The 144,179-nt window shown below is 46.0% G+C and overlaps 4 protein-coding genes and 1 long non-coding RNA gene across 8 annotated transcripts in view; 2 read left to right on the forward strand and 3 right to left on the reverse strand.

Moving 5' to 3' along the window:
- Positions 1 to 21,025, reverse strand: part of LOC133343402 (uncharacterized) — a 24,916-nt gene extending 3,891 nt beyond the window's left edge. The window contains exons 1-2 of one of the 2 annotated variants that reach the window (XR_009755250.1): positions 21,009 to 21,025; positions 3,856 to 3,962 (exon numbers count right to left, since the gene is read on the reverse strand). This is a non-coding gene — a long non-coding RNA (uncharacterized LOC133343402). Of the gene's footprint in view, positions 1 to 3,855; positions 3,963 to 4,072; positions 4,197 to 21,008 lie in introns of those variants that run through there. The other variant, XR_009755249.1, reaches the window with a different exon arrangement.
- Positions 21,026 to 32,256: 11,231 nt separating this feature from the next.
- PCGF1 (polycomb group ring finger 1) lies at positions 32,257 to 61,433 on the forward strand. Its single transcript, XM_061552973.1, has 8 exons — positions 32,257 to 32,421; positions 34,096 to 34,201; positions 35,053 to 35,205; positions 47,289 to 47,354; positions 48,020 to 48,128; positions 57,505 to 57,553; positions 59,370 to 59,459; positions 60,462 to 61,433. Exons 1-8 carry the CDS (start codon positions 32,278 to 32,280, stop codon positions 60,594 to 60,596), a joined length of 852 nt encoding a protein of 283 aa, XP_061408957.1. The 5' UTR covers positions 32,257 to 32,277; the 3' UTR covers positions 60,597 to 61,433.
- LOC133343375 (myogenesis-regulating glycosidase-like) lies at positions 35,810 to 46,498 on the reverse strand. Its single transcript, XM_061552950.1, has 5 exons — positions 46,205 to 46,498; positions 43,574 to 43,780; positions 42,482 to 42,606; positions 39,192 to 39,856; positions 35,810 to 38,144 (listed from the first exon to the last, which is right to left on the reverse strand). Exons 1-5 carry the CDS (start codon positions 46,364 to 46,366, stop codon positions 37,192 to 37,194), a joined length of 2,112 nt encoding a protein of 703 aa, XP_061408934.1. The 5' UTR covers positions 46,367 to 46,498; the 3' UTR covers positions 35,810 to 37,191.
- Positions 61,434 to 62,005: 572 nt separating the features above from the next.
- On the reverse strand, positions 62,006 to 96,194 carry LOC133343379 (F-box/WD repeat-containing protein 1A). 3 transcript variants are annotated; one of them, XM_061552953.1, is made up of 14 exons: positions 96,033 to 96,194; positions 87,226 to 87,303; positions 81,677 to 81,748; positions 80,463 to 80,694; positions 77,130 to 77,316; positions 74,108 to 74,204; positions 73,480 to 73,617; positions 72,432 to 72,550; positions 70,980 to 71,229; positions 66,564 to 66,682; positions 65,841 to 65,951; positions 65,099 to 65,177; positions 64,173 to 64,345; positions 62,006 to 63,611 (listed from the first exon to the last, which is right to left on the reverse strand). In XM_061552953.1, exons 1-13 carry the CDS (start codon positions 96,075 to 96,077, stop codon positions 64,184 to 64,186), a joined length of 1,689 nt encoding a protein of 562 aa, XP_061408937.1. In that variant the 5' UTR covers positions 96,078 to 96,194; the 3' UTR covers positions 62,006 to 63,611; positions 64,173 to 64,183. The 3 variants fall into 3 exon arrangements, with proteins under 3 accessions (XP_061408937.1, XP_061408939.1, XP_061408940.1); XM_061552955.1 differs by lacking the exon at positions 87,226 to 87,303; XM_061552956.1 differs by lacking the exons at positions 81,677 to 81,748; positions 87,226 to 87,303.
- A 9,993-nt stretch (positions 96,195 to 106,187) lies between these two features.
- LOC133343403 (uncharacterized) lies at positions 106,188 to 113,883 on the forward strand. The gene is made up of 2 exons (XM_061552985.1): positions 106,188 to 107,289; positions 107,422 to 113,883. The coding sequence occupies exon 2, from the start codon at positions 108,424 to 108,426 to the stop codon at positions 110,920 to 110,922; it is 2,499 nt and encodes an 832-aa protein (XP_061408969.1). The 5' UTR covers positions 106,188 to 107,289; positions 107,422 to 108,423; the 3' UTR covers positions 110,923 to 113,883.
- The last annotated feature ends 30,296 nt before the right edge of the window (positions 113,884 to 144,179 follow it).

Consider the following 144,179-nt stretch of genomic DNA (forward strand, 5'->3'; position numbering starts at 1 on the left):
TCGGTGGACGGTGGTCAGAAGCAAGGTCACGTGTTTCAAGGTATAGCATGTTGGGACAGACGACAGTCATTCATTCCATAATTCATGTGCCCAATGTTTTCCTTTAGCCCACCTGAAAGACCTATCGGTCACATTCTCAAGTTGTTAAGCCAACGTGGTCCTGTGTGAACATCCACACTTCCTTGAATTGAATATGCAGTTTCACTACTGCTGAATCCACTGCTGGATGAGAGCCTTCCCATGCTGTGCCGGTCACGGGGGGTTGTTCGATCATTAGTCACCACGCTCATCAGTGTGGGTTGGTGAATGGGGAGCCCAGGAGCGGTTTCGGATATCACTCACCACTGCTGTTAACCGAGGCTATCACGTGATCGAACTCAGGTCCTCCAATTAGCACGGTTGGCTACGTACGGTGCGCAAGAAGTTGAACATACATACGTACAGGTCGCTGTTTGCGTGTAGTGCGCGTACGAGATGAGCATGGTTGCGAGCACCACCGCCGACAGCTTCCCTCACTCGCTCTACAGCTGGCCTGCACCGATCTCAAAGTGAAGTTGACCCGCAAATGTGGACGACCCCGGTTGGTCGATAGGTAGGGTACCCGAATCACAACGCTCCGGACATGCGGAGGCGCGTGGGGCAGAATCGCACGTGGATCACAGGGGTGGCGGGAGGGGAGCGGGGGAGTGCCACCACGCCCCGCAGTGTGGGAACGCTGATAAACCCGAGCCGGGCCGCCTTTGCAAATCAAAGCGAAGGCCACGATAATCTCTCTAAAATGACTTACGTAATTACGGCACTTTGAACGGGCGATCTCGCCCTGCTGTGCCCACTGCTTTGGAAGAAGCGCTCGCCGTGCCCGCGCACATCATCGCTCGCACGCGGGCGGGCGGGCCGGCGAGCGCTCGCCGACGTCGAAAAGCCGCCCGCCTCCTCCTCTCCCGCACCCCCTCTCTGCCACGGGAGAAGACGGCCGCAGTCCCTGGGTCTGTCCAAATATATATATGTTTTTTTAAAAGACACGAGAAAAATACGGCACGCATGGGGCTAACTCACTCGCGAAGATGCTTTCAAGGCGATATAGTACCGCAACGGGGCTACACCGAATATATGTGGGCCCAGCAGAGAGCAAGCGGCGTGGCATTAGCAGCGCGGGAGATCAAGGAGATGCGCGGGCAACGCCGTCGCCCGTCTGAAGTGCTACAACCTTCGCAGCCGTGTGCGCACCATCAGATCATCTGCGCGTTAAGAGGCCATCGTCACAGCCTGTGATAATGCAAGTATGCTTTCATGTGGCCACACAGCTGCGCCGTGCAGTGCAGCTCCGCCAAGCACCGAGCGTGCTCTCTTTTCTGTTATGTAATTTTCCGCCACTCTGCGTCAGATCCACTGCTGGTGCCCCCCACTCAAACTCCCCTTTGCCCCCCCCCCCCGCCGCCGCTCCCATCGCCACCCCTGCTGTTTTCCTCCTCCCGCCCCCTCCCATCATCGCGGGCGATAAAGTGCGCATGCTTGTTTGTGCTCGAAATGCACGAAACGGATTCGCTGTTTTTCTGGCGATGAAAAATCTCCCGCACCCCCACCCCCCCGCAGATGCAAAATGAGCAGTCACACGACGTGTTGACTTGGCATGCGAGCGAGCGTGTGCAATTGTGTCTTTGATGTAAATCTGGCGTGGTGTTTTTTTCTTGCTCGGAAACACACCCGCAAAGTCCACGAGTGGCGTTCCCGCAAACAGCACACAGCGGTGCAGGTGTAGTGACGCCGACGCACGTTGTTGCTTCACTGAGAGCCTTCATTTTGGACACCATCGCTATTCCTAGGCCAGGGCTTCGGTTCTTGACGCTCGGACATCGTCTTCTCTATCCCTCGAGCCCTCCCCCCTTTCTCGAAGGTTCGCTCACCCCACTGTTGTCAACCGTGACCCCGACGGTCCACCCTCGTTTTCCCGCCTTTTACATTTGAATTTCTCTTCCAATCAGTTTAATTCTATGACCGTAACGAATCCTCTTTAGAGGCCTCCCTGCACCAATCAGAGGCCCCTAACACACTTCATGACTGTTCGTCTGCACACGTGCCACGTCAGGCAAGTGGTCTACTGTTTCGGTCTTTTAACAGGTACACCTCGGGCAGATATTGAAGGCACACCGGGATCAAAAACGATGGAATAAAGTGCGATGGACAAGAGCAGCTTTGGAGCGTTGTCGTGAAAAGGAACACGCATGGTCAAACAAATCTGAGTGTATGCCGAGAGCAGAACGGTACGAATCAGCATTCATTACCGACGAAAACAGGAAGAAAAAGGTGAAAAGTGAGCAAACAAGCATGGAGAGGTGGGCGCTTGGAATTACACGAAGAATGAGGAACAATATTTCAAAATTAGAGCCATCATGTTACGTGTTAAGGCATATTTGATTTAGGGGACTGCATACGTTTCTCGCTATTCACCAATGCATGAGTGCGAGATTAACTCGGCGACCTGAGTTCGATTTAGAGCCCATGGCTAACATCAGTGGTGGGGAACATCTGAACCGGTCTCGGAACAATCCACCTTCACTGACCTGCACTGACCACCGTGGTGAAGTATGGTCAAACAACTCCAATAACTGATACAATGAGGAAGGTTGGCATCTTGCAATTGGAAAACTATTTCATTGGAATAAAATAAAAAATCGCACTTAAGAACACAACTAAAACCGCCACCCACTTTAAATACCGCACAGCACAAAGGACTTTGAATATTAGACGTAGGCAGCAAACACGCGAACTTATAATCACTCGAGTAGTTTGCTCTCGATTCGCTTTTTATACACTTCACTCGAGACCTGAGATAAATCGCTGCACTCAGCGGAGGTCATTGTGGCACAATACATCTATGCTCCCCGCCTTTCAGCGACCAGCTGACCAGCACGGTGAAGCGCGGCCAAATAACCGCCCACGCCAACGACCCGCATGGCGCGGCGTGGAACTCATCCAAGCAGCAGGATCTACCGAACGGGGCAACGCGTGCGCTTCGCGCAACAGAAAACGCGAATCGGAGCGAGCGAGCGAGCGACGCCGGCAGCTAGCCCCGTAAAAACCCGGCGAGCTTACGACGCGTCAACATTGAACAAGCGGAGCGCCGCCGTTAGCCTTCCAAAGGACGTAATCTCCGCAGCGGCACGGCCCCGCCGCCGCCGCCGCGGTGTAATTAATGATCACAGCGGCTGTTTGCCGCTTGATGTCAACGAGCCCCGATTGCCGGTGTGGGGTCTTCCCCCTCCGCCGCGCTCGCCCCGCACCTTGCGCGGGGCCCACAGCCCACACGCAGGAGGGGGCGGGGGGGGGGCTAAGTGTAGCCAGTATGTAGCAGATAGGCGCACCTGAACGGCGGCCTTATCGCCCTCCATCGGGGGCCGCTCGGTGGCAGAAACGCGAGGCCACAGCTCGGCAACGAGCCGCAGCCAGGGCACAACAAACACGACTTCTGAGCGAGTCGGCGGCACGGGGAAGGGAGGTCCTGTTACACTCGCTGCTGGGGGCGGGGGGCGCGGTGGGGGGGGGAGCGGAGAGAGGGATGGGAAGATGGGAAAGGCGCGACGGGTTTTGGCAGCGCATCTCGCCGGGGCGATACAATTGCGATCGGGATTTTACGCAAGCGTCTAAATGCGACCGCATCTGAAACGCACGCTGTGCAGAAACGGTGGGGCGTGTTTATTTTGTAGGGAGGCAAAGTCGGTCATTGGCAGAGGAAGAAAGGAAGGTCTTGAGCCTGGACTTGAACAGCATAACTCTCCATCCATAAATGTGCTTTATTGAAGAGACAGTTAAGAGCTCATTGAGAGTATACGAATTCAATATTTATAATTCACGGACCTTTGTCAATCCACTGCTGGGTGAAGGCCTCCACGATCATGGGGGTAACTTCATGTGGGGGTTGAAGGGGGCCCACTGAGACGAAGAATCTCCTTGCCAAGCGAGACCTGCGAGAACATGAAGTGTTAATAGCTATGGCAAAATTAACATTTCAAAAGGAAATTATGAAGCAAGATATATTTAAATGACTTACAATGTATTGTTTGAAAGCACTTACATTCGTATTCAACAAGAAACGAGTCCAAGTTCCCAGTGGGGACGAATTTTAAACATAAGAGGGACGCAATTCCATTCCACGTAGGGGAAGCATCATGGTCGAAGGAAATTTCCAAATGTGGGAGCTTGACGCTCGGTCGATGAAGATGAGTTGCACTTTAATTTTGTCACTTCTATAAATATCTGCCATCTGTAACCCAACGGTAGTTTAAAAAAAAAAAAATCCCCATAGTTGCGACCAAACGTCATAACGTCCGGACGTTACGGCCCCGTCTCTCGCTCGCTCGCTCATCCCCCGCGCACACACACACACATTCCCTCCCTCCCTCCCATGGCCGTGGCTCTCTCTCTAATGGCTTCTCCCCTTGTTTTGTTTTCACCTCGAGTGCCTCGTCTTTGATTCTAATTCGGTCTCTGACCCACGCGCATCCCTCCTTGCCCCTTTGGGTTACTCCAAGTGTGAAGCCCTCCCTCTTCACCTTGGAACCAAAGTCCACGTCACGCGCTACTTTATTAAGTGAAGAGGCCGGGACGTAAGAGGCGCCATGAAGAATTAGGAAGTGGGCAGCGTGTCTTTGTGATGGTGCCAAACCACAATAAGGGGATGCGGGAGGTGGGAGGCAGATGGCTAATCACCTTGTTTATCTGTTTACGTTTTCGTTTTTGTTGCCACGTAACTTGGCGTGCATTCTGCCAAAACATCGTAATGCCAAAACAACTTAAAGGGATATTTAAAGCCCCCCACTGGAAGTGTTGCGTAGGTTCGCGTCTCAAGAGATAATGCCGATTGCTGTTTTCCGGGCTACGCCTTTTTGGGAAGCGTGTTCTGGATTAATGTGCACCTGTGTGTGTTTTAGTTAAAGCAATTTCAGACGTGCACATATATAAAATGTAATCAATAAAAAGAAACATTAAAAACAGTAAAAAATTATGCACATTTTTATATGCTGTTTCCGATTTTTGCATGATGTAAATATTAAGGATCAATATTTACAATTATTTAGTATAAATAATACATCAAGATGCCAAAACAAAAGAGAATTCATGATTTTTTTGTGGCTGAAACAAAATAAAACAGTTCGTGCAGAATATCCCAGTGGTGTATATACTGTGAGCGATAGTAGCCCCAAAGGGATCATGCAATATGAAGGTCAAAAGGGTCAACATGGCATTCCGGATAATATGAGCACAAGAAAGAGCTCATCTAATGCCAAAAGCTCTGATGCAGTGGTGGAAACTGTACATTCTTATGGCAAGGGCACGAAGGCCTTCGCAGAATTTACAAAAACTGAACTTTTTGAGCGCGACGATCAAAGCGAGTCAACAACGTGCCACGATGTGGCAACTCATTTTACTATCCGCTCGGGGGATAGAAACAACTGGGATTCAAACTCGCAACCTTCCAAGCTCGAACCACCGTGCTACCGAGACAGATCACACACAGTCCAACAGGTGCATCGCCGATTCACGAGGATGAAGGCGACTGGGTCGCTGAGGTCAGAGCGCTGAGCTGGACACTGCAAAATCCTGGGTTTGAATCCAGGCAGCCGACTGTGATTAAACTCGGTTCTCAAGTGTAGCAAGTCCAGTATAGATTTACAGTATAGGTTTGAGCACAGTCACCGATTCTGGCTTAATTCCGGCTTCGAGGCGTAAAATATTGAGCGCTGACGGTCACACGAGTAACGTGGTTCTCAGTGGCAGTATTTTGGAAAGTGCTGCCCGCTGCACTGTGTGGGCCAGAGATCACTTAAACCGGATCTCAGAGGTGACTGCAGTATCTTCTTCTGTGGGCCGTTCTCTAAGATGAAGGGTCATACTACTCTGCGAGAGACCCGGACAAATACGCTCACACGACATGACTTGATAGCACAATCAAAAAAATAATTGGTGGTCGGGGGGGTTGGCGGGTAGATTTTTTTTCTCCAAAAAAACCCCCTCATTTTTGAAACACATTCGGGCCACGGAAAACTGGTCCTCGCTTAATAACGCACCGACGACGGGACCCTACACTTGCCAGGGTGCGCCCTGTGACTTGGGGGGGGGGGGAGGAGGAAGGGGGGCGAGTTGCTGGAGCTGTGCCGTGCGTGCCGGAGGGAGGCTCCGGGCCTTTCATGTGCACGCTCGTTAGACGTCACGCGTGCTTGCGGCCGCCCGCGCTCACCCCCGCCGGCGCCCGCGCTGCTTGCTCGCGAGCTGCCCGACGATTTACGGCCGTGGCCACCTTCAGCGCGAGATCATTGCCCTCCCTTTGAATCCGAATCAAAAGCCATCGCTCATGCGCAGCTTTGCGCGCCGTGTAATTTTCCCCTTTCGGACGAACATCCTATTTGTGATTTTTTTTCTTTTCTCTCTTAGCGGCGAGTTAAAGGGTTTGCAGGTGTCGATTTGACTTTATACACGAGAGACAAAGATTCACCGTATAGCCTACATTGACTGCTGTGGCAAGTGCTGTTAGTGAGCATTTCTTAAGGCCGAGTTGACCTAGCGGAGACCCAGAAAGTTCAGACGTCACTTGTCACTGATGTTAGCCATGGCCGTGAACTGAATGGAAATTGCCGGGTTTGTGGTGCAGTGAGCTAACCATGGCACCACTACTCCCCATATACTCACATGCACATGTGCACATTCACAAACAACAGCAGCCGCCATTCACCATGAAGTGTGGTCACTTCATTATGATATGTTTTACATCCTAGGTACACTTTGAGGGTATGTGAACTGTCAAAGGCTCACTGGCCAGAGGTTAGAGGATAGAACAAGGTGTTACACTTCACAGGCTGAGACGACTGGTAGATATACCATTTGCACTCTCCACTGTGACTACATGTGGTGGTTTAGCTGTTAGCGGTCTAATCGACAATGTGAGCATTGCTCAATCGCATGATGCATGAGCCTCCTTTACAGATGCCAACCATGACACTGCTCATACCAGCCATTGGCAAGTCCACCGAGTTCCAACTCCTCCTGGGCTTATCAGCACTTCACTCCTTTTATCCGTGAAGCACGTTTAGTTCCCTCAATCAGGCCAAACAAAAGCTGCATGGGCATGCGGGCTATGAGACCCAGCCAACACTTCCCCGCCTGTCGGAGCTCACTGATGGGACAATGTCCAGATCTTTTGGGGATCTGTGAGCTGCTCATGCAATTCGGCCTGTTTAAATCGAGGATGAATCGTAGGTAGGTCAGCCGGAATTCTTCAATCCAGAGCAGGTGTTCTCATGAAGAGGTTCAAATATTGGAAGAACACAGAAGAGAGGGCCTGATTTTGGCCACGCAGACACGAAACACAGCATTACGTAGCCGCTTAGACAATAATTCCGCTAGATAAATTCAGATTAAGAGGCGTACATAGTCATGAGCACACCACCCAGCTATGGAGTGTTTCATGACACAGAGTATCCAAGCAGGTGTTTTTCTCCAGCTCCAAGTTCCAGCTTCAGTGTATCCAACTCCTTCTCAGAGTGGGCGGCAATTACCAGATTATCAGCATAAATAACATGGATAATCGGTAGGGAGATAACCTTGAATCCACCCTCGGAAATTGATCAGCCATTGTATCTGTACAAAAGTACGTGCTTAAAAAAAATATATTAAAGTGTCGGAACCAGAGTATATCCCTGCCGCACCCCAAGGTGAACAGGTAATGGCTCTGGCTCCCAGCCACGCAGGGTTTATCAGGACCTGCCCAAAATCATGAAGATCATTGTTGATCATGAACAGAGGGTCAGGGACCCAAAAAAACATAACAACCCAAATCCAAAGCCTTGGCCTCTTAATGATATCATATGCCTTGCTCAAGTTAATCAAGCAGAGGTGAATTTATTCTTGAAATTCCTTCAGGTGTGCCTCCTTAGATTGACTCACTCAAAAGAGAGGGCAAATCCAGCAGTATAAACATCACTAGTGGGAAGGGAATGGCAGTGAGGTATGGTTCTGGCCAGCCCACTCTCACACAAATTGGTGCTTGTCAAGAGCAGTTACCCTGGCAGTCGTCTCTGCTCAGCGAGTGATCTGTGCTTTCGTGCGAACATATATATTGCACAAGAGCTGACGGACAAGGCCTCAAATAAGTGTAATGGTGTCAGTCGTGTACTTTATATACAAATTTACACTCATACGTATGCAGTAGCGAGCACTCTGAATAGTTGTGCGTGTCCAAGGCTATGTGTTTGTCTCTCCTTTTCTATACTTTTCCTGTTTTGAAACTGTGTGATGGTTCGTTTATGAAAGTTTTGCTTTGCATGCCGTAGGAATTTTACATGTGACAGCATACAACTTTCACACGTGTATCCATCATCTCTCGCTCATCGTCAGAAACAACCTATTACTACCATATACTATGCTTTTATGTGGCCGTGTGATTATATTCGTCCATATTATAGACAATGACTATGGTGATATATATTTATTTTCTACGTACGTGACTGGACCGAAAGAACCAATGAGTAATGACGATGCTGCTGCAGATGAAAAAAACCGACAATGATAATGCTGACGATGATGGCGATGATAATGATGGAGGCACACTGGTAATTATATCTATTTTCAACTTTAAAATTATCCGTTTTTTAAACATTTCCAAGACGCGCACGTGCCCCTACGTTGACGACGATGATGACGACGCTGCTGACAAGCTGTGTAGACTGCAGTTCACCGAAACACAGCGCTACGAACCGTTGACTAAATTGTTTACCCATATGTTTAAAGGACCCGCGAAGTAATCAGGGTGCGAGCCACCGAGCGAGTTTGTGCGGTCATCCGAATCACGATTCTAGCAGTTAATTTTGTTAAGTTCCGTATGAAAACAGTAAAGCACGTAAAACATGTATACCGTGTGGTGCCCATGATATTAAACGGTGGTAACGCGTACTCCAATGAGCTGCGAACAATGCAATGGCAGCAGAGGGGGCCGCGACGCGCCAACTTCAACTACAGCTGTGTAAAAAGGGCAAATGTGTCAGATGTCAAATCGATGCATACAATCAACACGAATTAATCCGTGATCACGCGTGACTATTAAATGCAATTGCACATTAATCTGTCCTTAGGCTTTAATTCAACTGTCGCGATTGAAGCTTGCGATGGATATCAATAATCTGAACTTAACGCTCTGGCGAATGTAGCAGCTTCTCGTGAATTCGCGGGTCAGGTGAACCCCATCGCATAAAATATCTGCGAACCGAAGAGCGTCGATTCCTCAACACGTCGACCTGACGTGGGTATTCGTGAGCTTAAGAATCGATATTAATCGACGCAACGCTACATGAGCGCAGCCGCCCCTACTAACCAGCATGCATCTTAACCAGATCTGTGCAAAAACAAGCCATGTTTGATTGAGTGTCGTACAATTTACAGACATTAACTGCTGTGCTTATCTTGTGTGCAACAAATAAAACCGCGATCAAACGCAACTGAAATGGAAGAAAAACGACAGACTGTTTTAACAAGCGCTATAAATGCGCATCTGAATGAAATGAAATAGTAATGCAACTTTAATAGATATCAAAACTTTTGGGACTAATAAGACAAATAAAAATAAATATAATTATTACCCGACTCTCCACAACAACGTTCGCATTAAATAAGAATTGTTTCTGCCAGCCACGAGCAAAATTTATAATCTGTGGATTATTGGGTGGAAGGTTTATTGCATTCACTTTGAAGGTGTTCCAGCCCTCTCTTAAAACTTCAAAGCTAAGGTAGGCTTTCACCGCACATTCCCAGCATAACACAAGCGATCTCTCTCATCAGGAGCTATTGTTACCATTGTGAACCTGCATCACAGCTCTGAGCCCAAAGCATCGGCGATGGTGGCACACGGCACACAAGCACTACCATCATAACACAAGCGTAACAAAAAACACACATCACACACACACAACACAACACGCACGCACGCATAGGAACGCAGATGTAAGCGTCACACAGATATACGTAGTTTCCACGGGGCTAAAATCTCAGCCCTTGTTGCTACCCGCCTACGAGCAACACGGGAGGGCTCGGCCGGTTTTATCTGCATGGAGGCCGTGGCGAGCACCGCCGACGCAAAAAATCTGCGAGCCCAGGTGACGGTCGGCAATTGAGGGCGGTGTCCTTTGTGATACACCGACCCCGGTGTTGTTGCGTGGGGTCAGCCGTGTGCAAATGAACGCGCATTCTCAAAAGTAACGACGCCGCTTTAACCAACGTCTCATCGGTGGCGGCGGTGGCGCGGAGGTGCGTTATTCAGCAGTCCCCACGGGAGGGTGCAAGGTTTACCGCACTAACAATAATGACCGTGGACCAAAGTTCAGCCGATTCTCTTCAGCTTAGGCTCCGAGAGCCACTAAGTTCACATTCTTGACTCAACTTCAACTGACCACTTTGACCCTTTGCGGATAAAGATGCGTTTCACTGCTCCAGATAGGAGAAAGGAGGCCCCCGGATTTAATTCCGGGCTAAGCCATGTCAAATCTGATGCAAAGCCCCTTCGATGAAAGCCCGGGTTTGCAGGAGGCTCTACATGAACCCTGGACCTCACGCCCTCCTCCTCCTCTTCCCTGCCCCCGGCCCAGCCTGCTTTCCCTCTTTTTATCCCCTTCTCCAATCCTTCTCCTACGAGATAAAAAAAATAATTCCCCTGAGCTATAGCCACGTGTTGTGTATCACATCCCCTTTCATTCACACCTCCGCAACTACCCAGAGGGTCCCCGCCGCTGCCTCTAATAAACCAGGCTGACCATCAGCGCCCATTGTCATGCTGAAACGTGGCAGAGCCGGGAAGCACGGGCTGTGTGTGAGCGAGCGTGCGTGGGTGGGGATGAGCAGCGGCCGAGAAAAGAGAGCAATGTTTATGCGCATCGCCCCCACACATAGCAAATTGGATTAACGGTGGCAAAGGAGGAACAGAAATGCGGAGGCAGCAATCAGACATGGCTCTCAGGCAGGGCCCTGAGGTGGACAAACGCTTTTGTGCCGTCCATTCCGGCCAATTTCTGCCTGCGGTGATCTGCAAACCGAGTGTGTATTTCACGGTGCCAATGTGTATTCCCTCGGTGAGCCGCGACTGGCAGCGTTTGGTGAACATCTGCTCATCTCAGGTCTCCCTGTATTTACCCGAGTGCAATGTGCTTCGCGGGATCACGAAAAGCGAGCGTGTTAATGACTCTCTGTAAGCCCTTTATTTATTTTTCATTCATAAAACGCGGTAGCGAAAATGTGCATGTTGGTAGTTTCACCATGTCGAAAGTACATTGCAGATGTTCAAAAAGCATCGGCAATTATTCGTACTATAACCCGCTTTTCAATTGGGTATAGTATGTCAACCAATTAGTAGGAACTCTGATTCAGTCCTAAGTTTAATCAGGTATATCATGTCAACCAATAATCAGGGAGAATTATCATAAGATGTCATGGTGTCAGACATTCTCAAACAAACTTCTTCATCCACTCTGGTGATGATGCATTTAGTTACCTGTACAGGCATCAAATTACTCCACAAACAAGCCATGTTTTTAACACTATGGATAATAACCTTCAATATGCAACCCATGTGCATTTTCGGCCTGGGTGGTGGTGGTGGTTCGTGTTGCCCCCTCTCACCCATGGATTTTTTTCGGGTGCTCTGGTTTCCTCCCGCATGTAAGCACTCGTCATTAATTGACTGATAACGCCTGCATGTTAGAGGATGGCAGCATTTTTGGGGGATTGGGGAATTTGGTACAAGGTCACCTCATGGCTGTCTTCCACTTCATCTGTGGTTCCTCCTTGCACCTCAGTCATGCTCGCTGTGCGTGAGCGAGCAAACATTGTGCGGCGCGTCACACGAGTTGAAATTATTTTGACTTTGCGGTTGCTCGATTTGTTGGAATGCCCATTTATATATTCAAATAAGCAATGAAAATTTACAATTATTTCCTGTACAGCTTCAACAGCCCAGATTGGTTTCTATACATTTACACGCAGAATTCTCATGGGGAATACAATACGTTCCCACTTGCACTCTGATGCATTAGCATTAAGCACAATGCTGAAACACACAAATAGTTCACTTCTTTGCTACCTGTGCACTGTGCTCCCATGCTTTATCAGCGCACAATAACAAAGCGAAACGAAATACGCGGGCGCACAAAATAGAAGCAGCACCGTCATGCGGCACAACACAGCCCATTCTCGGGGGAACCCGTAAAAAAAAAAAAAGATGAGGACCCAAAATAAAATGCCCCGGAGTTTTCCTTGCAACCCGGGCATCAGTTTCAAGCGTTTGTGTGGGAAGACTTAATTTGGCCGACTGTCAGGCCCATTGTGTTTTCATCAGGGCCACACTGACAGACCTTTGTGTACAGCTTTGAACAGATTTTGTGGCGAAAACAAATGTAAATGTTTCAAATCCCTTGGGCGGCCGGTGGTAGGCCTCGAACAGATAATAACTGTTAGCCCTTGCCCCCCGCGGTTTGATCCCAAGCCCGATGTCAACACTGTCACTCAGGATTTCAGGAGAGACAGAGCCGCACACAGAGCCCGACGCTCCGCACCCGCTTTGTCGCCACGGATCAAACGCGCTGAGCCTGCCGTCGGGTCTTTATGAGCCCATCCAAACCCGTGTTGCCACTGTAATAAATGCACACGTCTGACAGAAGGGCAAAACGGCGCGAGGTGTGCAACATCATCTGAACGAGGCGCGCGCGCGCCTGTAATCCGCCCCCCCCACCACCCGCCACCCGCCCTCCGGTAACCCCGTTTTTGTGAGGCGCGATGTAAACGCAATTGTTCTGTTGAGAGTGACTTAGTCTGGCTCTATGAGCCTTGTATGCGTCGCCTGAGAGGGTTTAACGAGGTGTTTGCTGGCTATAACAGAGCCGCTTTGGCATTAAATCAACTTTGAATATCTTTATTAATGACATGCCTGTAGCGCACGTATGTGACAAGCTATTACATGACTATTTTAATGGTAAATTAGAAAAAAAATTATATTGACATGGTCATTAATTTTACAAAAACACTCTAAAGGTTATCGAACATAAAACGTCAGTAATATCCCAAAAGGTATTATCTGAATTCTGCACAGATGGAAAACTCTACAATTGGAATCACCGATTATTTGTCCACAAGATGGCACTGCTCAAAATAAATTAACTAATTTCTTCTTTAAAACCGTTCACTTGTCCGGCACTAACATCCCAGTATAACAATTACTGTCCTGAATGCATCATGCGAAAAATTGCTTCTTCGCATCACAACTCGACACAATTTCTCTCTTCCATCGTGACGCACTCAGAACCAGAGCGACTCTCAGTTAACTGAGTTGCGGGTCTCTGGATACTGCTGGAAATTTCAGCCTCGCTGGTTCAGCAGAAAAACTATCCCGCTTGGATGATGACAGCTCAGCTCACGAGCCTCCTAATGCTCTCTTACACCCCGGTGTGTGCCTGCCAATGATGACAAATGCCAGCTTTTCTTTAACAGTCTGCTACTGATGGCTTCATTCACCCATGGTCATGTGGGACAGGAGCAATGTCCAAAACGCTTTCCATTGTACGCACCAGACGTTACCCAGTTTTCCTGTTCGCATTACCATTGCTCGTCCAGCAGAGGGTGCCATTTGCAGATGTCTAACGCTGGCAGGACGGGGGAGTGGTGGCGAAATGGTTAGCGCATTGAGCTAGTGAATCCGGGTGATTTGTGGCCACGGCTAATACAAATGGCGAGTGATATCAGAACTGGCTCTGGCCTTCCCACACACCCTTCCTATCCCACAATGACCAGCGTGGAGAAGTATGGTCGAAGAACCCCATATGATTGATACAGCACAAGGTGGCCTTCATCCAGCAGTAGATTGACAATGGGTTAGACTTCAACAAAAAGTCGCAATTATAATAGCAGGACCAGACAACCAAAAAGTGTTCAGCAGAGATGTAATGATGCATCGATCGCATTGCATATGCAATACAGTGCATGCTTTGCATTTGTTTATACGTTGTAATAGGTCCATGTGGCCCCTGTGGTCGTTGGAGACCGATAAGATGATCACAATGTTTAAATGAATTATTTAATCGAATGTGACAATTCATAAACTAGTCAGGGGTGGGTGGGGAGGCATCATTAACACCCCGACCGCTGGATGAAGGCCTCCCCGGGCCCTGCCAATCTCTCACGGTCACGCAATGCAACGATCCATCTAGCTCCTGCACACGATTGATCGTGGCCGATGATGACGATGATAAATAATGGTCCTGCGTGACAACACATAACATATTCGGGATTCCTTACATGAAACGTACACAGCTTGTCGTAGCATAGTGAGCACTCCCAGGAATCTAGACTCCATCCAGATGTGGGTCTCGATGTAGAGGGCGGGCAGCAGCAGCAGCAGAGGGCAATGAGTAGTTAGGAGCCTGGACCCTGCATGCCCAGAAGGGGGTTAACGGCTCCCAATCCGGACCTCGAGACAACATTTGGACCAGGGCCTTTGCCAAGCATACCATACGTACGGTGCGAAAGAAGTTCTACATACAGTTCTTACACATGCACCCGCCCGTACCCCCCACGCATTGGGAAACCTCGGTCGGCCAAAGCCCAGGCGCTCAAATGTATCCACGTCGAATGACACGCGAGCCATTAACCCAGAAGCTAAATTAGGAGAAAACTTTGCAGTCCATCTACCTGCAACGTCAATTTAGGCAGCCGTTGGTGTACTTTGTGTACTGCACTATGTGCCCAATGACTTGCGTTTCATTCCCGGCCATGCCGGCCATGCCGAACATCGGAGGGGGTGACATCTGAACTGGTTCTGAGTCATGATAAAACATCGGTGAGGGTGACATCTAAATTGGTTCTGGGCGATGATAAAACATCGGTGGGGGTGACATCTGAACTGGTTCTGGGGCTACCCCTTCAAACCTCACCAAGCAGGGTAAAGAATGGAAAATGTATCATGGGTGGCCTTCACCCAGCTGTAGATTGACAAAGGGATGTAATTATTCGTTATTTCCGTAGCATAGCTACAACGGCTGAAATGTTTAAAATTATCAAATCAACAGGATAATGCAGAATATTACAGGATATACAGTCTTGGAGTATTTGATTTAAGACAAAAAAATAAGCACTGTACTGAGTACGTGCATGAATTGCTACGTAAATATAAACTTTTGTAAAATGATCTTTACAAATATTTTTTCCACCTGAGGACGATTGAAACGTCGTAATGTTATTTTTATTTAATGTTTCTACCTACGTGACTTTACCGAAAGAACCAAAGAGTAAATGATTATAGCTTCATATGAAGAGCAGAAAATCTAAACGACAAACTGAAAATGGAATAACTACACGGAATTTTTTTTATTAAAAAAAATATTAGCCCACTTGCGACACGTCGTACGGTATAGATCTTTGAACGATTTTTTTTTCACACCGAAAGTTTTAATTTGCAATCACTGGCCACAATTTTGCTCCGTGCAGATTATTCCCACTGTTGTGCACCCACCACAGTGGCCGCTATGATTCCCGGGGGGGGGGGGGTCACAACCGCGTGGCCTTTTTTACTTTACAGCGCAAAGCCATCCAGCAGCAACAGCAACGGAGAAACAAAACAACCGACGAAGCTCTCCGTCGACGAATAAAGAAAGACTACACGCAGTTCTTCTCTCCGCACTCCGCTTTAATCCCTGACCTACATCATAACCCTGCAGTAATCCCATAGAGTGAGGCTTCACGGCTGTGTGTCCTCTAATGTGCGGAACGGTCGCCCCGAGCAGCCGTTGCCGCGGGAACTCGGGGGGGGCCGGGGGACCTGGCGGACCACCGGGGTCTGCGCCTCGCCTGGACGGCCGCTGAGCGCAGGCGAAGCGGCCTGGGAAAGGTCGCGGTCGTGCCCCCCCCCCCACCACCACGTCCCAACCACTCACTGACCCCCCCCCCCCACCACGTCCCAACCACTCACTGACCCCCCCCCCACCACGTCCCAACCACTCACTGACCCCTCCCCCCCCCACCACGTCCCAACCACTCACTGACCCCCCCCCCACCACGTTCCAACCACTCACTGACCCCCCCCCCCCACCACGTCCCAACCACTCACTGACCCCCCCCCCACCACGTTCCAACCACTCACTGACCCCCCCCCCACGACCACGTCCCAACCACTCACTGACCCCCCCCACCCACCACCACGTCCCAACCACTCACTGACCCCCCGCCCTCTCCTTACGCCCCCCCCCAAACACTCCTTAGGTCCCCCCCCCCAACCACTCCTTACCCCCCCCAACCACTCCTTACCCCCCCCCAACCACTCCTTACACCCCCCAACCACTCCTTACACAACCCCCCCCCCCAACCACTCCTTACACCCCCCAACCACTCCTTACACCCCCCAACCACTCCTTACACCCCCCCCAACCACTCCTTACACCCCCCCCCAACCACTCCTTACCCCCCCAACCACTCCTTACCCCCCCCAACCACTCCTTACACCCCCCCCCCAACCACTCCTTACGCCCCCCCCCCCAACCACTCCTTACACCCCCCCCAACCACTCCTTACGCCCCCCCCCCAACCACTCCTTACACCCCCCAACCACTCCTTACACCCCCCAACCACTCCTTACACCCCCCCCCAACCACTCCTTACACCCCCCCAACCACTCCTTACCCCCCCAACCACTCCTTACCCCCCCAACCACTCCTTACACCCCCCCCCCCCAACCACTCCTTACGCCCCCCCCCCCAACCACTCCTTACACCCCCCCCCCCAACCACTCCTTACACCCCCCCCAACCACTCCTTACGCCCCCCCCCCCAACCACTCCTTACACCCCCCCCCCCAACCACTCCTTACACCCCCCCCCCCAACCACTCCTTACACCCCCCCCCCCCAACCACTCCTTACGCCCTCTCTTTCCCCCTCCACCACCAACCACCAACCAATCATCCCCCACCACCAACTACTAACTACCCCACCCCCATCACTCCCTGCCGCTCCCGCCTCTACCCCCCCCCTCCTCCTCCAGCCCCCCACAACAAACTCGCCGTACCCCCCCCCCCCTACCCGTCCCAACAGTGGCCGTGGTCGCACTTCATTTCGCGCGCCGGACACGTCGATGCGAGCGGCTTATTAAGGGCTAAATGAAGCAGAGTGTCATTAAAAAGCTATTTGGGATCGGCTTTCGCACGAAGCTTATGGCCCAGGAGCCGCGTGCGTGCGGTGCGCGGCAATTCCGCAGCGCGCCTTCGTCCAAGCGGCGTCCTAGAGATTAGTGGCCAATTGGGCATCAATCCCGGCACAGACGAAAAGTTGATCGTCGGAAAAGTTTCGTCGTCCATTTTCGAAATCGTGCACGTGCAGGCGTTTAAAATGTAGAGGTAACAATCAACGCGTGCCAATGTGACAATGTGCAAATTAAAAAAGCTACGACAAATTAAACAATCTCGATTTAAAGCTTTCGTGACTGCAGGGATTAATCTTCTTAGTTCTTTCGGTAAAGTCACGTAGAAGGGAAATAATAAAATAATAAAAATAAAACATAATAAAATAATTCTCACGACGTTTCGGCCACAACGCAAGCAGCCGTCCTCAGGTGAAGAACAGGTCTGTCGGGAAGACAGCGTCTGAATGGGCACCACCAGGCTTGGCAGCGTATATTTAAGCTGGGTTGGAGGGGGGAAGGGGCGCCTTCCCGATAGAACTGTTCTTCACCTGAGGACGGCTGCTTGCGTTGTGGCCGAAACGTCGTGAGAATTATTGTATTATGTTTTATTTTTATTATTGTATTATTTCCCTTCTACGTGACTTTACTGAAAGAACCAAGCAAATTAAACAATGTAATGGTGGGAATAAGTCGTTAAAAACACAATTAAAACCGCAACATGTGCGGGCTTTAAAACCTGCTGTTACATTAATTGTGGTGGCCACGTGTGTCTGTGCGTTTGTCAATTACTCAGGAGAAATCATGCTGACAATTGCAATATAATTGTTGTGATAGTGGTTCAATTACTTTTGTATTCCTTGCAATAGCGTCACAAACTTTTTCAGACACCCAAAATATGTCACCTATGATAGTTGTAAACACATTTAACTTAACAAATTGGCAACATGTCAAAATGTATATACACCCGTGCAAATTGTACACAAAATACCATGTACCGGAAAATACAGGAACATCCATCAGTTCTGCAACGGTGAGAGCATCAAAATGTGTTCCATCTCAGCGCACACAGATGTGATACACCGAACACAGCTGCCGAATTCCGCATTTACAGTATGTCTGTATTCACAGTATGTCCGTATTCATAAGAAATGTTGTTGATTGACTTTGAAAAAGTACTTATGCAGTCAGGAATATAAATGTTGAAAAGAATATTGTACCGTTTAATAATTTGCTTTTGGTAGCACAAGCTACGAAATATAAAATATGGAAATGAAGATTTAAAAATTCCCATCAAAACAGAATAATAGTTCAGTCAGCCACATTTACTTACATTTATCGTAATGGTGGCTTAAGACTAAACCACAATGTTTCTTTTCGATTGCACAAAAGATACAAAAGAGCAAAAAACTATCAACACACATGCACCCATCATAAGCCATGGTCTATCCAGTGCTGGGTGAGGCCTCTGCAAGCCGCTAACATCTTACATGGTCTGGCAATGCTATAACACTGGTCAACACACTTTTTCTGGCACAAAGTATTCCAAATCTGGCATCAGTTTTGGTCTATCACATCAGGTTTTTTAGATATCAAATATTGCATTTTCAATAAAAACTGCAGAAAAAAAATATTAAATAAATGTGGATATCTACATAAAATGATATTATAAACACACTATCCAAAACATACAGCACCATGTTTTAACACTAAAACAGTCACTGACTCGCAACAACTTGCAATCATAAGTGACAGAGTTAATTTCGGGTAAAATCAATGAAAATGAGGTATGCCGATAGCATAAAAATGAGATGTGATAGAGCAAATCTGAGATCAGATTTGGAATCAGCACCCTGAAATTAGTCTAAAACAGCTGCAAAAGTTTTTTTTTTGTGTTGACCAGTGATAATCAATCCATCTGCACCTGCACCGGAGCTGAATTAATCGCTCCATCTCCACAGTGAATCGTCCTCCGAGGTTGTGCCCTTTACTTGGGCTACCACTCCATTGTTAGTCTCAACCACGGGCCATCATCCCTTCGAGCGTGGTGTCCTAACACCATCCCACTTCATTTCCCTGACAGTCAACGTGACGTCTCCAATTTGCATGTGTTCTCGAATTCACGTGTTTCTTTTCCAGTATTGCAGTGTAATTCCAAGCGTGCACCGCTCCACGCTCCTTTGAACACTTTTCAGCTTTTGTTCCCATTCCTTCATCAATATCCACGTTTCTGATCCAGGACATGACAGGTAATATTACCGCATCCTGCATCATTGACAAAATTTAGTGGAAGCCTTAACTCCTTAGATGCCAACAAGTTGATGTCGAACATTTACTATACTTTGATTAAAACTCTCATCTTCAAGCTCAATGGTAGAGTGGTTTCATATATAAGTTCAGTGTAGGTATACAGAATATGGAAGTTTGGTACACACATTTAGAATATGCAGATATATTTGTGTGTTAGGCAAGGGCCTCTCTTCAAAGCATTAACAAAAATCTTGATGAAAAAATTAGTTTATAGAAACATGTCTAACTACAGAAATTAAATGTATCAACTTTGTAAAGGTCTTGTAAGTTGAACGATGGAACATCTCATTGGCAATACAAATGAAACCAATGGAGAAGCCTTGAACATTAATTTTTTTGTCATCTGAATTTTTATGTCATGAGTCAAGTAATTAACAATTATTTTTAAATGATATCATTTGGCAAATCCACTGCTAAATGAAGCCCTCCCCACACTGGGTGAGTCGTGGTGGGTGTCTACAGGTTGGTGAAGTGAGGTCTACAGGACAGGTTCAGATATCACTTGCCACTGATGTTCGCCGCGGCGAGGAATCAAAATCAGGTCACGGGGGTTCACACCCCAGTGTGCTAGCCATTGCACCACCGTAAAAAAAAATGCATTCATAATAAATAATAAATACGCACAAAAAAGGTTGAAATAGTGACGCGGTTGGTGGAAATAATGACAATTCTCCACGCTGATTAGAGGGGGATTCTATTACAGACTCCTGCCTCGGCCGATGGAGGTCCAGTGCTGGTGGGAAAATCTAGTGGAGGATGACCGAGAACACCCAAGATGTTTTGATCAGTGTCCCCCCCCCCGCCTTTGATCGCGTGGAAATAATGTAGCAAGCACCGTGGCAGTCCTTTTTTTTTACTGCTGCGAGCGGCAAACCATCCTCTTCCACACATTCCTTTCTCTCCGAGACCGAATTCTCATCGTACTCATTGTCACCGACGTACAATAGATGTATTTTAAAAAAAAGTACCTTCTGCCTTCGGTTTATTAATTTTCTTAAGAATTGTATGTTTTATCATTAGCTGAAATACTACGAGAAGAAAAAGAAAGATGTAAAAAGTCTGCAGAGGTTCGATCCTTGTGGTGTTCTTGCTAGATGTAGATAATATTTTTATTTAAATTCAGGTTCTACCCTAATGCCTCATTTTGAATCAAAACAGAGTTACGCTATAACTTGCCATTTAAAAAAAAATATCACATTTCTTGTTTCTCCCGCATTATACAACTTGTCTCCAAAACCTATTACAGAAACTCAATTTTTATTCAAATGTACACAAACACGTTAACAATAATAAACGTCACTCACATTTAAAATGCATCCAGCTGTCTTGTTTTCATACGCACTGTTAATGGACATCAATCACATCATCCTACAAGAATCAAGTGATGATAACTCGTTTCTGAAACTATATTTTAATACATTTCAATTGCAATAACTCTGTAAAATAAACCCATCGAAATGAATATCCAAAGTTTTTCAATAATATGTTAATATTAAAAGTGATTTACCCAAAACGTCGTCAACCGAGTCCCAAGGCTGTTTTTCAGGAAGTTGTTGCATGGGACACTCTGCAAGAGAGAGAGAAAAAATTGAGCACATTAAGAAATGCACACTGCATTTGTTCTCGACCTGACCCAGTATGAACCCTCTTATCACTCGAGATAGAGTACTGTGGCCTTCATATACCTGCCAACTTTCTGGCACAGGCTTACGTATACACCCCTTTCAAGAATTGGCGCACTCTGCAATTTATGTCCCACACCTGCGCACGAGCCACAACAGCCATTTAAAGAGAGCACAGGTGTTTGACATTAACCGTGGAACGCACCGTCCCTCCTCAAGGCAGGTATGCAATTGTGATGTCATCACGGCCCGCGAACCGTGTCCGTTGCTCGGAACGAGACGGAACGCACCGTAGCAGCGACACCTGGTGGGGTCGACCACTCTGGGCAGCTCTCCCATTATCACAGCTTTGCTTAGCAGTGTGAGAATGTATTACGGGACAGAGACAACGATAATAATGTGTATTTATAAACAAGAGACCATTGGGGTGGAGCGGTAGCGATGCGTTGAGCACGCTGCATGGTGAAACCCAGCGAGCTGGCTATTGATTCCTGGCCACGACTAACATCAGTGGCGAGTGGCATCTTAACCGGATCCTGGGCTTTTCCCCTCATCAACCCTGCACTGACTGAGTGAGGTATGGTTAAACGGCCCCCATAACCGATATGGCATGTGGCAGACCTTCACCCAGCAGTGGATTGGCAATAGAAGAGAGTCCAATGGGATTGTGAGTCTCTTTTAAGGGAGACGTGGGTTACACAAGCGAATACAAAGCAAAAGCACTCTTACAAAACACAATGTCAAATTCCATAAAATCAGACAAGGCCCGATTTATAACTCAGACAAATCCTGCACCATGCCACGTAAAACATGGCACATCAAGAGACCCTTACCATTAACCGTGTGGTGATTAACCATAATTTAACCTCGGAAATCCTCGGATATGGTCAAAGGGAAACGTCGAAGCTCATCATGGCCATGCTGCTGATGATGATTCAATAACCTCCAAGACATCACGTAATGTTGGACTGAATGCACAGAGTTTAGATAAAAACCCAGAAACAACCTGCAAAATTCCAGCCTTACACATCATCACCGATTCATGTAAAAATTGTTAAATATTTTTTTTTAAATGTCCTGTACCACAAAACGAATCAATTTAGAGAAATACAACGTAAATTCACTAAAATCTAAAAGCTAACATTTGACCAAACATCCCAAAGTGACATTACCATCAATACAAAGTATTCAGGCTCTGCGAGCCACTCGCTAACAAGACGAAAAATCATCAACCACTTGTCACTACTGTAGTTTGGGTCAAAGCCACTTGTGCATTTAGGAATTCTAGCGCAAGACGAGGAGCCGGTATTGCTGTACAAACGCAGACCAAACTGCTAATGTGAGTGCCTATTAACGCTTTCAGTTCCAGTAAGTGGGCTTTGTTTAAACAAACATGTGCTGCATGGTATGCCCAAGAGACCCTTCTCATTCCACAAATGAATTAAAAGCAACACGTCAAGTGGTGAAGTTCAGAAGGGGGTTGAACTGACACCACTTATGCACTGTGAGAACGTCAAGCCCGTACGCACTCGCTTTCAAACCTTTAAGATGGCAACATTACCGTCAAGAGGAGACACTCAGCAACATTAACCACTCTGGGTCCCATCGTGATGAAATGCCATCAATAATCCTAAACGTCGGCGCTAATTCACATGAGATGCCTGGGCTGATTAGTCACACGTTCAAGAGCACGGAATGAAAATGTGGAAAAGTTGTGAGAAGGGGAAAAAAAATGTTTTTCGCGTGCGCCGGCTGTAAGTGTTTGAACGTTTTTAGGTGACGTGAAATGTGTATGCTTTGATAGGCTGAAAAAAAAACATTGCAAAATTCCTCAGTGACATTAAAAAAAATCTACGGGAGACATAGACACATTACAAACAGGTTAACATTATTTAGTTATTTAATGTGGCTCCTAAATTCATCAAGCAATGGCATATCCTTGTCACAGGCTGAACATTAAAATGTAACTGTCATTAAATCAATGCAGTGCACGGATTGTGTTCCATTATACATCAACAAAAGATAGTTATGTTAATAAAAAAAACAATGGAATTTCACATTAGACATTAACAAATTGGAAATAGTAGTTTAGTTTACAAATGATGCCATTTCATGAGCTAAATGTCATTTACACTTTCCGAAATGCATTTTCATAATCGAGTAATTCACGCCACTTGTTCATCTTGTAAACACAGTTCTGAGTGATGCCATTTCCAGATAACGTTAAACAATGGCTATAAAGTTTACATTTGGTAACACATATTTGAGCCTGTGCGTATACTTGTCAAAATAAGAAAAGGAACACTTTTAATGTTGAGGTCCCACAATTTGGTGGCTACATTTTTATATATTTATAAAACCTAGGCCTACACAAGTTGGCATCTGAAGCTTTTAAAGGGTTGCTGCTGCTGCATCCAAATCATAGTCAGCAATGATCAATCCACTGCCAGATGAAGGTCTACCCAACCCATTGCCTTGTCCTCACAGGCCTGCTATGCAATCCATCTAGCAACTGCTAGGTAAGCCGATTTCATGACTACATCTCCATAGTGAATCTGCTGTTGGACATGCTTTCGTTTTAGTAATGTCCCTCCGGACAGATGTCTAGGAAATGAAAATTGATAAAGAGTATAAAATGAGTGATTCTGAAGACAAATACTGCCCAAAGCAAAACAAAAGTCACCTACAATAAATCCACTTAACAAATAGAATCTAAATGATATCTTTTTTAAAGCGCGATTTTTGGCCACTGTTTTAACAATGACACTGAAAAATGGGGGGGGGGGGGGGGGGGGGGAGAAACCCCCACTCCACGGTACTGTCACCAGAATATATGAATGAATAATTCACACTAAGTGGTGAGGCATACAGCCCAAAGCAGATGTTAACACAGCGCCTCACCCTGGTCAGATCGGCGAATTTACCATGCAACAAGGAATAGCGAAACAAAGTAACAAATCTCCACGTATATAAAAGGGCAAAGTTGTGATTATGTGTCTGTTCAAAATGTTTAGCGTACTTCCGGACATGCAACAAACTTGAAATTTGCCATGTGGGTACTTTCCAGACTGTACACCATGCAAAAATTATTAAATGACACTTTGTGTTTTTTTTTTTGGGGGGGGAGCTCAATAATGCAGATTGATTGCACGGCAAGTGATCTGTGACGTCACATCTGTCATGTGACCCGCGCACGTGGAAGCGTCACGCATTGTAGTGTAGCGGGTAGCGCTACGCTGCGCTACGAACCCGGCGACCCGAGTTCGATCCCCACTCACGGCCACCACCGGTGACGATTATTTCAACCGCTCCTGGGCCTCCCCTAGGTCGACTCAGCCTCAAACGAGTAACTCGTACAGTATAATGCACATCCTAGCACGTGTCAATGTTCTATACGTATGCATTCGAATCAATGCATCCATTTTGGCGTGAGAAAGATCATCTGTCCATAGTGTGTGGACATGGCGTGGGTGGCATTCAAAGCTATGAGTGTGCATCGTTACTTTACACAATATCCATCGGGTACTATGGTGAACTTCTTTCGCACTGTACGTAGCCTACCGTGCCAAAACGTAGGTGCGGAGGGACAGCAAAAAGTAGTTTGTAAATAAATGAGTTTTCAACCTCGATAACTGAAAGAGTGCATAGCTCCAGTTGGCTTCCTCATATCGGAAGAGCGTTCCAGACGGCCGCAGAAGCGCATCGGAAGGCGCAGAAGTAACACGGTCTGTCCTCTTATAACGCGGTAGTTGCGTTCCTCAACAGCACCGCGTTATGGAATATACCAAATATCGTCGTTATACAATAATGTGGGGGTAAGACAGAGTCCGGGATGATAACCCATGAGACGCGGGCTGAACAAAGACTGCCGCGTGTGGATAGAATCGAGAAGCATCCAGCACCATTGGAACCTCCTTTGCCAGTAGCAAAATATGATAATAGTTTTTTTTACCCTTTTATCTGGCAACAAAACTGACACCTCTTTTTTACAAGGAGTCATGTTTGCATTGACCACAATACCTGCGGTCGGAATGCAAACAAAACACACAACTCTGATAATGTATGCACTGTCCTTGAAATTGATTGGTCCACACTCGAGACAGCTTTTCTTAGAGCCTAGTCTCACATGGTGTTGGACCAAATTACGCCAAAAGTCGCCTCTAAGAAAAGTTGGACCAATCAATTTCAAGGACAGTGCATACATTATCAGAGTTGTCTTTTTTTGCATTCCGACCGCAGGCATTGTGGTCAATGCAAACATGACTCATGACAGTTTTGTTGCCAGATAAAAGGGTAAAAAACACAATTATCAAGCATCCAGCAGCACCGAGAAGCACCTAGAAGCATGGAGAATCATCCAGCAGCACTGAGAAGCACCCAGCAGCACCGAGAAGCACCCAGCAGCATGGAGAAACACCCAGAAGCATCGAGAAGCATTGAGAAGCACGACTTTCTGTTCCACTCAGTGGCGGTATTTTTGTTGTTATAGTGTCGCCGAAGACATTAATCGCGTTATATGAGAACAGACTTTACTTGTTAGTCCTACAAACCAGGAATGGGTGGCCTGCCCGCCAATGACCATACTTCACCGCGCTGGTCTATGCGAGGTTGGTGACCGTGGTGGGGATGGGAAGGGGTGCCCAAGAGGTGCAGTTCAGATATCGTGCGCCACTGATGAGAGCCGTGAGCGCCAATAGCACGCAGTGCGCATCGCGTCGCTCTCCTAGGACATCATTACAGTACAGCGGTATTTATATACACGTGGAAGTTAACTTTGCCTACAACAACAAAACGCACGTTTATCGGCTGAAGTCCCAAAAGTAAAGTCTTCATTTAAAAGTAAACCGTAAATTTTTACTTTTAAACATATCCCACAATAACAGTCGTACGAATCATGTTATGCTGCATGTGACGATTGCGAATGCATTGAACCCTTTAATATGTTAGGATTTAAAGACGACCTGGGCTATTTTAGGCCGACACTGACGGTTCAATCGTGCGATATTAACGCCGCGTTAAAAACAATAATTATTACAATACCTTGACTTAAAGTTTTCGTGACTTCAGGAATTCATATTATTTGTGTAGATAAGTTTCTATTTTCCTTCGAACCTATCTACGTGAATTTAGACCCAAAGAATACTAATTACAATACCCTATAAGTTTACAATACATCTTCTTGGTTCTTTCGGTAAAGTCACGTAGAATGAAAATAATAAAATAATAAAAATAAAACATAAAATTCTCACGACGTTTCGGCCATAACGCAAGCAGCCATCCTCAGGTGAAAAACAGGTCTGTCTTATCGATAAGACAGACCTGTTCTTCAACTGAGGACGGCTGCTTGCGTCGTGAGAATTATTTTATTTTTTTTATTCTACGTGATTTTACCAAAAGAACCAAGAAGATGAATCCCTGCAGTCACGAAAGCTTTAAATCGAAAGTTACAATACATTTTAGAATCACCCCTTTCGCAGTCGCCTTCTGACGCACGTGGCGGCGGCGGCGGTGTCGCGTTGGCGCAGGCACCACGTGCGAGCTCCGCGGACAGCTACGTGGCAGGGGGCGTCTCGTTGCATTTGGTAGCGCGCACGCGCGCAGCCACTTTTGCATTTCCCCAATTCGTACGCAGAGGCCACGCTGTGTGATGGCTTGCGCTCGGGCTCAGTCAACCTTCACGGCGATTAAAGAAACGATTCGGCGATGCTGTTGCGTTGGCAGTGGTGCACAAGATAAATTAACGAACGGAAAAAAATTAACTCTGCTTATTTGTCAATAACACTGGATTTAAAAGTAAAATTTTATTTTTGGCGACGTTTCGGGCAATGGCCCTTCTCCAAACTAACGTAAACAGAGGCTAAAGAGAGTGCAGAATAAGAGATGGAGATTACACTTAACACCATTGGGGAACGATGACAATGTTTTAATGTTATGACCGGTGTTTAAATAGGCATGTGAATTGTAAATACAGTACAGTACTTTAAAACAATTAATGAATATCATGAATAATATACCTCTGTTGAAAACGATATACATTTCATGAATATGGGAACACTATAGCCATTTACTTCTTTAGGGAACATGATAATACATTTACAATGCCAATTGTGTATGGTAAATATATTGTTGATGCCAATAGGGCAAAAAATCACATTGCTATGAATATAGAGATAATATTTTCATTAACAGGGAGACCATTATATTGAAAATTAATTTCTTTAACTGTGAGGGCATGGCCATTTACATCAGCCAGGAATCATTTACACTTACACAATTGCATTATCAAGAATAAGTTTGATGGTCTAAGAATCCCCATGGGCGACACAGCATGAGAAGGCTTTCATCCAGCAGTGGATTGGCAACGGGCTGTACTAAAATCACAACATGTTTATTGGTATTGTACACCACGGCAGAACTGTGTAGTATACTCGCTGGCTCTGTTTATTACGTTTTGAAGATGTTTGTTCATTCGGCTCAACAGTCGTTAACATAAGTAATATACCTGCTTTAAAACGTATCCTCGTGACTATAATATCTAAATTTACATGTCTTTGTTATTTTTTTTAATGCATGCTGTAGGAGGCAGCGAAAGTGAAAGATACAGTCCTGTTTTTGTATTAATATTGGTTTGGAAAAAAATACATTTAAATGCATTTGTGTTGAGTTTAATATTAAAACAACAAAACTAACTGAAATCAAACCCTTAAGAAGTGTCAAAAATATATAACAAACTGGACAAAAAAGTTGTTTAATATCCATTGCTATGGAACCTCGCGCAGTAAATCATATATACACGTAGATCATTGGGGGCATAAAAACGGAGCAATTCAGAGGTCAGGAAACCAACCATGTGAGAACGCGGCATTTTGTGAAGATGTTTATTTTATGTCCTGAGTTTATTTTCTCATCATCGGTCCAATCGATTTTTCGTACCGCTTTAACAGCACTTGAATTCCCGACGCAGAAGATCTCGGGCTTCGATCTTTCGCCAAGATTATGGGCAGCAACCCTAATCCGTTATTCGCACAAACCGTGGCAGCAGCAGATGCAGATACTTGATGATCCACAAATGGAAAATGGAAAACTTTCCGGTCAGTGTACAACGACTCGGGTCACCACCCACAGAACGGACGATGGAACATACAACGATGCAATGTCCGATTCACAAATACGCAGGAGGTATCAAAACAGCAATACAACACCACTCCGCTACGCCTGATACAATCATCATCTGGCTCAACGTCCTCAATGTAAAATTATAGCTGTTGCTCTGCATCAACGTCAGCCAAATTCGAATAAAAAAGTATAGAATATGAACACGGCTGAAATAAAAAAGATATATACCTCATTAAATAATAATATCACTTAAGACAGGAGAATTATGTTTGATGTTTTGAATATCTTGATGCAGGGCTCTGCGCTAGAAGGAGGAGAAATGTTAAATATCAGTGATTTTATACTTTTCAAAAATAGATTATGCAGGAATATTGTAGTGTTATAAATATCTGATTGGGTTACCAACTACTCTCACTCAAAGAGTATAACTTTTTCTGGCAAAAAAATTAATAGAGTGAATGTTATTCAATAAAAATGTAACAAATAAGATTAACACCACTTTTTCTTCCATACATGCTTCTGAAATGTATCCTGCTGACGACCAGGATAAAATGTCAACGTCCTGAATGATGTGTTTGTTTAAACACAGTACAGTAAATTTGAGTTAAATAATTCAGGGTGCAATGAATGGCAAGAGGAATATTTAATTTGTATGAATGTAATTATGCCTTCCATTCCTAATTAAAACCCCATTTGTACTTTCTATAATTTTGTCTGACAGGCCACACAGTGATGAGACTCAAGATTATTTTAAACCAGTCCAATTTTATTCTTCAAAATTTTTCCATTAAAACTCGAGTGCAACATTTGTTTACAGTAAATGGACACATTTTTTTGTTCAGTATTATGGTTTTAACATGTTAAACCAAACCCTCGTCGATTGTGGAACGCTACACTGCTGTGTTAGCAACGATATTCCTGCTTCAGTAAACTCAAGATTTAACTTTTCACGATTTTCTGGGTCGCGAGTAAGACTGCAGTAGGCACGCGACTCGTAGCCAAAGTAATATTGACATGTGTACACCTGGATGTGGTGTTGTAGGTTCGGAAGTATTTTCTGTGCCCCTGACCCACTATGTTTAATGTACACGATGATCCATGTATAGGCACACCACTGATGTCGAATGGCCCTCTTTCTGACTTTCTTCTCAACGGGTGATTGAATGCTGTGAACGCAATGGCTATGTGTCTCGCAGATGAATTAAAAAAGAACCGAACGTATCCGAAAAAAAAACACAATAAAAAGTAACACATATAACAGTGATAGAGTATTGTATATTTCACATGGAATCGTCAGTCCCAGCCTTAACGTAGAACCCTATGCTCACTCTAAATGAGTGGACAATATGCCTCCCACTCATATCTGTCTCTCCCCTTAAAGAAACAACATATATTTTTTTAACACATCCTATCAGCCACACGATCTTCTGGGATTGATTTTATTTCAGCAGCAATCGCTGGACGGTTTTCAAAATCATTCTCATCAACAGTGTCCGGCTTGTCCAAACCAATGCTGGATATTATAGACAAGGCCCTCTATTAGATATTGGTCTGAGTTTGACGCAAATCATTCACTCCCAGACGATCGTGTAACTGATGGGATATGTAAAAAAAGCTGACATGTTTTTACGTGAAGAGACAAATATGGATGGGTAGGCATCGAACTAGGACCCATATCTAATAAAAGGGGTGTTGCAGTGACGAGATGTTAACTACCTCGCCTGATATACAGGAGGTCGTGGGTTCGAGACCGACTCTGACGCCTGTTGTATATTTGGACTGTGCGTGTCTTTCTCCCCGTGGGCGTGTGGATTTTTCTCGGGGTCCTCCGGTTTTTCCCTCCACATTTAGAATCATCATGCGTTTAGATTATTTGGCTGCTATCAATTTCCACAATGATAAGCCACTTCGTTGCGCTATCAATTGTGGACAGGTCGCTGCTAAAAAGAGCTACAGAGCTCAGTGAGCTTTACCTAGTAACAAATGGCAAAAAGTATTCTCTGCTTATTTATTTTATTACTTATATTCTCCACAAACACGCTAATGGGTATATGATGCTACTGCATTTGCAGTGGTGCACAATCACAACAGAAACTCAACACGTTCATCGTGTGAGCAGCCTTCTGTAACCAGAATCCCCCAAACCCATTCCCAATGGGTTTTACCTGTGCCAAATAAAACTCAACCCGTAAACCTTTGCGCTATAAGGGCCATTACCTGAAACGTCGCCCATTATATATGGACATCTGTGATACCCATTAGCGTGCTTGTCGAGAATATAAGTGATAAAAACAAGTAAATAAAGATGCCCATTTCTATTGGACAGCTATAAAAGAAAGATGTCCATATGTAATGGACAGCTATGAACAAGAGGTTTATAGCTCATCGGATTCCTCCAGGATGAATAGATATTCTGATTTCCTTTTACGACCACACTACTAATTGACATGTTCTGTTTCCGTGACAAACCTTACTAATTTGGCTGTATAGGGTGGTGGCGAGGTTTAACGACACATTTACGCGATCTAACACACACACAGACAAAAATATATTGTGGCTGATATTGGTCGCGAAACCCTACGCGTTAAAGTTATTTAAAAAATATATACAGTACATGTAAGTAAATTCACGAACGGAGGTGCTAGTTTCTCTTTTCTCTCCGAAACGTCGTGGGTTTTTTGCTTTTATAATTTCCAATTTATTATTATATTATTATCTTCTATCTACGTGACTTTACCGAAAGAACCAAAAATATTATATTTTCAAGTCAACAACGGTGCTTGCTTTCTGCTCCGCGTGTGCGTGTCCTCGTGTCGTTCCGGTACAGCTGGTGTCAGGGGGGGGGGTGTTAGGGGGGGTGTGTGTGGGGTGGGGGTGTTCGTGGGGTGGGGGGGTGTGTGGGGTGGTGTGTGGGGGTGTGTGTGGGGGTGTGTGGGGTGTGTGGGGTGGGGGGGTGTGTGGGGGTGTGTGGGGTGTGTGGGGTGGGGGGGTGTGTGGGGTGGGGGGGTGTGTGGGGTGGGGGGGTGTGTGGGGTGCGTGGGGTGGGGGGGTTTGTGGGGTGGGGGGTGCGTGGGGTGGGGGGTGCGTGAGGTGGGGGGTGCGTGAGGTGGGGGCGGTGTGCGGGGGTGGGGGTGTGTGTGGGGTGTGTGTGGGGTGGTGTGTGGGGTGGGGGGGAGTGTGTGGGGTGGGGGGGAGTGGGTGGGGTGGGGGGGAGGTGTGTGGGGTGGGTGTGGGGTGTGTGGGGTGTGTGGGGTGGTGGGGTGGGGTGTGGGGTGGGTGGGGTGGGGTGGGGTGTGTGGGTGGGGTGGGGTGTGTGGGTGTGTGGGGTGGGGTGTGTGGGTGGGTGGGGTGGGGTGGGGTGTGTGGGTGGGTGGGGTGGGGTGGGGTGTGTGGGTGGGTGGGGTGGGGTGTGTGGGTGGGTGGGGTGGGGTGTGTGGGTGGGGTGGGGTGTGTGGGTGGGTGGGTGGGGTGGGGTGTGTGGGTGGGTGGGTGGGTGGGTGGGGTGGGGTGGGGTGTGTGGGTGGGTGGGGTGGGGTGGGGTGTGTGGGTGGGTGGGGTGGGTGGGTGGGGTGGGGTGGGTGGGGTGAGTGGGTGGGGTGGGGTGGGGTGGGTGGGGTGTGTGGGGTGGGTGGGGTGGGGTGTGTGGGTGGGGTGGGGTGTGTGGGTGGGTGGGGTGTGTGGGTGGGTGGGGTGGGGTGTGTGGGTGGGTGGGGTGGGGTGTGTGGGTGGGGTGGGGTGGGGTGTGGGTGGGTGGGGTGGGGTGTGTGGGTGGGTGGGTGGGGTGTGTGGGTGGGTGGGGTGGGGGTGTGTGGGTGGGTGGGGTGGGGGTGTGGTGGGGTGGGTGGGGGTGGGGTGTGTGGGTGGGTGGGGTGGGGTGTGTGGGTGGGTGGGGTGGGGTGTGTGGGTGGGTGGGGTGGGGTGTGTGGGTGGGTGGGGTGGGGTGTGTGGGTGGGTGGGGTGGGGGATGGTGTGTGTGGGGTGGGAGTGTGTGCGTGGGGTGGGAGGGGGTGCCCTTACGGCGCCGATCCGCGCTGGGAAATGCAATGGGCGATGGCGGCGGGGGTCCTGCGCCGCGCCGCCGCACGGACGCGGACAATGGCGTCCGACACTCCGCTGGCCAACGCCATGCGGCTCCGCAACCAGCTGCAGAGCGTCTACAAGCTCGACCCGCTGCGCAACGAGGTGAGGGGCTCGGCCTGGGCTTCAGGGGGGGTGTATCGAGCCGCGTGCGACGACGGCGGCTCGCGATCACCGACGCTGCGCGGGCCGCGGCGGAGTCCGGGCGTCGCCCGAAGGTTGGGGGAGAGAAATCGCATAGGCCGCGAGTCGGGCCCCCCTCGCTTGCCTGAGTTGGGCTGCCCGCGGAAGGTTGCTGCGACCCGGCAGGGTACAGAGGGCCGGGTAGCGGTGTGGGGTGGGAGGGGGGGAGTTTGAGGGAGAGGAGGACTGAGTGGCGAACGCGTGGTGGGGGGAGTGTTTGTTGTTGTTGTGTTTGTGTGCGCCTCTGTTAATAGAATGTGTAAGAAGTATAACTGCGTGCAGGGTCAGTGCGTGTGTGTGTCTGTGTGTGCAGTGGGGAGCGGTGGCGCAGCGGTTAGCGCCACGCTGCGCTACGAACCCGGCGACCCGGGTTCGATTCCCGCTCACGGCCAATACCGGTGACGATTATTTTAACCGGTCCTGGGCCTCCCCTAGATCGACTCGGCCTCAAATTTGTTTGTTATTATTTTAAGTCACTTTATTTATTTCTATCTCCGTGACTTTACCGAAAGAACCAAAGAATATGAGTGTCCTGGTAAGGTGTGTAAACATCGCCACTGGGGAGACAAAGGCGGTCGGGCGTGGTGTTGGCCACCCACCCCCTCGTGTACCGTGCCGGCCTTCACAGGTGCTACTGGCTAACAGCACTTGCCCCTACAGTCTGTTAAGGCCATACGGGGGGTCTTTGTCTTTGTACAGTGCATGCCACCATGAATAACTAATGTGCCGCATGTTGTGTATTGTGTGGCGTTTTTGCGGTACGATGTACTACTGTACGTGTATAAGCGTATCCAATTCGGTGTTTGTGTGTGCTTGTGTTGCGTATTTGTGTGTGCGGTAGTCGTCATGCATGTTACATGTGTGTGGGGAGCGGTGGCGTAGTGGTTAGCGCGCTGCGTTACGCACCTGGCGACCCGAGTTCGATTCCTGCTCACGGCCACCACCGGTGACGATGTTCTTAACCGGTTCTGGCCCTCCCCTAGATCGACTCGGCCTCAAGTGAGTACATGGTGCGGTGTGTAAACATCGCTGCTAGGGAGACAAATGCGGCCAGGCGTGATTCCTGGCCACCCACTTTCCCCCAGAGGTCGCAATCGGGTACCCGATACCCGTACCCTACCCGATACCCGGCTACCCGTACCCGGCCAGGTACGGGTACGGGTACCCATTTGCGACCCTGGTGCGGCCGGGTACGGGTAAGGAATCAAAACCCGTTTGCGACCTCTGCCTCTCCCCCCCTCGTGTGCCATGTTAGCCTTTAAAGCTGCTCGCTAACAACAGAGTTCCATACCTGCCTTTGTAAAACATCAGCGGCAAGTGGCATCTGAATCTGTCTTGGGCCCCCCAAGACACTCTGACATTTTTTGTACATCCTTGGTGGTATGTGGAGGGAAACAAAGGCGGCCAGGTATATTTCTGACTACACCATCTCAATGTGTGCCATGCAGTCAGTGGAAGTTTTCTCTAACAGCACTTGCCACTGCGGTCTTCAAAGCTAACCAGGGGGGGTCAATGTCGCGTCTCAGTGTGCGTTCATGCTGCGCCGATATGTTGATCGATGTTGGTCGTGAATTTTGTGTTTTGTCTCACCTACAGGAGGAGGTGAACGTGAAAATTAAGGAGCTGAACGAACACATCGTGTGTATACTCTGCGCCGGGTACTTCGTGGATGCCACCACCATAACAGAATGTCTGCACACGTGTGAGTTAAAGAGATCACTTAACCTTACACCACACTTTCATGGGTTTGTAATAAGAAGCAGGAGACGTTACTCCGCTTTTACAAGGACACTTTACACATATTTGAGTGAATATGTTAAGACCTGTCTAAATTCTGTCTATATCCTCCAGTCTCAAGGCACATTATGATATTCCCACATGCAAAAGCAGGTGCTCACTGGAACTCTAAAGTTTTCATTGCTTCAAAACTGCCAGATAAGGAGGGCACAACACAGTGTATGTGGTCTTCATCAGGAGTTCTGCGGTAAACCTAGATTAGCGATGATGGCCAGTGGTCAAAACTAACAAAGGGGTGTCAGCTAAAGAGGGATACATGTTCTGAGAATGTCCGAGGAGTAATTGGAGTGATAAAATTGGCTCGTGCAGGGATACCCTGAGAGGTAGAAACAGCATGGGGAGGCCTTCATCCAGCATAGCTCATGGCTGATCATGGGACATGTATGCCGATTGTGAGTGGGATACATTTTAAAATTGGATAGAACTTTCGATTTAGACTGTAGATTATTTTAAACCCTTTTATTAATTCAAATAAACAGCAAGTCTGGGAACATTAAAAACGACGTGAAAACCGATTGTGCTTTTTGTAGACGACAGGTGAGTGTGCGAGCAGTGCTTGATTGTACTTGGGTAAAGTTTTCTGACTATCCTATACACAATTTTTTTTTGATGTCCTTCATATAAAGAGGTGAAAACCAAGTTAACTACAATGTATTGTAAAATAGAGAACTGGCATTTCAGCTGTGTTTCCACCAACATACATAGATGTGAGTGTAATTCGTTTGCCATTGTTTTTTTTTGTGTTTGCTGAGGTAGTCTGCAAGAGCTGCATTGTGAAATATCTGCAGACAAGCAAGCACTGCCCCATGTGCAACATCAAGATCCACGAGACACAGCCCCTTCTTAACCTCAAGCTGGACCGGGTGATGCAGGAGATCGTGTACAAGCTGGTACCCGGCCTGCAGAACGGTGAGCTGCTGTGGCATTTCTTTTGACAAGATGTTTTCGCTCGTGCTGGGTTTCTTGTTGTTGCTCTCTTTGTTTAATTTGTGTTCCAGTTGTGCATCTGGCCAAATCACTCAGAATGGGCCTGATGTTGTCAGATCACGGATCCTGGATAGTGCTTGGAAGGGTGACCACCCTGCATAAAATAGGTATTGTAGGCCGCTTCAGGTCTGTGTTGTCAGTTGGGGGCAGTGCAGACACATCCACTGTATACTGTGCAGTGCTCCAATGTCTCTGCTCCCCTGCCTTGACCAACACTCACTGACCAATAGGGTGAATTATTGCCAATTAAGCCCCATCACCTGCATGGTGGGTGGCCTTCTTTTGTGTAGCATGTAAGCTTATGAAACTCTCTTAATACTGTGAGAAGGGGACTACGGCCACTTTGATGATATGAACCTCTGATTTTTTGGCAAGTTATTGTGGGTATAACGAGGCATCGATGTGTTGATTAATATTGATTCTTAAGCTCACGGAGCTTGTATTGAATCACGCGTGGAGGAATGCATTTTTTAAAGTATGTGTTCTATGTAATGGGATCATGTGACCCTTCTAGGCACTATAGGCCACTATGTTCACTAATATGTATATTAACAAAAATCGATATGTTCATTGAATCATGTATGTAAACCCATACAATTTAGATGACAAATTATCATTAGTTTGCTTGTTTATTCATAAAATTCTCCCTGAGTCTCAAGACTTTTTCAGGAGGGTCCTGCCAAGTATTCGATGTTGCTACGTCTCATCCCAATTGCGTAATTTGCAGATACATTTGTTTTTCAGCATTTGATTGTTTGGCCACTATCAGTTACATTCAAAAAACATTTTGCTATGAGAGGAAACCGGAGAACTCAAAATAAACCGATACAGAACAGTGGGAGAACATACAAACTCGGCACAGAAAGGTGCCCAAGTCAGAAATTGAACCATGGCCCTTGTTGCTTTAGGGCACAAGTGCTAGGACTGCACCGCCCAAATGGCATTAAACAGGTAAAGTACACAAATGTCATGGAATAGGTGGTGTGTTGATGATAAAACTGTCATCCATACATCAATAGAGGTACGTAGCTCAATCTGGTTTGTTTATGGTAGAGGCAACTGAGGTGTTTGCAACATCCAAAGCTAATTGCTGTCATCATATCATGTAGACATTTCAGTCCATGCATTAAAACACATTGCAGAAATAATCACATTTTTAGTTTGGTACTCATTTATTTGACAAAACTTGGCACTTGACAAAAACCAATATACCGTCAAACCCAAAAGTAAGTTGATTTAAGTTTTTACGATTCTTGGATTGGATAAATTTTGGATTGGATGTTTTCAGCATCCATCCAGTTTAGAGATGTGCATGTAGGTTGCAGGCATTTGTTGTGCTTGGTTGATGAATAAAAAAAGTAGTTTTACAATGTACATACACTGGACATGAATACCACATTTGTCCCCCTGGTGATTCAAGAAACATTTTCTAACAGCGTAGTGCATTATAGCATCTCTAGTGGCTGCAGAGATCACGCGAGCTTATTATATAACATGCTGAAATGCAAAATATTTGATTCTCACGCACGATGCGATGAATGCATGGTAAGCTGAAGAATCATTCTTGCATCATTACACCGCTGCTATTTAGTAGGCATGTAGCGATGCACTCACTCATCGATGAACACCAAATAGGTTTGATTCAGATATGTTGTCATTGGTTTATATGTGACCTCTGCAGCCTTTACTGGTGCTACATTTGTAAAAAGTGCCTCATGAGTTCAAGTCATTATTATTCACCACAGTTTTAAAATAGAGTGAAATGACGACCCCAAATCGTGATAAATTATCAAATAACGAGGGTGGGCAAACTGTTACATACCAAGCACACAAAAAAGAGGCATGCTCTCGTGCGATTTACGTGATGAAAAAATAAGAATAGGCTTTACCCTCTCTACCACTGTGAGACTACACCCTGGTAAACCAAGGGATCTTGTCGATGGGGACGGGATAGTCGAGCAACCAGCCGCCGCCGGCCACGCGCTCGCCGGTCATCTCGTCGCGCCACATCAGCCCCGGCCCCGGCACGTAGACGTTGCGCTTCAAGGCGCCCTTGCGCACGACGGGAGCCACCAGCACGCGGTCTCCGATCAGAAACTCGTCGTCGCTGGTGAGCGCCTCGTGGCCGCGTGGCTCCAGCCACCAGATGGGCCGGATGACCGGCGATCCCGTGCGCACGGCCTCGTGCGCGAAGTGCACGATGTGGTCCGACACGATGGTCTCGTGCAGCGCGGCGTAATGGCGCGAGATTCCCACCACGTCGTGCGTGGAGTTGCCGGCGTACTGCCAAGGAGAGATGGAGAACTGCATGACCGGCATGAAGGCGGTGACTTCGAGCCAGCGGATGTACAGTTCCTCTTCGGGCCGGAAGTCGGTGCCGTGGAAGCCGCCCTCGTAGGCGTTGCCGCCGATCATGTCCGGCAGGATGAACGGATAGCCGAGCACGCTGAAGGTGAGGGCCGTGGGCACAAGCGTGAGCAGCCCCTTGCTGTAGCCCCAGTTGGAGTCCTTGTCCATCATGCGGTAGAAGACGGGCAGGTGCTGGCCTTGCCATCCGGCACGCAGCTCGACCTGGCCTCCGAAGCGTGCCGCCGTCTCGGCGTACAGCTTGGTGTAAATGCCGGGGTTCACCATTGGCGCGAGCGTCACGAAGCGCGGAGGGAGGTAGTTGATCTCGCCCGCGTCGAACTTGAAGGAGTCGATGCCGTAGGTGGTGCGGACGTGCTCCAGCTTGGCGACGTACCAGGAGCGCGCCAGCGGGTTGGTCATGTCGACGGTCGCACCTATTCCGTTCCACCACCTGATCAGGCCCGGCACGTGGTTTTTTTCGGCCTTGATGAAGTAGCCTCTGTCTGCCCCTTCTACACGCGCAAACGAGAACGCACGGTGTATGTGAGCGTGCAGATCCAGAATTGATCATTGTGCATGCCAACTCCTGCCTGTGTGGAAGTTGTTAGTTACATATAAAAGGCATTTATGCAAGTCAATGGGAGTATGTCAAATCCAGGTGAACGACTAATTATTATCATTCATAGTAAAGCATATGGTCCGCTGTTTTGGAGCATCATTGGTATTATAGTCAATAAATCATCCTACATCTGTCTCTCCACAAAAATAAAATGTGGAAAAAAAGTATTACTTGTAAAAATGAAAAGAAACCTTTAATAATTTTCCTGCTATATGTAAAACCATAGATTTGTTTAAATATGTTCTATTATCTTTTTCCCTCAATACTAAAAACAGTCACAGAAAACCAGTAGTCTTCCTCACCGGCAAATCTGTGATAACATCACACGATATATAAAAAAAATCAACAACAAAACTGATGGAATCTACAAGATGCCTTTAACATTCACACACACAATCTAATTCACGTCTTTGTTTTTGAGCACTCGTCGCATTTTACACAGGGGCTCAATTTTAGCCAGGTGTGTCCGGGTTGGCGACCTGCTAAATGTTTTTGCACACGGCACACCACATCCAGTATACCTTCTGCTATGGCTGCGAATACTAGTCAGGTGCCTACTCCAGTCGAGGAGCTCCACGGTGGTGAGATGTTAACTACCTCACCTGGTATACAGGAGGTTGTGGGTTCGATCCCAACCCAACCCTGGTGCCTGTATATTTGGAGTTTGCACGTTCTCCCCGTGGCCGCATGGATTTTCTACCGGGTCCTCCGTTTTTTTCCCCACATTTAAAAACATGCGTTTTAGAGTATTTGGCTGCTTTACATTTCCACATTTTAAGCCACTTCATCGAGCTATCATTTGTGGCCAGGTCACTTCTGGAAAAGAGCTACATAACTCAGTGGGCCTTACCTTGTAAAATAAAAAATTGTCGTAGTAAATAGTTATCAGCGACCCAAAGTGCATTTCCGCGTGGACGTAAGCCCCCGGTTACACCGTCACCTTTAAAACTGGGCGAGTCCGTGTTGATGAAGGGCGTGACCCATGTGGTGACGCGGAAGCCCATCGCCTTGAGCTCACGCACCATCCCCGCTGCGTCCGGGAATTTGTCGGGGTCGAAGGTGAAGTCTCCGTAGTGCGTCTCGTAGCCGTCATCGATCTCCAGCTGGCTGTTGCTGAAGTTGTTGGCGAGGATCTCGCGCGCGTAGCCGAGCACGCTGCTCTGGTTGATGCCCACCTTGTAGCGCGCCCACGTCGACCAGACAGGACGCCGGATCATCCGCTCGTCTGGCACGTCCGTGGGCCTCCCCAGCCGCTCGGAGACCATGTGGGCATGCGTGCTCACGATGTCCGGCCCCGAGCACGTAGCGTAGCGCAGGCTGGCCGGCGGCACGGTCCCCGCGCCCGCCGCGGGGTATGGGTAGGGGGCGTTGCGGTAGGAGCCCTTGAGGCAGATGCGGCCGTCGCCGTCGCCGTTGATGCTGGCGTGGAGTGGGCTGGCGGCGTCCCCCCATAGCGCCGCGCCCGCCGAGGAGAGCCAGTAGCGCTCGAGCAGAGAACCGTACTGCTGCTCGTCTTCGAACATGTCGCCAGACAGGTAGAAGGACATGGTCTTGTTCCACGAGTTGATGGGCCACCTCTGCGAGTACATCTCCGCAGCACCATACCTGGATGGGAGAGAAGAAAGCTGCTGTTTGTTGACGGGCCATCCACTGTGGATTCATTATCACATCAGCTGTACATTTTACTGTTCACTTCATTTTTTGCCTACTACTTTTGGTCATTAATTACGTTATTTGTGTGGATATGTGGAAATGTGGCTGGACCGGGAGAGCTGGAGACAGCTTGAGGATACTCGACTGGGCTTATAAATAACATTTAGATATTTCCGCGTATATACGGGTATATATATACAGTAGTTCCTTGGTTAACAGTGACAACGATTAACGGTTATTTAGTGAACGTTTTGCCTCCCATAGGACTCCGTGGTTTCGACGAATGTAAACATTTTGAGAAACAGTATGTTTATGTTATGCACGCGGCGCCAATTTCGACCAATCAGAGCGCTCGTAAGTGGGCTGAGCATGCCATGGCCAATCAGCGACACCCATTTATGAGTGTTGAGACCCCGACTGGCTTTGTTTACATTGTGTTTTCTGTTTTGGCAGTGGAAACAGCTCCCTTTTTTCTAACTTATAAGTAATTTCGATTAACAGTTATTTCGGTTAACAGTAGTTTTCGTGGAAGGGATTAAAAACGCTAACCGAGGGACTACTGAAAACACTTTGTGAATGTGTGTGTGTCTACTCTGATCGCTAGAGTTGGGACCACAAATGCTACCACTCAGACCACCGGCACTACCACTGGAACCACCCGCACTGCCGAGACTGTGTGCTCCACGTGGTTTTTCCGGTCAGGGCTGAGTTTTATTTTTTCAAATTGAAGATGCTATCCAAATGTGCCGAGACGTTAACGTGAGACACGCCCATAGAAGAATCGTGATTCCTGCAGTAACCAACCAGGGTGGAATGGTAGGAATCGAATATGATTCTTGTAGGAATCGCCCAACTCTATTGACAGTCGTCATTTATATTGGCATTCAACACCAGAGCAGAACATGGGCAGCTCGTAAACATCGCCGTGAGTGGTTTCAAATTTCCCTTTCATTTATTTAGGTGTTCTCATATATTTTTTATAATTATAGAGAAACACAAGGACATAGAGCCCCTTGCTGCCGGCTGTCTGGTGGCAAGATTAAAAACCAGCGTTGGCAGCGCTTGTTTGCGAAACAGTAAAAGTGAATTGCGCTTGCAAGAGATGTTTGTGATTTTAATGTTGCTGATAAAAGCAAAGAAACCTTCACCTCGCAGTTATCGGATTAAATTTGTTAATATCGACATAAACGTTAACTTGAAATTTGCTTGACCAATTTTGCGAACATTTCTGTGTGCAAAACCGAATGAAACAGTTGGTAGTGCACGAGCATTGGTGTAGAACCAAAATAATAAAGAAGAGCAAATTTTTTTTTCTGTAAAAAACTCAATATTTCAAGCACTATGATGCACGTGATGAATACGAGATTCTAGATTTGAAGCTTTGGTGACTGCAAGGATTCATATTCTTAGGTTTTTTCGGTTAAGTCACGTAGGTAAAAACATTAAAATTAATAAAAGTAAAATAAAATAAAAATCACGACGTTTCGGAGGCAACACAAGCTTCCGTCTTCAGGTGGAACCGTCACAGCCACGACAGCTGTATCAAGTAAAATTTTTTACTTGACTTTACCGAAAAAACCTCAGAATATGAATACGAGATGGCGGTCCCTAATAAGTCACGAAGCAGTCCTTAAAGAGCCGCATGCCACTCAGGAGCCGCACGCTGCCGACCTCGTTGGCGTAGAAGTAGAGACTGAACGTGCTTTGCCACCGTCTTCATTGGTGCTGATTCACGGCCGTCACAATGTACGCAAGGTAAAATGTATTATTTGGTTCAGTATATTGGACCAAATCGCCCGGATTGTGTCCAATCTCAGAAGATAAACATTAAAAGTAAACTATTTTTTTTATTTTACCAGGTTAGGTCCACTGAGCGATATAGCTCTTTTTCAGAAGCGACCTGGCCACAAATGATAGCTCAAAGAAGTGGCTTATCATGTGGAAACTTATAACAGCCAAATACTCAAACACATGTTGATTCTAAATGTGGAGGGAAAAACCGGAGGACCCAAAGAAAAATCCACGCAACCACGGAGAGAGACATGCAAACTCCAAATATACAGGCATCAGGGTCGGAATCGAACCCACGACTTCCTGTATACCAGGCGAGGTAGTAAACATCTCGCCACCGTAGCGCCCTAAACTAAGTAGGGTGTAGCCTGAACAGTGCCTGCATTGGTGGTCACCGTGCAAAATTGAAACAGCTGTTGACGGCTGCTGCTGCAGGGCTATGTTGTCAGCAGAGGGCAGTGTAGCAAAATGCACTATTGTGCAGTACTATGCTCCAAATTCTGTGCTCCGTACCTCCACCAATCGGCACTGATCAGCGTGTTGAGGTACAGTCAATTAACCCCCATGACCCGCAACGGGTGTGGGGAGGCCCTCATCCAGCAGTGGATTGCCAGAATGGCTGTGCGTGTACGTGTGTGTCCCGTTAGCATTGCACATACATTACTCACTGAGGGATTTCACATGGTCTCCCTTTGCAATCATTGCAATCTATGTTTTTAGTCATGCTTGTGTTTTCACGGTGGTGCATTCTTATCGCATGGCACTATGAACACGTGGCATCCTTACCAGTGTGCGTTGGCCATGCTGAAGCAGTCAAAGGGCTCAAAGTCCTCGCTGGTCGTCTCCCAGTGGAACTCGTGGCAGGAGATGTTTGATGTGGTCGAGTGGTTCACACTTATTCCTAGTTTCACCTGTCCGTCAAACACGTGTAATTATAAACTACCCTTTGGTATATTTATCATCGGTGTTGTGTAAAAAATAGTTTTTTAAACATAATGATACTCAAGTGAATTATAATGCAACTTTTTATTTTTATCCAGAAAGCATCAATGGGTGACAACTTCTTCATATTTTTTAGGAAGGTCCACACAAATCGGTGAATATGCTCACTTGCTGTACCGTAAAAAAAAATTGCCCACCTAATTAACCAATCCATACCTCCATAGTACTTGAGTAGAGGTGAGCTCATCTCAAATATCATTACATTTCAGCTGAAATTAAATTTACGTGATCCAAGTTACGCATGACTGGTCGCCTGCTTTCTAATTGCTTTAACTTAGTTGAACTTCTGATTTGGTCCATTTGCACACGTTTATTGCTTTTGGCATTGTGTCACGAGATAAATTATCCATTCAGATTTCTCGCAAAGCAGTGCAACCCTTTATGTTAAGAGACCGGTCCACAGAAGAAAATATTACGGAGCTACCTTCGAGATTCCTTTCAGTGATCTCTGGGGAACACGTTTGGGGTGGCCTCAAACTCAAGTTTTTTTTTTACATAAGTTACAAGCGTATACTTGATTATAATTGCGCACGTTATTATTTTCATAGCCTTTTTAGCACATTCCAGTTTGCAGCACGACGCATCTGTATATATATTAGATGGGAGGAGGCCACCTGTGTGAAATAGGGTCCTGTAAAACAAATCAATGTATTTGTTACACGGAAAAGTCCTGTGTAGCAAGTTACCCAGCGAGTTTGCAAGGTAGATCCGTGGTGCATCAGCACAGAACAAGAACAACACTGTCGTCGGAGTGATGCGTCGTACAGTGGAACAGGCAACGACGGAGCAAGAACGCGTCAGAAGAGGTGCAGGCAAAAATCCCAGCGGGTGTTCTTTTGCAAGCGTCGACGCCTAAGCAAGCAGATGCCCCCTTGCCTTAGTCTGCGGGCCGATCCACTCCCAGCAGGCAACTTTGCCGGCACCAGGTGCCGCGCTGCAGGCCGTGGGGAGGACCTGGTCCCAGGCGGCGCCCCGCGGCACGCCCAGGCTCCCCGACAGAACGACGTTGCCCTCAAGGTTCCGCAGCAGGAAGACGCCGTTGGCCTTCAGCTCCAGCTCGGCCGTGTTCACCAGCTGAACGTTCTGCTCGAGACACAGGTGTCATGAATTTACTCAACTACTTGGTTCTTTCGGTAAAGTCACGTAGAATGGAAATAATAAAATAATAAAAATAAAACATAATAAAATAATTCTCACGACGTTTCGGCCACAACGCAAGCAGCCGTCCTCAGGTGGAGAACAGGTCTGTCGAGAAGACAGACAGACAGACTGTTCTCCACCTGAGGACGGCTGCTTGCGTTGTGGCCGAAACGTCGTGAGAATTATTTTATTATGTTTTATTTGTATTATTTTATTATTTCCATTCTACGTGACTTTACCGAAAGAACCAAGAAGATGAATCCCTGCGAAATTTACTCAACTATTTAACTACTTTTTAATTTTACCTGGGAAGGGCCCACTGAGATATATAGCTCTTTTTCAGAAGCGACCTGACCACAAATGATAGCTCAAGGAAGTGGCTTATGTGGAAATTTATAGTAGCCAAATACTCTAAAACACATGTTCCTGAATGTGGAGGGAAAACCGGAGGACCTGGAGAAAAATCCACATGACCACGGGGAGAGAAACACTGCAAACTCTAAATATACAGGCGTCAGGGTCGGGATCGAACCCACGACCTCGTGTATACCAGGCGAGGTAGCTAACATCTCGCAAAGCGCGACCCCCCTTTTCAGCATCGTCATCATCACGCCTCATCGATCTACTGCTTGCTGAATGAGATTGGTGATTTGTTAATTGTAAAATGTAAAATGTAATTAACCTAAAAGCTCATATACACTTGCACCCGTTGTTAGCCACGATCTCTCCACTGATGGATGAAGGTTATATCGTCAAGTTGTCGCCATCTCTCACGTTCCTGTGTTACAACAATCAACCAAACACCTGCACACAATTTCGATTTAAAGCTTTCGTGACTGCAGGGATTCATCTTCTTGGTTCTTTCGGTAAAGTCACGTAGAAGGGAAGTAATAAAATAATAAAAATAATAATATAATGTTTTATTTTTATTATTTTATTACTTCCCTTCTACGTGACTTTACCGAAAGAACCAAGAAGATGAACACCTGCACACAAGCTGATAATGTCGTTCCATCTCTGCAGTGGATGTCTTCTCGGACATGTTCCTTTCTTTGGCTGCCACCTAGTCGTTAGTCATGACCACCCACCGGACATCGTCTCTTCTTGCAATGTGTGCTTCCCAAACCACTTTTCAGTCAATTGTTTGTGTTATTTGTGAAATGTTATCTGATCTTATGTTTGTCTGCTTGTCTCTGTTTCTTTGTGTGCTTTTTAGCATTTGTTAATATCTTTGTCAATGTCCATGTGTTTCTATTGCATATGTCATAGCAGGTAATGTAATAATAATAGTGCACTTTATTTGTTCAGGAAGATTTGCCGAGTCTTGGAACTCTTTTTGAGGATGGTTTTGCATTGTGATGTTTGGCCAGTCCTGTTAATGAGTTTTTGGCATGGAGGATGAAACTGGGATGGCTGGAGAAAACATATGCTTATGAGGGGTTAACACTCTAAAGTCGCTCTCAAATGGATTCACTTTAATGCACCACTGCCATCTCCTGGCCACATCGCAGCCCCAGATCAAGTGAATTTCAATACACAATGCACTTTTCAATGCATTTTAGATTTATACAACATCTACATGTAACTGCTTCTCCAGATGCTTCACAATAAACAAAACAAACATTTAATCTATATTTACATGAACATTCATAAATGCACTAACCCACGCACTCACACTCGCTCCATCAGAAGTGTGGTTCACCCGGCTGCGTTGATTTATTCCGAAACTACATTCAAATATTTTTTTTATATCTGCATTCTTCAAAGATTGACATTTTTTTAAATGTACTTTATTCCTGGAGCATACATTTAATTTTCCCATTCATTCGCAGCCGCAGGACTCGCGTGCATGGAAACAGAGAAGTTTTTAACAGCATATTCTTTGGGTCTTTCGGTAAAGCCACGTAGATAGAACAAGTCGTACAAATAATAACAATAACACGACGTTTCGATCGCAACACACGCAATCGTCATCCGGTGAAAAATATAGCGGGAGAGCTGCTGATTTTGTTATTTTTATTATTTGTTCTATCTACGTGGCTTTACCGAAAGACCCAAAGAATATGAATTCCTGCAGTCACGAAAGCTTTAAGTCAAGATCTTTTTAACAGCAGTTGACATGATGGACCACAAACTCACATTATCATGCATTCCAATATCCAACCCGTTAGTTTGAAAAATCCATGCATAATTTATGATAACCAATATCATGAGTACCAACGTGGATACAACACTATTACAAGTCTTCCTAATCAAAGCCTAACTATATTCAGAGTAGAGTCTAACAGTGACATTGCAATAAGTCACGATTAAGCAAACAATTGGAATCTGAACACAGAAGCGTGGTGACTGTTCTGCGTTGCGTACCTCGTCTGCGGTATCCTTTTTAGCGCTTGGATCGAAGGCAATGAAATACCACAAGAGCACAGCGATGACGACCACGACCGTCACGTTCATGATGACAGCGAGCACGTTCATAGCTCGTGAAGACTTTTTGGAGCCCATGTTCATTTTTAAAGGCGACACCATCTCCCGGCTGAAGTCTGCTGTCCCGAAAAGATGACTGCCAAACACTCGTTTACCATAGCTGCCACAAACTCGGAAGGGGCGGGAAAAAAACCAACCCGTGCCAGGTCCTACTTACACATTAACAAACCAACAGCAATTCGTGAAATCTTAATGGCCCACTCTGAAGCAGATATGACGAACAAAAAGAGGTTGGGTGTTCCAAAGGTAGAGTTTGCGTCACCGTCATTTGTGGCTGACCAGCCGGCGTAACCGTTTGGTTGTGATTGTTTTCACTTGAAATGGATTCGTCCCGCCTCTCGGCTATTTGGTCTTCGTGAGGCTGACTCGCAGTAGTAGCAGTAGTAGTCGGTGTGTGTTTGGCTCTGTAAATATTTGCATTGTATTCTGTGGGGGGGGGGACGTGGGGGTCAACAATATGGAATAGTAAACACTCCTGAAGAATTGTGGGAGGGATTGATTTTAGAATGAGTTGTACATATTAATTGCATTTTTCCGTCAATTTTTTTTTGCCATGATTATATTCCATTTCTGCTATTGGTGTCACGTCATGAGTTGAATGAATCTCCACTTGGAACTGTTGCGGCAAGCACGGCACTATTCTGCGTCAGAGAGCAGCCCTGAAAGTCGTCATTGGAGAGCTACTTCTGAAGTCACTTCAGTATTATCCACACAAGGGGTACACCCCTTTATATGCTATTACAAGTTTGAACTTTTTGAGAAGAGCGTGGTGTTTGAAACGACATTGTGCTCTTGACCACAAGCTGGCTACCAGGTCACCCATCAATGACCTGTGCCGAGAGATCATTTTGGCAAACACCCCTCGGTGGCAGCTGCCCTCCAGCTGTGGACATGTGTTGATGATTCGCAGCGTTTGTTTAACATTGACGCCCCCCCCCCTCCCCCTCTCTTTGTGTACTCACAGATGAGGAACGCCGCATCAGGGAATTTTATCAGTCGAGGGGACTTGATCGGGTCGTTCAGGCTGAAGGTGGGTGAGCAGATGCCCGTGTGCTGATGTGCCTGTGTATATGGCTTCAAGCGAAAATACAAACGATTCCATGCGCAGAACTTGTTTAATACAATGGCACTCGTTCACCTTATCAGTGTCATTAAGTGCTTGGCACGATCGTCGCCATTGTATAAAGGATGTTAATGTACTTTCAAGATGCAAACCGCAATATTTACAAATGTATTGTTAAATAATGTCTATATTATATTCTAAATGAATTATTGTAACTCATTGGCAGTGGCGAACAAGCAAAATTACTTAAAACAATGTTTTTTAAGTGGTAATGTTGCAGGCAAAAGCCCCTCTTCATTGAATATAAATATAGTAGAGACCAGGGAAGAGCGAGTTCATAAGAGTTGGAGACTGACTGCACTGAACATCATTGGGGGCCTGATGGACATTTGTTTAAAACGTGTTTTTTTTAAATCAGTTTTAAAATTGCTAGAAACACCAGGATGGGTGGGGGGGGGGGGGGCAGCCGGGGGCAGCTGGGGGCAGCCAGGGGGCAGAAAACAGCAGCAACAATTCAAAACTTTGGATGTCTGGGTCTGCATCAAATTGTTGCAAACTGCGATGCGGCGAAACAGCCGGGCTTACGGCGAGCGACGCACGTGACGTTTGTGCTATCGGCGTCGCACCTGCAGAGAGCACGGCTGCGGAGCAGACGTCCCTGCAGAGTCTCCCCTTCGACCTCTCCAAGGCGCACTACTACTGCTACGACGAGCTGGTGCGGCTGTGCCTGGAGCGACACAGGTGAGCGGCACACGCCCGGGCACCTCGCGGCACGTTCGCTCGCGTCCCCCACGTGTGTGCGCGCGACTCAACTCATCGCAGAGTTGAGTCGCTCAGAAGGGCAGGATAGCGAGCGTAGAGATGGATTTTAGGGTTGTAACGAGGGCTGGGATAATTTGTCGATTAAGTGAATTAATCGATAAAACATACTCAGGACTCTTTAATACGCTTTACTATTTTTTATTTTACCAGGTAAGGTCTACTGAGCTATGTAGTTCTTTTCAGAAGCGATCTGGCCACAAATGATAGCTCAACGAAGTGGCTTGTCATGTTGAAATTTATAGCAGCCAAATAATCTAAACGCGTGTTTCTAAATGTGGAGGGAAAAAACTGGAGTTCCCGGAGAAAAATCCACATGACAACGGGGAAGAGAGACACCGCAAACTCCAAATATATAGGTGTCAGGGTCGGGATCGAACCCACGCATAATGTATACCAGGCGAGATAGTTAACATCTCACCACCGTGGCACCCCAATAACGGGGGCCACCACCCTCACATCCAGCCTCCCCGAAGACAGGAATCCCTATGAAGCTGCATCCAGCGCGACGCAGCTGACGTTGCTGACGATGTCACCAAGTTCCGCCCATCGCCTCCCTTCCAGTCTCACGCGCACGGGATCACGGGCGATGCCTTTTTTCCCCAGATATTTTCTTTGTGTCTGATTTGTCATCAAGCTGATAATTGGTACTGTAATGAATTACTTAAAGTGTGGAATAGCTGTGCCAAAAAGGACAGGATTGTAAGCGTTGATGGATAGTCGGCCCGGTATGTAACGATGTGCAGATTCATAAATTATAGTTGTTTTTGTGCTCACGATACATGCGTCCAATGGCGATGTGTGTGAGAAACTATTGGTTCTCATTTGTATATGTTGTATGTAATAGGTTAGCTATTCTTAAAATAGAATAATAACCCCAAATTGTCACGGTACATCAAATTGCGAGGAGAGTGAGTAGATAAGATGCCTATTGGAAAAACAATACTTAATTTGTGGCCATCCTAATTCCACTGCTGGATGAAGTCCTTCGCGCCCTGGGGGTTGTTTGTCCATACTTCACCACGCTGGTCGGTGCGGGTTGGTAAAGGGAGAGGTGCACAGGGGATCGGTTCAGATATGACTCGCCGCTGATGTTATCCATGGCCAGGAATTGAACTCTGGCCGTCGGGTGTATAGTGCATTTTGCATATCACTTCACCACGTAGATAACTCTTATTTATGACCGGGTAAAAGCCCTGTGAGACTAGAAGGGTATCTTTAAGGGGGACCTAGGTTTAAATAGGTACAGCAAAACAGCATAGAGTATGTGAATCTGATCGGGTGTAGGCAGGAGTTTGACCAGTTTTTGGTCACGGTGCTATTCAATCGCATTAAATTACTTTGTACACCGATGCATCTTGGCCCCAGCACATGCATAGAAAGGAGGCTTTTGCCCCCGTGAAATGGAAAAAATTCTCCCCGCAAGGCAGTATAACGCAGCGGCGAGCAGGGAGAATTATACCGTTAATACAGCTGTACCGAAAGTGAGCTCTCCAAAACGAGTTGTTACTGCGGGGAGCGATCGGACAGAAGGTGCAAACGTATTTAAGGGGCGGTAATTGATTTAAGCGTTTTGTGGTGCAGGCCGTGCACGCGAATCGGGGAGATTTACCGCGTGCGCTGCGGCGGGAGGCTGTTGGCGGAGTGCGTGATTGATGGCTCCAGTTAAAGATGTTTACCGCATGCGTCTCGCGCCGGCACTGCAGTCTATCAGCCCATCGACCGCCCGCCCAACTACCAGCAAAAAGCCTGCGCTTAAGTGCAGCAGGCCGGCGCAAACGGGGGGGGGTGGGGGGGGGCTTGTGCCCAGTTTATTCCTGCGAACTCTCCCCCCTCATCCTCCTCAATCCTCTATCTCCTCCCACCAAATGAGACAAAAGCGCTTCTGGGAATGAAACGAAGACATTTCGACAATTCTCTTAAAGTACCATCTGATCACGGGCAATGTAGTTGAAATACCGAGTCCTTTAGCAAAACCCAAAAACCTTTATGTCCCGTCGGCTTGATGCGGCGTTATGGTTTTTCAGACATTTTACACATGCACGTAGTTTCGTGTACATTCGTACGTGTTTTTTCTTGGTATTTATTTGTCGTAGTTGAAGAGAGACGCGTACCATAAACAAGAAAGTGTTTCCTAATTATATATTAGCTGCTGTGAACAATGGAAGAGAAACATGGGCGTTGAACAAATAACATGGAACTAAAGATGAAAAAGAAGCGTCCAAAGGTGCATGCTTGGAACTACACTGAGAGACAAAAAGAGAGAGACACGTCAATCGGAGAACGTCCGCAAGTTAGCGACATCGCATTTCTGTTGGACAAGACTAACGATGGGAGCGGTAGCTGAAGGGGAAATGTGGATCATGTGCAGCTGTTTCATGAGACTTGAGAGACGGACACAGTTTGGGAATGCCTTCATCCAGCATGGTTGCCGATCGTGGTATATATGTGTGCATTTTTGGTTAATTATATTGACGTTTCAAAATATACACTTTGTGGGAGGGAAAATAATATTAACAATACATTTAAATTTATTGTAGAAGTTACATTCCAAACGATAAGGTATTGGATGTATAAAAAATAACTATTTAACTTTGTAAAAAAAAAACATGCTTGAAAGTTCCTAGTTAAGTATTGACGGTGTAATTAATAATGTGAAGGGGGGTGGGGGGAGGGAGAGAAACCAAAACACAGTGATACGAATAATGTATTCTACCAAGGTAATGGCCAAACGAGAAAATACTGCAGTGATTGGAAAAAAATGGCCTGGAGGCTTGACCGTGCCGAGTTAATTTGTAAGACGGTTTTTCTTTCTCCTTTTTTTTCCCTCTTTTCTCCAACACCGAGCTCTTTGCGGGATGGAGCCTCGAGGCTCGGAGCGGTGGGTGGCCTCGCCTTGCCCCCCCCCCCCTCGCCATCTCACCGCCTGCCGCTGACGGATTGTGATTGGGCTTGAGAGATTGCCGCGTGTAGTTGGCCCCTAATTGAAATCGACCAATCTCTCGCTTCGCGTCTCAAGCAATGTGCGTCACGTTGATGGCTGGCCCGCCGCGTCACTTGAGGGGTTGGGAGAGGGGGGGGGGGGACGGAGTGGGGAGAGAAGGGACGGAGAGAGTTCAAGGCTGTGGCCGCCCTGTCCATATTCCCGCTTGGGGTGATATCGGGCGAGGTTTTCGATGGGGTTGGGGGTCAAATGCGCGGGGAGGGTGGAAGAAAAAGGAATATAGGAGGTGGGGAGTGGGCACGACGGCCAACGGGTGGGGCAGGCGAGGTCGGGAAGGGTGCGAGGCAGCGGGAATGAGAGAGGCTGTTTGTAATGTCAAGTTGTGAGCCGGGTCTGGCGTTGGGTATTGATTGGGGGTAAATGAGCTGCTAGGCATGTGTGAGCAGCTCTTAATGACTGGGAGGAAGGGCAAAGGCTGAAGGTTGACTGCTGCTCGAAGACAAAATCCGCTTTAGTGACTCCTGCAGGCCAGAAGTGGACAGAGGGCTGGCGATCAGATCTCCGGCATTTTATCGACCACCTTTAACAAAATAAATGCCGGTTTGTCATCCCTGTTTACAAAAATCCGTCTCTCCTTTCAAGTGCAATTGAGCCACAGCGAGCCGAGGGGAAGGTTACGGAGCGTGGTATGAAAGTGAAAAATACACAATTTCAAAAAAGCTGAAGTAATACGCACGCCGTAATGTTCTGTTGTCAGAAAGATTTGGCAAGCACCTTGCGGTGTGTTTGAACAAAGCTTACAGCCATAGCGGGAATATTTGCTTCTGTAACAAAGTAAGCAATATGTTTTCTCAGCTACCATATCAATTTTCTGTATATTTTCCACCATTAAATACCGGGTTTTGGATGGAAACGGAAAAAAAAAACTGTTTCACCTGATGGCAGTTTCTACGAGGGGGTTATTTAGATATTGTGCGTTAGTAGTTGACCATAGTTCACGTGTTCACGCGATTAATAAACGGTGGCATAAATCTTCACGTCGAATTTAATATTAATGCATGCACAACACATTGGCTGTTTTTAGAGGTTGTATAACTTTTAGATTCATTGCTATTCCAGTCTATTAGCAGCCTTGTCAGCATATTTAATGCATTAAAATCAGGACACTTGCAGCTGCTGCTGCTGCAGTAGCAGCAGCAGGAAAGCTAGTTTCCAATGACTCGGGTAAATGGCGCATAGCGCAGCTTAGTTCATGCAGGAGTGATTATTCGTGTCCGCAGTTGATTAGAATAAAAAAAAAAGAAAAAGAGGACATCCATCAATATAAATTACAGGCAATGAGCGGTAACAAACAGTAAGTAGACTGGTTTGGTCAGAGTTCACACGCAAGCTGTTTGCAATGGGAAGGCGCTGGTGTGGAGCGCTCTCGTACCACTATTTTCAAGGGGGGTATTTTTTCGTGCTGGCAACGGCAAAATCCATTGGACACATCGTGTTTGAGCAAGCGATCGTGCGGCGGCATTAAGTCACGCGCTCGCGTGATTCAAAACGTTATTTTATGAGCATTGAAATAAAACGTTTATTAAAAAAAAACAGAGAAGTATGTCCAGCGTGAACATTTTCCCCGCTAACGTTTAGACGACTGGAGGTGTAAAATGAACGGCGAGTTTATCAAGTATCAGATGGCGGCCACAACGTCGTCTGTAAACGCGGACGGTCATTTGAAGAAGTTTGTTTATGTTCAGGCTAAATACACGGTGAACTCTGACGCAAATCCAATGAAAAAGGTGCGCAGACGCCCGGTGCTTGCGGTGAAGGAGCACGCAAGGAAAGAGCATAATGGCTGCGAGCACTGAAAGTGTAAACGCTCATTAGCAGCGCTTATCTTTAACACTTGTGCATTAACTCTTGAGTGCAATAATTTCACATTTCCCCATCCGCCTGGCTCGCGCAGACTCCGCAAAATGCATGCAGTTAATAAAGCAGAGACCTCTTGACCAGATTGAGAATTAGACAAATAATCTGGCTCATCAGAGTTTAATTAAGCTGTCATCGCACATTCCCCCGTCCCTCTTCCTTGGGGGCCGCCCCTGCAATATTGGTCGCCCGTAATGGAAACCTTCACCTTGATATTGAGCGCCGTGTCATTTTCATTACAGCCACATTATTCTGATGAAGGAGAAGGGGAGATAGAGGGCAGGCAGAGTCGCGGAAGCAAAATGCCGACCTCATCTATTTCGCCCTCTCACTTTTATTAATATATTAATCTGCTGAAGGGGAGCAACTGTTCTGCCATTGCTCGTGCTGAGATAATTGAAGGAATATCGGATTAGGCGCACGGGGCCCATTCCTCTGCCCTTATTTAACACTCTAGCGGTCTTGCCACGGTCCCGCGCGCCTCGCCCGGCCGCCCGTTTGTGTGCGCGGGCTGCCGCTGGGACAGAGCACGGCGCGCGACGATCTGGGGCGGGGGGAGGGATCGGCCAGAGATCCCCGGCTTGGCGGGAGGCTGTTAACGTGCGGCGGGTCGCGGTTGGGCCGAGACGGCCTTCTAGGCGGGAGTACGTCGGCGGGCGCGCCGGGCAGGCTGGAGTTAACGCGGGGCCCGGCGTGCGGCGGAATCGCATTAACCGCAGCGCCGTGAAAGGAGCCATCCGTCTTTTTTGTTATTACGCGATAATGGGCCCTTCAGCGCCGAGGTGCGAATTTGAGAAAGTCGTTTGTCTCGGGGCCCTGAGTTATGACTACCCGCACGCTGGTGTGTCTTCACTGTGAGCTAATGACATCAACAAAAACACCGTCAGCCCGCCTGATAGTGGAGACCATCTGAATAATGCATCTTCCTGTGCACACACACACAGCTTCCTGGAAAATATTTCAATGAACACGCGATGTAATATTTTGTTGTTTTTATTTTGCTTCAGTTTATTTTTTGTTACCTCGTTGAATAGACATTTGTCATTACATTATGTTTTCGCATTCACTTCCTTTCCGTTCATAGTGTCAACATAAAATGTATATGGGGTAGTGTACCATATACATATTCTTAAATTCATTTCTATATAATGCAATTTAGGCTTGTAATTTGGTGTAGTGTTGCCAAAGTGCATTCCGGGTAATAATATTAAAATTTTATTGTAGGTGGTTGGTACAAAATATTTTATGATCAGCCATGTACATCATTTAATTGGATTTGCACATTTCCTCTGGCGATGGAGAAAACTCAATTTCCGTACTCAAAAAGGTAAAACGGACGCCTTTTATTAAATGGGATCATTTGTTCCGAAGCGTTGCGTGTAATGATTGCTGACGGCTTCACCTGGCACGAGCGGCCCTCTCACGCCATGCCTCCTCAATCGGGTTCCGCTCTCCATTACGCTCAGCGGCCACAAATAATCATAAGTCCAATTACTGCGATGGAGACAAAGTGTGAAACCCCCCCCTTATGTTCATCATCCTTTTGTTTGCTTGCGACGGCAGTTGTTGTGCGCAAGCCTCCACAGGGACTGATGCTTTCTGTGCCGCGGTATTATGTTTTTTTAACTGTGTAGGTGGGAGTGAGTTGAGAAGGGGGGGGGGGGGCAGTGGGGAGGGGAGGGGGGGGCACTATATAATTTTTTTTTTCTCCTCTGGTAATGTGGAGAGAGCACCAAAGCACGAGTCATCTTTCAGCGAGGCTCATGATGAAATATTGATTAAAGTAGGGAGCGGGTTAAGTGCCCAGATCCATCATTGCCAGGTTGTCCACCGCCCGTAATTGCTTGGGCTTTGGAGGCTGCCTAAGCTGGCAGAAGACACTGTTAATTTTGGAGCCGGACCCCATTAGCCTGCTGTGGCCGTTGTGTCTGGCTCAGCGCTTCTCCCTGCGTACAACTTGCGATTGTTTTTTTTTTTGCTTTGTTGATTGGTACGAGTGTCTTTACGATTGAAACAACGGCAAATTTCTCCCGCGTTAAGAACCCTAATCGGGCTGCTCCCGATGCAAGTTCTGCTCTTTTAGCATGCATGTGAACATCATTTAAAAATGTCGTGATATTGCTTTGGGACATTGAGCTCCATGCAATCGTTTTTTGTTTGTTTGTATAATCAGGTACGTGATTTGGTCTTTTTTTTTTGCAAATATACGCGGTGCATAAGAACATTATTGAGACTTAATCTTTTAATAATTCTCTTATTCAACATTACCTTTACTCGATAAGAAGGAAAAACCTGCCTGCAGCGTGAAGAATAAACATTTGTTTGTCGTGGCGCATAAACATTTTTCATCATCATTCAATAAAACCTGATACAATACAGTTGTGAAATGAAATCGTGAAGAATTTGAGGCTTCGCTGTTTGCTTTTTTTCCAAAGAGGCATGCGATTCTTGGAAATATTTAATAATGGAAAAAGATATTTTGCAAGAAAAAAAAAGATTTGCACCGCAAAAAAATATCAAAACAATATTAAAACATCGCACGCTTTGAGTTTTCAGCGGGGTGAATTTGTGGGTATCCCGCACGGTTGAAAATGTGTCCGTGTAGGCTGGAAAGCTCTCGCAAATGTGGTGTGACGTCCCTCTTTTAAACTGCCACCAAACGTCTGACATTTCCAAAAGTGCACTTGCGGGTGCATTTCGATCAAAAAGTCATTCTCCCTTTCCGATCGCTCGTCTGCCACCCGCGACCCCGCACCGCTGTATATCAACGACCTCGTCGCCGCCAGAAAGCCTCTTAAGGTGGTGCTGTTGCACTCTGGGAAAGAGGAGCAGAAATGAGCATGTCTCCTCTGCAGACAAACTGCCGGCCATTGGGCGCGCAAAGCTGTGCAATTTTGTATCCCGTGTACTTCATTACGCTAATGAATGTCGTGTGTTACATTTGCACTTTTTCAGCTGTCAATTGATGAAGTAATTTAGCCATTAATGTCATGCAAATGGGTTTTTTAGCGCACATTAAGAAGGAGCGCGGGGAAGGGTGCCATTTTCATCAGCGCGGTTGTTTACACCCCGCAGTGCCTTGATTAAGTGTCGCGCGTCCACGATTGTTCATGGCCGCACTTAGCGGCCTCCTCCGCTCGTAACGGAACATTGAGCACATCCCCGCCGTTAATTTCCCCTCTTCTGATTACTCAGTGAAAACTCTGGCCAAGCAGCCCTCGTTAAAACACCCGCGTTATGGCCACACACATCGATCTGTCGATTGCTTTGTTGTTGTTTGTTTTCTACCTGGAAAGGAGATACACAGGGGACAGTATTTCTATAACCTGCCCCCCCCCCCAACCCTACTTTTGCTCTTATGATTAGAATTTCTCTTTGATCGTTAAACTACCTCTGGGAGAACAAGTACGATCACTTTATTCTGTATTTTTCCCTTCCAGTTTTATCACGATTGTTCTACCGGTGTGGTGTCATGAGATGAAGTATCCATTCGGAACTCTCGCACTGCAATGCTGCAACACGGCGTGTTAAAGAACGCTGCTCACCAAACTGTCTTTGGGATCCCTTGAAGTGACCTTTGGTCGACACGGTAGAGGGCACCGCTTTGCCACCGAGAGGACCGTCCATCGCCGTATGGCAGTTAAACGGGAAAAAAAACCCGTTATCATTTAAAGCACTGAAAGTGTTTTCCACCGATATTTACGCCTGCTGTGATTTTTGGTCCGCAACTTGGCTGGTTGGAATTTTGGAAAAATGCACGTGAAACGAAGCCACTCTTCACGGATATTTTCATGAACGCACCTGCTTTGTCATTTTTGAGCTTCAGCACGGAACGTTCAATATGACTTATTTTCCACGTGGCCGATTCGACCAGGACGTACTATTGCTCTTCATGTCTTTGCATTGAAAATTGTTCGCACATTGCGAGCGTTTCACTCGTTTTTTTTAATACTTTACATTTTCCGAAAAGGGTGGGCTTCCTGCATGAGATGCAGTTGTTGATATATTCTTAGGTTTTTTCGGTAAAGTCATGTAGGTAAAAAATTAAAATTAATAAAAGTAAAATAAAAATAAAATAAAAATCACGACGTTTCGGAGGCAACATAAGCTTCCGTCTTCAGGTGGAAGGTAAGCAGAGGATGATGGAAGCTTGTATTGCCTCCGAAACGTCGTGATTTTTATTTTATTTTACTTTTATAAATTTAAATTTTTTACCTACGTGACTTTACCGAAAAAACCTAAGAATATGAATCCCTTGCAGTCACGAAAACTTCAAATCTAGTTGATATGTTTTTGTTCATTATTTTGGAGAGAATACTCCCAAGGCTTGGGCACACATGACCGACCTCTGGCAATGCGACTGTGGCACGGGGTGATGAACCTGTCCCCTTTGTAGTTTTCTGACTTTTTTTTGTTGCTTCCCCTCTCCTACCGCAGCTCGAGGCAGGGGGCGGAGGGCAAAGAGCCACCGGTGCCGGTGCTGAAGGTAAGCGGAGGATGATGGAGCGGCGTGGGCTAATTACACTGTTATGGCGCCGCTGGCGAAGAGAGGAAGCTGCCCCCCCACACCGGGCTGGCGGCTAATGGGCTTGATCAGGACCATATTGCTGCGCTGTGCTTAAACTCCCATCATGATGAATTAGCACGTGTTCGGTGTAAATGAAGGAAACAATTAACGCTTTAGCATTTGTATTCATTTCGGCTGTTTTGTGACACACTAGAATGACTCGTTTTACCCGAGTAAAAGCAATATGTAAAAACTATTTTAAGAATGTAAATGTTCACCTTTGCTTACATTCCATATCATTTCGAGTAATTTTGTCCGTATATTTATCCTAAATATTTTTTTAAAATCTTAAACGAACGCTGCAATTGCACAACCAAATGTGTGCGTTTCTGTCATGCACGCACGGTGTCGTCTGCAGCACATTTACCCGGCAAGTTAAGACACAGTCGTAAAAATTGGCACCCTCCACTCCTTCGACACACACGCACTGAAAGCAAAAGGTTAAAGAGGCGACCGTCGCTGGAGCTCCTTGCAACACAAATCAAGAGGCGGGGATGTGGGACGGGTGGGGGATGTGGGACGGGTGGGGGATGTGGGACGGGTGGGGGATGTGGGACGCGTGGGGGGTGCGGAGACGAGAGTGTGGCTCCTCTGGCCGGCTCCCGTGCGTTTGTGTTAAGAGCAGCGCGCGTGTTGTAGGAAATGAAGTCAGCAGGGTACGGGAGGATGGGCTAATGCAGAGATAATACATGATGATGGATGGGGTCGTTTACTGGCGAGGCAGCCGAGTAATGAATGCACCGCATGCGTCTGTCCGCGGGACTGCTTTGGCACATGCCGGGAGCGGCCCGTGAAATCTGATTAATTTTCTGACAAATACCTCCGTTCGCTGGGACTTGGCAAGCCCGAGCAGCCGTGGCCTCCACTTATTTTAGTGACAAAACACGGCGGCGGCGGCGGCTGTGCGTGCCGCCGGTGGGCTCCCAATTTGTGTGGCGACGAATTTTTTGAGGTGCTCGTGGAAGAGTCGTGCGCTGCAAAAGCTTGGGCCGCCGTCAAACGTGAAGTGTTTGGATGTTGAGTGTTTTCGCACAGTTGCGTGCGGTGTGCAGATGTAATAAATGCAGATGCATTAAAGCACATTTTTGGTAATTATAATTCCGTGCCCAAGTGATGAAGAGTGCGAGACTTGAGCCAAGGTACTGATAAGGTCTCCAATGTAAAACTTGATATTCCAGTAGACTTGGACGTTGAGGTACATTGGTTTTCATGCTGTTCATTGTGCATATCGTGGGGGTTAAATCACGGGCAAGATGAATGTTTGCACTGCCAGCAATGCACGCTTGGGACTTTTACGACGGTTCTAGTTCGTATGCATGTCTGGACCAGCCGATGCCATCACTCCCTCTGTGCTGTTGAGGAGCACAATAAATCAAGATTGCATGCTTGAATTTTCACAGCACCCTGTACCTGACGCTTACATCAAGGCGGTCAGTCATTTGCTCGGCCAAGCCTGAAGCCGAGCGTCAACCCCTGGACCTTTTACACGTGCTTGGACTTTTACTAAATTTGGACTGAATATTGGCATAGTCATCCTAAGGCATAGCACACCTTCCTTATAACATTGTACATACCATCTCCCAATCGCTATGCCCGTTTTCTGCCCCAGAGAGTAGTTTTCTGCCCCAGAGAGTAGCTGATGTGTTCCAGAGGCATTTTTCCCCCCGCTTTCGTCAGTTAAGACTCGTATCAAGTTTTGACGCGGTGCACCTGTCACATTTTCTTTTTCTTGCAGCAAAAGTTTGTGCGGTGTTCGGTGCGCACGACCGTGTCACAGCTGAGGCAGGTCCTCTCCAAGAAGCTGGGCATCTGCCCCCCGTCCCAGGTGCGTGCATTACTCAACGATTCACGCGGCTGCTGCTGTTGAGATTCGTGTCTGTCGAGATACGTTCCACTGCAGCTTCGTATACTCTTGAAAATCTAATATCGGTAGAGTTCTTCATTTGTCACTTCTACCCACATACGATATTAACGTGAAATGTTGGAAATAATGCCCGTCTCTGCCCATTTTCCCTATTCCTATCTGGTTGTGAGCAAAATATGCAATTCTGTGGGTGAGTGTAGATTTGTGATGCGTCTTCAGTTTATAAAAAAAAATGTGGGTGACTGCAATGAATGTCGATGAACGGTTTAACCCAAACACAAATTAAGATGTTTTTTTCAACATTCAATGTTCATTATTGAGCACAAATAATTAAGCATGTAACAATTCACCACCCCGTCCCCAGCGAATTTGATAGCCAATTCAGGGAATAGATTTAAGATTTTTTTTTATCTCATTCATTCAACTTTGTTCCCTCCATTAACTTAAATGTAACAACATATAATTTGCATATAATTTGCACAGATAATGAGCTGTTCGCATGCGCACAATTAGGCGTGTTTTGTGAGCATGAAAAAAAGTACTTCCTTTGACGAATGAATCGAACCATCACTACCACGGCCGGTTAAAAACCATCTCTGCGAAGAAAATCCTGCGCAGCTGAAGTAGCGATGGGCAGCGAGCGTTGAGGGGGCGCCGCTTTCCCAAGCGACTTTTGTTTTCCAATCGGCCGCAATTTCACGGCATCGCGGGCACGGCGGCGCGAGACGTCTGCCGAGGAGGAAATCTCGGCCGCGGAATGCGCAGTGGCACCGCAGCGCGCAGCCACGCGCGATCAATCACCTGCACCGCCCCCCCCCCCATCTATGGTCCAGCCACGTATTCACACCCAGACTGCCAGTTCATTCCAGCGACGCGAAGACGCGTGCCGCCATCGTGTTGTAACCCTTGAACTTAAAACGTTAAAAGATTTATGTTGTACGATTTTTGTGCTCGTTTGTCCAGGTATTTGTACATTTTGAGGAGGAGTCACTTTTGGACGACACGACACTGAAGGAAGTTTGGTTGACGTACTGGTATCAAAAGGCAAGTCAACGCTTAAATGAAGCATTACATATTTGTGCTGAAGCTCAACGTTGAAAGTGTAACATGCAACGCATTTAAGTCACGCGCCTTTTCGCTTCTCTTTTTCAGCCAGCACCATTGCTCTTGTACTACAGTATTTCGGAAGGCCCCGTCAGCTGATGACTGCTTCGTATTCAAGACAAAATTGTTGACCAGGGACTAAGTATTTCTTCACGACATGGTAGTCGTTAGAGCACTGAAGTGCCCTGTTTGCTTCCCAAAAAAGAATATTTATTCGACATTAATTATTGCTGCGTATTTGTGTGATTCTACAGCATACAGGTCGTGTGTTGTTTTTGGTGAGTTATAAAGCATCCAAATTCAAATCCTTGGCTAGATCGGTTTGGCACAAAAGCGATGCTGTTGCTTACTCGCACACAAGCCCCCTGTAATCTGTACACGGGTACTATGGTCACATGACATTGAAATGTAAATAGCCAGCCTTGGTAGTTGCACATCTGACATTTCTCTCTGGAAGGAAATTGTATATTTAAGTGCTGTATTATAATTCCAAATGGTATTTTTATGTATATTTTTGTAAGTTATAGATATGTATCAATGAAAGGTTCCAGGTTCTACTACATGTACTACAGTCTTAACTCAAGACTAACATTGTAAAGTTATAATTCTGAGCCAAAATATGTTAAACTCCCAACATGTGGAAGAGTAAAAACAGAATAAGGGTATAAATGGTCTTAAATTCAGTATTACATATGCATCGGCTAACTGAAGCCATGTGATAACACTGGTTGAATTGCCTTGTCAACTAAACAAGCGGTATCTTATACTGTCCATTTTTGTAAATTCAAATATATATTTTAGTGTTAATATAATTGTTTTGCTATAGTAATATAAATAAAATAGACCACCGTGACTTGGCAGCTTGAATCCTTCACTCGCAAGATTGTTTGCGTGAATAAACTATTTTTATTCAGGAAAAAAAAAATGACTCGACGTGTGCAAGATTTATACATTAATGTACGCACCACTTGGTGTAATATCTGTCTCGTAGATTGCCAGCAGTGAATCAAGGGTGAGAGATTACACTTCCAAACGGCATGAGCGACAGAGTAAATTTTACACACGAACAGCAATTAGTGCCAAAAATCCATATCCATACATACGCAAAACCGATGCATTATTCAACTACACTTATCGTTTGTGTCATTAGTTAATATAAGACACAGGTGCACACGTTTTATGATCACAATTAAAATGCATCCAATGGCTTAGCCAATGAAAAGAGAAGGCTAACATGAATTTACATGCATGTTAAGGAGGATTTTTAAATGGTCAAAGTTTCTTGCCAAAGAAAAGGGATTGATACAGTTTTCATCAGACACATTGATACAAAATTATTTTGAAAAACATTCCCATCCATAAAACACTGGGGGTTGTGATGATAGGCTTCTGTTTAAAACGGATCGGAGTTAAGCACAGTTTATTGAAGACGTACAGCATTACAAACACAGCAGGCACATCAGTACCCCAGTTATCATGGACTTTACACATTAATGTACAAAAATAAACTACAAAGACCAAAGAAACTGCTTATGGTAACATTACACTGAAATCAGAAATCAGCTATCTATGCATTCTAATAATCTAATGTCAATACATAAAGGGGAAAATATGCACTATTTGCAATTGTATGATGCACACAGATGACTGAGTTGCAAGCAGAGATGTTCAATACATGCCCCACCTCAATTTGTTTGGAATATTAATAGTCACGTCAGCAGAAAATCGGTCAGATTTAATGATAAATCCCAAACCAGATGTTCTACTCAAGCAGCGTCGAATGTGTTGAAATGCTAAACGTAGTTTGCAATTAACTAAATTCTTAATGCATTGGGATTTGCAAGTCTGATCTCTTTTTCCAAATACATGCATGAAACACGGTCAAGAGAACTGTAAAGCAAAGCTACCATATATGTACATGTAACAGTTTTGTTTTAATCCAAACCGTACTGAAAGTACTAATGTTATGAGTGGGGTCGTCCACTTGCACAAGAGCAAAGATTATTTACAAAAGAAACGTAGCAAAAGCTGCATGCAATCTACTCGAGATGATGTCCAAGTCCAGCCGTGGCCAATAGTCAAACAGTGAATTTACAACACACGCACACACACTAAAAAATAAAGTACAAAAAAGAAAATGGATTCTATACACAACTAAACTAATATGAAAACAAAGATGTTGCAGACCGTGACTCATTTCACCTGTAAGAACACTGCTGTCATTCTATGATTTTATAATACCTGCGTAAATGTGTCACTCTTATAATGGCATCTACTGAAAAGGGCAGCAATAAATTTAGTTGAGCCTTTGGTTAATGATGTAACAGACTTTTATTTATTTCTTTTTTTAAACAACTTTCCCTAAACACCAATTATAATGTGCTCAGCAGTAAGGTTGTGATAAATATAGTATAATGGTCAAGTGGGCAAACATGATGAAATACAAGCTGGCTTCAACATGAAATCATAGCAGCATCCAATACATGTTTGTAGGTCAAAACTGCCAAACACCGGGTGACAAGATGCCATGTGTAGAATTAAAAAAAGAAACAAGATTTATTTACACAACCAAGCACGATCTCACTAGTCCTATTACAAAGCAATTCACAATAGCTACAAGTTTTCCCAACTCATACTTGAGGCTGGTTTTCAAATGCCACGAAAAAAGCAGCCATGAGGTCAAGAAGACAGGGGTCGGGGCAAGAGCGTTGAAATACACCGAGATGTAGGTACGTAGTTAAGTGTCGAACTGTGGTTGTAGTGATAGGTCATCCATCAACTAAACTCTTCCGGCTGCTCACAGTGCCACCGTGTTTAGCTGGGAGCCTGGCACCAGCCAAATGCACTTGTGCCAAGATGTCCCACAAGTTAGCAGAGGTCAAGCTTCAGTGTTGGTCGATTTCATCCAGAATCCCTCGGTAAATTCAAAAGCCTACACACAATTAATATTGTTGATAGCTTATCCGTCTAATCGCCAAATTATCCAGGGAGAAGGCTCGTTCAGCGTCCCTGGAGAGAAACGAAGCAATTTTGTCAGGTCGCGAATAGCCAGTGTAGGGAGCAGGTGTGTCACATTGTTGTAGTGAGGCCATTAGGTGCAAGTTTTATATAATACACAACAAATTTGAACAAAAAGTGTTGAACCAGTGCTTTAACACAACTGCTGCATTAAGCTGTAATTTGTTGTATATATATAAAAAAAAATACAACTCAAATTTTTGTTCGATTTAAAAGCAATATACAGGTTATGGTAGCTTATTAGTAGAAACATCACATTTTACAAGATATGTCAAAGTAATAACATCATAAAGCATACTTGCCAATTTGAAAATTATTTAAAAACTCCAGCTGTTTATTCCATAATGTGCAATTCGGGTAAACAAAATTTTTAACATCAAGTTACATTGTTTCAACAATGCAAGTGACCGTTTCTCATTTAGCTACACGTTTGTTTAGGCTACTACAATTGGCCGTTTAACGACAATATTGCTGCCATACACATCCCACCAATGGCGAGACGGATGGGTGGGTGCGCGCGCGCGCGGGCCGCGCCAGTCTGCTCAGACGGACCTGCAGTTCGTCTATCTGGAAACGTAGGTGTACGTGCGCGACGGGGAGCGGGCCGCCTCCGCCTGTGCTGCCGGCACGTTGAGGAAGTCCCAGATGAGGATGGTGTCGTCGTGCGAGCTGCTCACGATTTGGAACTCGTCGAATTGCAGACGGAACACGCGGCCAGAGTGCTCCTGCAACGCCAGAGGTTCCACATGGCAGAGGGAGGGGGAGGGGGAAAACGACGGCGCGCGTCACAAATGTGCAAGCTTCACTCGGAAACCGCCCTGGCCATTGCACTTCAGCATGCACGGACAAAGTGGACAATTTTATCTTGCCCGTGCGCAGCCCTTCTTGCTACTTCGACTGCTGGATGAGGGCTTCCCCACAGGCGGTGCGGGTCGTGGGGGTTATTTCACCATGCTTCACCGTGCTGGTTGGTGAAGCTTTGGTAAAGGTGGGCAGCATAGATGTGGGAGTGTAGAGGTTCAGTACAACAGATTTGGCTGCACTGCCCTCTGCTGTCCACCACATGGCCACGCAAACTCTGTGACCGCGCGTTTGTGCGTCGTGGTCACTCATGGGAGCACTATCCAGGCTGAACCCCGAAGAGCTCGGGCGCATCCCAAATTATTGGGTCACAGGCAAATGACCGCACCAAATCACAAATATAACCCATTCACATTTTCGGAATGCAACGTGCATGGTGTACAAAGTCATGGAAAAGGTGACTTCATTTTTTTTACTGAATAACAATAACACTTTACTTTTTGAAGACAATCGTTTTCCATAACAATAGCAGTAGAAGACTTGCTCCGAATTTTCAGTTGACACCAGCATAAATGAGTTGCTTGCAGTTAAAACAATATCTCATGCTACTCTACACAAATCACATGTATCATCATAGTTAAATGTTTCTTTAAATTCCAACACTCATTGTTTCTTACCACCAATGTGCGCAAGCACAGAGTGCCGGCCGGGGCTCGTGGATCAAGTGCTGCTACCAGGTCCCACACTTTAATTTTACTGCACACCACAAACAAACATTGGGATATGTTAAGTATTTTTGTTGTACAATAAAAATGATATACATACTTTGTCCCCGCAATACCATGTCTACGAGGTAGTTTTCCCCATGTACCTTGTTACATATTTCAATCTTAATATATAACGTTGCTTCGTGTTTACAGTGAAGAATATTGTTTCTGAGCAGCTTGGCTGAAGGAAGCTTTCCTGCAGACACAAACCCCTTATCCTCCAATACCTAACACTTTCAAACCACCAAACCAGCAGCTTCAATGGTCAAACGACTTCTACGTGAAAAATTATCCATACACCCCCACTGTACATGTACATAACCACACATCGTAAATGTGTGTCTCTGCACTAATAAAAAAATGTAGCCGATGGCTGCCTTCACTTATGTGGAAATAGACATTTTTCTATGATGCCCATGATCTTCCACAACAGTACACAATGTGTTGTAAAATACAATTACACATCTGTCACAATCTACAGCGTGGTACAACAGGGACGACGAAGAAGAGAATGATGGAAAGGTAATCTAAAGTGTTTTCATTTTGCCACAATGGAGTTCATAACATCGCCGAGTTTGGCCTCAAAGGTGACACGTGTCCCATCCACGTTCGCCGGCAAAAGCGTCTGGGGGCGGACGTGGCAGCAACTCACCCATCGTAAGCGCCGCTCACGATCCTCTTGTTGTCGAAGCGGATGCACCGCACCAGCTCCTCGTGCCCCTCCAGCACGCGCAGGCACGCGCCGCACTCGATGTCCCAGAGCCTGCGTGGCAAGAGGCGGCAGCAGAGACGCTCAACAATCTCGAAAACGAGATGACGATGGACCTCCAGGCGTGCGATGGTGCATCGAACCATTGATCAATATGTATTATTTTCAGGCTTAAATATGTATTTAAATGTGCATGTGCACATCGATTATTTACAAATGTTGGCACATGTACATTTGGGCAAATGTAGTTAACATAATGAGCCGCAGTGCAAACGATGGTGGAATAAAACCGCGACCCAAAATCAAAATAACTCGCAGCATTTGCCCAGTGAGACAGTCTTGAGTTGAGTCATCACATCGTTAACCAAATATAAATTATTTTTTGGCTGATTGGCTCATTAGGAAAATGCTCTGTAACTGGTAGCCCAGTTGTGAAGCCAAGAAAGCTACCCTCTTAATTGGTGGCAGTAGTATGCGCGCTGTGCTACGAACCCGGCGGCCGGAGTTTGATTCCCGGCCAGGGCTAACATCAGTGGTGAGTGACACCTGCATGGGTCCCTTCCAGTTGTGTGATAAAGGAAGTTGCTCAGGTGTTCTCATTCTGTGCATGCATGGCCACCGCAAATAACAGTCACTCATGTTTTGCAAAATGAAAGGCCAGCTCACCGAATAGTGTTATCCGACGAGCCGCTGACCACCAGGCGGTCGCGGTACTGCAGGCAGGCGATGCCACGCTTGTGTCCGTTTAGCGTGCGCACAAACTCGCATGTGCTCGTGTTCCACACCTGTACACGCACCCACACACCATTGAATCCCGTTAAGACATGGGTGGGGCAACCTTTCCCTCACCGAGGGCGAAATAGGAGGCCTTTCAAACCCCTTCATTGCGTCACACATTGACACACCTCAGTCAGTTTTGTCACTGCATGAAGCGCGTGCAGTGACAAGAGTGAGTTGGCGCGCTGACGTTACAAACGGTGTTTCCAGGTTGCAATTATCCTCTCGTACACAATTACTGTGGCCGCGATGCTTGCAGCGATGGATAAATGTCATTTGCAAGTCGTTTTGAGGCGGTAGGCCTCAGATGATGATGGGCTGTAAGGAGTTGAAGTGGCAGGCCCTAGACTTCCCATCCCTGCCTAAGAAGAGTGACATTGTCACCTCCACAGAGCAGAATGCGCCCGTCCAGGTTTACTAGTGCGCACCTCAATGCAGCCGGTATGGTTCAATTAAAGAAAGACTATATTATTACTTTCACTGCAGGTTACACGATATCTAATGGCTGTGCCTAATGTGGTTTCTTTGTAAAAAAAAAGATGGACCACATCATTTTGGTTGCACAGAATGGGGTTTTTAGTTTCAGCCCAGTAATATTAACAGATATTTCTAAATCAAGCACATTCTGTTTTTACAGCATATATACATATCGTAAAAATAGGATAAGTAGGCAGAGGAAAGAAACTAGAAACAATTTAATTAGAATGAATAATGGCTTGTACATTGTTGGGCAATGTATGAGGGAATAAACAAGTTAAGTGCTTTACATGCTGTGCATTTAATAAGCTCAGATATTTAATATTTACGTTAGTGCTGTATATTTCAGTTACGACAGAGCCCTCTAGTGGCCAAAACAGGGTATGAAATGTTTCCACATATTGAGCTTTAGATTTAGAGCAAACAGCTGGCAATGCCTGTAGCTCCCTCAGAGCGATGCCGTCAATGTTTTCTTTGGAAATTACTAACCTTAACATGAGAACGGATTGTTTTTTCATAATTACAAATGACAAATCCCAACTATTCCGTGCACAAGTTAAATGTTCCATGGCGCTCTTCAGAAAGATCAGGGGTGTTAAATGCAGCATCTTAAAAATCTTAACACAGGTCAATAACAGTGCCCAGACTGGCCTATATGGAGGCCAATTCTCAAAAACGAAGCCTTCCCCTAACAGATCTGCAAATTGCATCTGTGAATCTCGGTGGGTAGATTCCCAGAACAGTATAAATTACCAAATATTTGATTTGCTCATCGAGGCAATCGCACAGTTGATCTGCGAGCTGCACGCTTGTGTGACCGAAATCAAAATTCTCGCAAACAACCCCGCGCGTGAGCGGTGGAAACAGCCGCGCCGACCACCCGGTGTACCAATTTAACGTGACGTTTTGTATTAATCATCGTCGGCGATTTATAAAGCATCCAACAGTGACTACATCTGAATGCGCTGCTGTACAAGTGGGAGGGATGTGCATTGATTTTTACAACGAAATCTCCAAGAGCCAATATCTCCAAATTGGCACACTTAAAGGAACAGCTATCAACATGTTCCAGTCAATCACTTGGAATGGACCGTGTCCACATGTGCCTGTCTTGGGTGCAGCCTTGCCACCCAACTCTTGCAGCATGTACTTCTCAATCAAACCCTTCTAAAGGACCTTTAATATAATATGTAAAATCTCGTCTTAAATGTACATTTTTACAGTATTCCCTCATTATTCACGAACCTTTTATCCGTGAATGGCTTCTGGAACTCTACATGACTGCATTTATAAACAATTAATTACTTTATGTATATGACACACTTTTGTGTGTTATGATACTTTTCACACATTTAATAGCTTATGTATAAGGTAATTCATTCAAAAGATTTTGCCATTCACGGGCATCTCCGGAATGTATCCCTCGCGGACACGAGGGAATGTGTGTATATCAACAAATTAACGAGGTGGATTAGACGGGATTTATCCAGAGTTCCTGAAACATCTTGGCTATAAAGGATGCCGCTGGCTGGGGACAAACGAAGGTCTTTGCCATTCCCAAGCCTGGAATATCAACCGCAAACCCAAATAAATTCCGTCCCATATCCGTGCTGAGTACGGTGTACAAACTCCTGGAAAGTATGCTCCCGACCCGTATGTCACCGATCTTCGAGGAGGCTATACCAACTGAACAGGCTGGTTTCGGCACCGGCCGCAGCACATGCGACCAAGTGCTGGCACTTACCACGCACAAAGCTGGCTACCAGCGCAAGGACATCACAAGGAGCTGCTTTCATCAACATATCAGCGGCATGTGACACAATATGGCGGGAGGGCCTCATGCTAAAGGTGTCAAAGGTCATCAGATGCCAGCAGACCATACGACTCCTATCATCGCTTCTGGCCAACCGGCGATACCGTGTCCACTTAGGGAACACTGTCAGTCCACTTACTCAATAACAGGCTCCCACGAGGATCAGTGCTTGCTCCGGCACTTTTTAACATATATAAGTGACCTCCCTGTCACCATCAGCCGAAAATTTGGCAAGGCCGGTGAGGTTGGCACTTGCCGTCCAAAGAAGCACCCAAACTGAGGTCCAAAACGACCTGTGCGAAGTCCTTAAGAAACTCGAAATGTACTTCAAGTACTCGAGGCTCCACCCAAACCCAACGAAAACTGCCATTACATCATTCGACCGGAACAATGCAAACGCCGACCAGAAACTGGCCGTCACTTTCTGTGGCGAGGAGGTCCAGCACGAGAAGTACCCAAAATTCCTCGGTTGTAACTATCGACAGGAACCTCACGTTCTGCGAACACCTGCAGAATACTGCTGTAGAATCAAAATCACGAGTTAATCTCGTGCATAAACTGGCCGGAGCAACATGAGAAGCAGACGCAATGACGCTCCGGATGGCCACCACAGCACTAATCGTCTCTGTGAGAGAATATTGCGCTCCCGCTTGGAATAAAAGTGTGCACAAGCTGGTGGATACACAGCTAAATGCAGCCATGAGGATCATGTCAGAAACGCTAAAGAGCATACCGCTGCTGTGGCTTCCAGTCCTCACAAACATCGCTCCTCCGTAGCTTCGCAAGGCCATCAGAAATCCAAACCTCCCAACAAGGACATCTCCATGCCACCACCACACAGGCTCAAATCCAGAAAACCTTTCTGGCAATATGCAAAGAACCTCCATGACGAAGACAAGACCATCAAAGTACGATGGAGGGAAGCCCTGGGCAAACACCAACCTGCTGCAGAAACTCATCATCAGCGACCCCACATTCCTTCAACCCGGATCTGATCTACCGAGGAAGATCTGGTCCTTCTTGAATCGAATCTGGACACTCCATGGAAGATGTGGTGGAAACTTTCTCCATAAATTAAAAATTAACCAGAGTCCAGTTTGTGACTGTGATGCGACATCTCAGACGGTGCAAAATATCGTGACCGACTGCCCAATCAGATCATTCAACGGCGATCTGAAACAAATCTACGCAGCTATTCCTGAAGCAATCGAATGTACATCAAATCTCGACGTCAATTTTTTATCTACTGCAATCCCCAAAAATGCCCTACAGAAAAGGTGGCTTCTTGCAGCGAAGCCGCTCCTAATATTCGATTTGTGCACTTCAGGAATTAATGCTGAATTCTCACGATTAAAAAAATTGTACGAGCATGCACATTTGGAGTCTTGGGATGATAACACTAACCCGTAAAAATCCAAGTTGACTTAACCTGGCACTGTAGGTTATTGCATCATGTTGTGTGCGCACATGCTTTCTTATACATACAAATGCTGTACATGTGCAATGTGTGTGTAGTAGGGTCCTTCAACTGCATTAAATGTAACATGCATTGGCTGCTAATGTCATATTTCATAACAGAAATTGACGTTAACAGGCATCTTAACATAATGAATATACAACACTAATCTGTACCTAATATCTAAAGGTCTCCAATCCTTCTCGTTCACTTCGCTTTCATGTCACTTATCTTTACTTCTTGTCACAGCTCTCTCATTTATATAACTTGCGTATCTCTCTTTCATCTCACTAATCTGCATCCTTTTACGACTCATTGAGCCCTCGTAGGACTGCAGCCCTGCCAATAGAAGAGCAACCGATTGTGGAGATTCTAAATGCAAAACAGGAATCCAAACGAAAAACCACAATAACGGCACCCAAGGGAAGTCGCGACGTCACAACCTCCTTCATACCGTCTGCTTCCTGGCGACTCTCTCAACCGACCCGACCACTCGGATTCACTCGCTACGCGGTTCAGTGAGACGCCACCCGTTACGTCCCCATTCGCCCCCGCTTGCCTTGATGGTGCGGTCTCCCGAAGCCGACACGATGTATTTGTCGTCAAAGTCGACGACGTTGACGGCGGCACGGTGCCCGACAAGGACGCGGCGCAGCGAGATGTCCGTGGGCGAGGCGAGGTCCCACACGGCGATGGAGCGGTCCTTGGAGCAGGTGACCATGAGGCCGTTGGTGAAGCGCAGGTGCAGCACCGCCTCGCAGTGGTGGATCAGCGTGTTCACCATCTCGCCCGTGTTCACGTCCCACACCCTGCATGAGCATCATCATCGTTGTCGTCGTCAGCCAACATATATCCACTGCTGGACGAATACCTCCCCTTAACCGTCACCATCGCTCACGGTCGCATGATGGAACAATTACGCCTAGCTCCTGTAGAGGAGCAAATCTCAATCGCTCCATTCGCGGTGGAAATCCTCTTTTGGGTGCCACGCCATCATTGGTCGCAACCACGCCCGTCAACCCCTCCAGCGACACGTCCTGCCCAAACCCCACTTAATGTTCATGCAGAAAAAACGTGTGAAGGGGTGTGTCTGATGTGTTTAATTAGGTCTGGATGAATAGAAATCTATAAGGCTATGTTCACATTAGCCAAGAAATTACTTCAGTTGACTTGCGATGGATTGCTTTCAGTGGCTCTCACTGCTGTGTGTTTCCACAATCTCATGCGGAGGTTTTTTTTTATGTCCACTTGTGATGGTAGTGGATGGATCTTCCTTGAGATGTGCACATTCCATTTTAATGCAGGGCATTGTGTTAGAGGACGTGCAATACAGTATGGTGCAGTGCCCTAGCTATGCAATGGTATAAAACCTTGCAGGGTAGGTTTATGATTTTTGAAGGCCCAATTGAGAACTGCTGATGGGACCTTCACCACTCACCTAGGGGTTTATACGAGCAAATGAATTGTTGCAATTTATATGTTATTGCAACGCTTCATTTTCATTTAGACTAATATACTAAAAAACAAGGAAAAATAGACAAAAAATGTACACCCAAGTATAATGAAAACACATTACTTGGGCAAACCTTTAAGACGTACTCTGTATTTGGTTATTCTGTATCAGCAGTGGTGTAGAACGAGACATATCAAACAAACAATACATTTGTCGATAAGTGCCATAAAAGAAAGTGTATGATAGGTGACGTTTTGGGCAATGGCGCTTCTTCACAGCACACAGAAAGTGGCCAGAGGTGACAGTTTATTCAAACTCTTTGGGGTGAGAATTGTATTATTTTATCATGTTTTATTATTTTTTATTTTATTATCTCCCTTCTACGTGACTTTACCGAAAGAACCAAGAAGACTCTTTGGGGTGGTGAATCATTTGGGGCCTGTCTTTAATGTTCCACACATTCCCTTTTTAAGCGTTTTAGCTTCTGTTCGTGGAATGATTCTTCCTTAATGACGCAATGAATTTGGTTGTCTCTTCATCATAAATGACAGTACTTACCTGACTGTGGAGTCGGAGGAGCCCGTGATAATCACACGTTCATCGTACTGGAGGCACAGCACGGACCCCGTGTGCCCTGTCAGAACTTTCTTGCACTCCAGTGTCTGCTTGTCCCAGATCTGTTTGAGACGCGTGGAGCACAAAGGCATGGTCAAATATGCACAACAAGAATAAAACAGTTAAACTATATCTACGAGCACTTTTTGTCAGAATCAAGACAATGAAAACATAAGAACAGGCTTTACCCTTCTTGCCAATAAAAACTTGCAAGTAATACACATAATTGTACATACGATAAAAACATAAAAAAATTAAGTGACCATGATGCTGTGAAAAACCATCCACATCAATATACTGCAAATGTAAATACTTTACGTCCCGAGTGAAAAAAGGAGAGAAAAAAATTACGTATAATATTCAAACCCCACCTGGTTGCTCCACTCGGGGTGCTGAATGTTCCACACCCTACTCTACCCATGTTCATTACAAGTCAGTCAAACAGACATTCATTCTCAAGTGGAATTTTACCAAATTAAGTAAAAAACACATTTTAGAGGCGTTGCTTCCTTTGGTGAGACGATAAACTCACGACACTCGAGAATATAATACTGGTAGGAACCTCCTGGTTACACCAGCCCACAGGGGATTGTGTCCGTCCGTCCATCGTGCATCCAAAAATGGGAGGGGTGGGGCTGGGTGGAGAGGGGAGGGTGGGGAGGGGCTGGGTGGGGAGGGAGGGGCTAGGTGGGGAAGGTGGGGCTGGGTGGGGAGGGGCTGGTCACCCCGTGGTGCCCTTATAAAACTCAACGTTTAACCTACTCATGCCGGCTTGTGCCTGCCCTCACAGTCGGGCATATTTGCGGAATACACCACGCCGCCGTTGACCCTGGCCATTGACCGAGCAAACCAACGTTCCTACCAGCTCCCTCCGCAGGAATGTGTTTTACAGACGGGTGGCCGCCCGGAATTGAACCCAGGTTTTCAGCGGTGCTTGTTCAACGACTATGCACAGCTGGTCCCATGGAGCCACCTCAGTGGTGGCCTTTACCTTAATGGTGTTATCCCTGAGGCCGCTGACAATCTTCTCGTCGTCATACTGCAGGCAGTAGACACCCTTGCTGCTCTCGCTTCGGCACTGAATGCGCTGGAGGTTGTGTCGGCCACACCTCCAGTTTGACTCTATCGTCTGAAAAATACAAACAAAAATATCTCCGGTGTTGATGTTTGTAGGCAGTCCTATACAGCTGTATTTCCCCTAGCCATGCACTCATGTATGTACATCTATAGCCCTTTTGTCAATCCACTGCTGGATGACGGCCAGCCCATGCCATGTGGGCCGTGGGGATTATTCGACAATACTTCACGTGCTGGTCAGTACAGGACGGTGCAGGTGGGGAGCATACATGCGCAAGCATAAAAATACAGTACAATGGCTTTTGCTGCAATGTCCTCTGCTGACCGCGACGTAGCACAGCTACGGAGACACCTATGACGACTTGGCAAGCATACAAGCACTTACCCAGGCTCAAACCTGCTTAGCTTCCGAGAGCTAACATAGATCAAATGTATTCGATGATTTGGTAATAGGTCATGCATTTGAAACAAATATTTACCGTACATACATGTGTTCTAAGAAACGAAATAATTCACGTGTAATACTTTTTGATTTCACAAACCTCAATGTCCCCAATTATTTTGGGGTAAAGGGCCCTGTAGAAGGAGTTGGCTTGAGGTGGGCCACCGTTTGGCCAGTTTCTGAAAAGATACAAGCACCTGGAAAGAGATGGGAGTGTGACAATTGGCAAAATAGTCACTCGCGCCAAACTTTAAAAATTACATTATTATATTCAGAAGAGCCCTGGAAGAAAGTTTGGGAAAATTCCTTGCAATCTTTTACTCCATGACAAGCTCTCATGCATTACCTTGCGCTGGGAATTTTTATTCAACATTTTAATATAGCAAATTTTTCTGCTCCGTAAAATAAATGCAGCAGAAAGTTTTGCGGAACACTACATATTATGCGAGACTGTCAAATTGTCAGCTTTATTGTAGCCTTTTGCGGTATGCAATGAGGGATGAGGCAATTTTAAACAGCTTTCAAAGCAGTGACATTTTTAATGCAAGGCTGTCAAAGAAGGTCCTGGCGATATTGAGGCGGTCTCAGCAGGGAAAGTCCTGCTTGCGGCCCCCACATAAATAAAAACGTAATAAGGGTCTTGTGCTGCATGCTCTATAGGGGCCTGTTTTGTCCTGAGACAAATAACCAGCTGGAGGAATTGAAAAAGAAATCATAATGTTGAGGCCCCCCTCCTTGAGCTATTAGTCCCATTAGTGTCCACTAAGCCTGCAGGAGGTGGTGTGCACAGCTGGTCCCAGGTAAGCTATCAGTAAGGCTCCCCTTTTGGACATGCACAGACGCGCGTGTATTCATGAGCGTAGGGGATAAAACTCGCTCGCCTTTGAAAAAGCGGTATAAATAAGTACATAATAGCATTTAAATGCCCAGCTGCCTTACATAATTGTATGTGTGCTGATTTATATAAAGTAGATTGTTCTGGCCTATTGCATAATAGGACAAGGGATTGTTTTTCATGGCTCTGTGGGTTTTGGGGTTAGTCAAAGAGCCTCTTATGATTTAATTAATGTTTCTCTTTAATTTACATTATTTTATTTCAATTGGTACCCATTTTGAACCCACCAACGCCATGGAATACATTGGGAACAAGCAAAATGAAAAGCATCTATCCTACGCGTTACACAATTTGATGTAATTTTAAATGAGACATACGTGTGAGTAATTTTACCTAAAATGTAATTAAATAAACTACATTCAATCACACTGAAATAAATGTATAAAATCGCATGATAAAATGTTAATGCTATTAAACATTAACAGCCTTTTGTAAAAAAAAAAGACTATTTAGAGGGCAATCAATTATTATTTTATGGCTGTGTGAAATTTATACAAAAAAGTTTGGTGAATAATGCAGATATCTGGCAGTGTTGCTGACCAGTCATAATATTCAATCTGCTGTAATGTCTTGAGGCATACCCAAACATGCTGCAAATCTCCCCAAATGCAGCAGGATTCATTCTACCAGATAAATTTTCATAATTACGTTATGCTCACGCATACAGAAAGAGCACCATATGTTACAGGACATCTTGAAAGAACTTCCCATAAGGATCTGTGAATAGCTGGCAGTCGTTCAGAGCTACCCATGTGGCATGTGCAGAAAGTGTAAAGCTCAGCTCAAAAAAAAAAACCCCAGACATGAAACAGAGCATAAAACATTCTATTCGGCTCACAGCTGAAGTTTTTTTTTAGTTCCCCCCCCCCCACCCCCATCTTTAGATTCACAACCTTGCCTCTGTCCCTACCTATGACATCCCATGCCAGTGACATCTTGACAAATGCCAGGGTAAATATTTCGTACCTAAAAAACACTTTTTTCCCCTACAGTCTAAGAACACGTTCACAGCCCTTAACTTAATTCAGCCACAAGGCGAAATAAAGTACCCATTTAACAGGTTGGCAGCTGCAAAGCAATGGTTCAATCTCTTCTTGCGAGTATTGATTTGCAATGTCTATGATGCTTGTGAGTTTTGTTACGGAAAGAAAACTGCTGATTTATACTCTCAAAAGTTGGACTTGCAACAAAGACATTCACTGCATCAACTCCGTAAAAGGCAAGGCAACAAAAATAAAGCATGGCAGTGTGCTGAATTAATTCTCACATTTCAACTTCTTAAACAGCGAAAGCAGGTGACATGTGTTTTCAGCCCTTTGTCAATAAACCACTGAAAGGTCTCACCACACCACATTGGTGATGTTTTTTTTATACCATACTTTAAACCATGCAGGCCATTAAGGGTTGGTAATGATGGGGGTTGGGGGGAAGACCCCCAGATAGTACTTTGCAAATGATGCTAGCCATGGCCGGGAATCAAACTCAGATCACCAAATTCATAGAACAGCTCCCACACTTAAATGTCACTTAAAGAAGCACAGAATATTGCTTGAGTGTGCATGCACACGTAAACCTACCCAAACATCATGGTTGTATCAACTTACGGCTTTAAGAACATTGATATATGCCACAAAACATTGCTGAAAACCAATCGTGGCTAAAATATGAATCAATGCATTTTCATCTACGTTATATACACATCCATTGCACAGCATGTAATACACATGTATTTACAAACACTCAATGTTTAAATTCCCTGTATTTTCTTTGAATCTCCAGGATGTTTGCTGATAAAAGTCCTGTCCCATCTCAACAGAAAACAATGCAATTTGAATGTATATAGCATCTGCACGCAGCTGCATCTCAAGACACTGTGTGTCATGGGAAACTGCCAAAACAAGGATAGATACATTTTGTCATAAGACTTCATAGATATGAAACAGTCAGAGCATAGACTTGAGTTGGCAGCAAAGAAGGCAGGGTGAGACTAGAGGGGCAGCATCAGAAAAAGAGTAACCTCCAATTGAGGGTAGGTTGACTGACAGTTTTGAGACAAGGCCTTGGATACTGGAGTGGATGTGGGAGCATAGCACTGTATCGCTGTCTGGAATGGCGAGGCCCTCATCCAACAATGGACTGACATAAGGGCAGTACATGTACTGCAGGCCTGAGTAGGAAAAAAGGACAAGTAGAATAGGACAAGTAGAACGCCACCGCTAGCACGTACCAGCCCCTCCTCTCTGACAGGCCCCTCCAAAGCGAGTCGGTGCGCACCATGCGCTCTATCAGCTTCTTCCACAGCATGCCATCCGAGATGACGCGGTACCACTCCTTGCACACCAGCTCAGCCGCGCACAGTGAGCGCGCGTCCAGGTACGACAGGATGTTCTCCGCCAGGTGGTCCAGTCCTCGTGCTGGAACAAAGTGGCAGTGTGAAGCCGCGCCAGACATTACCCACCAAGCACTCCCTCGAACCGCACAGCTGTTCTCTTCATAATTTTTTCTAAATTTTCCACCAATTTTGGAAATGGCATCGTGTTATGAGACAAATAATTAATTCGGAACTCTCAGAGAGATCGGCGGAATGAAGTGGATACCAGAGCTACCTTCAAGATTCCTTCAAGTGACCTCTGGTCTAAACAGTAGGGGGCAGCACTTTTCCCACCCACCCTGCTAGAAGAGGAATTAATGTTCAGTGGGTGGCGGCGGCATCGACGCCCAGAAATGTCCCACCCACCCTACTACCAAGATTAATATTTGTCACATGACAGTGAAACTGACATTTTTATTTCTCAGAGCAAGAAATTAGCCAAATTAAGTGCAAACTAAATCTCATGCTATAGGTTATTTTAAATAATTGATGACTGGACTGAGGAATCAACTCCCTACGCTTGATTTGAAGCTTTCGTGACTGCAGGAATTACTCTTTGGTTCTTTCAGGAAAGTGTGTCTCTCTCTGTGTCTCTGTGTTGTCTCTCTCTGCTTGTGTGTCTGTCTGTATGTCTGTGTGTCTGCGTGTCTGTGTTTTGTCTCTCTAAATTTAGTTCTACCTGATGACGACTGCTTGTGTTGCAATCGAAACGTCGTATTATATTGTTTAATTTATTTTATTTCTACGTGACTTTACCGAAAGAAGCCGAGAGTAATCCCTACACTTGATAACCTGGTTGATTCAGCTAAGCACTCCTGACTTCTGAGCCACCTGGTCACCTCTCACTGCATTAACAGCTCTGCAATTTTGACTATTTCTAAGCTGTTTCATATTGCTGCAGCAAAATAAACAGTGGTCTGACTAAACGGAGTTGGTTATCCAATAATAAAATGCTAAAATCAAGGGAATTATAATAAAATACACACATCACATATATGTTACTCTGAAACAAACTCAACAGTAATCAAGTTCTTCATTCAGTTGCTCTCTCACTAAGATATTTCTAAATTCTCTATAATTAATTTGAACCATGCTCCATTAAGAGAGTCCAACTGTTAAATCATATGTAATATGCATTATATGATACGCTTACATGAGGACGTACAAATAAACCTGTAATTCAGAGTTGTGGATGCATAATTATTCACGTTTCACTTTTATCTAATTTCTCTTCCCCTACATAAACACAAAAAAACATTCTCTATTTTATGAGACAATACAGGAGCATTAGACATAACACGCCAATTTGATAATGTTCGAGCGCCGTCCCTCTCCCTCTCGTACCCCATGCTGGCAACAATCAACAGCCACTGCTGCCTGTCAGAGAAACCAAGGGCCCAGTGGGACCCTAATGAGACAAATGAGTTCTTAACACAACACATGCACCTATCAATTCTTCAGATGTTATTGGATTACAATGATTACGGCAAAAGCTAACAGATGGGGTGTCAACGCGCATGTCAGTTATCTGCAAGGTCAGCTGGCAGCCTGTAGATGGAGCACTGGATTGTGTGCTCGCATCCAAAAATACACCGACCCGCGTGCCCAATGCTCTTGCTGCAGAGATTTGGCTAGCCGAGCATCGGTACAGAATGGAATTTTATTAGCAATAGCCTGCGGCTCCTTCAATACCTAAGCCAATATGCGTCGAGGCATTATATCAAAGTGTCAATAAACTCTCGGGCAAAACATAATTACTCGCAACGTGGACTTTTGCATGATCACCAAGTGCAGTTAGGGAACCGTAAAAAATGCAATACGCTGTAGCACCAATGGACATTTTAAACGTTTTGAGATTATTTGCATCCAGCCTGCGGGGCATTTTACGTCCCTAATGGTTAGATAAATTTTGCGATGAAAATTAAGTCATATTTTGCAATGACGAGCGTACGCATGGCCGCAAACATTCACTGCCAAAATATAACTTCGTATTTCCAGATGTCTTCACCTTTCTGAAACATTTGCAGGAAAAAGAAAGTCCTTCATAATCCCAAGGCTGGGTGCATGGTCAGTGATGGTTCGACAGTGACAGAAAGCAGAGTTGAATATGGTATGATGTTAAACACAGGGGCACAGGCGCAAGAGCCGGCCCAGGCGATTTATCGTAGTTTATGAAAATCCTGCCCGAGATGATGGATGGGCTTATCATTCCAGCGCAGGTCAATGGGAAAGAAAAATAAGAAGGAAAGGTACCAAAACCGACACCGTGTGCTATTGTACGAGTCATTCAGTGGCACACGCACCAGCTTTGTATTACCGCACAGACAATGCAATTTATGTTTCATTTTATGAACAAAAAAAACCTTATTCTTCCACAATGTCACAATGTGGAGACAGTGCTCAGAAAGAGTAATTTCAATAAGGTGTTAGCACTGGTAGATAATCTATAGATTACATTTTCTTTTACAAACTTGAGTAACAAAGAAAAGCACGAGTGCAACTCTTTGCCAGGTTCACATAACTCATATTGTGGTTGAATTAAATGGAATGGAGTTTTTAGATGACTTTAAATTTGTTTATATTAACAATTTGTGTGCCTTAAAAGTTATTAATCAAGGGGTACATATAATTTCCAAATAAACTTTGACTAGGGCTCACAATGACCCCCACTCTAGTGCAGTGAATGACATCACCGGAAAAATGTAGGTGCATTTCACAGCAGATTACTCACTCTGGAAATTCTCTACGTGAATTTCCAAGTGGCAAACTTCCAGGAATCAAACTTCCTGTGGCAAATGCACAGACCACAAGTGTACCTGTGCAAAAATGTGCCATGCTATGGTAAACACGATCATGACAAATTCACCCTGATCTCGAAAGTTAACCAGGTTGAAAGCCTGGATTGTGCTTTAAAGGGGGACCCCCACAATGCATAAAACATGTTGTTAAAGGCTGCAGGGCTACGTTGACATCAGAGGGCAAAATATGCTGTTGTCCTGTACAATACTCCAACGTATGTGCGCTCCTCACGTTCACCAACCTGCATTGGTAAGTGTGGTGAAGTATGGCCAAATGTCTCCCAGGACCCACAGCACATAGAAAGGCCCTAAACCAGCAGGGGAGTGACAAAGGGCCCTATGTGTACATGGCAAACACACGGGACGCGGCGGCGACCTTTCGACTACGTACCCGGCAATGCAGTGATGAAGTCCCGCTGTAACATGGGCTTGAGATAGGAGTTGATATGGCCATGCTGGAAGTGGCACATGCGCGATATGAGGTGCTCCACAAATTCCACCTGGTCCGATTCGGACCACTGGTCAAAGTACTTCACGCAAACTTCGCGTTCCTTCTCGTAGTTAGCCGACGACTTCCGCTTGGCAACGAGAGCATTGGTGTTGCCATTGCTGAGGATTTTTGTCTGTAATAGAATTCAGAATATGGGGGGCCAATGCCCGTTACTTTTTATAGGCTGTAAAACACAGTACGAAGAGTGCAGCGTGTACCTGAAACGCCAGTATAATGCAGGAATTAGATTGGCCTACAGATACACAACTGTTGTCAATGCATCCAATGAAGACACAAGGGGGAAAAATCCCAGAGCAATCATTGATTATTTTACATTTCACAGAAAGTCTTGCAGTTAAGTGCAAATAACAAACAATGATCGTTAGGAACACTTCTGTTTCCAGGCAAACTGTATTATACTATCAATATATTTTAGCACGTGCATGTTAAGAAATGTTTAATGTTACCATTCTTGGTGAAACAAATTGCATGCCACAAGTAGTGTATGTAGCCAATATTAATGTCAGCCCTATGAGCTTATAGTTGTCAGTGTTTTTGAGAAGGAAAAAGTATGTATACTGAAGGGTAAAACATATTATATAAACAATTTAAATTCGTAATTTAGAAAAAGGCTTTATGGGTGTAATGTGTTGACAGCAAGTATGGAAATGTTCATAACGACAAAGGAGAATATAGATTTGATTTCATTACTTTTTAAATCAAAACAATACTTATATCATCATAGTTTTCATATTGCCAAAGATGTAATACAGGGCCATAAATGTACAGCAATACCATTACAAAGCTGTTAAGGAAGTTTTTATTGGTACCATTTGTTCATTATATTAAGATTTAATGGGTTTTTCTCTCTTTTTTTTTTTAAACGGGTTTTCGTTAGTGATATGGATACATGAACGTTGAGTTAATAGCGTCACATTTACGTAAACATTTTTAAAAGTGTGCCTTCATCTTTAATTGCACAATTTCCAAAGTTACAACATTTTAAAAAAAATGGCCGCATTTACTTGTAGCTAAACAATGGCAGCCAGAATGAATTCCAGTGATGAACATCATGACAGCATTTTTCCAGAAAGGTAGAAACAATGAAATTATACCTGTGTAATCCCTAATAAACTCATTTGATCAATGCAGCGTGACTCATCCGAGCTTGCACCACCATAGTTGCTCTGAAAAAAGTAGAAATATCCGTAAGCTAAAGTAACATTCTTTAGTCTAGCATGTTTCTTCAGGCATTAACGTCAATACAAAATGTAAAAACTGTGAATATAATGAAATTGTTATTTTACCAAGAGCTACAAATGAAACATTAATGCACAAATAAAATGAAAAAGGAAATAACTGAAATGATAATTGCGAACAAATCTTAGTAAGCTGGGCAGAAAATATACAAATAATAACTATGATTAACATATGCTCAGTACTTTCTCAACATAAAAAAGTGATGTTCTGTAACCATTGCAAGATGTCAATCGGTGACTTGTCGCAATTTAAGAAAATGAATCAAGGATCGAAAAGGTATGATTCTGAAGGCAACACACCACTATTTGCGTCAAAGTCAAGCAACCATCAACACTCCGTCACAAACACAGTTTACAATTTAGTTTCACACATTAAAGGCCAACACAGTAGTGTTTCAGCAGAGGTGTATCAATTGCCCTGTGCTGAGGGATTAAAAAAGGCAAGCAGATGGACCTCTGCTTTTTAGAATGATTTATTCAGAAGCAGGGTCACTCTTTATCTGAATGCAAGTGATTCACCCATTAATTACATTCAGTCGCACCTATTATAATGCTGGACCATCACCATTGTCATAAATGATCATGCATCATCATTATCATGATTCGTATGATGAATCATTATCAAATACATGGTTCATCATCACCATCCATAAACTTATAATAATGCCTCATTATTATTAAATGTATGATGCATCACCATAACTATCATGATCAAATGTACGATGCACCACTAGTCTGTTGCAGTTTTGCACAGGTGCATCCTCTCCAGTTGAATACAGGTGGAGGTCGCCCCAGTGAACACTTATAAAGGTACCGTTGGGTAATGTAATCAATTAACACAGTTTCTAAATCTAAGGAAAAATGCATGTTTTTGTCACGTAAATCAAAAAGGCAATTCTACCCAATATAAAACATTTCAGGATGAATCAATGTTATTTTTATGCATTGGTACAAACCTCTTAATACGGAATAGAGGAGTAAGGAACATATCACAGCTATTAAAGAGAGCCCTGCCGCTCAATCAGTTAACGCGTGTACCGTGCCGTACAATAGCAGTCAACAATACCAGTAAATAACCGCCCTTCAAATCTGCTAACGCACGCAGTACTAAATCCAGCGTGAGCGCGCGCCGTTAGGCTGCACGTTTCCTCCGCACCCCCCCCCCCTGCCGCCACTGCCAAAGAGACGATACCCTGTAACTACCATTACACGCTTGAGCAACCAGAGACAAACAGCACATCAATTTTTCGGCTGTGTGATTAGCTGCCATTCTTGCTCCCCCATCACAGCTCTCACGCCTGGGATTTAATTTGACAGGGAGAAGATGATTGATTACAGGACACCATATTGCGTTCCTTGCTTCAATCAACCGCCACCATAAATTTGATTATGCTAATGCAAAACACTTTAAAAAAGGAAGCCCCCCCTTGCAAGTGCAAGCGGTCTTAGGTGGAGGAATGACTGACTGGCAGTGCACTGGAAGATGGAAATGTGCAGCGGCATTGTCAGTTTGTCACAGTATCAAAAAAAAAATCAGCCGTAATGTTCTGCAAAACTGAAGAAAAAAACTGTAGACATCAGTTACCCAAGTGACATTTTACTTAGAAATGTAAAACTGCATCAGTTTAGAACATGCAGACCAACTCAGCCACATTACTTGTATTTTCCAAATTGTATTTAAATTGATGTTATGTATTGTTTACCTTTTGTTTGTAACCTTTTGGATTAATCATTGGTTTAAAAAAAAACTTCACTTTGCAAATGCACACTGCAAGTGAAATGGGAATTGAAAAGCCCCAGAGAACTGGCCCCCATTACACATGATCAGTGAAGCATTCAACCAATCAACAACTTAAAGACAGGCAGCCTTGTACCAATGATGTCTCATTTAGGATCACATGTCTAAACCGATGGGATTATGGTGAAAGTAATTTAATTCATTACCCCCTGCACTCTTACTTATGGTCATTGGATATTTTGTAGAAACACAAGGAGAAAAAGTGTGACAATTGTATGCAATTTAAACATTTAACTGCACGTGTAGTAGACACTACACGCGTAAACATTTAGGGGTAATGTTGTTTAGTTTTATATTTTTACATTTTGCAGAGGAAAAAAGAGACTAAAGAAGAAGTTGTTTAGACAAGCTCTGCATAAGATGCCCAGTCAGCATGACCTGAAGAGAACTGTGACATTTCAGTATTGTACAAATCCCAGTTCCCTTTCTTGCCCATATTCATTTGCTAATCTCTGACATCCATGCTACATTCCAATGGCAAATATAATGCTTAAGTTAAAGTGCCGAGAAGCTAAACAAAAATATAGCCTTGTGTTCATAGCATTATGCTGTATTTTGCTTGTCATAAGCCCTATTCCACAGAATGAAATAGGAACATTTCGTCAATTATTATGTATATCTGTCCTTTGTGCACCCATAAAATGTACGCTTAAAATGTAAAGTGTGCATTGGTTTTTGAATCTCTACACGAGACTGATGACAACATTCTGGCCAACAACAAATCCTGCACACACAAACAGGTGCAATCGATTGCAAATAATTTTCCAGCAGCTAGCCGATGCCACTCAATGTCAGAGCCAAACATACGGCCATAGAGAGATAATTATATTTTTTGCATATCAGACAGACAATGACAATATTGCCGCAAACTGCTAAGAGAGAGGTCCTCCTGTTTGACAAGTTCAGATGGTGTCATGGGCCAGAAGGTGCAGCACTCGGGGCTATTCCCATTAGAGAAAACATTGCAAGAGTCCCATAATGCTTTAATTGGATTACACTGTAAAATGTGCCCCCTCGGGCCAAACTCCTTTATGCTGCAAATGAGATCCGGCCGATGGGGGTTTAAACAGCGCAGGACCGTAAGGTTTATAGACTGCCAGAACAACTCAATCAGCTCCCAGCTGTACAGCCAGGCTAATCTCAGAGGACTGCTCCCTCCACGACCCATGCACTTGAATGAAATAAGCATTATACATTCACTCTAGGTACCAGGTCCATCATACACAACGCTATTATGGGCAAACGCAAGTTAGATCTATGCTCGTAGAACGGCAGGGCTACATGCTTTAGGGTACATTCTTTAAAGTTATGGTCTATTCATGCCTCCTTTGGAATATTTAGCTAAAATGACCTTCATTTGCAAAATAACTTCAAAATATCACAAACGTAAAAACGCTTGAAATAAAAATAAATCACACAAAGTGTGCCCCGTATCAGCGTATGTATGTTAGAAGAAAAGCTAGCTAGAGCTTGTCTCTCTATTGTACAAACACAGGATTACCACCCGTGGTTCATTTAAGTGGTAACACATTTACAACGCCATTAATCTATTAAGGGTTCGTAGCAGGATGTGTCACAGGCAGCACTCTGGGGTTAATGTGTAAAATTCTGAATGGGTACGACATCAATCTGTTAGGTGGATTTGGCAAGACGCATTATCAACATTTGTATATAAGGGACACAAGAAGAGGCACCATAAGGTGCCAGATGCCATTGTGCTTCACTGAAATTATACAATAGGTGTTAAGAAATAAAGAATGACGTTTTTTATTTTACTTTTAAATAACACCAAAAAATATTATGTTATACTAAATACATAGAATATATATTTTCAGTTTAATGCATGTAGTTATATTCAGGGAAAACGTTACTAGAAAGTAACAAATATTAAAAAATTCAGCTAAAGAGGCATCCGAGTTTAACATTAACAGCATCCATAGAATTCCTTTCACTTATCATTAACAAATGCCTTTTTATGTCATTAACAATTCCGTTTCCCAAAATCTGGAAAGCTAATGCGTGACCAAGTTTAAACAAAGGCCAAACAGAAAGAAAATTTCAAAACATCTCACCTCTCAATAACCCCGGATACTGATGTGCCAGTAGGCAGCAAAGCACTTCGAGAAGAAAAACTATTTTAACAGCGGCGCGACCAAGAGTGAAAAGTGTTCATAGCCCTGTTTACACAGCGTGACTTAATAAAAAGTACTGTGCAGACATGCCGAAACAAGTCCTAATGCACAGAGTAACTGATTAATACAATAAAAACCTCAATCTGCTTAGCTAGACTGAATTCACGCCCCAGCCTATTCACTCACAGCTAAACTAAGCTCATTGACAAAATGCTCTCCACGGGTGGCAGTGGCTCGATTATCATTCCTCCTTTTCTCAAACGACTTACCATATGGCAGATCAGCAGCTTCTGAGTGGCAACCCGATTAAAGAAACATTTAAAGTTTTTGCCGTTCTTTCTTTTCAATTAAAAAGGACTGACCACCCACAGTGCGGAGACCTCGACAGTCTAATTGCTAATGCCATTTTTTTGTGCAGGAGATGTAGGAAAACAGGCATTTTAAATTGTTTTGCAACTATCTGATCAGCAAAGCCAATGTCAAAAGGACAAGTACATCATATTTTCTGCCCATCCACATCTCCGTTGAAGTAGTACCAATTAACCCCAGGGGCCGCTCGCGCTCCAATAATTACATCATAAATTGTTTCACAAATATCATGTAGCACAAAGAAATAAAAATCCCATAAGCTGTGATAATATTAGATAAGTACGAATTTTGGTTATCATGGATGCAATTTCAGCTATTACATACAATGCTTAAGAAGCATCTCTATCCATAGAAAGCTAATAAGTCGGAATGAAACTGCAAATTGCAATGAAGAACTCACATATTTGCAGAATGTACAGGGGGTAATGTCTGATATCAAAACATGATCAATAAAAGTGTTGGCTTTAAACTAGAACTGGGGCTTTATTTAATGTATTTTCACTGCAGAAAATGGCTGCTGCAGAAAATAATTTATATGCTGGCATGCCAGACATACATTTTATAAAAAAAAACCACTGAAAGTAATGGCACTTAAAAAATAAAAATTGGAAAAAAAAACTAAACATATGTAGAAAAAATATTATGAGACAGATGTAAAATTCATAGCTCTTAATGAAATGGTCAAGTGAAACCAGTTACTCCTCCTAGGGGTTGTAACCAGGGCTTAGCTGCCCGGACCACGCAATGGCTGAAATGGGACTCATTATGGAAACTGTTATATTAAACCGCTCTACAGGCTCTATAGCAATGACTGTCAGCAATATCTTAGAACAGTATCACATCACACTGTGCAACTTATATCTGACGGCAAAGCATATGTCGGTTATTTTGCTCGCGCTGACAACAAATGTGAACAAAGCATCGGGTATATAACACATTGCACGCAAAATGTTCTTTCGAAAACGATACACACGTCAATGGCAAGATAAAAAACGATTAGCAATAAATAATGTATCTGTAAAATTGTAAGCAGGTTGCTTGATACTGCACACAAAGTTGTTCAGGGCTAACAATGCAAATGATATCACTTTCCACTAAAGACCTACTAGGCGTTTTGAATTTTTCTCTGCAACGATCTTCTTAGGCGGTTCATCTTCATTGTTATCTTCAGGGGCAGACGTGCTCTGCACAAGACAAGAACGGGAAGGAAACAAAGCGCCTCGTTCAAATTCTGATTATTTTTTTTGCCTTGATGTCCGACAGCCCTCCAGCCACATATGACCGGGATCAATCAAAGACGAGCACTTTTTCCACATCTCAGCTCTGCAATGGAAGAGTTTACCAACAAAATGCACATAAGGGGCTATAAACAGAACAAAAACCCCAACACAGCTGACATATTTACGTTGGATATTGAGACTTTATAACTCTGCAAGGCTCCTGGAAACTCCTTTAACTTCTCCATTGGTAAAGTGTCCTTCCAAATCTTCTTCCTCAGGGCCATTTTAAATTCTATTATAGCCAAGGGTTTGTTGGTTATCCTAAAAAATACTGAAATGGCAAAAACTACTGTAGAAACCCTACAAAAAATTAATGGAATGGTAGGTCTGCATTTACAGAAACAAAACTGTTCAATCAATTTATAAACTCCGTGTTATTGGTATACTTGAACAACATAGATGGCAACACACACCAAAGGCCCCAATGAAAGACACGTGGTGTCTAAAACAAGGCATAAAAGCATCACACAGCCCAGCGGCACAAATAAGAGCGCAGGAGGCACCAGGAACATGTTTTGGCTTAAATTCAATTAGAAGGGGGAAAAAAGTGGGAGAATAATTCATATTAAGTGAATTTTGCCTCCCCAGCTTGGCTGGCACCTGTTCCTGCCAACAGGAGGATGAGAAGCACTAGCTGTGGTCCCATCATGCCTCGGGCCCATCCCAAGGTGCCAGTGCCCACTGACAGCATCATCAATCACGGGCAGGTTTCGGTGCTGAAGGCGTGGAATGGGCACAGCATGTGCGCTGCCGTGCCCCGAAGACACGATAAAAACCAACCGACCGTTGAGCCTCCTTTCTTGCGCCCATCCCTCTTGTTTCCCCCATTCCTCCCTTGGAACGCATTATGCTCAGGTCCACGGAGCCAAGAGATGGCGCAAGTGGGATAAAACTGAGCTGGCAAAGGGATTTTACATTAAAACAATAACCTGACGTTGCCTAAGCAAGCAACACTGGGTCCTGCTTTTGAAGCCCGCAATGATTAGAAATCGCAATAAGGTAGCATCTCTTTCTATTAAAATTATGCCAGTGTGCCATCAAAATTCCATGTTACAGCACATAGCTTATTAGCATCTAGCGTGTCCAATTAATAAGGCAAAAAGATATTTAATGAGTATTTACGATTTAGGACTATTTCCATAAAAAGTGGTTGTGATGTTTAACAAGGCTGGAACAGTGCTGTGAAGATACTGCCAGTTATGTTTCCCTGCAGTGCCTTTTTTTTTTATCAGAGGCCACGTCTGTCCTGTGGAACGACAAATGTTTCTATTGCTTCCATCGCATTCGCGTTACAACTGTTTACAATGCTTTATTCAGTGTGCACAGCCATGCCAATCATTTTACTGAAGTCATGCATTGAACATAATGTTCTATTACTCTTCTGTTGATTCTGGGCCGCTCTTAACCAACCTGCATGAACCAGTGTGATGAAGTAAGGTCAAATAACAGTCATGATCAACATGTTATGGGGTGGCCGTCATCAAGCAGTGGATTAATCTTAGACACCCTTGCATATCACATGTGCCATCTCAAGGATTTTCCTGTCAAATATTTAATTTAATACATATATAATACAGGGCTATATACTAAGCACAGAATCGTGTTAAATAAAATATTGTTCAAACTCAGCATAAGTTAATTCCAGATTATGTCTCCAGGTGCACGAAGAAAACAATGGAGTGGCATTTTTCAAATTTCCTCAAGACCCCAATATCATAACAGCAATAATTACAAGTTAATAACAAATTCACGCAACAAAAGTATATTCTAGAACTAATCGGTTAAATATACAAGCAGGTGAAAAAAGGTAACGTGGGGAGATATCCGGTGAATTGCTTAGCGTTCCAGACAGCATGCAGTGATCACATCTGCAATATAAGGGACACCCATAGCGAAAAACAAGTGCTGAGGTGCCTATTATTACGTGGGATCATGCTATTCAATGCACAGCATGCACATTGGCTAAATATGCCTCATGTGTAATTGCTCAGTATTTTTAGAAATTACTTTGGCATCACTTTAATAACATTCTCCAAAGGGCACGTTGTTCTTGTAGCTTAATTGAATTAAAGTAAATGTTAAGCCACCACTGAAACTATGAATGCATTTTGGGACATTCAGAATACAGCACATTCGCAAAATACTATTAATCTAACATTGAGCATGTGGCAATACTCCTATGCAGAAAAATATAATCACTTGCTAAGTCATTTCACACCCGACTAATCAATTGCCATTTCAATCCCTCCTTTGGGATTTATTTATTGGCAATTGAGATCTGGCAATGTCATAAGATTGGCAAAGAAAAGCAGTGAAGAAGAGTAATCGCAGCCGCTGAACAAATGTCAATGGATGAAGCACTTGGACAAAGCACGATACATTAGCTTTTGTTGGAAAGTATCTTCAACAACAATGTAAATCAAGTTGTGCCGCCTTCTGACACAACAGGCACTCTGACAGTAGCCTTTAGCTGACTGATTACAATTACTATTCTTCGTAAAACAACCAATCCAAGTACTGCTTATTACATCAGCAGCTATCTTGAAGTGCCATTCGTTTTTTATTTTGTAAAGCAGCCTGTCACAAAACCCTAAAAACGTATTTCTGAGCCTTATAGAAATAGACCTCAAATCAAATAAACAAATACAACGGTGGCCACATTTAACACAAGTGAATGTAATTACAGTACTTATGCACAATAATTATCTTACATAAATCTTCCTAAAATGTTCATATTGTCTTACTAATACTACATTTGCATGCATAACAAAGTTCACGCAACAAAAAAACGAGACCAATGAATGGGCTTGCTAATAACACACCAGCGCATTTGTCAGTGGGTTAGGTATGCATTGCAATTAACTTGCTGCCACGGTGCAGTGTGTGCCAATCAGACCGATCCAACAAGTCTTGCCTTGTCAAGTCACCTTGAGAGCCAGTCTGTGTATCAAAGACAGCTTATTAATTCATCACTGAAGCCACAAGTTTATTTTCATTCCCGTTATAATTTAATTTCCTGTCACAATTCGCAAACAGGCTAATTGTAGCTTCGTAACATTGCATGCTAAACAGTCAGGGGACACTGTGCAATTCGCGCACTGTGGATCAACCAAAGGTGTGTGCTGTGCGTGTGCTAATCCGCTTTGTGCCAGAGAAATATAACACCTTTTGTAGTGCAACTCCATATGCAGCTGCATTCATGTGTGGATTGAAAAACGACTTATAATCCATCAAAGAGATGCATGATAGGACTTTTCTCCCGTGCAAATGTGTGCTCACCTTACAAAGCCTAATTATGTAACTTAGAATCACCATTGCATTATATTGTCAGAATTTCCCTAAACTTGTTAGTTTATTTTAGATGTTTATATGAATTAAACTCCATACATTTTTTTTTGGTTTGGAAGTAACACACAAAACAATTAACCCGTAAAAACAAATTTTCTCACTATAAATCCTTTATATGCGTGGCGGCTAGAGTCCTCTCGTCCTCTGGCTTGAGATGGCTGCCACCTATGGGTCAGATGATTGCCTGCCACCATTAAGCAATTTGTAATTAAATATAAAAAAAAATCCTAAAAAGTGTAAAGTTATGGGAAAAAAAATTCACGAAAATAAATTGTCACACACAACGAGTCTGTGTGCAAAATGTCAGCTCGATTGGATCACGGAAAGTGGGTTAAAAAACGACCGAAAGATTTGCACGGTCGTAAGCGCGCAAGCAAGCAAGCAAGTGAACTTAATATAAAGGATTTATAAAAAAAAAATTCCTAAAAAGTGTAAAGTTATGGAAAAAAATTTTCACGAAAATAAATTCTCACGCACAACGAGTCTGTGTGCAAAATGTCAGCCCGATTGGATCACGGAAAGTGGGTTAAAAACGACCGAAAGATTTGCACGGTCGTAAGCGCGCAAGCAAGCAAGTGAACTTAATATAAAGGATTTAAAAATATATACAATCGTCTCACACATCATCTGTATCTTGCGATCAAAATGCCATTAGCACCTAGATACTTTCATCATCCACTAGAAATGCATGCAGCTTCAAAGGTAAACATCTACTCATCGTAGAGCCTCAAGCATACCCAAGCATTTGTTTTCAAATGTATTCTCTGTGACGCAATAAGTTTAGCTATGTGATGATAGTACGAAATTTCGATTTAAAGCTTTCGTCCTCACTTGAGGACGGCTGCTTGCGTTGTGGCCGAAACGTCGTGAGAATTATTTTATTATGTTTTATTTTTATTATTTTATTACTTCCCTTCTACGTGACTTTACCGAAAGAACCAAGATAGTACGAAAATTTTAGTTTTCCTTAAAATATGTAGCCAAAACTTGTAAAGAGAATATCTCTTATCTTCATTTGTGCGAATGTAAGTATATTGCTTTACCACATGTAAATATACACGTCACAAATAGTTCACATAACAATCAGTCCTGCCATAAATATACTGTGAAGTCATGGCGAGCATTACTGCACAATGTCGCATGGTTAGCTGCATGTTGAACCTTGGGTTTAAACAGCACAAAAGATATACCCTTCAAGCTACTAACAACTGTGTAATGTTCTATACAACAGAATTAATTTGGTCAATTATATTTCCTGTATTTAGTTTTTTCCAATGGCATTAAAACACGTGAAGTGCAATGTAAACATAATTTGGCTCTCGTAGAATTGTCAGCACTGTGGGGGAAGGTAAACACTCAAAATAAAATAACTGCATTTAAAACTTAACCGAGTACTACAATACAAAATGTGCCACCTATTTTTATAAGACTTGCTTTAACAATTTACCAATTCGTTTACTATTATTTCATTTTATGTTCCACCAAAATGCTAAATATTCAGGATCCCTTACTGATTCATATCATTGAGATCCACTTAATATTTGGCAGCCACACTATGCATATTTTTATTTTGCACTATATATATTGGACATATGCATGCAAACTAGTGTTTAACCATGGATGCAGTTTTGTTAAAACCTTTCCCACATGTTGTTTACGAATGATCTTTGAAGAAAAACAATATTCTGCACGAGCATCAGCAGTTAAAAAATTTGACTGCAAATGGACAATCCGTTTTCCAAAGAAACACCCTCAATGCACAATGAACATGTGGGTTTAATATAGATTACACTAAATAATAAACATCATGAAAATAATGACCTTTTTTCCAATAAATGCCAATATTTGCCATATTGACCACACCAAGTGTGCTCAATAAAGCTGATTTGAACAAAATGGAAATGTGCCAACTGTTAACACAGCCTTTGTTGACGAGACCCAACTTCATTGCTTTCAGAAAGCTTGGCCATGCCATTCCACTCTTCACTGTAGCATATCATGGTGCCCTGGGGGGGTACCAAAACAGGTGGTCAGTCTACTACAGATTCATATATATAAAATTTGAGCTAAGGACTCAGAGGAATGATCAATATTTAAAAATAATTTCAAGTGGGTGATGTGGTCACACCCATCGGTGAAATACAAGAACATGACACATTCTATCTACAGTATCATTCCTAACGGCGCCATGCTACACGGCGACCGTGTACATTGTTACTATGTATCTAATATCAACATCAGCAACATTACCTTCCCTTCATGCACAAGACACTGAATAAACTTTTAACATTGCAGATAAAACTTATTCCCAAGGCTGTAGATTTACGAACCAAAACCTGTGACATTCCAAATGGTACCGAGTCATCGATTAGCTGCAGGGAAATAACATGTATTTAGGCCATACTTCAACATGGAATTAGTTTACTGTTAAGAGAAGAATCACTATAAACAAAAAACATGAATTTGACAAAGATATGTCTTTGAAGAAAACTTCCATTGACTCATTGCTGCAATCCATATTCTCACTATATGCGCCTGCGGCTGCTATTAAAAATGCAGTTACAAAAAGTTAAACATTTAAGGTCTTTCCTAACAATACACTTAAACAGTGAGAGAAATGTAATAAAAAAATACTTGATTCTTAATTATGTAAATAATGTAATTCTCCATAGACCAAGAGAAAACTAATACTGGACATGGGACAACATCCTCAGATGGGCCCACTGCATCCTTATATCCCCTTTGAATCCTTACCACAATATGCAATCACGTTATCTACTTTCATGACCCTGATAAGTAACCAGTATGACAAACCTTTGCCAAGTAATCCACTCAGTAAGGACTGTTCAAAATACACTAAACATAATTTCAATAGAGTGCGAGTATAACCACTAACCTGAAGGGCCCATCAGTTACACCAAGACCTGTGTTTTATTTCTAAAGCAATCTGCTACACATAAAAAAAAATTGCATAAGGAAAATGTTTCCACAATTGCTAACTCTATATGCCATATTACATTTTCAGATCAATCCCTGAAGGTCACTGAAAGTGTCCTGTTGAGTGTAATAAACATAACTCCATGCTCGGGAGTTATGTTTATATAACTGCATTGGACAGGGGTGGGTATGACATAAATTCCTCTTGTAGAAAAACTGTAGTATAAAACTTAACCCATAAATGATATTTTTCCAGAAAACATTTGAATGGGGTAACTGGAGACAGTATTTCTGTCAATAAAATTCACAAAAACTACTCAACACTCTATTATCACTAAGATATCCATGGCATTTTACTCTTAGTGACCACTCCAGATAGATTCCCATAAACGTACATTATTCAACTTAAAGAAGCACTCAAGTCACTTTCAATTTTAACCAACTACAATTGAGTTTATTTTCTAATGTTTCAAAATGTCACCACAAGAGGAAGTGTTCAACCACATGCTGTTGAAATCTCGTCTGCAGTGTACACAATGCAAATTGCCGGGAAAACTTCATCCCCCACCTATAACTAAACCATTTACTAGAGTTGATCGCGAAAAATTATAAAATAATGGGTACTTAAAGGTCACCTTTCAATTTTAAAGGTTTCTGTTAGATGTTCACTATAGCATGCGTCTATTGTTTGAAGAAATGTCGGCAACGCGTTTACACTTACGACATGCCTCACAACGAAATGCGTCACTGTCGGGCCTATACCAGGAAGTGTAAAAAAAGTAGTTTGTGAAGTAGCAAATACAATCGCAACCCCTTGTTTATTAATCACTCTCAAGTACCAGCTTTCCGTATGAATACTGTCGCACACTTTTTCATTAAGCCCTATCATTATATATCAAACAAACGAGTACGGTTAATGAGAAACTGTGATAAACTGTATGTCGTTATCGAAATGTTTCGAACCCCATCCGATACAAACTATTCCAATTCGCGCGAAGAACGGGTGGATAGAGTTATGTTGTGTGTGATGTCTGTATGTGGTGTGATGATTCTTGGTCACATTTGTCAGCACACGAAGCGGATGCCTTTTTGTGATCAGAACCTGTCAAAGTTATAATACATATTAAGAGATTACCACATCTGTCAAAGTGATATAATCTGTGATCTGATTACCATAACTATGTGATGTAAAGTCAAAGATGTAAAGATCGCATCTGTCAATGTTATATGATGTCTGTTATGACAATTGTGATATGTCTAAGATGTTATAATCACACCCCTCAATGTGATGCAAGCCGTTTGATGGCCACCCCAACTTATCATGAGATGTGATGTCAGTGGTGTGACAAAAACATGAAATGACATATGTCCAATGGCTTTGACATCAATGTGACATTGTATGTATGTGGTTAGACGAGATCAATTAGACTTAATATCTGTGATTCTGTAAAGTGACCATAACATCAATCATGTTCGTCATGATAATCAAATGTGGCAATGGCAGTGACAACAATGTGTTGATGACATAAAGGTGGACATCTGTAATTGTGATCGCAGTGGTGTAATGACAACATGAATGTGACATAACATTCGTGATGTTACTGATATCATCCCAACTCTGTGACATGATGTACTTGATGTATCTGTGATCAACGACAGGACGGCTGCGAATGTATTGACATGCGAAATTACGAAAGCCGTGGCGTGACATCAAATGTGACACGACATCCGTGATGTTTCTGAAATTATGATACCAACTGTGACATGGTATACACTGATACAATCACGTATGTTACCCGCGCGGTGTGCGATGTTGATTACCACGTCGCACACCGCGATGTGACGTCTCTATGCGGCATTACGCCCGTATGGGGCCATAAGCGATGCGACCACATCAGCGGCGCGATGCGACGGCGGTCGCCACAAAACGGCAACCACCAACATCGACATCACCGTCCATCGTGATTTCACTCGTGAGCAGCCCCGACACAACGGGCCGTGGCGAGCGCTTAAATCCAATTACAACCACACCGAGCACAATGACGCCGCAGCTTCATCCCCCGCGCCCTTAATTACCTCAGCAAGCGAACACAACTCCCCCGCCAAGAAAAGACGTGACAGCGCCGCAGACATCATCACGACATCCTTTAAACAATCGTGATGATTACGAGCGCGCTAATTGATGGCTATGTCTACTTAATAACGATCAGCGGGGCCAATGTTAAGCGAACGGTGACGCCCGGGGCCTATGGAGCCTGCGGTAGGCCTCAACCACAGAAGAATCCGCTCCGCTCGGGAAGATTAACGCCTCTCTTTATTTCACCGTTGGTTGTTATTTTCATACGCACCATGTACTCGACGGCTTTTTCATCGGGCACGCTGTTCGCTTCCATTGCTGGGGTGCTTTTCGTTGCTAGATTGTGGTAAGTTTAAATAATATTAATAATAATTAAAAAAAATTGTCGACGCTGGGAAATAAAAGACGAAGCGACGTCAGGCGGGCCTCGTCCTCGGTGACGTCACTTCCGGCAACGCTCACGGAAGATATATTTTTTTATGATTTCTAATTTTATTTTTTATTTTTAGCCGCTATTCTAAGAGACGTTTGCTAACCATGTTGTAAATATAATATTAAATGTAACCTTTACTTTGTTGTTTTTTTCAGAAGAAACAAAAGAAACGGCCGACGTCACTTCCGACGGTAGGGTCTTCACTTGTTACACTCGGTGGTGGGGGACGCGTGGGCGGCTGCGTCGCGCAATGGTTGGGGGAGGGGGTCGAGGGGGAGAGGGTCGAGGGGGAGGGGGGTCGAGGGGGAGGAGGTCGAGGGGGAGGGGGTCGAGGGGGAGGGGTCGAGGGGGAGGGGGGTGAGGGGGAGGGGGGGTCGAGGGGGAGGGGGGTCGAGGGGGAGGGGGGTCGAGGGGGAGGGGGGTCGAGGGGGAGGGGGGTCGAGGGGGAGGGGGTCGAGGGGGAGGGGGGTCGAGGGGGAGGGGGTCGAGGGGGTGGGGGGTCGAGGGGGAGGGGGTCGAGAGGGAGGGTCGAGGGGGGTCGAGAGGGAGGGTCGAGGGGGGTCGAGGGGGAGGGGGGGTCGAGGGGGAGGGGGGTCGAGGTGGAGGGGGGTCGAGGGGGAGGGGGACGAGTGGGAGGGGAACGAGGGGGAGGGTCGAGGGGGAGGGGGTCGAGGGGGAGGGGGTGGAGGGGGAGGGGGTCGAGGGGGAGGGGGGTCGAGGGGGAGGGGAACGAGGGGGAGGGGTCGAGGGGGAGGGGGTCGAGGGGGAGGGGGTCGAGGGAGAGGGGGTCGAGGGGGAGGGGGGTCGAGGGGGTGGGGTCGAGGGGGAGGGGGTCGAGGGGGCGGGGGGTCGAGGGGGAGGGGGACGAGGGGGAGGGGGTCGAGGGGGAGGGGGTCGAGGGGGAGGGGGTCGAGGGGGAGGGGGGTGGAGGGGGAGGGGGTCGAGGGGGTGGGGTCGAGGGGGAGGGGGTCGAGGGGGCGGGGGGTCGAGGGGGAGGGGGACGAGGGGGCGGGGGGTGGAGGGGGAGGGGGAGGGGGTCGAGGGGGAGGGGGTCGAGGGGGAGGGGGTCGAGGGGGTGGGGGTCGAGGGGGAGGGGGTCGAGGGGGCGGGGGGTCGAGGGGGAGGGGGACGAGGGGGAGGGGGTCGAGGGGGGGGGGGTCGAGGGGGTGGGGGTCGAGGGGGTGGGGGTCGAGGGGGAGGGGGGTCGAGGGGGAGGGGGGTCGAGGGGGAGGGGGTCGAGGGGGAGGGGGTGGAGGGGGAGGGGGGTCGAGGGGGGTCGAGGGGGAGGGGGTGGAGGGGGTGGAGGGGGAGGGGGTCGAGGGGGAGGGGTCGAGGGGGAGGGGGTCGAGGGGGAGGGGGGTCGAGGGGGAGGGGGTCGAGGGGGAAGGGGTGGAGGGGGTTGAGGGGGAGGGGTTGAGGGGGAGGGGGAGGGGGTCGAGGGGGCGGGGGTCGAGGGGGAGGGGGACGAGGGGGAGGGGTCGAGGGGGAGGGGGGTCGAGGGGGAGGGGAACGAGGGGGAGGGGGGTCGAAGGGGAGGAGGTCGAGGGGGAGGGGGGTCGAGGGGGTGGGGGTCGAGGGGGCGGGGGGTCGAGGGGGAAGGGGGTCGAGGGGGAGGGGGGTCGAGGGGGAGGGGGGGTCGAGGGGGTGGGGGTCGAGGGGGCGGGGGGTCGAGGGGGCGGGGGGTCGAGGGGGCGGGGGGTCGAGGGGGTGGGGGTCGAGGGGGAGGGGGGTCGAGGGGGGGGGTCGAGGGGGAAGGGGGTCGAGGGGGAGGGGGGTCGAGGGGGAGGGGGGTCGAGGGGGAGGGGGCCGAGGGGGAGGGGGCCGAGGTGGAGGGGGTCGAGGGGGAGGGGGTCGAGGGGGAGGGGGTCGAGGGGGTGGGGTCGAGGGGGTAGGGGTCGAGGGGGTGGGGGTCGAGGGGGCGGGGGGTCGAGGGGCAGGGGGGTCGAGGGGGAGGGGGGTCGAGGGGGAGGGGGTCGAGGGGGAGGTAGAGTACCGGGTGGCGCGCTGCGCTACGAACCTGGCGACCCGGGTTCGATTCCCGCTCACGGCTAATACAAACATTTTTTTGCCATTATCTGAACCGGTCCTGGGCCGGCCCGAGGTCGACTCAGCCTCACAATGAGACAAAGGTGGCCGGGCGTGGTGATGGCCACCCACCCCCTCTTGTGTCGTGCCGGCCTTCATAGGTGCTCGCTAACCGCATTGGCCCAAACAGTCTGTTAAGGTTACACGGGGGGATCTTTGTCTTTGTACTCAGAATTCTACAATTTGTTATTTTCTCACTGTCATATTTATATAAATGCGAACTTTACGCAAAGAACCGTGCAGCGTGACCATGTTTAGGGGAGTGGGGGCGGTGGTGCCGAGTCTTGAACCTTAAACAAATGTTTAATTATGGTCACGAGTGTTTTGCCTGCTGTATTATACGACACATTTATTGACTTGACCTAGGAATATGAAGTGTACGGAGGGGTTAACCCGTCAGTAGGGCGGGTTCCGACCACTGTTTGATTGGGGCCCGTGTATTTTGACCACACTTCACAACGATGGTCAGCTTGTGTGAGACCGCTACGGTAGCGCATACACCGGTTTCGATGTCACCACTGATGTTAGCCTTGATCCAGAATCGAACTCAGGTCGATCAGTGTGCTTGCTTTAACAAGCGCCACCACTACACCCCTAGGTACCTACGTGACTTTACCGAAAGAACCAACGAGTATGGATCCCTGCAGTCACGAATACTTCAAATCTAGATTAATTCTGAACTCCATTCAGCTCTCCAAGCTTTACCCGGGTTTAACTCACATTGTTAACGATGCCATTTAAGCCATTTGAGAGATACAGATGTCTTGGGTTAGCTAATGTGGAGAAGTGGCCCTTGTAATGGTGGTATTGTAAAGTGGTGGGAGAACGCTGGGAATATGGCAGTTTGACTCCTGTGATGTGAGTCATGTCAAGAGTTTTGTAACATCGTAAAGTTGCGTTCAGACTGTCTACTCGACAGACCTGCTCTCCACCTGAGGACGGCTGCTTGCATTGTGGCCGAAACGTCGTGAGAATTATTATGTTTTATTTTTATTATTTTATTATTTCCATTCTACGTGACTTTACCGAAAAAAACAAGAAGATTGCACAATACTGTACAACATTGCCATTATTAATACAACTAAAATGTATCCACAGGTGTGGAGTCTGTCCAGGCGTTAGACTCCTTTAGAACTGCTTTTTGTGTTAAGTTTGTTGTCATGGGAGTTGTTTGACCATACTTTAGCAGGCTTGTGAGTGTAGCTTGGTGAAGGTGGTGTGGATCTTAACTTAGCTTTCTGGCTTCATAGTGCAATGGACTAGCCACTGTGCCACAACTCCACCACCATTTCTCTCGGTGCAATGATGTTACGTTACGTGATGACATGGCATTGTGTGTCCACGTCACCTGGTAAGTTTTTATCAAGGCTGCGATAAGCCTGTGCCATATTTTGACGAGACAGATGCGACTTCTCATAAAATCTGAAAAGCAAAGTCCTCAGGAGTTCGTGGCTGATTACGTGACACAACGTGGGTGAACATATTCCTATGTACTCCTTTAGATTTAAAATTGGATGTTGAATTGGTGCCATAAAAATGTGAACTTACGTGGATTTCAGCAACTGATACCCATACAGTACTTTCTTTCAAGTCCAAATTAAAATGTAAAAAATAAAGTTGAGGATTTTCACTGTGAAAGCAGGAGTCCTGCCAAAATGTATTGCATAAATGTTTGCGGTATGTGTGGCTTTTAACCAGCACCGACTGTGATTTATGTATTTTGAACTTTCGCACCTTACATCACCAACCGTGCTAATCGGACGTGCGGGGGAAGCACAACACACATCACAAAAGCAGTTCAGCAGCAGCATCATCGGCAGCATCGTCTGAATTTAAAGTTCACGTATTTTGGTTCTCATCCGTTTCTGGAAATTATAACTCACACTGCAACTCAGTGTTACATGCAGTCACCGATATTTTTTTAAACAATTGTGTGTGAAAACAACATTTCTAAAACTGGCTAAGATGTCCAATCATAATAATGCCCCTTATTTACCCAAATAGTGCCGCACTGAGCCTCAATAATTGAGTTTTTATAGGAGGGTCCTGCATTGATATGTTTGGCGTTTGAGAGGAAAACAGAGTCCCTGGAGACAACCCAGGCATACTCAGCACTGCTTTCTGGCCACCTCACAACAGAGGTCGCAACCGGGTACCCGATACCCGTACCCTACCCGATACCCGGCTACCCGTACCCGGCCGGGTACGGGTACCCATTTGCGACCCTGATGCGGCCGGGTACGGGTACGGGTAAGGAATCAAAACCCGTTTGCGACCTCTGCCTCACAATCCCACCACCCCGACAATACCTGGCTCAACTTTTGGTATTTGCCCATCCAAACGCTAGGCAGACTCAGCCCTGCACAGCTTCTCAGATCTAATGAGATTGCGCATATTCAGTGGACACTCACTGGACCTCTTTTGAGCAGGTCATTGTCAGAAAAACAAAAAAACACTCATGGAACAGATGTTGGGTCTGGAGACGAAGCCAATTCAGATTTCCTTTGCTGTCAGCCTTTGTTTGGGTACAAGTGACACCGTGACTAAGTACTTTTGCCAAATGTGCGATCTCATTAGCATTTGTGAAATGCCAAACGCAAATTAAGGCTGCGGTGACTTTTAGGACAATACGTGGTGTGTGTGTGTTTGGTGCTTTTGGTGGCTTCGTAATTAAGCCGTGTTCAAGAGCCAGAAAGTTATAATGCACCCTTTTTGGAGGAAGAAAAACCCCTGAAAAAACGCGTTTGAATGTGCCAAGTAACACAGTGTCCCAGAGACGGCACTAATTGTTGGAAAACTAATCGTTGGAGTAAAATTATTTATAGGCATCAAAATCATTCTGGAGCGATCTGGCCACAAATCAATTTGTAACGGGGTATTTGTGGTTATTTATTTTAATGTGACCTTAACCGTTTCAGAATCTAATGCCAATGTGATCAAATAGATGACCTGTGTTTTTTCAGTTTTTCAATTTCATCTAAAATTTTGGAGAATTCAGTTAACTGCGTTCACCTTGTGAATCAATGTTTACCGATTTATTTGTATGTATTCCTTCAAACATTTTTCAGTACATTTCCTTCCTGTCCGTGATATTACTATGCAGGTACTGTGTTGATTTTTTTCCACAGCCATTTACATTCCGTTTTTGTCAATCTACTGCCGGATGAAGGCCATGTCAGTCAGATTTGTGTCACCATATGTCACCACGCTGGTCTGTGTAGGTTGGCAGAATGTGGGACAGGGCCCAGGTTTTGGTATTGCTCACCACATGTTAACCATGGCCCGGTATTCAAACTCACTTCGCTGGATTCTTAGCTTGGCACGCTAACTGCTGCGCAATCACTCTAATCACTATGTTTCATCAAATATATATGCATTGGAATATCAAAACAGCAGTGTCTGCCTTACTCATTATTAATGCATCCATTCTTTAATTTAAATACATGTGTTTATGCAGCAGCATAAGGCGCTAATGTTAAGGTACCCTTGCTATGGTCGTAAAATGTTAAGTTATCTCCCTTAACAGGTTCAAATTGTAATTGTTATCCCTTAATGGTTTCCATATATGCACACGTTTTAGTTTTCTGGGTCCTGTGATTTACTGTCTTTATTTAAAGTATAATCATTTTAGTCTCATCCTGCATTATTGAACTAATAATTATAGTTTATAGCCCTTTGTCAATCCCTCTGCTGGATGAAAGGGGTCCCACACGGTGTGCCGGCTATTTGGGTTTGACCATACTTTACCATGCACGTCGGTGCGGGCTGGTGAAGGGGTGGCCCCAGACCGGTTCAGATATCTCTTGCCATTGATGTTAGCCGTGACCAGCAATTGAACTCGTGTTGCCAGATTAATTGTTAGATTGTATTCTTTTATTTTCAACACAACGAGACTTTGCATTCGTGAAAAGTGTTCTGTTTCATGACAGTAGCAGGCGTTGATGGCTTGACACGGAAGATACTGGCTTGGATGTATTTTCTGACGGTTTATTCACGTGTATTGTTTTGTGTCCAGTTCTACAAAAAAAAACATTCCCCACTGTGAAATATTTTTGCGCAAGTTTTTTTTCTTTCACCACAACATTTAATCCTTTCAAAGGAAACACATCTCAGTTTGTCTTCCATCAATATCAGCCTTGAACTGTCCACTGCCGGAGCCACCGCCATCTCTCCTGGATGCGATCCAACAATCATTACTCCATCTTACGCGTCGGTTGTACTTTCGAGTGCGTTCCCGATTTTGGCTGCCACCCATTTGTTCGTCTTGACCACCGGCCGTTTACCCCTCCTGGCGACACGTCCTGCCCAAGCCCACTTCAGTCATTGCGATGTCTCCAACTTGCGCATGGTCGCTAATCCACCTGGTTATAAACAAAGGAAAGCTATCTAATTAGAGTAATATTTTTCTCTACTCCTTGTTTGGTGGAGCACTAACACGTTTCTGCGTAATGCGATAGGCACATTCTTGCTGATGCGTGCCCCGTTTACGTTTCTCCCATAGGGAGATACTGTAATTACATATTCGGTCATGTCACATAGAGAAGAAGCTGCATATAAGCACACCTAATATAAGCACAGCTGGAATATGAGCACAGCATGGTTACATTAGACAGCTGGGGGAAAAGACAAAGGGCAACTTCTTATGCACGCACACTACTTCTGGTATAAGCACAGCTGGCATTGCGAGCAGGTGGTGTGCTTATAATGCAGCTTCTGCTGTTCATGTACATCTTTATCACGTGTCGTCCGTAAACGTACGGCTTATATCGGACGAAAGCTCCTGACCTTTTATTTGTAACATGCGTTCATTAAAATCACAAGCACGCGTCGGTTTCTTTTTCTTTCCGCGATTTAAAAATAAAATTTCACGCAATGGGCCAATTAAGATGAGAACATTCCAGTTGCATAATGCGAAACAATCATTAGCGGCGTTGCGGAGTTACATAACAGTGACGGTGGCGCGCGGGAAGCAATTAGCGCGAGGTGTGTCACTTAATGCGCATCGGTTTTTTTTTTAGTGTCGATGCCAAAGGTCCCGACAGCCAAACTAAAAAGTTTCAACAATGCACAACAACGTGCACCTGTGTGTAACTCAATGCCCTCGGCCTTCAATATTATGTAAAGCCGCCAGTTCCCGATGAGCTGCATTGGGATTACAGTATCTTGTCTTAAGTAACCGTCAATACATTTGGATTTTTTTTTGACAAACCGGTAGGCTGCAGCGGAGGCAGACTTTGCAGCAGTGAACATTTGTGACCGCCGTACTGATCAGTCTTAATATGTATGAAACCGGTCTGCGTTTATATTCTTGGTTCTTTCGGTAAAGTCACGTAGACTTTACCGAAATAACCAAGAATATGAATCCCTGCAGTCACGAAAGCTTTAAATCGGTCTACGTTTGTCTCTCTGTCTCACTGCTGTATTTTGGTTGGTCACATTTGCTTAATTTATCGATGGTAACTTAAGACATGATGACATGATTGTAGTTCTTCAGGAACTGGTGTTTTTTTCTCTTCGAATGCTTACACTGAGAGCCTGTTGTGCACACAGTGCACACCTTTGAGCATTGTTCAATATGTTTTGTTTTCTCATTTACAGATTTGAGCCAAAGGAACTTATCGAATATCCAAGGAGACGTGCTAGAAACACCCAAAGCCGTGCCGCGTGGCTGCCTTGTTTAATCAAAACAGCCACTGGAACTTAAATTAGCTGTGCTGTAGTCATATATGGGTTATAATATCTGCAGTAACCAACTTGTTATCAAACGAAGTTCTACGTTTTTCTGCAAAACACAATGTTTGTGCTTTGGAATACGCAATACGTGGCCCTTATGCAATTTAGTGCTGCGATTATTACGTGCGATAGAATAACGGGTGTTAAAGCATGAAGCAATTATTTTTAATAACACTGCATCCTGGACTTTGAGCTAACCTTTATCGCGTGCTTAGGATAGGTTAAAGTGCAACTGTAGTAAATTTGTGCCGTCTGACAGCCTCCATCAACAGTAAATATTGTTTCCAAACATCAGGCTCGCTTTAATAAAACTGTTATGACGTTATTGAGCCACCCGGTATGATCGATAACCCTTATTGTTCCAGCCGTATCGATCTGTCGAGCAACGAGATCTGAAATCATCTCGCCGTCATATTCCTGTCGAAAAGGCTTCGGGTCCTTCATTTCACAGCATAAGAAAGGAATTTTCTTTTCTTTTTTTAAACGTTTTATTGCCTCCCTTAAGCTTTGGAGGCCACTCTTTGCGAGAGTTTTCCCCAATCCACAAACCCGTTGCCACGAGTTGCCGCATTTTGAGCGATGTGCAAGGATGGATTAAGTAATGGGTGATTGTGAATGCGGGGGGCTGGGGGAGGGTGGTAGCGCGGTGGCTAGCGCACTGCGCTACGAAGCTGACAATCTTGGATTTGATTCCCGGCCATGGCTAACGTCAGTTGCGAGTGATATCTGAATTGGCCCCCCGTGCTGACCAGTGTGGTGAAGTATGGTCAAGCGGATGTGGGGAAGTATTCATCCAGAAGTGGCTTGACAAAGAGCTGCAAATGATTAACTCGTAGGTGGGCTGGCATGGATTCACTAATGGGTAGTTCAATTACCAGCTTGTGAAGTCAATAAATGTGGGGCAATGATGTGCAACACGCACTGACCAGTGCGGTGAAGTACGGTCAAGCAACCCTCATGACTAACACGGAATGGAGAGGCCTTCATCCAGCAGTGGATTGACAAAGAGCTGTACATTATATTTTAAATTTTATACAATTCACAATTTTCAATGAAAGCTTTCGATGCATGTGTTTCTCTTCGAAGGGATTTTCAGAGGGAACATTGTCCGTCTGGCAATGTGCCTGGACACTGCGTTGTTCTGCCTCATTAAAGCAAGCCGGTGCAAAGGAAAGCATAGCCCTTGTGACAATAACATCTAATGAACTAGTTGATTTTGTAGCGGATACATTTGCTGATGTGAATTCAGCAAAGGTAAAGAGGCAAGCTTACAAGAGCTTTGCACTATTTATTCTTATTGTACATGTTATGTATATAAAAAATATATTATTGTCCGGCACGTAGTGTTGTGTATGTACCCCCTTTTTATTTTTTTTTTAATATTATTTTTTTTAAGGCTTATTCTGCCATCATATATAATATTGTTTTTTTAATAGACACGGGGCCACGTGGGAACGAACACGCCCCCACACTTCCACAGAGGCCCCCACACTTCCACAGATGCGCGCATACCTCATTTCAAAGGAAAGAGGACATGACAGGGGGGGCAATAAGGTAATAAAAAAAAAACTCCCCTAAATTCACACAAGAGGAACAAGGGAGGGGGGGAATTGCAGGCGGGGGGTTGCAGAACCAGGAGACACGGAGGAAGAGATAATTATATTCTGAACAAAGATAAGCCGGGATATCAGATTAAATAATCACAAGAAGTCAAATAATAAGTACGGAATTAAAGTAGAAGAGGAATCAAGGGCGGAGAAGGCTCTCAAAATTAACCAAACACAACAACCCATGGGAAGCGAGCAACACGGCCGCCTTTGTCTTTCCGAGAGGATCTCCACACGCAGGCACAAAGCTAGGAAATGACACCCATAAAGGGGGCAATGGCTCAAAGGAAATTAACACGTCTTCGAATAAATAAGCGCATGCGCCGGGTGCTCCCACCGTGGAAACAACCGCCTTTGTCTCCCCACAACACGGACAAACACGCACGCGAAACACACGGACAAACACGCACGCGAAACACACGGACGGACACACACACGGACGCAGATGGTCCAGCCCCCACAGGAAGGTTTTATGACACAGCTTTGAACAACTCGGGAAGCCCGAGTGGAATTTTCCGATATAAACCGAAGGAAAATCCATACAACAGCAGATCGTCAGGGGCTCTGGCCCCCATCACAGAGATCGTCAGGGGCTCTGGCCCCCATCACAGATATCGTCCGGGCTTCGGCTCCAACACACATATCATCCGGGCTACGAGCCCATCTTCGGCTCCACCACAGATCTTCACGAGCTCCGGCCTACATCTCATCTCGTCTCCGGGCTAAGGCCCCACCAGAGTTCTCCAGGGCGACAACCATCTCTCCTCGTCGCCGCCAACGAAGAAGCTCCTGTCATTCAGAATGACGAGGGTCGCGGAGTAGCGACGCGTAGCTACAAGCCGAGGTCTGCACCACCTGAGAAGAATCGCTACCCTGAGTCGCAGAGCTGCGAGTGAAGCCAACAAAGACGCCAACGTCCACCCTGCCACGAACGAAGCATCGCTCCTCGTCAGAGTGACGACCAGCGAACAACCCGCAGGAAAGGCGGAGATCGCTGAACGAGCGCCAACTTGCGCCACCTTGCGCCACCGTGCGCCACCGTGCACCACTTTGCGCTGAACGTGCGCCACCGTGCGCCACCGTGCGACACCGAGCGACAACGAGCGACACCCAGATCGACCAGCATCAACCCAAACCGACTCGTCATCCCGCCGTGGAGAAAAAGAGTCAAAGTCTTCTGAACGAGCGCCGCCGCTCACCTCACAGCGGAGAAAGTCTCAGCTGCCGCTCGCACAAACAACAGAGGTCGTATCGCTCCCCACATACAGACTCAAGAAAACACAGAGAAAATCTTGTCAAACCAGTTTCCTTTGTCCCAGAATCTCGCCGAAGAGTTAATTAAAACAGAGCCAGATTCGCTCTCGCGCCCACACGCCCTCACCCACCATTGTATCAAACATTCCGTTAAAAAGGATTTTAGACTTGCCGATGAATCTATTGACATATACTTTCGCCTCTGGGATACAATAAGTGCTTTTTATTACCGCCATATGAAGTGTGTCATGCTTGTTTTCAAACTCGACCAGTCGCCGATTGTGATCGATACAGGGGCGAACTAATGAGATGCCGGGTAGGAAAAGTAGAGGTTACAATTGATAGAAGTGTTTTTAGTCATTCAGTTCGTTAAATGCATAAGTGTTTATTCATTCATTTTAGTCAAATGCATAAGAGTTTGGTTATTCATATTAGTTAGTGCATAATATCGCAAATGCATAAGAATTTTAGTTATTCAATTTAGCTAAATACATAGTCTCGCAAATGCATAAGTGTTTATTCATTCATTTTAGTCAAATGCATAAGAGTTTCGTTATTCATATTGCATAATTGCATAATTTCACAAATGCATAAGTGTTTATTCATTCATTTTAGTCAAATGCATAAGAGTTTCGTTATTCATATTGCATAATTGCATAATTTCACAACTGCATAAGTTTTTGTCGTTCATATTAGTTAATTGCATAATCTTGCCCATGAATTATTGACGCATGTTTGACCTGCATGATAGAATGTCGCGTGCTTGTTAGAATAAAATTGTTATCACAGAAGCATATTGAGTGTTCTTTCCAAGTCCATGCAAAACCATCTTATTCATAAGAGCTGTATCCTGCGATGAGATATGAAAATGGAGACCTAAAATATTATAACACACACTAGGATAATCGGTAAATGAATCTATGATAATCGTGTTATCCTGATTGATAACTCTGGATAAACGAAACTAAGCAAATTATCATAACTGCACACATTAACATAATCGCAAGCCTCCGCATAAATTACTACGATTATCTCCGTGATTATCATAATTTATGCATATAATCACACGCATTATCATAATTTATGCGTATTAATACACACACTATCATAATTAATGCGAATTGCGCATTTTTCGGAAAATTATTAATTTTTATTATTTTCATCAAAATTTCATAATACCAACACATACAACATAATGGGTGGCCCGTCCGGGATCTCTCGCAGACAGTGTTTTGCATGGATGATGGAATGAATCACTTCGTGTTAACCAGAATATCAGGATCGAACATTGCATGGTGATTGTGAACGGGCGGAAAACAAAAAAACGCCCTCTAAGGTTAAAACCCAGAATAGCAGGTTAAAACAGAGACAGTGGAATTAAGATAATATCGTATCAAACCAATTGCATCCTCTGATAAATGGTGTTAGAGGTACGCACTCTGAATCGGAAAATAACAGATAGCTCGAGTCAAATTGACTACACTCTGTGAGATAATTGTTTTATATGCACTCTGAAAAGAAATGTCAAAGTAACTTCCGCCATACCTAAGATGCTAGGATTGAGAATAATTTTTGAATGGGTTACGGGATACGGGGAGCTCGTATTTAAACGTACCGACCAATCTGTTACAAAGCAGTACAGTCAGAGAGACATATGGGAAGGGAGCTGTATCGATAACACGAACACACCTCGGGGGAAACTAATTGACTGGATAAAATGTAACGAAGGCGAACACGATGCAAAAACTGCAGAGAAGGCAGGACAGGACTCATGCCTTCTCACACAGGCATACAGACAGGGATTGTGGAATGAGGGAAAATTTGGAAAGGAAACGGGAGAGAAATCAGTGCTCGCGACACCAGCGAAACTCACAGACGTTGATCCCCAGAATAAATATGGAAGTAACATTAAATCACACTCTTGGGTACGTGGACAGAGTCCAGGGACCAATCGCACAAAAATTATGGATATCGAACAAAAAATCCTTGATAAAGGGAAACCCTCACAATTCGAGAGAAGGGATGGAGAGATACATATGCAAACAAAAACATGTGAGACTGACAACTTCACAGATAGAGGGAGGAAAAATGTTAAAGTAAAGTCGACAGGACATGCTCCACTAAGGGCAGAGGCAAAAACTGAAGGGAAATGGCAACACGAGCGACACGGCACTGGGCGCGCACACAGAAAATGCACACCACTTAAACACAAGCGACACAGCACAGACCAAAGTGACAGATTGCCTGATGATAACTTGTTTGATGATGACGCTGTCGGCAATCAACTTTCGGAATACCTATTCAACAGTAAAACCCTTAAATTGATGGACAAGGCTCTAGTCAGAATTCCCGATTTTGACCCCCACAATAAGACTATGGATATCCACACACATATCGCAACCGTAGAAGAGGAGGCAATGATTAGAGGGCTGAGGAGACGGGATGAAAAAGCGAGTTTGTTGAAACGGACCTTACATAAAGAATCTATTCCATGGGTAAAGTCACTACCACACAAGGTTAGAAATGATTTTAAACAACTGAGCCTGGCAGTGATTCGGAAGTTTGGAGAATATTCGACACTCACGGAGGGGTTTTATGCTGTAAAATCGATGACCCAGGGCATGGACCAAGATCCACGTGACTACCTCGTCCAATTTAAAAGAGCGTATTACGCAGGCGATGTGAATCAATACCACGAAGGAGATAAAATGTTCAAAATTATGTTTTTTGAATCCTTGAGCCCAGAGATTACAGAAAGGGTGAGAATGGTTTTGAATCCAGAAACCGCATCCTTACGCCGCATAGAGAGCAAGGCGTACATGGCATGGTTATACAGAGCTAAGAATCATAATTCGGATCCAGAACACAGGGAGAGGGATGAGGAACCCAGCCTCTCAGAGAGGAATAAAAATCACCGAGCAGTCCCACCATGCAGGACGGAGCAGAAACGCACGCACACATGGCAAAATAACCCAGAGAGAGGTTGGCACGAGAATGAGAGCGGCACAAAGCCGAACATTCAGGAGAATCGCAGGAGGGGGAGGTTCAGAATAGAACCATACCAACACCCCATGCCACGACACACACAAGATCAAAATTACCCACAAAGATGGCGAGGTAACAATCCAGGAAAAATTTGGCACCCAAATGGGAGAAATACTGGGCTAAAAATGTACGAGAATCGCAGGAGGGAGAGGTTCAGAGCAGAACCATATCAACACCCCATCCCACGACACACGCAAGGTTCAAATTACGCACAGAGATGGCAAGATAACCACCTAGCGGGAAGGTGTTACACAGACCGCGGAGGTATGGATGCGAACATTCAGGAGAATCGCAGGATGGGAGGTCAAACACAATCGATCCAATTCCGACCAATTCCTCCACCGGCTATACCAAGAGGGAATAGAGGAATAACACAGAATGCGGTCCAAATACGTGATGAACCATCCACAGTGAGTGCGAGCGAGCGGCCAACACGCGCCCCACCCGCCGAGGTGTTAAACCCTGAGCAGGCTGCAAGTGACAGGGCTGAATTGAAGTGTGATCGGACGGTGGATAGCAGACAGCAGAGACAAAGAGAGAACACAGAGACACGCCCTGAGGAGCGCAGGCGTGAGCCTTTGAATGGAAAATATCCAAGGGAAACCAAAATGTATGTGGATCGGAGTGCTAAAATGGAGACGAATGTTCATGACATATCAGGAATGGTGTTGGAATCTAACACACTCGTAAAAACAAAGAGGGCAACATTACGAGGCACAGAATTAAGTCGACACACTGACTCGGCAAATGTGCATGTAATCGCAGAGAGAGCGAATGCCACGAACCAAGTGTCAAAATGGGTCGTGTGCGCGAATTCTGGTTACGTGCAGCACAATTTTTCACCACACACTCCCACGACGCGAGAGAGTGAGAGAGGAAACTACAAAAACGAACCCGAAAACCGTGATCAAATTATCAAAGTGATAAGTGGTAAACCAGGCAACATGAGGAAGGTAACGCATAAATGCGTTCGAAACCGCTACCTAGCGTTTCCCAGGATTTAACAAAACAAAAATGAATGTTCGTCAGAGTTATGATGTATGAGAACCGATGTAACGCAATATCGATGTTAACGGGTTGTTATTTTCTTTGCTTAATTCAAATGTAACCAGGATTTAACAAAAACAAAAATTAATATTCGCCGGAGTTATGATGTATGAGAACCGATGTAACGCAATATCGATGTTAACGTGTTGTTTATTTTCTTTGCTTATTTCAGATGTAACCAGGTTAAGATGGTAATACGTGCACGCGCGTCGTAAGAAATAACCGCCGAGAGTAAGGGCGGCTGATGGGATTCATGACATAAAAAGGGGGCATTACTTTGTTTGAAAATTCGCCAGTGGCCAAATCGACCCCTGATAATTTTCAAACGGGCGGACTGTTGTGTATGTACCCCCTTTTTATTTTTTTTTTAATATTATTTTTTTTAAGGCTTATTCTGCCATCATATATAATATTGTTTTTTTAATAGACACGGGGCCACGTGGGAACGAACACGCCCCCACACTTCCACAGAGGCCCCCACACTTCCACAGATGCGCGCATACCTCATTTCAAAGGAAAGAGGACATGACAGGGGGGGCAATAAGGTAATAAAAAAAAAAACTCCCCTAAATTCACACAAGAGGAACAAGGGAGGGGGGGAATTGCAGGCGGGGGGTTGCAGAACCAGGAGACACGGAGGAAGAGATAATTATATTCTGAACAAAGATAAGCCGGGATATCAGATTAAATAATCACAAGAAGTCAAATAATAAGTACGGAATTAAAGTAGAAGAGGAATCAAGGGCGGAGAAGGCTCTCAAAATTAACCAAACACAACACCCATGGGAAGCGAGCAACACGGCCGCCTTTGTCTTTCCGAGAGGATCTCCACACACAGGCACCAAGCTAGGAAATGACACCCATAAAAGGGGCAATGGCTCAAAGGAAATAAACACGTCTTCGAATAAATAAGCGCATGCGCCGGGTGCTCCCACCGTGGAAACAACCGCCTTTGTCTCCCCACAACACGGACAAACACGCACGCGAAACACACGGACGGACACACACACGGACGCAGATGGTTCAGCCCACAGGAAGGTTTTATGACACAGCCTTTGAACAACTCGGGAAGCCGAGTGGAAGTTTCCGATATAAACCGAAGGAAAATCCATACAAAGCATATCATCCGGGCTTTGGCTCCAACGCAGATCGACAGGGGCTCTGGCCCCCATCACATATCGTCCGGGCTTCGGCTCCAACACAAGATATCATCCGGGCTACGAGCCCATCTTCGGCTCCACCACAGATCTTCACGAGCTCCGGCCTACATCTCATCTCGTCTCCGGGCTAAGGCCCCACCAGAGTTCTCCAGGGCGACAACCATCTCTCCTCGTCGCCGCCAACGAAGAAGCTCCTGTCATTCAGAATGACGAGGGTCGCGGAGTAGCGACGCGTAGCTACAAGCCGAGGTCTGCACCACCTGAGAAGAATCGCTACCCTGAGTCGCAGAGCTGCGAGTGAAGCCAACAAAGACGCCAACGTCCACCCTGCCACGAACGAAGCATCGCTCCTCGTCAGAGTGACGACCAGCGAACAACCCGCAGGAAAGGCGGAGATCGCTGAACGAGCGCCAACTTGCGCCACCTTGCGCCACCGTGCGCCACCGTGCACCACTTTGCGCTGAACGTGCGCCACCGTGCGCCACCGTGCGACACCGAGCGACAACGAGCGACACCCAGATCGACCAGCATCAACCCAAACCGACTCGTCATCCCGCCGTGGAGAAAAAGAGTCAAAGTCTTCTGAACGAGCGCCGCCGCTCACCTCACAGCGGAGAAAGTCTCAGCTGCCGCTCGCACAAACAACAGAGGTCGTATCGCTCCCCACATACAGACTCAAGAAAACACAGAGAAAATCTTGTCAAACCAGTTTCCTTTGTCCCAGAATCTCGCCGAAGAGTTAATTAAAACAGAGCCAGATTCGCTCTCGCGCCCACACGCCCTCACCCACCATTGTATCAAACATTCCGTTAAAAAGGATTTTAGACTTGCCGATGAATCTATTGACATATACTTTCGCCTCTGGGATACAATAAGTGCTTTTTATTACCGCCATATGAAGTGTGTCATGCTTGTTTTCAAACTCGACCAGTCGCCGATTGTGATCGATACAGGGGCGAACTAATGAGATGCCGGGTAGGAAAAGTAGAGGTTACAATTGATAGAAGTGTTTTTAGTCATTCAGTTCGTTAAATGCATAAGTGTTTATTCATTCATTTTAGTCAAATGCATAAGAGTTTGGTTATTCATATTAGTTAGTGCATAATATCGCAAATGCATAAGAATTTTAGTTATTCAATTTAGCTAAATACATAGTCTCGCAAATGCATAAGTGTTTATTCATTCATTTTAGTCAAATGCATAAGAGTTTCGTTATTCATATTGCATAATTGCATAATTTCACAAATGCATAAGTGTTTATTCATTCATTTTAGTCAAATGCATAAGAGTTTCGTTATTCATATTGCATAATTGCATAATTTCACAACTGCATAAGTTTTTGTCGTTCATATTAGTTAATTGCATAATCTTGCCCATGAATTATTGACGCATGTTTGACCTGCATGATAGAATGTCGCGTGCTTGTTAGAATAAAATTGTTATCACAGAAGCATATTGAGTGTTCTTTCCAAGTCCATGCAAAACCATCTTATTCATAAGAGCTGTATCCTGCGATGAGATATGAAAATGGAGACCTAAAATATTATAACACACACTAGGATAATCGGTAAATGAATCTATGATAATCGTGTTATCCTGATTGATAACTCTGGATAAACGAAACTAAGCAAATTATCATAACTGCACACATTAACATAATCGCAAGCCTCCGCATAAATTACTACGATTATCTCCGTGATTATCATAATTTATGCATATAATCACACGCATTATCATAATTTATGCGTATTAATACACACACTATCATAATTAATGCGAATTGCGCATTTTTCGGAAAATTATTAATTTTTATTATTTTCATCAAAATTTCATAATACCAACACATACAACAGTAGACATCTTGCAATTCAGCCCTCATCCCACAGTGACTATGTGTTAAGATATCACGATTTTTGCTCACAGTTTTATTCAGAAATCAGAATCTTTATTTATCCTGCAGGAATCCGATGAGCTATGACGTTCCTCTTCACAGATGTCCACCGTGGCCGGGTCAGCAAGTTTCTAAACAAACAACACCGAAAGAACGAAGAAGATGAACACAAAAAACTTTAGGATTGCAAATTAGAGAAGCAGGCAAGCAAGTCACGAAATATAAATAAACATTTTTATATATTTTAAAGTCTAATTTATCAAGCTTGGGCATGGCAGCAATAACAACACCAAAACAGTCCCAGACCACACCAAGATAACACAGCCCCTCCATAAATTGGCGAATTTACCATGGAACCATCGATAGGAGCAAAGTTACAAATCAATTCGTTTTTGTCTCAGTCTTTGCTCGTTTGTATTGTTTTTACTTCACCGGTCACGTTTGTGCAATTCTGTTCACAACGTTACTATAAATGTGACGTTAGCATAGCATTTCCATGTAACCTAAATCGATTTTTACACGCACGATTCTACATATTTTTTTTATCGTGAGCATAAGAAACAATATGGATCTCTGAATCGATGCACCTATTTCATGCTTAGGCATAGACCCAGTGGGCTATCGCCCGGTTATGAAAGAAAATAATTTACTCCAGTAAACGGAAGTGCAAGGGTAAAGCCTCCCCCCCCACCACCCCCATCAATAGTTCCCAATAGGGCCCTAGAAAAATCTCAAAACTGCGCCCACGCCCCACTCCAGTGTTCCCTCTGCTGAGATTAAACCCGTTGAGCGGATTTTCCACCCGCTGATCACGCCGGGCACACGAACCGCATCTGCACGGAGGACACGATTCGAGGCATTCGCAAACGTCGTTCCAGCAATCTGACTCCAACATCGCGGGATGCAGCCATTCTGCCCGGAGTAATTACAAAGTGCTCCATTACTCGAGGAGTCGCAGAGGACAACAAAACAAACATGCGTGTTGTTCACTTAGATATATTACATTTGTATTTTCCATAATAGAGTTTTGGCTTGTGTCGCCTAAATATAAATGCGTCGTTAAACCCGCCAATACTAGACATAACCAAGTAGTAAGGGTTGTCGCGTAAACAAAACATGCCAGTTAGTTACTAGTTCAGCACACCGGTGTGTTTGGAGAGTAAACCCGACGGCATTTACAATTCGAGTACGATGTTTTGCCGGTAATTACATCCAACCCCATCAGGCGATAGCCAGAATTGTGGGTAAATCCTCCTGTTTTCGGTCTTAAATAGAGGGGTTAATGTGATGTCGTTACTGTGAGCCAATCGTGTTCGAAGATCAGAGGGGGAGGGGAGGAGATTAATGTAGTCATATAAATTACAATGGATATATTTATTTAGCGAATGATTTTGCACGTGACTTTCACACAGACCACCAGATAAACAATAATAAATATACACATATGTGCAACAGGAGAGCTTCACCATTCTTACCCGATGAAGCTGATTGTAATTATCAGCGAAACGTCGTACTCAAATTTTTTAATGCTGTTGATTCTCCCTTCAGCACACCGGTGGGCTAAAGAAGTGAATTATTTTGTCCTTTGAAAACGTGACACATTTTTTACTGTTTGGCCGTGTCGGCTGGTGGAGGGTTACGACACATTTATAAATAACGCGATCTGACCCAAAAACCTATATTAAGAATAATATTGTTCGCGAAAGCCTACGTGTTAAATTCACACATATGTGTGTCGGACGTTCTGTCAGCAGACGTCAGCCCACGTAGCCACAGAGCCACGTGACAGCCGCGGCCTCCTCCTCCAGCACGTGCACGGCGACCAGTCCGTCCGGCACGCGCTGAAGGACTTCACAGCAGAGGTCGCAAACGGGTTTTGATTCCTTACCCGTACCCGGCTGCACCAGGGTCGCAAATGGGTACCCGTTCCCTACCCGAAATGAGTGACAAACGGTTACTCACCAGTGACTCACGGCCTACCCGTACCCGTACCCGGCCGCACCAAGCGCAAACGGGTACCCGTACCCGGCCGGGTACGGGTAGCCGGGTATCGGGTAGGGTACGGGTATCGGGTACCCGGTTGCGACCTCTGCTTCACAGGCGAGAGAGACGGCGGTGTGCGCACAGGTCTCCTGGCTCCCTCGCATTCACACAGCGGGGCTGTCGCGTCGTAGTCGTCGTACGGCCCCCATCAACACACACCCCATTGTCACAGCGGAAGCAGTTCAATTGAGCGCACAACGTGGGAGTGACGTTGATAAGCACTCCGCTATCAAGCCGGCGTCCTGAGTTTCCGTTCCTGGACATGGCGATCTGAACCGGTTCTCGCCGGCCCTGCCCCCACCCCCATGAACCGGCGTGTGGCGGCCTTCACGGGTGTCAGAAAGATAAACGGTATGAAAAGAAACGCTTGCTTTGATCGGGAAATACTTCTCGTGTTCAGAAGAAGCTATTGTCACGTACGGGGCAGCTGTCTGCCCTCATAGTGACCCGTGTTTTTGAGTCACCACGTGACAATCGATCCACTGCTGGATGGAGGCCTGCCCACGCCGAGACATTATTCCTCACGGTTTCTGCGATGCCACAATCCGTCTTGTTTCTGCACATTATCTAACTAAACTATTTATTTTAATTTTACCATATAAGGCCCACTGAGCTATATAGGTATTTTTCAGAAGCGATCTGGCCACAAAGGATATCTCTACGAAGTGGGTGATCATGTGGACATTTATAGCAGCCAAATACTCTAAACGCGAGTTTGTAAATGTGGAGGGGGGAAATCGGAGGACCTGGAGAAAAATCCACGCGACACACGGGGAGAACACGCACACTCCAAATATACAGGCGTCAGGCACTTGATCAGACCCCTAACCTCTATAGCAGGAGAGGTAGTCAACGTCACCGTGGCTGTCCTTTCAGGCATGTCTTGGATCCGACTTTGGCTGTCATTCCATCACCAGGCTTGTCCATCGGCCATCATGAGATCCAATAACGTGGCCTTGCCAAGCCCGCTGACTTTCCATCCGAGACATCACAGCCAATGTGATGTTACTGCACTTGTTCCATCATCCACGCGTTTGACCTTCTCTGGAATGTGTTATTCCAAGCGTGCATCTCTCAGTGCTTCATTGAACAACTTTGAAAAAAATCCGCTTTCTTTGTCAGTGCCCGTGTTTTATCCATATTTCACAGCTGACAATAAGTACCGATTGAGAGCCTCATTCAGGCAAGTTCGTATGTTGCGACTTTATATGTATGAGATAATGTTTTATGAGGGTTTCCAATAATTGGAATACTGGGAGTTTGTATTGTATCGATGTACAGTAATTCAAGCGTGGCTTTTTAAAAATATTTATAACTTTTATTTTTCAATCGGAGGAAGTGTTTTAATATTTTTACACGGCATATCGAGAAATTAAATGTGGGTTATAAAAATGTTATACTTGCTTGAGTGTTCACTTTTTATTCTCTGGAATAGTTCATAAACCACAAGCGGCCAAGTTTCTTCAAGTCTTAATGTTATATTTTTCCACTTTTGCTTGAATTTCACTGTCGTATCGTTTACCTTTATGAGCGAAATCTTTTCCGAACACAAATTCCAGTTTGACTTGATTTTTTTTTACGAATTGTAAAACGGTACATTTTCAGGAAACGTTTTACTCATAAAAGTTTCACAAAGACAAATTGATAACTGCCCCATTGATAGCCACTGAGCACACGGTCAATGCATCATAATTGCAATTATTGAACTTTTAAATGCGCTGGGATTTTATTAAGTAACATTTAGATTTGGACATGCCTATACTTTTGGGTTTTTTAAGTTTTTTTTTATTAATGCATTTCATTATCGCCTCCAAAATATACTACTCATTTATTTGGTGGAGTCAATTGTGTCATTATGTCGCTATGAATTGCCTGTGTGTATATATATTCATGCAAAACACATCAATACATCTTTATTTTATGTGCCAATATGGCCCTCAAAAAAGTCGGCATCAATGCCTACTTCATGGGAACGGTACAGGGGGCATGGAGCAACAGGAATAAAAAAAAAATCCGTCACACCCTCAGTGGCTGTCCATATCCTTATTAAACAGGATATATTTCTTATATTTATAGTAAAAAAAAAATAGTGAAAAAATATAATAACATTTTTTGTAATCCATTACCCATTGAGTCTTCCAGACCATTGTTAGAAAACAGCGAGGTAAACCCTGGGGCGGTTTTAACCTTCGTGGTTTCATCAGCAGTCACACCTGTTTAAACTAATGGTGGGAGTTGTTTCGACCATACTTCACCCCACTGTATTCTTAGGTTTTTTCGGTAAAGTCACGTAGGTAAAACATTAAAAATTAATAAAAGTAAAATAAAAAAAAATCACGACGTTTCGGAGGCAACACAAGCTTCCGAAACGTCGTGATTTTATTTTTATTTTATTTTACTTTTATTAATTTTTAATGTTTTACCTACGTGACTTTACCGAAAAAACCTAAGAATATGAATCCTTGCAGTCACGAAAGCTTCAAATCTAGAATTCACCCCACTGGTCAGGCTGGGTTGGTGAAGGTGGGTAAAGCCAGGACCGGTTCAGATGTCACCTGCCACCAATGTCAACCGTGGCTGGGAATAGAACGCGGGTCGCCAGATTTATCGCGCAGTGCTTGAACCACCTCGGCTCATGGCATTGCCGATCGTAATGCTGCACAGCAAACACGATGGGAACAATTATCCCTGCCCTGGACGCGGCTGGCACAACATCGCTGAGGCTGTCGAACCCCCCCCCCCCTCCTCCCCAGGTTTGCAAGCAGGGTGTATAATAATACTAATACTCTCATTTTATATAGCGTCATTCATGCGAACAGCATCCCACAACGCCGCACATTAATTATATATAAGGACTAAATCCCATATAAAGCCACGACAAAGCTAATGAAAACCCTTACTATTAAGCAAAATAAAAAATGAATAAACAAATTAAGAAATGTCACCAAAACCAAAAAAAGCGCAAACAGCAAAAAAGGTTGTCGCGACCACGAAACGAGTCCATAAAGTCGACACATCCCAGACCACAATCGCGACTTCCCGACGATTCGGAGGTGCGGGAAGTGCGGGTAAAACGTGCCCCCTTCACACACTCCTCTGCTGCAACAACCAGAGCCAACGGTCAGACTTCGCATCGTGGGATGTCACTTTCTCTCCTCTGCTGCTCTCAGTGTCTAGAACTCCCTAACCACCGCCAGCCACCGTTGTTGTTGACTCCCTGGCCCGCAAATGTATCAAGTGAAGCCACGTGAGAAATCAGGAGGGAGACCAGGAGAGTTAACGTTTTCAAAGAGTGGCCCTGGGTCGCCAAAGTGGCAGTCGAAACTAAAGAATACAGCAGTGAAGGAAATAGAACTTGTGTTGCCTCCGAAACGTCGTGATTTTTATTATTTTATTTTTTATTAATTTTAATTTCATTACGTGACTTTACCGAAAAAACTAAGAGTATGAATCCTTGCAATCACGAAAGCTTCAAATCTAGAAGGAAATAGAAGTCGGGGGGAAAACAACACAGTTACATGGGCATTGTAAAATATCGCACAAGCACGTACATCAACGTTCATACATTCGCCGTAGCGGAAGTTGACTCGCGCATAATTTGTTTTTAGACTGATCATAGCACAGTTACAATTAAGTTAGTTTAACACGTAGGCCTTCGCAGCCAATATTATCCATAATCGAGGTTTTTTGGGGTTAGAAGGCGATCTAGGCCAAACCCCCCCCCCCTCTATTATGGATACAATTAAGTTACAGAAGCATTATACATATGGAGTGAATATTACACGAATATGTCAACAAACAAAGATATATAGGCATATGTTCAGGCCCATGAACCGCCTCTCAGCTGCCTATGACTGACTGCCTCTTTCTTGCAAAATAAATACGCCCACTGGTTCTGTACAGAACCTTGAGATGCGGTCGCATTTAAACGCTCTTTACAAATCCGCAATGTTTGTCATGCATTTGTCTCGCACAGAGACTCATAGACTCGAATATAGACCTATCATTGACTGCCAACTCTTAAAAAAAAAAACCTCTGCGGTTGTACAGCGTCCTGAGATGCACCGGCATCAAGACGCGATGTGTAAATCCGCCTCGTATTGTGAATTGCATGGCGCTGAATACAAGTGACCCTGATGAATGCTCTACGAATTCCGTCCCGTCCATCCTTGCCGAGACCATGCACCTTCGTCTGCCGGCCTCCGGAGGTGCTGTTGTTGCTACTGCTGCTCGCAGCGGCGGCCAACGCTCGCTAACCCTGACGGATGTGAGTAATATCGCACGGACGGCCCGGCCAAAATTGCATTACGTTGATGAGTTTGTCAATTTGCTTTGACCGGGCGGGTGTTGCCGTCTGCGTGACAGGATGCTGGTAGGGTGGGAAGTAGAGGGAGGAGGGGAAGCGTGCGATGGGTGGGAAAGGGGAGAGAGAGAGATCGTACGGGGGGGGGGGGGGGACGGGGGGTGGCGTGAGGGGAGAGAGACGACCAACAAACAGAATTCAAGGTGGGATAGATTGCCGCTAAGTCACTTCCCCGTGGCCCTGAAAAAAAGGGTGACATTATGGAACTAGGCAGGCGTGATGGAAAGAGAGATGGCGAATGGCCGAGATGCAATTAGCCAGAGATTGATATCGTCTGGTTATGAGCTCAGAGCCTATACGTTATGAAGTGATTGTGTGTCAGAATTAAACAATACAAACATACGGACAGGGGATTACTCTATTGAGATAGATTCTGTTCCTCGCGGCTGTCTGCGGCCGTGGTAATTTGTTTTGCCGTTTGAAATGACAGCGGCGGCTGTGCCGAAAATTGCCTAATGTGTTATACAGGGAAATCAAACTTCAACAAAGTCTATTAATGTTGCATTCTGGGAGCGAGCATTTTACTGGCGATATTGCCCAGTGGATATATGTTATAATGCCGCCTGCCGTATCCCGCGTGGAAAAGAAATTGCGGCGAATTGATTTCATTAAAGTTTTCAGCACCTTGCCAAACTTTGCAAGGTCAATATAAAATGGGGCAATTTCTATTTCATTTACCTCCAATTGCAATACATTGCGGTTGTTTTGAGAAAATGAAAAACATCAATGCCACTTACTCCGAAATTTTGATATGGAAGAAATGAGACCCGTTTAAGGTTTGCGGGATCCGTTCAAGCCGTTATTAGTTCATAGGCTCCCAGCCTTTGAGCAGTATTTTTTTATTATCCAAGCAACCCATGTTGCACTTAATTTGCAGTGTTTGCATGGGGATTTTTTTTAAACGCTATCATGCTCGAGCAATTTGTGCGGCAATAAAATGTAACTGCGTGTACAAACACTTTGAAGTGCTTGCGAAGACGACGCCGGCCCACATTTTCAAATCCGATAGCAATGTGCGTGCATTTGCGGCACCGGCTGCGGTACAAAAATTGATCGGTCATCATCTGCGTGCCGGTCATTGCCTCGCGGCGGTTTGGCCCAGGGGAGGACGTTCTTGACCTGGCATTGAGGATTCGACGAGTGTCGCCGTCGTAATGCGGCTTGGCCTAGTACGCACGGCGTCACGCTGTGTTCAAAGTTAATTTTACAGCGGTCCAACGTGCACCGTTTAAGAGCAATGTCCTAAGGTGACTGGGTGGCCCAGAGGTCAGACCACAGCTGAACCCGCTGAGATTCTTGGTTCGAATCCTGGTTTCAGTTGCTTTTGATTAAAATAGTTTTTTTTTTCCAGTGGAGTGTGCTGATGGTCTTAGCCTGGTGACTGATGACTGCACAAAAACAAACCTAAATATAAAATAAAAATGTTCAGACAATTCCGCTGAATGAAGCTATACATTTCACGCGTAGGCTTTCCTGACCGATATTATGATTCGTAAGAGATCTGTGGCTGTGTCGGGTGGAGGAGGGCGTACAACACACATTTTACTCACACATACGATCTAACCCAAAAAATAAATTGCGAATCAATGCCGCTCCGATACTCAACATTTTCAGTTGCATTCATTTCAAGGGACAATCCTTACAGACCATTATAAAAATGTGCCCATGACGGAGATTGTAAATTCAGAAGTGCTTCTGCAACGTTATGTTCCACGGCTGTTTTCCGACTCAGGGTAGTGCACTGCTAGCTGCCGAGCTCCGAATGGAAATTGTTTCGTTGTGACGCCGAAAGGGGAAATGGTAAATAGTTGGTAAGAATGCCAAATGAATGTGTTAAGTGAAGAAAAGTAGTGTGGAAATATCAGCTCGAGGTAAAAGCCATCTTGCAAACCCTTGCAGTCTGTTTTTCCACTATTTAACTAACCACCTGGCCACCAGAAAAACAACAACAAATTCAAACAAACGACAACAACAAATCGAGCATATATCTTGAAAAAGGGTCCAAGGTGTTGAGATAATAATTGCTTTGCGTGTACTAGATTTATATTCACACCCCCATAAGACTTATATTTGATGCCTGAATCGATGTGTTTCTAAAAAAAAAAAAGATTGGTACAAGTGACAGCCCTGGGTGCTTTCAACTCTCGGCCCACGCAGGTGAGTGACTGATTGGGTCATATTGCCCGCCACTGTTTCAGCTCCTGAGATATTGCAGTCCTTTTAAGCTTGCAGATTCCGCCCGTTGCTCTTTCGAACGTGTGTCTCGTCCACCGCGTATCTGTACACATTTCATGCGCCGCCGTTGTATTTTGTCTCACTTTTCCGAAAAATACCCCACTCTCATTTTTCCGTAATTCATTTTCTTTTCGCATTTTCACGTTTCGGTCGCCGCTGTCATTTATTTCACTCTTAATTCCCCAGTCGGTTGTTGTGGCAGTGACGTCCACGCTTATTGTTTTTTTTTTTGGCCACACTTCCCTGTTTTCTCTCAGTATTTCCGATGTAAATGTGCATTTGTGGCAGTGCGCTGGAGCAAAAGAACACGCACACCGATGCCATTTCATTTTTTACCTTTCCAAATATTGATATCCCGTAGTGTTTTCTGGATGGAGGTAGGCGGTACCTTTTAATGGTCTTGATATTGTTCCTTTACGTTTTGTTTTAATTCACAAGCGTTGGCCATGTTCTCACACGAATTGTATTACTTCGCGAGGACCGGTAGTTCTCGATAAGCCCATAGCGGCCGCTGCGCATAAGACCAGATCACCCTAAGCGCTCCCGATCTCGGACCTTGGAGGCTAAGCTGCGTTTAGCCTGGTTAGTAAATTGATGGGTGACCTTCAGTGCTTGCCAAGCGCTGTAGTAGCGGGGCCCGCAAGGTTGCCAGGAGATGGCAGTGCTGAGTAGCACCCCCTGCGTTTTCACCTGCGTTTTCAACTGCGTTTTCACCTGCGTTTTCTCCGGGTACTCCGATTTCCTCCCACAATTATATGTTTTCGAAGATCTCGTCCGATACGCCCGGGCGTCTCGGAACGCTTTACACGCGATAAGCAACATGACTCACATCGGTGCCCTTTCAAATTTTACATATTTGAAAGGGCACTCACAGCGACAGCTGTACCTGTGGGTACAAGGTGCCAACGGGTAATATTATTCATAATCAACGATTTTGGGTTTAGATCGCGTTATTTATAAATGTGTCGTAACCCTCCACCACCAGACACGACCAATCAGTAAAACGTGTCACGTTGACAAAAGACAAATAGTTCACTGCTTTAGCCCACCGGTGTGTTGAAGCGTGAAACCACAACATTTACAATTTGAGTACGACGTTTCGCTGGTAATTGCATCCAGCATCATCGGGCAATTCGCCAGAATACGTGTTAAACTGGGTATTATGATTCTGGCGGTATCGGGGGGGGGGGGGGGCATAATTGCTACGTGTGTAATTTGCGAGTACATTTTTCTAACTTGGCAAATTTAGACCCTGACAATAGCCTACACGTCGAGGGGGATCTTGAACGTCCACCGTGCAGCAGACGGTGCGTTCTATCGCTATTAACCAGGGCGGCCGCCAGGCCACAATCGGCAAACGCGATCCCGCTGGGCCCAAGTCACCGCCCCGGTCAAGCCAAACATTCAGAGTATGGGCAAAACATACGAATGAAGCAGCACCCTCCCGAGACTTTGGACTGGGTGAGGCGTCCCTGGCTAATCACAGGGCATTAATTATTGTGTTGATGTGTTTTTTTTTTAAAGTACAAATTAAACGTGGTGATTGTAAGGGCTGAAGGTAATGCGGTTTGATAGACTGTGGCTGGCCTCGTGTCGGGAATTTGGCGGAGCTAATGAAAATTGGTGCTCATCTTGACGAGCAATAATTATATGAGAGAGGCATAATTGGGAATTTGCTTCTTTTTTATATATCGGCCAGCAATGCCTTTAGTGCCTAATGGTAATATCTGTTTTAAAAGCAGCAGAAATATCGCTCCCAGCAGCGATTCAGATTCCACTTAAAGTAATGGCATCTGAGGGCCCCCACAGAGAAGACGTGAGCCACTCGACTGTTTTATTGTACCGTGCCGCATCAAACTGTGCAGCTCACATCCTGCAATTAATTTCTCTTTTATATGATGATGTGCAGATCTTTTTTGGTGCTAAACATTACAAATTCTCCGCAAAATTACATTGCTTAGATTTCGCTTTTTTTTATTGCCAATTGTGAGGTCTCGGCCGCGCGTGTTTATGTCCAATTCCGTACCAGCCCGACTGCGTTTATTTAATTAGATTGCCCATTGTGTTGCAATTCCAGCACTACATCACCACCATCATCAGCAGCAGCAGCCATGATCAATCCACTGGTGGATGAAGGACTCCCCAAGCTGCCGCCGCCGCCTCCTCTCGCTCTCCTGCGATGTTCACTCGAGATACATTTCATTGCTCCATCTCCACGGTCGATGTGCTCTGTTGGGTGCCACGGCCTTATAGCAACGCTTTACAATTTTGTATCTGACCTGCGTGTGCTATTGAATCCATTTGTTCGTCTTCCCGCCTCAATGTCGAGACTAACTACAGAGTGGCAGCCAAAGGAGAGAATAGAGTCAAAGATCCCCCGTATAGCCTATAACAGACTGTAGGGGCAAGTGCTGTTAGCGAGCACCTATGAAAGGCGGCACGGCACACGAGGGGGTGGGTGGCCAGCACCACCGCCTTTGTCTCCCCAGTGGCGATGTTTACACACCAGGTACTCTTTGAAGGCTGAGTCGACCTAGGGGAGGCCCATGATCGGTTCAGATAACCGCCAACTGTTTTTGAACCGTGAGCGGCGAATCGAACTCGTGTCGGCGGGTTGGCAGCGTGCGAACCGCTGCACCACCGCTCCCCCACAAAGGAGAGGAGGAGTCCCAGAGGAGACGCGCACTGCGAAGACGAAGCGATGAAATCAGCTCGCGTGTGAGCGCTCGATGGATCGTCGCATCGCGAGACCCTGAGAGATGGTGGACAGCCTGGGGAGGCCTTCATGCGGCGCTGTGTAGATCATGGCCGATGATGATGATGAGTGGGAAAGCGCTGGTCATTCCGCGAAAAAAGAACACATCACCTTTGTAACGAGCTCGGAGGCGGGCGGGGGTCACGCGAGCCGCGCATCTTGACCTGCGCAGGATCGTCCTTGCGTGCGCCGACATTATTGGTTAGGACATCAAAGGTCACCGTTTATAAAACTTCCTGTCATGTGAACGGAGTAAGAGAGACGCAGGCAGGTGAAGCAGTGGGGGGGGGGGGGGGGAAGGGGGGGCGGTGGTGTCCAGGCGTGGAAGTAAATAAATATTTTAAAAAAATAAACGCGACAAGTGACCGCGAGGAACAGATTGTCGTAATTACCTCCATAATTCACGCCATAACTCCGATAACTGTCAGGCACAGCTGCTACACAAATCGCGTTACATCAAATTACGGGTTGCGCCGCGCGGCGCTTCGCCGGGGACAGGAGGGGGGGGGGGTGCATCTGTCACCGGCTCGATGAAATTCGGCCGTGATATGTCACCTACCTGTTACCTCGAACGCGGAGCAAATCCTATTACGGGGAGTTGAGAGACAAGCAGTGGCTCCCTCCTCAAAGTCGCCTCGCCCTCGCCGTGCTCTCGGGGTCATGGCCCCGGCAGCGGGCGCGTTTGCTGTGCGTCCGTCTGTCTGTGTGGGTGTGTGTGTCTGTGGGTGTGTCTGTGTGGGTGTGTGTCTATTTGTGTGTGGATGTGTGGATGTGTCTGCGTGTGTGTGTGGGGAGCGGTAGTGTAGCTATTAGCGCGCTGCGCTATGAACCCAACGACCCGGGTTCGAATCCCGCTCACGGCCAACGCCGGTGATGATTATCTGTACCGGTCCTGGGCCTCGCCTAGGTGGACTCGGTGTCAAATATGAGTACCTGGTGCGATGTGTAAACATCGCCACTGGGGAGACAAAGGCGGTCGGGCGTGGTGCTGGCCACCCACCCCCTCGTGTGCCGTTCCGGCCTTCATAGGTGCTCGCTAACAGCACTTGCCCCAAACAGTCTGTTAAGGCTACACGCCGAAATGTCACCCGCGCAAATTAAACATACTCCACCACTAACGGCGTTCGATTACCGCCGGTTCGTGTTCATGCCGCGAATATTTGGTGGTGGCGCAATGATTATTATAATTATTATTATAATTATTAGTATACTAATTATTATTATAATTATTATAATATATATAATTATTATAATTATTATTATAATTAGCCTTAGCGTGCTTCGAAACGCGGCGGACCCCAGTTTGAATCCTGGCCTTGGCTCTCTGCATTGGCGAGCGGTGGCCGAACGAGTTGTCATCGCCATCATCGGCGGGGTCGTCTCGTTGTTCACGCCGTGCCTCCCATGCGGCATAGGTGTAGGAGCCAGAACAAAGGGATATTGAGACATCATTACCCAGGAGAGAGGTGATAAGGGCGCTGCGGGTCGCGAGACGTTAACTGCCTCGCCTGGTGTGCAAGAGGTCGTGGGCTCGATCCCGACCCTGACGCCTGCCGCTGCTGTATATTTGGAGTTCGCATGTTCTCCCCGTGGTTGCGTGGGTTTTTCTCCGGGTCCTCCGGTTGCTGCCTCCACATTTAGAAAAACACGCGTTTGGAGTATTTCGCTGCTTTGAACGTCCACATGATAAGCCACTTCGTTGAGCAATCATCTGTGGCCAGGTCGCTTATACTTGACCAGCATTCTCTTTTTTGTACACTTGAGTTTTGTCTCCCTCCATCTTCACCAACTCACGCTGACCAACGTGGTGAAGTATGGTCAAACAATCTCCCCAAGGAGCCACGCGGCAGTGGATTGACAACAAGAGGGGGCTGTAAAATATTAGGACCGCCTCGTTTGCCCGCGATGATGAGAAATCGGAAATCACGCGTCGCGTTGACAGTGTACCATGGGGGCAGGCACCTTAAATCATTCCATAATTGATTACATTGACAAATTTGTTTGCATGGACAAATGAGAAAGAGAGAAAATGAACCCGTTGCGTAAATCAGCGCTCGTTCGTTTTTGCCTTTAGGAAATTGTTTGCGATAAATTATGCAGCAGCCTAGGCTGCGGCCACAGGTTATTCTTAATAACGGCTCAGTGGTGATGCGCTAAATTGGCGTGCAGTGATGATCATTGCCAGCAAATCGTGAAGCAAGATTTAGTACGTTATTTATTTGTTTATACACTGCCTGCTAGAGGTGTCTTTATGATCCTATGGATTCTCTACACTCGGGATAACGGTTCGATTAGAGAAAAACGTGTATTACGTTGCGGTCAGTGTAGCGGTCTCTAGTGACTGGAGGGGACATGGAACACCCTTATACTCCACACATATAGAGTACAAATCGAAGCACGTCTGTTCTGACGCTTGATTCTATGATTGTAACCTAAGCTTAAGATTCGATGCTAATCGAATCGTCTTTCCAACCATGCTGCCCAAGAATGGCATCAGTTTATTGATCAAAACGCGAGAAGGCAAAGTCGCCACTAGCAGAGCACGTGGTAGACTGGCGCCCTCAAGGGCACCACCAGCAGATCACGTGGGAGACTGGCGCCCTCAAGGACACCACTAGCAGATCACGTGGTCGACTGGGGCCCTCAAGGGCACCACTAGCATATCACGTGGTAGACTGGCGCCCTCAAGGGCATCAGCAGCAGATCACGTGGTCGACTGGCGCGCTCAAGGGCACCAGCAGCAGATCACGTGGTCGACTGGCGCGCTCAAGGGCACCAGCAGCAGATCACGTGGTCGACTGGCGCGCTCAAGGGCACCACCAGCAGATCACGTGGGAGACTGGCGCCCTCAAGGACACCACTAGCAGATCACGTGGTCGACTGGGGCCCTCAAGGGCACCACTAGCAGAGCACGTGGTAGACTGGCGCCCTCAAGGGCACCACTAGCAGATCACGTGGTCGACTGGGGCCCTCAAGGGCACCACTAGCAGAGCACGTGGTAGACTGGCGCCCTCAAGGGCACCACCAGCAGATCACGTGGTCGACTGGGGCCCTCAAGGGCACCACTAGCAGAGCACGTGGTAGACTGGCGCCCTCAAGGGCACCACCAGCAGATCACGTGGTCGACTGGCGCGCTCAAGGGCACCAGCAGCAGATCACGTGGTCGACTGGCGCGCTCAAGGGCACCAGCAGCAGATCACGTGGTCGACTGGCGCGCTCAAGGGCACCACCAGCAGATCACGTGGTGGACTGGCGCCCTCAAGGGCACCACCAGCAGAGCACGTGGTGGACTGGCGCCCTCAAGGGCACCACCAGCAGATCACGTGGTCGACTGGGGCCCTCAAGGGCACCACTAGCAGAGCACGTGGTAGACTGGCGCCCTCAAGGGCACCACCAGCAGATCACGTGGTCGACTGGGGCCCTCAAGGGCACCACCAGCAGATCACGTGGTAGACTGGCGCCCTCAAGGGCACCACTAGCAGAGCACGTGGTAGACTGGCGCCCTCAAGGGCACCACTAGCAGAGCACGTGGTGGACTGGCGCCCTCAAGGGCACCACTAGCAGAGCACGTGGTGGACTGGCGCCCTCAAGGGCACCACCAGCAGATCACGTTAGAGACTGGTGCCCTCAAGGGCACCACTAGCAAATCACGTGGTAGACTGGCGCGCTCAAGGACACGGGTTCACCGATTGCGCCATTCCACCACGTCATCTGCTCGTGGTGACCTTGTACTCTCGTCCAGGCTGGCTTCGATATGTTTTACTGTCCCGGCTGCTTGAACGCAAAATCTGGTGAATTGGTTTGGGGTGGCAACTAAGCCCAGCTAAACCATAGCCACCCGCTGCCTATTAATCACATGCCATTTAAAACATTAACTTTACGTAATATATTACGTTTCTCCATCGCATACCTTTTCAACACATTCCAAAAGAGCGTTTTTGAAAACAAAGTCCTTTTGCTCAGCGTATTCATTCCACTAAGATTAATGTACGTTAGGGTTGTACGTTCGGGTTGTACGTTAATGTTTCCAGCAACAAGGGTGGCATGTTTCATATTTTAGAAGCGCAGAGCATTCAAAAAGAATCTGCATGTTTTAAAATGAATTTCTATGCTCTAATGAGTCCCATCGTTTAGTGTTTGTGAGAGCGTGCAATCATTTTTGTCGACAGTTGCAAGTTGTGCTGTCGCCTGGCGTATGGGGCAGCCTCACTGATTGCTTCTTTCATAACCTCAATCATGCACGCCGTGACTGCTTTCCGTGGATTTTTGGGCAGGGGCGGCCTGCCTATCGTCAGTCGCGGGCTACGCAGTCTGGTTTGGATCACCCAGCATGCCCTGCTGCTGGGCATGTGACCTGCCACTCTTTGATCCCATTCCATTCCAGCGTTATTTATTAGACCGACATTCCCAACCCTCATCTCTTCTCGAGCTCTCCGTCCCACCCCACCGTCTCGTTCCCTCCCCCACCACCACCACCACCACCCTACCCCACTGAGCCGCCCTTACCACGAACGCAGAGCCTAACCTTCACCCCGACCCTTAAGTACATTCTGAGCAACAGCAGTAATGCATTAATATACACACACACACAAAGACAACGATCCCCGTTTAGCCTTGATAGAATGTTCGAGGCAAGTTCTGTTCGTGTGCACCTATTAAGGCTGACCCACTGATGGGTGGTAAAGCTCGCACGATTCATGACCACCCTTTGCTCTCCTCAGTGTCGATGTGTGCACACCACACCCGGGAGCTCATTTGAGGCTGAGTCAACGTAAGTGGGAGCCCAGGGGGGAAAAAGGACACCCGATTAAGTACCACAAACCACTGACGTTAGCCTTGAACGGGATTCAAATACCAGGTGTTGTTCGTCAGCACCTACGAAGTGGATGGTGTGGCCAGCATCACGCCCGGCTGTCTTTGTCTCACCAGCACCAAGGCCTCGTTTGAAGCAAAGTTGACCAAGGGGAGACCCGAGGTCGGTTAAAATGTTCGCCGTCAATGCGTAGCTGTGGCCGGGAATCACATTTGAGTGGCCAGCTTCGGAGCGCAGTGCGTTCACCACTATACACACACACACGATAGTCAACGACAAAGACCCCCCCGTATAGCCTTTAACAGACTGTTGGGGACAGTGCTGTTTGCGAGCAGCTATGAAGCGCCGTACGGCACACGAGGGGGTGGGTTGGTCAGCACCACCACCACGCCCGGCCTTCCCCCAGTGGCGATGTTTCCACACCGCACAGGTGCTCATTTGTGGCCGAGGCGATCTCGGTGAGGTCCAAAACTTGTTCAGATAACAGCCGTCGATGTTGGCCGAGAGCAGGAATCGAACTCGGGGTCGCTGCGCTTCGTAGTGCAGCAGCGCACTCACCGCTGCACTGCCGCTCCCCACGCACGCACCAAAGACAAAGCTCCCCAGTATAGCCTTTAACAGACTGTTGGGGAAAGTGCTGTTAGCGAGCACCTACGAAGACCGGCACTGCACACGAGGGGGGGGGGGGCGACACAGCTCCCGGCCACCTTTGCCTCCCTCTGTGGCGATGTTTACATCCCGGGCACAGCCTTCTGCGCGCGCCCGGTGCGTGCGCGCGCGCGCGCCCGGTGCGTGCGCGTGCGCGCGCGTGCACCAACCCCACCGACCCCTCCACCCAGAGACGCTTTTGTTGCGCCGTCTCGTGATAGGGCACTGCTCGGCTAATCCTTCATGTTGCGGCGTGCGTATGTATTTTAGATTAAAATATCTTAGTTATGAATAACCCCCCCCACCCCCCACCCAGCCGTGGCCGCGCGCTGCAGCGACCGCTATTGCTTTCGGAGCCGCCGCTCCGCGCGACACCTCGTATGACGTATGGAGCGGGCCCCGTGTTTGTTTGGCGCGGTTTGTAACCGCAATTGTTCCATATTTTACGGGGGAATTTCTCTCCCTCGTCCTTTTTTTTTTCTTCCACGGGTCCGGTTTTTGTTTATTGCGTTTCACACCTTTTCTTCGGATGCATAAAGCACGCGCCGTGAACTCTTTTATACTTTGTGGACGCGTTATCTCTTTGTATGTTTGCTGTTATTATTATTATTATCCAATACCAGTACGGAACAGCTTACATTTTAAACTATGAAACTATTTTCTATCTTACCAGGTATGGCTCACTGAGCTGTATAGGTGTTTTTCAGAGGCTACCTGGCCACCAACGATGTCTCAACGAAGCGGCTCATCTCACGTAAAACTTTATTGCAGCCAAATACTCTAAACGCGCGATGTTGATTCTAACTGCAGTGGAGGGAAACACCGGAGGACCCGGAGAGAAATCGACGCGATCATGGGGAGAACGCGCAAACTCCAAACATACAGGCGTCAGGGTCGGCATCGAACGCACAACCTCCTCGATACCCGGCGAGGTAGTTGCCACCGCGACTTCTCGATGTGAACGCGTATCAAGGCGATGTACAGAAACAGCGGGCACATTTATGTTATGGTGAGAGGCAGGCAATCAATCGGTCATAGGTCTGTCTCTTTGTTGTGAGGCTGTGTGTCGGCACGTGAGTCGCGTGGAGGGGGTCTCCGTTTGAGTCACCGCAACACACTTTGGATTCGCGTTGCGTCTAAATGCAACCGCGTGTCTCAAGATGCTGCGCCGGAATTTCACGGGTGTATTTATTTTAAACACATTGCCGTTCACTTTTTGATTCTTTCGGTGAAGTCACGTAGAAAGAAAATACATTAAATAATAGAATACGACGTTTCGATTGCAAAACATGCAATCATCGTCAGGTACGAATTAATGAGAAGAAAAAAAACCTAGTAAACTTAGAAATATAATGCAATACGACACAGAGAGTCGGCTAACATAACAGTCAACACCCTACCTGGTTGATTAACGTTCTTCCAAAGATTGCTAAATTTGAGAGAGAGACAAAACACAGACACGGAGACACATAGACAGACACACAGGCAGAGAGAGACAACACAGAGACACACAAAGAGACACACACACATAGGCACACAGAGAAACAACGCCTCTGTGCCGAGGCCTTAAATATAGAGAGAGGGGGGCAGAGAGAGAGGGGGGGGTAAATAAATTAGCATGTCAATTAGAGATTTGGAGCTTTCGTGACAGCAGGAATTACTAGAGAAACAACACAGCGACATAGAGAGAAATACAATAAACTTAATAAAACAAACATTGCAGTTTAAATGATTTCGCTTGGAGCCTCGCATCGATCGCCCAGGGCAGACATCGGTACCGTCATCTTGACGAGTTACCGATGTATTCATACAGCCATCCATTTTAAATGGTCATCGCATAATTAACTGCTATTGGCCGCACGAAGAAATTATAACGACTACATTTGTGTCACCGCATGTGATACCAATAAGGCAATTTTCTTTTCTGGGCCCATGTACTACTGGACTCGAATAGGGCACAGGGAGTCGGCGGTACGGGTGGCTGGGAAAAGTTTTACATAATAATAATAAGATTGTTAATTTTGCAAGCTTGCAATGATATTCTTTTTAAAAAATTGCAAGCTTTCAAGAACACTATTTCAAGCTTTCCCTGTTCATCTTTGCTGAATTAACATATGCAAATGTCGCCGCTACGTAAATCACTAATTGATTGATAATGTGACAAGCGCTATACTTTCCGTTGAACTGGCTTGCTTTAATGAGGCAGAACAACGTATATCCCAGGCACATTACTAGACGGATAATTTAAAATTCCCTTTAGACCAAACTCACAGTTGCCTGGAAGGCCTGCACTAAATAAAAAGTCAACAGTATAAATATTCTAAATGATAGCACGTTATAATATGTAAAACAAACATATATCATCGCATGTTCAGGCTTTTGTCAGTCCACTGCTGAACGAAGCTCTCCTTGGTTCTAGATTTGAAGCTTTCGTGACTGCAAGGATTCATATTCTTAGGTTTTTTCGGTAAAGTCACGTAGGTAAAACATTAAAATTAATAAAAGTGAAATAAAATAAAAAATAAAAATCACGACGTTTCGAAGACGGAAGCTTGTGTTGCCTCCGAAACGTCGTGATTTTTTATTTTATTTTACTTTTATTAATTTTAATGTTTTACCTACGTGACTTTACCGAAAAAACCCAAGAATATACTCTCCTTGGTCATGAGGGTTTGTTTGACCATACTTCACCACGCAGGAGGTAGACCCCCCCCCACCCCTCACCGCCCTAGCCTCTCGGGCAAGCTGTCGGCTTCCTGCCATCTGGGTTCAGTGGTCCGTTGCATAAACTATCTTAAGTGATATTTTCCTCGAGTTTGTAAAGTGTGTGAGCGTGAACGAAGGGGGGGGGGGGTATTTAATCAAAGCAATGTGTTGTACCCGGCCCACAGGAAGAAGGGCACGTGGACGGTGGGGTCGCGTTTACTTAAAACCACTGGACGTGGGGGACAGACGGACAACTCCGTGCTCTCGAATGAAACGACAGCAGCGGTCAGGGTGTACGATCATCGAATTGCTCTTTTACCGCATGCAACGCGACAGGGCCTGCGACCGAATCTCCAGATCTCAGAAGCTAAGCGGGTTTCAGTCTGGACGGTGCTTAGACGAGACGGGTGCGACCGTCTGGAACGCTCTTCCTTCCGACATTAGGAGCCACTGGGAGATATGAAAACTAATTTCTTTAGAACTTATTTTCGTGTGTTTTTACTTTTCTTGTCCTCCCACTCCTCCGCACGTCCGATCGGCGCGGTTGGCAATGCACGGTGCAAAATAAGTTCAACATAAATACAAACAGGTCGCAATCAGCGTTGTGATTTGCTGGAAAGTGCGTTGATGGAGAGCAGCGCTGTGTCAAGCGGCTGCGGGAAGGGGGGTTGTTTACGTGTTGTGTATGTGTGGGGGGGTGGGGCTGTCTACGTGTTTTGTGTTGTGTATGGGGGAAGGGGGGCTCTCTGTATATTAAACTTCTTTTCCCACCGTCCACGCGCAAGGGCAAACTCCCCATTTGTTTCGTTTCTCTCTCACCGCGGTTATTCCAGAAACTCGGCGCATCGCGTGATCTAGCGAACTTGCGTAGCTACACCGCAAAGTTAGGTCGAGCATAAGATGTTGAATTTATCCCCGTAACCGGCAGTGGATAATGCGCTCGCCGATGCTACTGCGGCATTAATGACCGAATTGCGCTCGTGAGATTGAATCACGGTGATACAGGCTTTGCATTTCTAAAGCAGTGCGTGTTTCTTTTATTTTTAGGGCCTTCAAAGTCTGCGGGGCCCCCGGCCGCAGCCTCTAAAAAGCCCCCCCCACATTCCCTCCTCCCACCTTGCCCCCCCACCTTGCCCCCCCCACCTTCACCTCCCCACCTCCCCCCTCCCCCACCTTGCCCTCCCGCCCACCTCCCTGCGTTAATTCGGCCCTGACTCGCAAGGCCATGCTGCACGTGTATTTAAACACGGAGCGCCCATTCCGCGGGGAGTTCACTCTGAAGGCGGAACGCTTTCGCGGGGTAACAGTTGAATAATTTATTAACCTGCACTTGGGCTGCGCTATAAAACGAAAGCCAGCTTTGCGCCGATGAAATGTAAAGTTGCTTGTGAGTTCCCGTCGTCAACATTAATTTTAAGTAAATGTATTTTCGTACGTGATGGGGTTTTTTTTTTGTTTGCACGTGGAAAAGATATATAACGTGTGTGTGTGTCCTAGAGGTGTAGTTATGCATCGATGCATTGCTGAAAATGTATTCTTAGGCTAACGGTTGATACGTGTGTGCTGTTATAGATCCGTATGTTTTGTATAGGGGGAGAGGTGGTGCCGTGATTGGCACACCGAGTTCGTCACTCTAACCTGAGGTTGATTCTCGACCATGGCGAACATTGGTGGCTTGTCATATCTGAACCAGTGCTCTACCCCCCTCCCCCCTTCACCAATTCACATTGAGCAGTGTGGGGGAGTATCGTCACACGAATCCCATGACCGACACAATGCGGGAAGCCTTCATCCAGCATTTGACAAGAGGCTGTAAACTAAATAATAAAACATGATAATACGAATGCATTGTTAGGTACATGATGTACGTTTGTCTTTGAGAATGATGCATACAATGGGTTCACATTGCCAGAGTATTTTACGACAAAATTGATTCTTGAATAAAACCACGACCCGAAATGGACAATTGACTGGATCACAACGACACCCCCAACACGCGGCATCACCATCATCATCTCAGTCATCATCACCATCATCATCACCATCATCATCACCATCATCATCTCAGTCATCATCACCATCATCATCACCATCATCATCTCAGTCATCATTACCATCATCATCACCATCATCATCTCAGTCATCATCACCATCATCATCACCATCATCATCTCAGTCATCATTACCATCATCATCACCATCATCATCTCAGTCATCATTACCATCATCATCACCATCATCATCTCAGTCATCATCACCATCATCATCACCATCATCATCACCATCATCATCTCAGTCATCATTACCATCATCATCACCATCGTCATCTCAGTCATCATCACCATCATCATCTCAGTCATCATCACCATCATCATCACCATCATAATCACCATCATCATTACCATCATCATTACCATCGTCATCGTCGTCGTTAGCCTTGGTATATCGAGAACCATTGCCAGATGATGGCCTCTCAAAGCTGCCAAAATTCGATTCGAGAATATCATCGTGACCCCGAACCGCAGCAAGAAGCCACTGGAGGTATGCACTTTGAAATAATTTAGATTGAAAAATCACGTTTTTTGTAACAGTTTTTGCGTGTTTAACTGGTTGTCCCCCCTCCCCGCACCTCCGATTAGCGCCGTTGGCTACGTACGGTGCGAACAAAAGTTCAGCGTTCACACAAGAGGGGATGGTGGTCAGGAGGCAGGGTCATGGGGGGAGGGAAGGGGCGGCGGGGGGGGGGGGGCAGTGTGAATTGTTGCGAACGTACACCGACGTGAATTCTGCTACATAGGTTGCTGCTGCCAAAACAGGGCAGGCACGTTTGGTAAATAGACGCGCGTTACGGCCGTGATAAATCTCTTTCTGGTTTGGATTTAAAGAAGGAAAATGTCATTCGTTCCGTGTAGCGCACGCTTTCATCTGCACCGAGCTGCACTTTGGCTAACGCATCATTTATCTGCGCCTTTTTTTTCTTTCTCTCTCTCTCTCTCCCCCTCCCTCCATCTCTCTCCACGGACACGTGTTCTCCGGAGCCGCGGTGGCTGTCACACTGTTAATTCAGCACAGCACACGTCCGCACGTGCTTCAATCGTTCACTCCGGGGCCCTTGCCGCGTGTTCGAGCGCCGCCGCTTCTAAAGGGCGCCGCGGTGGCGAGGAGATGTTAACTACCTCGCCTGGTATACAGGAGGTCGTGGGTTCGATCCAGACCCTGACGCCCGTATTTGGAGTTTGCGTGCCTCTCTCACCGTGCTCGCGTGGATTTTTAGCTGGGGTCCTCCAGTCTTTCCCTCTACATTTAGAAACGTTCAGAGTGTTTGGCTCCTATAAAGTTCCACACGATAAGCTGCTTCGTTGTGAGCAGTTCACTTTAAAAAAATAGCTATACAGCTTAGTGGGTCTTACCTGATTAAAAATAAATAAACTGCCTAAGACAATTACAAATTAATGCTCCTCCGAATAGCACGGTTGGCAAAAGAAGTTCAACATGTATGTATGTTGTTCAACATGTATGTATGTTGTTCAACATGTACGTATGTTGAACTTCTTTCGCACCGTACGTAGCCGTCCGTGCTAATCGGAGGTCCTGGGGAAGGGCAACAAACTAAACGCACCAAGGGCAGTTCTGGAGAAATGGTGTGAGCAGGAAACCGCTTTGGAGACGAGTAAATCCGTCTTGAGATTATTAAGAATCTGGAAAAGACTCGATACGCTCTTCCACTCCTCTCATTGCAAATGGAATATTCCGAAATGTCTCATACGTGTATATAAATGTGCGTAGTGTCATTCCGTAAATTTATTAGACCGCTTAACATTGCACAGAAGGCATTACGCCGATTGGGAGCGTGGTAATAATAATAATGGACTCGTCCTGCCGTTTTAACACAAGTTATACATTTTTTTTTATGAGTTATCACTTCTCTTCATCGATGCTTGCTTAAAGAAAATATACATCACGATACACATACTGTGGCTCGTTGCAGTAAATCTAAATAAGATTTCATGATTCATTAACGCTAAGGATATATTTATTGTAAATCAAATCACAGAAGAGTTTACAAAATAAGTTACCCCCCCCCCTCCCCTCCTCCATCGCAGATTCGTACAAAAAACAAACGAACGGAGGTATTTTTTTCTAGAAACCTTCCGGCATCACATGGAACTGGATAAATGAGGATGTCTTGTCAGGGTTTTTTTTTGCTGTTGTCGGGGGGTTGGGGGGGGGGGTGAGATTAATAATCATCTGGCGTGTAAATCTCGGTCCAAGCACAACACAAAACTTTTGATGCCACTTATTTATTGTTCTCCATTTTGGGGTAAAGCTGTGGCACTGTGCGGTTATCACGCACGCCGCTGTGAACCGGGTGACCCGAGTTCAATTCCAGGCCACGGCTCACGTCAGTTGGCGATTGATATCTGAACCCGTGCCTGGGCACACTCTCCGCAACACCTTCACCAACCCCGCGCTGACCGGGCGCGGTGCAGTGCAGGTCAGACTAACCCCATGAGCGACACGGCATGAGGAGGCTTTCATCCAGCTATGGATTTGCAAAGGGGATGCAAGTGAGTATTTATTCCGCCGTCGTATGAATCAAATTGACATCTCGTGGGGGCCACGCAGTCCCGCAAGAGGCACGTCTCTTGAAAATATGCAGAAGCCGCTAATTTCATGAATCACGGCTTGACGTTTTTAAGCCTTGAAAAAAAAAATCCAAACAATTCGGACACGTGGATCTTTTCACCACGAAAATAAATTACTTATGAGTCGTTATTTTTTTCAGCTTCCTATTCCCATAGTGACTGAACAAACAGGTAATAATCGTATATCCTGGTGATTTTATGTCGGTGTTTAAATATATATATATTTTTTTATGTCAGTGTCCCTTTGCGCAAAGGAATGTTCGCCGGCGCTTTTGTCACTTGGCAGTCCGCAGTCAATCACAGAAAACCCCACATTTCTGTAAATAGCATGTAACTTAATAGAGACTAGAATCAGTTTTAGAATACAACAAATTTAATATTACGATGAGGAGTTTTTCTCAGCCTATGGGCTTCGAGGACGAATGCTTTTCATCGGCATCGGTTAAAGCAGGCCTGGGACAAAATCAACGGAATGCCGCCAATCTTGTCAGATCTCAAAAGCTGAACAGGGCTGAAAGCCAGATGGGTGCTTCGATGGTCAGCTATATCTTGCATGAAACAGGTGTCGTAGGCTGCTGTGCGGCTGCCTTGTGGGAAAACAAAAACAACCCTGTTCTTGTACTCTCCTTGTCTCCCACGCCTTCGCTGTCCGCCGTTATTCACCCGCACCGGCCAGCGTGGTGAGGTTTGGCCAAAGAAACCCCACAGGGAACCCACACCGTGTCGAGAAGCCCGCTCTTACAGCAGTGGATTGGCAACAACAACAAAAAAATGGGTGGGGTGGTGGGGGGGCCTGCGAATTTATATGCGTCCCAGAGACGTGCCAAAGCGCGGAGCCAGTTTTGACTCCCACAGTCTCATCCGCAGGGTTGTGCTCCATTAAGACGCCTGCCGCTGGGGGTGCAAGATGTTCGTGAGAAAGATCCGAGCGCGGGACGCACCGTGGGAACATCGCCGCGGCATCGTGCACAATTTATTACGTGCCGTCCCGGGCTGATGGCTTGGTTATAAATAATCAATAAAACACCTTCCGTCCGATCTATGTATTAATTAAGATTTTACTACGCGCAATCCCGCCCCGTGGACACAAGAGTAAATTGTATCGACGTCCGTACGGCTTTGGGAGGGCGGCGCCGTCGGCATCGCGTTGGGGCGCGCCGTTGCATTCCCGCGTGAGTGCGGCCTTGCCAGGGCGGTGTTCGTTCTCCGCGAGCGCTGAGATGCCGATGATTGAGATCGCCGAGATGACCCTGCCCCGGGGTTGAACTCGCGACTCCAACGACCGGAGCCCCGGCGGCTCTGAACCCACTGACCGACAAAGATCCGGAGCTCCGTCCTGGAGTAAAACGCGCAAATATTTGTGTGGGTTCTTTTTTTAAAAGTGTAAACAGAGAGACGCGCAGGGGGCAGTAAAGATTTTCGCCGGGGCCCAAATGACCTTCGCGAGCATTTCATCAGTACTGATGAGGCCAAAAGCATTACCGCCCGCGCGCGCTCCTTCTCCCAGCGTGAGGTTAATACGCTCATATTGTTTCGCTTGTAAATTACATCAAGGAGCTCGCTAAACAACGTAAAGGAGTGAGATAAATTGGACAATAATGCGATAATCACGCGCTTCGCGGGAAGATCTCCTTCGCGCGCACGGCACCCACGCCCCGTAACAAAACGCGTTTATATGAAAAAAAAGAAAAATAAATCGTGAAAACAACAACAATAATAACATTCTGTTGGAAGGCTCCGCGTGTCTGTTGGTGTTGTTGGTTAATTGCGTATGTCATTAATTGAGGCTGTGCTCTGCGTTTTTATGAAATGAAACAATTATCAGCCCACCATTGGAAGAAGGCCTCCTCGAACTATGGCGGTCACGTGGGTTTTTAGACCATACTTCACCCGGGTTGGTGAAGGGCAGTGCCAGTCCTGACACTACTTGCCAGTTGCCACTGATGCTCTCCATGGCTGGGAATCAAACTTGGGCCGTTGGGGGTTCATGGTGCAGCACGCTAACCACTGTACCACCGCTCCACTCCCTTTACTCTGTTAAGGTCTAGCCACTGCTTTATTAAGGTGCGAGAATTTAACTCTCTGAGTCATCGCATTCCTGGGGAAGTCGATGACGATTTAAAATCATCATCAGCGTCGTCTTTGTGTACAGCCCTTTCTGTCAATCCACTGCTGGATGAGGGTCTCCCCAAGCTGTCTGGGTCGTGGGGGTTATTTCACTGTACCTCGCCACGCCGGTAAGTGCACGTTGCTGCGGGAACATAGAAGCACAGTACAACGGTGGGTTCTGCTGCTCACAACGTTGCCCGTGTAGACCACGCGCTCACCCAAAAGGGAACGAGATTGCACTGCCGCTGCGATCGGAAAGCCAGAAAAAGGGCCAACGTTGTTTTGCATCGTAACTCGATTGTCATTCCTTTTTGGTGAGATGTCAACTACCTCGCCTGATATACAGGAGGCCGTGGGTTCTATCCCGACGCCTGTTGTATATTTGTAGTTTGCATGTCTCTTTCCCCGTGGTCGCGTGCGTTTAGCGTATTTGGCCGCTGTATATTTCCACGTAATAAGCCACTTCGTTGGGATATCATTTGTGGCCAGATTGCTTCTGAAAAAGAGTTATATAGCTCAGTGGCCCTTACCTGGCAAAATAAAATAAACAGTTAAATCGTAAAAAAAAAGTTGTATTGTGTGTTGTTGTTGTTGTTCTTCCTCTTCTTCTTTAATTATCTCAGGGTTAATTATTTCCCAATTTAAAAAAACCCAAGCAAGGCCATGAATATGAAAGCACCGGGGCAGAGACCGAGAGGCAGACCCAGGGTAGAGAGAGGCGGATGGAAGTGGCGAGCCGGCATTTGAGCGACCGCGCGTGTGGAGCGGACGTCGAGAGGGCCCCGCCACGCGGATGAAATGCGCCTTTCCAAATGTAAATGAGTTTTATTAATAATAAACACATCACTCGTCACGGGCACCTGCCACCTTAGCAGGGCGCAGTCCGGGTCCTCTTGCCACTTGACCCCCTTGACCCCGCACAATGGGACCTGGGGATCACTTCCCGCGGTCCGCTCTCGCCCACGCCCGCTCCTGCTATCGGCGTTGTCGGCCTTGTCATTTAAATCTCCTTAAGCAGCGCCATGCATGTAAAGCGCGCGCCCTATAGAAGGTGAATTAAAAGGCCGTTAAAGACTCCCCCCACCCCAAACCGCTTTGTTCCCTCCGCAGAGATTCCATCTCGGCGGGAACACGGCTCCGGCTCCCGCCATGAGATTGGCAGCGGGCGGGCGGGCGGGCGCTCGTCGCTTGTGTAGAACGCGGTGGGGCTGGGCTGCCATCTGGCTGCTGGTGGACAGACGAGGCGAGGACGGGGTAATTTGTTTAAGTGTGACGCGGAGGGGCGGGCGGGCGGGCGGAGAACGTGGGGTGGTGATGGGGAGTTTGTTATTTTTGGGGCGGGGAGGATGGTGGTGGAAGTGGTGGTGGTGTGTGCGCTTCGTGGTGGAGTTGGAGAGGAGTGCTGTGGTGGTGGTGGTGATGACTGTGGTAGTGGTAGCAGTGGTCTTTGCAGTGGTAACGGTTGCAGTAGGTTGTAGAGTTTAACACGTAGGCTTTCACGACCAATATCATCCATAATACAGGTTTGGTTTTTTGGGGTATTACAAAAAGTAGTGGTGATTAGCTTGCTGGTGGTGGTATTGGTGGTAGTGGCTACAATGGTGGTGGTGTGTGGGCGTAGAGGGAGAGGGGAGTGTGGTGGCGCTGGCAGAATTGATGGTTGTGGCTTTGGTTGCTATTGTGGAGAGCGGTCGTGTCGCGTTTTGCGTGCTGCGCTACGAACCCGGCCACCCGAGTTCGATTCCCGCTCACGGCCAACACCAGTAACAATTTTCTGAACCGTTCCTGTGCCTCCTCTAGGTCGACTCGGCCTCAAATGGGTATACCTGGTGCGGTACGCAAAACATCGCCACTAGGGAGACAAAGGCGGCCGGGCGTGGTGTCGGCCACCCACTCCCTCGCGTGCCGCGCTGGCCATCATAGGTGCTCGCTAACAGCACTTGCACCTACAGTCTGTTCAGGCTACACGGGGGGTCTTTGGTGTTGATGGTGGCATTGGTGGTGGCGTTGGTGAGAGTGGGCACCGGTGGTGCGTTGGTGCTGGTGTGTGCGTGCGTGTGGGGGTGGAGGGCAGTTTGGTGGCAGTGGCAGCGGCAGCGTTGACGATTGTAGCCTTAAATTTAGATTTAAAGCTTTCGTGACTGCAGGGATTCATATTCTTGGTTCTTTCGGTAAAGTCACGTAGAAGGGAAACAATAAAATAATTAAAAAACATTTAAAAGTGGCGGTTTTTTCTAATTTTCTTGCTGTGTTTTTCACACCTGATGATGATTGCTTGTGTTGCAGTCGAAACGTCGTGAGAATTTTATTGTTTTATATTTTATTATTTTATTGTTTCCCTTCTACGTGACTTTACCGAAAGAATCAAGAATATGATTGTAAGCCTTGGTTGCAGTTGGCATTGTTGGTGGTGGCGGTGGCGGCGGTGGTGGCGGTGGCGGTGTTGGTAGTGGTGTTGGTGGTGGTGGTGTTGATGGTGGTGGTGTTGATGGTGGTGGTGTTGATGGTGGTGGTGTTGATGGTGGTGGTGTTGATGGTGGTGGTGTTGATGGTGGTGGTGTTGATGGTGGTGGTGTTGATGGTGGTGGTGTTGATGGTGGTGGTGTTGATGGTGGTGGTGTTGATGGTGGTGGTGTTGATGGTGGTGGTGTTGATGGTGGTGGTGTTGATGGTGGTGGTGTTGATGGCAGCGTGCGCGCAATCGTCGCGCGGCGTCCCGACACGTGTCTGCTAACTGATTTACTGTCCCGGCAATTGAGTAACGAGTGAGTGAGAACTCGTCCCCTGCGAGTTCTTTGATTGGCGATGCTGAAGTCGAGAGTCGATTTAGAAGCAGCTGGGTTGGGGTGGGGGGGGGGTGTGGCTGGCCGGGAGGGTGGGGGTGGAGAGCGAAGTGGGGGGGGGGGGGGTAGCAAAGTGGAGGGGGGGGGAGCGAAGTGGGGGGAGGGGGGATGGATTTCGACTTCTCATCACCTGACCGCCGCCCATCATCTCCGCCGTGGTGACACAGGCCGCGGGTGATTGAGCAGACCGAGAAGATTCTGCGCACGAACAGACTTCCTCTTGCACCCAGGATGAGGATTCCCCCGGAATGTGAGCGGAGGGTGGCTGAGAGCTTGTGGACGACGTCGACGATGTAGACAACGTTTTAGATACGTTTCGCATATTTAGCAATTCCGTTCTGCAGCGGCAGAATTATTCGCTCCACTGATGGTTATGACGATGGTGATTATGGGGATTGTATACATGATGACGATGGTGGTGGATTATCAGAACACCTGGAGCAGTGCGGACTTTGCCCGATGAGTAAAACCACTCGAACTCAGGTGCCCAATCTGAATAGTTCCGTGCGTCCGTACGGGGGCATTAGGTGGCCTGGCGTGACGCTTGGCTGCCTTTGTCTCCACATTGCTGAGATTCACGCACTGCAGAAGGTACTCATTCAAGGCTGAGTTGATCTGGAGGAGACCCATGACAGGAACTGTTAAAATACCACAGACGTATACAGCACGTACCCCTGCCCTTCCCTTGATCCCCTTCCTCATAATCCCCCTTCACTCCACCCGTCCCCTCCCAAGACCCCCTCATCCCCCGTGCCCCACCCGCATGACCCCCCTCCCCCCTCCCTCCCTCCCCCCGATCCCCTTTGCGGCGGCGCACGCGCGCGCGCCGAGGAACAGAAGAATTACGCGATTAACAAGGGGATTGTGAAGTTGCTTAATTTCATTTTCGCAGTCTGGCAGGAGGGCACGGCGATGACAAGCTGTAATTACCAATGAATGTGCCGCGAGAAGGCGATTTGCATAACGCAATCGGCCAATCTGTTGATCTCCCGCTTAATCGCG

The sequence above is a fragment of the Lethenteron reissneri genome, chromosome 17 (genome assembly GCF_015708825.2).
Source record: "Lethenteron reissneri isolate LAM-NWPU_2019-01 chromosome 17, ASM1570882v1, whole genome shotgun sequence".
Lineage (NCBI taxonomy): Eukaryota > Metazoa > Chordata > Hyperoartia > Petromyzontiformes > Petromyzontidae > Lethenteron > Lethenteron reissneri.

What these genes read in the sequence shown, in the direction of transcription:
- PCGF1 (XM_061552973.1), top strand. Translation starts at nt 32,278, where the DNA reads ATGCAATGGGCGATGGCGGCGGGGGTCCTGCGCCGCGCCGCCGCACGG. An exon ending in GGTACCCGGCCTGCAGAACG is followed by an intron (nt 35,206 to 47,288) that starts GTGAGCTGCTGT and finishes GTGTACTCACAG; the next exon opens with ATGAGGAACGCCGCATCAGG. An exon ending in GCATCTGCCCCCCGTCCCAG is followed by an intron (nt 59,460 to 60,461) that starts GTGCGTGCATTA and finishes TCGTTTGTCCAG; the next exon opens with GTATTTGTACATTTTGAGGA.
- LOC133343375 (XM_061552950.1), bottom strand. Translation starts at nt 46,366, where the DNA reads ATGGTGTCGCCTTTAAAAATGAACATGGGCTCCAAAAAGTCTTCACGA. An exon ending in AAAAGGATACCGCAGACGAG is followed by an intron (nt 43,781 to 46,204) that starts GTACGCAACGCA and finishes TGTCTCGAGCAG; the next exon opens with AACGTTCAGCTGGTGAACAC. An exon ending in GGATCGGCCCGCAGACTAAG is followed by an intron (nt 42,607 to 43,573) that starts GCAAGGGGGCAT and finishes TTTGACGGACAG; the next exon opens with GTGAAACTAGGAATAAGTGT.
- LOC133343379 (XM_061552953.1), bottom strand. Translation starts at nt 96,077, where the DNA reads ATGGAAGCGAACAGCGTGCCCGATGAAAAAGCCGTCGAGTACATG. An exon ending in AGAAAAATTCAAAACGCCTA is followed by an intron (nt 81,749 to 87,225) that starts GTAGGTCTTTAG and finishes TACTTTTTTCAG; the next exon opens with AGCAACTATGGTGGTGCAAG. An exon ending in TGTGCTTGCGCACATTGGTG is followed by an intron (nt 64,346 to 65,098) that starts GTAAGAAACAAT and finishes CTGGCGTTGCAG; the next exon opens with GAGCACTCTGGCCGCGTGTT.
- LOC133343403 (XM_061552985.1), top strand. Translation starts at nt 108,424, where the DNA reads ATGCTAGGATTGAGAATAATTTTTGAATGGGTTACGGGATACGGGGAG.